The 125152-nt window shown below is 33.2% G+C and overlaps 4 protein-coding genes and 1 long non-coding RNA gene across 6 annotated transcripts; 1 reads left to right on the top strand and 4 right to left on the bottom strand.

The window, feature by feature from the left end:
- Positions 1–402: 402 nt before the first annotated feature.
- LOC123678072 (CDK5 and ABL1 enzyme substrate 1) lies at positions 403–20462 on the bottom strand. Its single transcript, XM_045614855.1, has 6 exons — positions 20019–20462; positions 7163–7436; positions 5307–5418; positions 3972–4105; positions 2185–2445; positions 403–828 (listed from the first exon to the last, which is right to left on the bottom strand). Exons 1-6 carry the CDS (start codon positions 20104–20106, stop codon positions 483–485), a joined length of 1215 nt encoding a protein of 404 aa, XP_045470811.1. The 5' UTR covers positions 20107–20462; the 3' UTR covers positions 403–482.
- Positions 20463–24147: 3685 nt separating this feature from the next.
- On the bottom strand, positions 24148–91967 carry LOC123677351 (calcium uniporter protein, mitochondrial). 2 transcript variants are annotated; one of them, XM_045613814.1, is made up of 7 exons: positions 91756–91967; positions 91022–91154; positions 79157–79234; positions 48349–48652; positions 39088–39220; positions 30644–30847; positions 24148–26034 (listed from the first exon to the last, which is right to left on the bottom strand). In XM_045613814.1, exons 1-7 carry the CDS (start codon positions 91864–91866, stop codon positions 25744–25746), a joined length of 1254 nt encoding a protein of 417 aa, XP_045469770.1. In that variant the 5' UTR covers positions 91867–91967; the 3' UTR covers positions 24148–25743. The 2 variants fall into 2 exon arrangements, with proteins under 2 accessions (XP_045469770.1, XP_045469771.1); XM_045613815.1 differs by lacking the exon at positions 79157–79234 and having other exon boundaries at positions 91756–91966.
- On the bottom strand, positions 37265–37644 carry LOC123677352. Its single transcript, XR_006747091.1, has 2 exons — positions 37588–37644; positions 37265–37501 (listed from the first exon to the last, which is right to left on the bottom strand). It is a non-coding gene; the product is annotated as an uncharacterized LOC123677352 (long non-coding RNA).
- Positions 91968–94985: 3018 nt separating the features above from the next.
- On the top strand, positions 94986–102105 carry LOC123678635 (trypsin-1-like; the record flags this gene model as incomplete). Its single annotated transcript, XM_045615767.1, has 7 exons — positions 94986–95031; positions 98317–98403; positions 98521–98703; positions 98763–98924; positions 100301–100491; positions 101757–101870; positions 101927–102105. Coding segments are annotated over 7 exons (837 nt in total), but the record flags the coding sequence as incomplete, so codon positions are not given.
- LOC123678226 (succinate dehydrogenase assembly factor 4, mitochondrial-like) lies at positions 101964–102571 on the bottom strand. The gene is made up of 2 exons (XM_045615126.1): positions 102411–102571; positions 101964–102357 (listed from the first exon to the last, which is right to left on the bottom strand). Exons 1-2 carry the CDS (start codon positions 102454–102456, stop codon positions 102092–102094), a joined length of 312 nt encoding a protein of 103 aa, XP_045471082.1. The 5' UTR covers positions 102457–102571; the 3' UTR covers positions 101964–102091.
- Between the last annotated feature and the right edge of the window lie 22581 nt (positions 102572–125152).

A 125152-nucleotide genomic window follows, 5' to 3' on the forward strand; every position in this document is an offset into this window, starting at 1 on the left:
AGTGGAGAGCACTGGAGTTTCATTTATAGATGTCATGATGTGAATGATGGTTTCTATTGTATGTTTTATTTGAATCTCAGTTTTTCGCTGAAAAATTTTCATAAAAAGCAATGTAAGATGTGGGTATGGTCCGTATATCACCTTGGTTACTATGTTTAGTAAGTTGGTGGTCCGTATATGTCAAATTCCTCAAAAACCGGTGACTATTTCCTCAAACTTCGGTGAGTTATCTGTCACCAGAGCAACCATACTTTTATTCTGGTTAGGATCGGTAACCACGCCCACTCCGGTTGGCAGTTGTCATTTTAATCAATCAATCCTTCAATCATGATTTATATAATGAAAATCTATAAAACTTTATAAGCGGTTTTGTCGGTACTTTGAAAGAAAAATCCAATAATGCATCATTTAATTGCTTTAATTAGTACGTAAAGAACATATTATGTGGAATATATCTTTGAATATAATGATCTACTTAAATGTCAAGAATCATGCAACAACTTGCGATAATGTGGGATAATTTCTGAGTAAGGTATATGTAAACTGAATTCTAAAGCAACTAATACAGCAAATTCTGTTAGTACCATCTCTTTGCGGTTCAATCTGAAAATATTCTCTGTACGATCAAGTAATCCTCTTAGTGCACCTCCCTTCACATCATTCAGTTTGGCAGACAATATCAGACTTGCACCAGCACATAATTTTCTGTTCTGCTTGTTTATTATTCCTTTCAAAACCAATTTTTCAAAATAAACGTATGCTTGAGCAACTGTGACGAGATCCATATTATTTTCCATTTTTGCGATTTTTCGCATTTCCCTTTTCAGACTGAAACAGAAATTATTCGAAAATATAAGGATACGAATATTCTGCAAACATTTCATATGGTTGAGACAAGCATTCAAAAATTTAAAATATATGTATGTATATTATCATTTTCACGGAATCTGCAATTGTTCAATATTATGAGTCATTTATGTAAATACAATCATTAAAATAATCCAATGGACTGGGCAGTATGAATTATAATGAATTCTATTTCTAGAAGATACAGTTATACTCGGTTAGACCCCCGCACACTGGTAAATTTTTAGTCTCGGTGATTAAATTATTATTTAGTTGCCTGAAAGTTGTCTGCTGCTGGAACGAAGCCCCTATAGCCTGGTGAATGGAGCGTGTTGAAATTTGTTAGTTGCGGTAACTAAATAAACGCCTGAGCAGTACATCTTGAAAGCAGTACGTGAAGTCAAGAACTTTTGGGTGATCGTTCATACATGCGTCAATTGCGCCCTTGGAGACCATAAAATAGTATATAGGTATACAGGATGTTTCATTTTATACCGGACCTATATTGTCATTTAGATGACACCGGGAGAATCATTTTTGCCTTATGACATATACCTCGTTTTCGAAGCATAAGTGAGATACAGGGTGTGCAACGTCATTTCTGACCAATATTCTATCGAGTGTGGTCAGTTATGTATAATCTTTGAAGTTACGATTTTTGGTCAAATCATAAAATTTTTGAGTGCTCAATTCAGAAAAGGTAAAGAATCTTAAAAAAAAAATTAAAAATGGCGGAAAACCTTCAACGTTTGAAATTTTTTTCCTCGGTCAAATTGAATTTCATTTTCTGAATCAACTCATTTTTCTTAGAATTTCTGTGAGAACATTTTTTCAAAAATCGAACAAAAATTTTTTTACATGTCTACACGAAAAAAGAATTTCACCCGAAATTGATGAAACTTTTCAAGATCATATTTTTTTTATACCTAACCCGAATATGAAAACAGAATTGAAAAATATCAAACAGTTCCTTCATAACGGCCATCCAAAATTCTCCTTCAGTCCTTTAACATAATTGAAAAAAGCTACTGGTTGGGCTATAGAGCCAAAATTTTGAAATTGCACTGTCGAAACATTCCAGATGGTAGTATAAAATTATCACAAAAAATTTGCTGTAATTTCAATGAATCACTGTGGAGGAGTCGAACTCTCGACCTTGAGGTATTACATGAGGAATGTAGATTTGAACTGAACATGATCAATTGTGTTGATAATATGATTTTTTTACGATAAGTTACATGATTTTCATTATTTAAATTCCAGCGATATTTCAGAAAATATGAAATGAAAATTTGAGCATCTGATAAATAACGTGCAAACATAAATAAGAATGAATACCTTCTCAACTTAGTCAAGGTCAACTCGATATGGGGAAATTTTTCCTTGAATTTGTCGTTTATCTCTTTCTTCACATCAGAAGGTTTGAAGTTGTCAATGACTGAAGTCATATATGCTGAGAAGCTCTGCTGGGTTCTATGCTTCTCGAAAACAAGATTTGTATTGTCCAACAAGTCAGGTTGGTAAGATCCATTGTTGTCTTCGGGCAGAATTGACCCACCAACATTGATAGATTCAGTTTCTGGATCAAATGAATGACGCCTAGAACAAAAGAGTAAGCGATAGAATAATATTTAATTTTTTAAGTTATATAATAAATTAAATATGAAAAATTCATTCTATATTTAGGAGATTAAACTGAAGGTCGAAGTAAATACTAAATAATGAAATAAATAAATTCAAATATTCAGTTTTCTTTTAGATATTCCTAGGATATCAACTATGTATATACTTAATATCGATTTTAAAATCATAATAGTCAACATAGTGAGCAGAGTCAAATTATCATTTTCAATTGTTCTTCCTGAATACGTTTTCAGTCTCTTGAGGGTAGAATAATTTTTTGGTGGAGTCGCCGTCGATACTGGCAACGTACAAAATATTATATGTTGAGAAATAACTGCACATCATATTTAGAAAGTACAGTTATCGCACTAAGTTCTGAATCGGGAATTCTGGATAATTCCTTCTTCCTCCCTTGAATCCACATTTAAGGGTTATATCATTGGTTGTTCTAAGATACTACATCCATTCCACATAATTTTGTCAATTTTTTTAAATCAGTTGAATAGTGATATCTCCTATTAGACAAACACATGAATCATGATAACACAGATTAATGATTGAGAAAGTTGTTATACAATCGGAAATTTGGAAGCCAAATGTTTCTATTGCATCCAAACATTTTCCGAGAAGCATTATTGCATATTTTTTATATCCGAGCAATCCCAGTATCTGCCGAGAACTTCGTCGGCTTTAGGAAGAATTTTTATAAGACGTGTTCAACCATGATATTTAAATTTAACTACTGAACTAACACCTGGTGACAATGAAATTCGAATTTTATGGTTATTTTTGAGATCGCCCTCGAAGGCAACCATGTTGAATAATAAAATCGAATTTTGCCAAAAAAAATGTTTTCACTATTTGACCGGAGACTTCTCAATTGGCCTGTTAAGTCGTCGAAATGTTGTTTGAACATTTGGCAATGCTGATCATTCTGAACTCAATAGGCAAATATGGCACTTGTTTTAACTCTGTTCAAGGGGATTCACCAGATGTAATAAAATAACTTGCTTTTACAATCATAGTCAATAAAACTAATTTTAGTACGACAAAGATAATAGAGATGTAACCTCTGTTGTTACAAATCCCGAAAAAGTGCGAAATATCCGTAGGGCCATTTAATTATCAAATGGGTTTGAAAAAAAATGTATAAATATGCTGAAAATATTCAGATACCAACAAATCGAATATCGAAAAATATTTTGTTTCCTTCACTCTTACTAAAATTCATTTGATCCGAATTCAAACCATTATCGTTTGAGACAATTTCCGGCTCAAAATTCGAAATAATAGAGCGATCGGTACTAGTTGTGGAAAGTAGTTTGACAGACTTAATGAAAATCAATAGGTCTCTATATTATTTCATTATTTATTTCTGTTGAGAGTGAAGATTCTAAATATTATCATTCTTAACGTACTTCAATATCGTTCTACTGATTTTTTAGTGCATTCTTGAACAATATGATGATACCGTGTTGGAATTTTAGGTTGTTTATCCTTACCTAGCTGCATTGGAACGTTTCCCTCTCACTCCAGTGGAATTATTGCACTCAATAGAATCATCTGTAATATCATTGTACCTGAATCGAAAATAGTCTCTCTTTGTAGGAACCAAAAGGTATCCAAAGGATGTTTCCTGCAAAAATATGTAATGTCTTATTGCTTTTTTATTTTAAAGCAGGAATGGTAAAGTGATCAATCAGTTCTCTGATAAAAATGCTAATTATGAAGTGAAAAATAAAACCAAAATGAAAAAATTCTCAAAGTTTTGTGCGAAGTAAACATGCTCAATGCTAATATCCAAAAGTTGATATCGTACTCATCATTGTTCTTGTGAATGAAACTAGCCTGTCATTGCCAAATGAATCTCATCTGAAATTTTGCAAGATGGAGGCTTTCGATAATGTGATTTAGGAAAAAATGTGGGAGATACTAACATTAATGGAGAATTTTTAAACACTTGACTAATCTATTGAGTCAACTGTATCAAAATAACATGGCGCATTGTATTCTCCTTGAAGAAGGAGTGCGCCAAGGTTATGTTTTATCTCCTCTATGATTAAATACGAGATTGAACATTTATGCAAAATTCATAATGCCTAGAATCCTCAATAGACTGAGGGAGTCAGTTTAGGTGGGATAAAAAAAAAAACTTGTGATTTTTAGACGACACTACACCTCTACCACTAACTAAATCCAAAAACTTGATCTAGAAACGGCACGTTTAGTCCCATTGTTAATTACTCCAAAAGCAAGATAATGGTTATTGACCGCCAATAACATTTACGTGAGGTTCGAACTATCGCAAGATGATCAATCATGAACACAAAGCTCGATAGAAGACAGTAAAGATTGTACCAATATTGAAGAATGGTGAAAGTAGACTGATCAGTATTTACGGCCGATTGCTTTATTGTCCAACTTCTCTAAGATCCTTAGGTTCGTTCTTCATAAGAAAATTCTTCCAGCAAATAAAAAATACACCAGAAACATAAATTGACTTGGACTTCCTAACTTCAGAGACAGTTCTTCTAAAAACTCATGGAGAGTGCATATCTAAGTAGAATCGTCCTCATACTAGTCTCTGGCCAGATAACGAATCTTTTCCAAAAGAAATCTCACAATGGTGAATGCAAGGGTTAATATGTGATTCAACTTCTTAGAACGATGTCATCTGTTTCTATTGGTCTATATACATATAAGTCTGAATTTATTACGTACAAACCCCTAAAATAGTGTTCGCGGCCTCTTTCTCATCCAGAATGTATATTTAAAGCCGAACATAAACCAAAAGAATAAATAGATAATAGAAAAAATATATGTTAAAATCCACTTACTTGTCCAATACTTCGTTCGATACCTAAGGAAATAAAAGGATCTAAACTATCTCCATTTGAAGATAATGGTCTATTTCCAGAAGTAGTTCTTTTCCTAAGCTTTCCGTCAGGTCTGAAAAAACATGGCGATATGAAAATAAATATATGAAAGAGCATGAAATAACTTTATGAAAACCATACTGAAAGGAGGAAGAATAACTTCCTTATAGTCTAAGAGACAGTGGATGGCAGGCCACACATATTTTAGGAAAGCCCAAAATTTCCTCAGTGAGTCTGTTGTACCTACCGACTATGAAATGGGGGTTAGCTAAGAGCGGTTGCGGTGGCCTCAGCTGTAGTGAAGAGCGACCGGTGGGAAAATTTCATGAAAAAATCATATTTTAGGAAAGCTGCCGATTTAATATGTCAAAATACACTCTTATACGAGGCGTGTATTTAAAGTAAGGTCTCCAAGGCCATTGTATCGCCGCAAGTAGCGCTAGATGAAATCCGGCAACACTGTTGTATACGTTAGGTTAGGTTAGGTCACCAATCGACACCTGGTGGAGCTCATTAGGACGCTCAGTCTTGACGTAGCAGCCATTTGCAATGAAAGTGCCGGTTGTCGCTCCCGCCAGGTGCGAGTCATTAAGTTTTTGCACTCAAAAAAAAAACTCCATCTATAGAAATTCATCGTCAATTGGAAGAAGTGTATGGTGAGAAATGTATGGACGTGAAAAACGTTCGAAAATGGTGTAGAGAATTTTCTGCTGGCCGACTAAACGTTCACGACGAGGAGCGCAGCGGCAGGCCGTCACACTCGGATGAAACAGTGCGGAAAGTTGAGGCGCTTGTGCTGAAAGATCGCAGGTTTACTCTCAATGAGTTGGCCGAAAAACTCCAAGATGTGTGCAGTAGAGACTCTATTCATTCAATTTTGGTGAATAACCTGCAATACCAATGAAGAAGTTCATGAAGTGGTCATTTCGTTCTTGCGCGAGGCGGCGGGATCGTGGTTTGAGGAGGGGATACAAAAGTTTGTCGAACGAATGAGGAAGCTCATCGAAGTGAATGGCGATTACGTAGAAAAATAGCTTAGATTTCAAGCTTTACAGCAATGTATAAAACTTAGTAAATGAATGTTATTTAATGTGAAAAAAATAAATGGAGACCTTACTTTAAATACACGCCTCGGAGCTATTCAAAAACGAAACGGCAGACGATTATCTCGGTGGCGAAGAATGTTACTATGGAAATGATCACATTATGGCAGGAGGCGAAACACCAAAACGATTACACCCCGTCGTCAAGTAGTAAATTCACTTATCAACTATATATAACTATAGGAAATTTACGGATTCTATTGGTTCATCAGAACATGAGTTGTAAAATATATTGAATATTGTATAGACTATTTCGATTATGCTTCTTTAAAAGAAGTTTAGAATGAAAAAAGGGTGTCCACAATAGTATTAGTTTATCTCTATGATGTAATTTTTTAATTTTTGTTTTTCGTCAGTATAAACGTTCATGAAAATCTTCTAGAAGGAATGTCGGAAAACAGGATATGGAAGCAGGGGAAGAAGCAGCTGGTGCGTCAATGTCATGTAGAAGGCGGGAATGCGACCGATACAGAGACAACGCGTCGACTGACATAGTATAACTTTCTTGCTTTTTGATCCTCTCACCACCATTTCTAATATAATTTTTGGATCACCACTTCAGATTTTTCATTATTCATTAAGAATATATATTGTAATTAAAAACATTGAGATTTATTATATTGATAGGGATTCATGAAATATGTGCCGGTCATTATTAATTACTCTCTATCCACTGTAGTGAAATAAAAATTTGTATAATGAACAATACCTCACCTTTCACGTGAACCTTTATTGCTTTCTTCTCCTCCCAACTTTGTCGGTGTTACAACGCAATCAGAATCGGAACTTAGCGAATGAGCATCTGTGTTTTTAGCTTTCTTGAAACGACTTTTCTTTATATCTAAATCTGATTCTTTGACGTAGGCAGTAGAGGAGCTGTATGATCCATGGAAAATATCCTGTTCCTCTGGGTCTGGTTTATGATGAGTTTTTTTCTGTACGAAATTGTTCCCGGAAAGCAATGTAAGTTTGGTATCTTTGTACGTCCCTGTAAATCAGAAATGAATAAATAAAAGAAACTGATTCAAATAATATCGCATAAAATGTGAAATCCAAATATTGGATCTCAAATAAGAATGACTAAGAATGCTCGCAAAAGAAAAAATCAGAAGTCTTATTATAAAAAAAAATCCAAATATAGAAAATGAAAAAAACGAATTTTTGCAAGAGACTCCATACGGGTATATTCATTTACTATTTCCAATGTGTTAAGATCCAATTGGTTCCTTAAAGATCTTAACATATTATAATTGAATTTAATCTGGTTGTTAGCTTTTCAAAATGTACTGACCAGTTCAAATGATCATCAATATTTACTCCGAGGAGTTTGGTTTGGGAGTCTATCTGAACTGTTACATTATGAAAAGTTATATAATCAGGAACTTTCAAATTAGAACGACTACTGGAGAATATTAAAACAATTGTTTTGTTCAAGTTTAGCCATTTCTCGATCATAGACATAGGTGTTTTTAAATTGGTCTTAACCCTTCCAATAACTTTGGAAGTTACTATAATGTTGGTACCGTCAGCATAAAGACAGATATCGACAACTTCTTCGGCTGTCAGTTTAAGCTGTAGTGGCTGACTTTCTTCCTGTGGTTGAAAAATATTAATTAAATCATTTATGTGAAGTATGAATACAATGGGACCCAATATGGTCCCTTGCGGAACACCCCTCAAAATTGCCCCTTCGAGAGATATATTACATAATTTTCCATCTCGCAATACAATGAACTGTTTTCGATTGATGAGGTATTTTTCGGATAGTTTAAGTGGCATTCCTCTTATGCAAAATCTTCTAATCTTAGTGAAAGAGGTGACAAGACTTATTGGTCTGTAATTGCATAATCATTTTCGTCATTTTTTTGTAGGAAGGAATGTAAATTCATTTTAAGAGCATCAGTAAATATGCCAGACCGGAAAGTAGAATTGGTCAGAAAACAAATTGGGTAAAATAAGATAAAAATCTCACTTTCTGAGACTTAAAACAAAAAAAACTGGTTTAATGATGAAGGTTGTTTATTACAGTCAGTGGTGGGGGGGGTGTTAAGTCATTAAGTCATTGAATCTATTTGCTAAAAGAAATTTTGGATGTTCATGAATTGAATACTTCTAGTTTATTTTCAATGCCAAAATCAAGTAGAGTTGAGTTCAGGTGTAGGTACACATTATAAAACAAATTTGATCACAAGTGACGTCTAACTTATCCATTAGTCATTGAATACAAAGTGATAACATTCCTTCAAATCATTTCCATATTGATGGTTTCAAAAACTTTGGAAAACCGAAGAAGTTTCTGTGTCCGATTACCGAAGGAGTTTGATTATGTGAGCAAATGTTTTCAGAAACATGTTCACTTTATTCCAATGAATGATTGTATATCTTTCGATTAAAAAAGTGCATCCTATCAAAAATTCCCAGGAATAAGGAAACACGTTCTTCACCAGTCCATATCATTATATTTTGGATTAATATTGTTCTTTTATGAGAGAATATCTTGATTTGAAACATATGGAAGTTTGTACACCTTCACCTTGTTCAAACGATTTCAATTATTAGCCCGGACGCATATTGAGACGTAGCCCCGATGGAAGACATTGCTAGATACTTCACTTGGGTAATAAATACCTCGCATTCGCGTGCGCATATTGGAAGATCGGCGGGATCGGTTTGGGTATTCTTTGTATTGAAGCTCAGGTTTTATTTTAAATCACCCATTTCGGTTTATGACCTGAAGTAGGTCTCACATCTGGGTGGAAATTTTGTGTACCTAGATAAAGGGGAAGATATTTTGATTCAATTAGTTTACGTGCGTTCTTGTTTTAAAATATTGGAATACCTCCATTTCTGCATCTGAATTTGATTCAGAAGCCGAACTGGAAACTACATCTGAATATATTGAGTATGATTTCACTCGGAATATACTTAGGTGTACAATAATTCAATAAATACCAAAGAGGTAAAGGATTTCAAATTTGAATTATTGTAATCGATTATATTTTGGAAACAGCAAAATCTAGTGAGAAATATTTTCTGAATCTGAAATTCATAAGGGACTATCAACAATCCAAATAGGATAGGTACTCTATAACAAATTTCATTGAAATCGGCTGAGAAATCTACGTATAACATAAATTCATGAAATCTTGAATTATTGAATTTGGGAGCATAATTATGTTTGAACTCTCCCCTCATTTCCCTTCGTAGAAAGCTATGAAAATTTTGTTCACAATTTTTGGCATAATACTTGAAACACTCTGTGATGTTATTCTTCAAATTCAAGAGATGCAAGATATTGCTACATCATTCTACTTAGAAAATGTAAATTGAGTTTACGCATAGAATATTTACAGTAAAATAATTCACATAATTGTGACTACGGAAACTTTCTCTTTTTTCAGCTTTTTTTATTATTTTGGAAACTATTAGAACTTGAGGAAGGAGTGATTGATAATATTTGAGAAATGAAAGGACCAAAGGTTTTTTCGAAAACATTTTTTCATTTCTTTTATAACCGGAAGTGTCAGAGCTTCGCCAATATTTGAGGTGAATATCGTTTTCATATTCACAATTTTCAGATTTCTCCATGGCTGCTAAAGAATATCGCTCTTCCGTCGGATAGCAACTTCAGCTTGCACTGGCACTACCGCTGTGTTCTTTCCACAAGTGTCTTGTCTAATCCAACAAACCCAAAATGCCCCCCTTGACACCCTGTGTATCAATTTGCGCGCTCCTATTGAGTTTCATAGATCACAACAACTGTACGATCCCTCGCATTACAGCTGCATTCGATACAATCGTTTTCTGCTCCTGTGCTTTAATATGCGATGCCCTAATAGGAATAGTGGCTCACAAAATACGGTACCACCCCATGTCATAGTGTCGTGCCTCAATATGCGGTCGGGCTTATATTCCTCATTATCCACTTTTACGCTCAGAAACCACAACCACTCAATTAAGACTTGTCTTCAATGGCTCTGCCTATCTGCCTAGTCCGCCTTACATAATGAAATCTTGTTGATAGGTCCTAAGCTCCATCAAGATTCCGTTTTATTATTGGTGTTGTAATAATAATATTTATTGGAACAACAGAAACCTCTCTTGGGATTGAAAAATATCAAGAAGTACTTCCGTGAGATACAAAATTTGGAATAGAATACCTTCGTAATACCTGGCGTTATTACATCAACTTCGCTGAATGGGAATTGGAGTACTATAGCTTATTGCAAAGATCTGGTGTTCAGAAGGCTGAAAATAACTCACAGAAGAGGTTCCATCCTAATAGCAGACTAATTCATTAAAAACCGATTTAAGTTAAGTTTTTATTTAAATATAATTTGTTTAGAGTGAAAAGGATCGATCTTTGTGTATTTTGATTTTATTAAATTTGTGAAAACCTGGGAAGGAGTTTTGTTGCCAAATAAGCCAAACCACCCCTAGAAATTAGTCTTATGGGCAATTGTAACGTTACACATGTTGGCGCCCAACGTGGTGCGCAAAGAACATAAAATTCATTCAAGGAATACGGTTCGCATTCAACTCTCAAAGCGTGGAGTATTTTCTTAGATTCTGGTAGGAGCTGCATATTATGGAATTCCCTAGGAGAAGCATTGATTAAATTCATTTCCATATAGAGGGAAGTTTTTTAAGTCAACGTCAATGAGTGACGAGGAAACAAGAAAATTTCGGTATGCCTTGTAATACTTTCGGCTTTGAACATTTCAAAGAATCTACTATGTTGATACATAAAGATGAGCAATCTGTATATAAAAAACCCCATAGACTCATTAGCTGATGTTGCCCGAATTATCCTCTGCATGATTCTCTTTAACTTAAATTAAGCATAGATCTCAAAACAGCGCATTTGAAGAGATTAGCAAAATAGACTACTTTCACAATTAGGAGCTCTAGTTCTTAGTACTTTGACTGTATATATAACGGAGTTCAGACGTTTCACCAAATACTCCAAATGGTCGTCCATTTCAAATGCTTATCCAAATAAACTCCTAGAAACTTCGTAGACTTGGATCGTTTTAATTATCCCTCCATCGGAAGCTCAGTGAGCGACCAGTCACATTGGAAAGCTACACACTCTGTCTTTGACATTTTAGTACAACCCGTTTTCATCCGCTCCAATTTTAGATGGTACTCTAGATTAGATTATTTTGTTAATTCCGGGCTTGGGAATGAAATCAGGATATTTGTGTAGTCAGCAAAAGAAATAAGATCGATCGAAAGCAGTCGATCATTGCGCATTAATGATGGTAATTTATGTACATAAAAAATTAGAGGACCCAGAACACAACCCTGTGGTACGCCTTTTCCATTCAACAATCGACTGAAATCTGAACCATTTGAGTTCTGTTCTTTGAATAACTTGCTGATTATTTCAACTGATTATCTCTTACACCATAGATGTTCAACTTTTTTATCAATATATCTACATATATCAATACAATCAAACGACTTTGACTAGTCCAGAAATAATCGTTAGAACCTCCTTCCATTTCAACGCGGATAAAATCGATGGATACAATTCAAAAATCGCATTTTCAGTACTCTCTCTTTCGATGTAAATGGTCGTAAATGCGCCCTCCGTAAGATACCTTCAAGAACAGACTTGATGCCTGGTTTGAAAATGGGTTTCGCATCTGTACATTCTATTTATGCTCTTACTTTTGTGTTTGTTGCTGATTCTATTACTGTTATCTGTTTAGTGTGTTCAACTATTTCTTTCACCTTGCTTTTAGTTCATAGGCTTTTGCCTCTACTCTGTAGTTTTCTTCAATAATAAATAATAAAATAGCCGTGCTGAGAACGCGAAAGTATTTTGAAATTATGGAAAAAAATTCAATAATCTTGAGGCCAGACTCTTTTCGAAAATTTTAGAAAATGAAGATAAAAGACTGATGGGTTTATAATTTGATAAATCACGTTCATCTCCCTTCTTGTGAAGTGGCTTCACTACAGATACTTTGAGTAGTCCAGGAAAAAATCCCTCATCAAACGATTTATTCTCAATGTACGATAATGATTTAGATACCAAATTTATCAACACACTCATTGGAATTTCATCATACCCTGTAGATTTGACATTTTTCATATAAATAATAATAATAAAAATTGACTTCATTCCCACAATAATTTTACAAAGAAAAAATACTTGAAAGTTCAGTGCGTGAAGAGGTGGAGTCCAATAATGCACCTAAGTACATCTCCTGTTCAACTCAACCACTTGATGATATTCAATAGTATGCATAGAAAACCATGTGTGTCTACTTATACCTGTAAAACTTTCAGACAAAATGGGAGGTTTTTTAAGATTTATACCCACTTGATTTCGAGAGTTCGCGTCTGTTTCATATGGTGCATATAGCGTTTATATTTGACATTTCGCGCGATTCTCGACTCTCGTGACCTATGAGTATAGAATAATGATATTTTATATTGCATGCTTATGACAATCTTCTATACTCTGAATAGGCCAACAACCGTCTGTCATTATATTCCATTCATTTCATTAAAAATTCGATATGAATTGAATTTTAATTTATTGTGAAAGTTTGCAGTGTCCCAAATCATTATTTCATTTTCAAACGGGAATTCGAACAATTCTGGAGAGCGCCACCTTACAGAACTCTTGTAAGCGGAACACCAAAGCAACAGGTGGAATATCTTAAAATGTCTGAAACAAAATCGAATCAGTACGCATACCTATAGCATATTTCATTCCTAGGAGAAGTGACTTTTCATGTCTCGCTTCATGTCTCACTCCGTTCGGCGGGTAAACGCAAGCTCGCCATGAAAAGAGAGACTTCTCCTCCTTGTGAAATAATATACTATTGACAGACGTGACATAGGTATAATAGTTGATAGTTACACTGCTAGGATTCCCTTTTCCCTCCAGCGCAGTGGACGGAAAAGTAGTTCATCGTTGACATAGCAACTTTTTTACCTCCGGTGGATGAAAAGCAGAACTTTTCAATGATCTTTCTAGTCAAAATATAAAGTTGTTATTGTACGTTTGAAAACAAAATTAATTATTGAAGATTTGTGAAAAATTATATTCACTTTCACTGTTTTTCAAGATTTTGTACCATTTTCATCGTGAATAGAGGGCCATATATTGGCTCTCAAACTTGCATCATACTTTTTTGTGCCGGATTAGTTTGAAAGACATTCATTTGTGTTTTCACTAGAGCTAAATTTAGAGAAAGTTTATTGTAGACTCCGTAAGTTTGTTGTTTTCTTCCAAGTGTTGCTCATCTAACACTTTTTCACCGTATTGATGAGGGCCGAAAGCCCGAAACACGTGTCTACGGTTAGCATTTCTCCTGAGGGCATGTCCAATATTTTTTTCCTTGCTTTACAATAATACCCTCGATAACCTTTTCACATATATCATTACCAGTACTTTGGATTTCGCCATAAGGCGATATCTCATGAAATATAGCTCCTTGGCCTAGTAGAATTCTTGGGTCGAAGCACATAAGTCCAAAACCGTAATGATACGCACCTTGAAATATTCCTATATAAACATATAAGGTATGTTATGCTTTTTAGTAGACCGATAAATTAAAATTATGATAAATAGATTATGGCGCCTTATAAGATTTAGTCAACGAATGAGATAAACAAAATAATGAAGAATTTCAGTAATTTCTGCACACTTACTTGTTGACTCATGCCAGCAGACCTGAGAATTTTTGTATTCTATTCTAAGTTAATATTGTTTTTTCTTAATTGAACAGTCCATCATCCATATCGGTTATTAAATACTTAAGTTTCCATTGTTTATGAGCTGAACTGAAGTTTATATGTAGGTATGTGTGTGATGATAACGAATTAATAACAAATGAAAAAAAAATACTTTGAAAAAACTCTCAGTCGTGAGGCTTCGCGTCGGTGAATATTTTCTGCCTCTGATTTTTTTTAGGGATGTTACAAAAAGAACCGAACAGGTAGTTCAACCTATTCTTAAGAACAATGCACGGATTCAGTGCTTTTGCGCGAAAGTCGGAGCTGCTATCGTTTTTTAAAAGAATAGGTTCATAAGGTTCTTGGTTCTTTTTTTGGCTATTGCATTCCGTAAAGAACCAATGAGCTGCTTTCTGCTCCTGTTCTTCAAAAAAACAGATTTTTGGTTGTTCCGTGAGAAGCGAAGCTGCTCCCGTTCTTCAAAAGAACAGGTTCTTGGCTGTTCTGAAAGGAGTAGTTACTAAATAGAATCTGTCTGTTGTTTGAGGCTTTGAGACAAACAGACAAACATAATTATTAGATTTTTTCTCAGCCACTTGATAAATCTGCATATTTTTGTTTCATATAAATATACATATTTGTTGGTTTTATAATATACAGCTTTGGCTTTTGAAAACGAAACAAGAAGGATAACAGGTGGAATGAACTCATTTCGAAAATATGCTCAGACATATCGGTTTTTAATTTGATGGGTACAACTTTTTAGATCAAATTCACATTCATATCTTTTCAGCCATTAGTGTTACAACCCCAACCCCTAAATTTTGAATAGGGAAGATAGGGTTGTACCTCATTTGAAAGATCTTTCTATCCTGAGTTCAGCATATTGAATTTTTTTTCATTTGGTCCATTGATTATAGAAATGTTCACATTTATATTTTGAACAACATTCGTCAAGCATGCTGTGTAATCAATTGAATTTATTATTCATTCTGTAGTTTTGATGATATTCCATAAGTATCATGCACCAGACATCAAAATACTGTCAGTTCCTCCATCAACCATAACAGTTTTACTTTAGGAAGACTAGAAGAGAACAATTTCAAAAGACATGTTTCGAGAACCTTAGATGAAAAATATTTAATGAAAAAAATATTTATATTGAACTCAGAATAGAAAGACCTTTCAATAGAGGTATCACTGACCCCATCTTTCCTATTCAGAATTTACGGATTGTGTCCTCACACTCAGGGTTGGAGCAATATGTTTTTGAATTCTATTTAAAAGTTGTCCCCTTCAAATCAAACATCGACTTGTCCAAGTATTTTTTCTAAATAAATTCATTTTGTCTGTTATATTGTCTTTTTCGTTTTCGAAGGCCCATCTTGTATGTATATTTATATTTACTGTTTTAGTCAATTCATGTTTCAACTATTTGCGGTCATGCTCTCCCTTGTATGGGCACCTCTATTAGGCGTACACTTTTTCTAGGTCTCAATGGTGTTGCCCAGGTTTTCAGTTTATATATATTAAAAAATTAAAAAATAGATTTCAGGTAGTATGATCAAAATAATAGGATGACATTCATAAAAATTTAACTTTCTATTGTTATATAACTCAGAAATTTGTGAGGAACTGATGCTTATATGTAAAGGTTATTATATTCCATTTTAAATAGTTTTAAAAGGAATACTTCACTTAAATAATTTTTTATATCCTATGATATAAAACTTCCACATTATTGGTGCTATCTCTATAGATAGCACCAATAATGTGGAAGTTATGATGATTCTATTGAAATGGTTTAGGGTAATCCTGACGAATAGGTATATGACCTTGGGACCCTCGAAAGAAGTTCGATTCTGTACGTCAAATGGGCAGCTACGTTGCCAGATGAAGAATTAATCAGGTATTTGAAGTATATCATAGAAAATAGAAATATTTTACAATTTCCCGCCATCGGTCGTAACCGTATCTTAAAGTTTGAATTCGAGTGTTACTCATACAATCAGAAATTACATTTTATTGTATAGTATAAGATCCCGATATAGAACGACCTTCACCGAGATGCTTATTTGATAAAACGTATTTTATATTTAATTTAACATGTCAATAAATATATCACATATGGGTTGCCTAACAAATTTCAGTCCAGAGTAGGTTTAATTAATAATTAAAAAAAATTTTTTTTTCGAACATTGCACCGGTTTGCTTATTAGATAAATTCTATACCAATCGAATGTATGAAGCCCATAGAATGTGCAAACGTTAGGTTGCCTATTTTTTTCCGGTCACAACTCTCGGTTGCCAGGTATAAACAGGTCAATCTATACTAGCATTTTGCAACGGTCTGATTATTTAATCAAAATCAATATGATTAAAGATTATTTTATTATGAACACGGTGGTATAGGGTTGCCTGAGAAAAATCAGTCCAGAATCCCGGTTGTCGAATTTTGAAAAGTTAAATATTGCTGCGAGTGAGTACACAGCATAGCAGCTGTTTGAAGTCCGTCCAGTGAAAGAAAGGGAGTGCGCATGCTATTTGTTCTTGGAAATGAAAAGGATAGCGATAGACTCGTATACAGTGTGATCAGATTTAGTAGAAATCTACTTTTTTAGTAGATTTTTCGCATTTTCATGTAGTTTTTAGTAGGAAGAAATCCTTTGGTAGATTTTAGTAGATTTTGGTAGTTTTAAAAAATATAACCGAGACGATTGGGAATATGGAAATTCGGAAGTCTAGACTGTTTCTATGAATCAATTCATTGTTCATTCTCATTGAGGTTCTACGTTCTACGTGTTTCTAGAAGAACGTTCCTATTGAACATAATAAAATCAAAAACTTCTGTCGGCTGAGAATAAATACGAAGAGTGATGGAATATCCGAAGGGTGCCTCATTGAAAACAGATGGTGTGTTAACTTCCGTTGAAAATATACCATTATCTCACATTTGGTATTCTATTAAGTGGAAAAAAATATGTCTAACTGGAATTTCATCGACAAATTTGGGTGGCTGCATATTTCAGATTTCGAATGCCAAATGCAAGAGAATATTTTCGGCTATTAACCGCATCAAAACAAAAAATAGAAACAGATTTCTAAATAAAATATAGCATTATTATAACATGCTAAAGAAGGACTTAAAGAGATAGGTGTTGTCGTTTTCAACCTACAAAAAATATGCTCGATTCCATGGATTGTGAAAATTTATGTATGGATGTTAAAGACGATGATTTGACTGCAGATTGATACTGATATTTCAATTATTTTTTTTATGTTCAACTGTAGTATTTTTATTTCTTTATTTAATGTTATTTTTATCCCAAAGATTTTAGTTTTTATTTCTATTTATATCTTTTTGTTTATTTAAATATATAAATTTGTTTGTTTATATTTGCTATTTTGATCCTATTTGTTTTTGTTCGGTTTTTTTTCCTTTTTTTTTGTCGTTCAAATTTTGAAATAAAATCTTGTTTTATTTTCGCATGAGATATCGCATTTTTATGAAAAATTATTCTGCCAAAGAAGACAGTGAGCACTTCTTAGAAAAAATAAAAGGCTTCGACTCCAATTCCATACCACCATGCTGGATATCATTAATTCAAAAAATTTCACGAACTATTTTTGTAAATTCCATGTGGCTTAATGCAACGGATCCAATATGCGTGAAACTTCAGCCTGAGAACTGCGGTTGGTTCTTAGATGAATATTTTAAACCAGTAGGATTCATTGGGGATCATACACCTTTGAAGATAGAAGACATTGTCGAAAGAACTGAAACGGAGAGTGATGATGACGAAGAAGATTCAGAGGTTGGAGATCATAGTTATATGTCCGATGACTCGGAACCTGAATAATTTCAAAAAATTTTTGTATTTATAATTTTTCATGAAAAACAGAAGTATTTTTTTAATTGTTGTTTTTCATTTTGTCGTCTAATAATAAAGATGAAATTTGCAAGATTAGTATTATATATGTATTACTATAACCTTCTTTTTTAGTAAAGATTCTTTAGTGTCACATAAAAAAATATACACACATAAATAATTAATTGACTATTCCTCTATTTCAAAAATTATCTACTCCAAAATGATGCACGCATACACGAGTCTATCGCTATCCTTTTCATTTAGTGTCACATAAAAAATATACACACATAAATAATTAATTGACTATTCCTCTATTTCAAAAATTATCTACTCCAAAATGATGCACGCATACACGAGTCTATCGCTATCCTTTTCATTTAGTGTCACATAAAAAATATACACACATAAATAATTAATTGATTAAAAAAAAATAAATAACTATTCATCTATTTTGATAATTATCTGCTCCAAAATAATGCACGCATAATATATCCTTTTCATTTCCAAGAACAAATAGCATGCGCACTCTCTTTCTTTCACTGGACGGACTTCAAACAGCTGCTATGCTGTGTACTCACTCGCAGCAATATTTAACTTTTCAAAATTCGACAACCGGGATTCTGGACTGATTTTTCGCAGGCAACCCTATACCACCGTGTTCATAATAAAATAATCTTTAATCATATTGATTTTGATTAAATAATCAGACCGTTGCAAAATGCTAGTATAGATTGACCTGTTTATACCTGGCAACCGAGAGTTGTGACCGGAAAAAAATAGGCAACCTAACGTTTGCACATTCTATGGGCTTCATACTTTCGATTGGTATAGAATTTATCTAATAAGCAAACCGGTGCAATGTTCGAAAAAAAAAATTTTTTTAATTATTAATTAAACCTACTCTGGACTGAAATTTGTTAGGCAACCCATATGTGATATATTTATTGACATGTTAAATTAAATATAAAATACGTTTTATCAAATAAGCATCTCGGTGAAGGTCGTTCTATATCGGGATCTTATACTAGTAGTAAAGTGCGTGTAGTGAACTGATTTACTTGTGGAAGTGATTCAATTATACCATATTTGTAAACATAGCATGAAAATATGGAATTGTTGATGCAAGGACAATTCGATGGGCACTAAAAGATTTTCCCTCCAACTAAAAAATTTTTAAGTAGAGATAATTCGAGATTATTATTCCAATACCGAACCTTCAAGACAACATCACACAAACGCCCCTGTCTTCTAGTCTCCTCCATGCAGGGAAAAGCAGAAGGAAATAAATCGTTTTGTTGAAAAACCAAATTAAAAATATATTATTTAATTTGTATTGTTTTGATAAACAAAATATCATTGTCCACTGTGTCCTGTGACCAACTGTCTGTTGAAGTATATAAGTGGGAATCCCCAATCAAACTTCATTTCTATGATACTAAACGCTTTTTACAATCTGGCAACATAGCTGGCATTTTGACATAACAGATTTGAGGGTCTCAAGGTCATATACCTATTAGGCAGGATTACCTGGTTTAGTTCTAATTTTCTGTTAAATCAAAAATATGATGTAAAATATTAAGGTACGGTTTTCAGTTTCTTTTATTTCTCAAAAAAGAAACAAATAATGTGTCATTCATTTATATTTGACTCCAGTAGTTCGTACTATTAGATACTAAATATGGAACTCCCTGTAGTTATTGAATAACGAATAAGTAGAAATCACTACAAATTCTTCGGAATAGATAATTTTTTCCTTCCATGTCATAAAATATCTGAAATAATAAATTCCAAAAAAATTTAAAGAAATGTAGTCAATTAATTAGAGAAAACAACTTCTAGAAAAAAATATTATGGTTAAATTTGATAGAATTCTTGTGGGTATTAATATTTTTTAAATCAAGTACTTGACTTTTGTTAAGATTCATTTTTATTTCAAAATTATGTTGGTAAAAGATGAACGGGATGAATATGTGTGAAGATCATAAAAAAAATTATCATACCATCGAGTGAAATATTTGATAAAAATGATACTGCGGCAATCCTTCTTCGAGATGAGTTAGATGGTTTCCTCCTCAAGACAGCTGCCATTAGTGATCAGAATATAATTTTAAAAACCTCCGAATAAATTGGCTTATATCACTGATAGTTTATTTCGGGAATAGTTCTTTTATTACACATAGGAAACATAGTCTTTAGACCACATATGTGGAACTCAGGAGTGTTCAGTAACAATAAAAACAAAAGCCTGCACATTTCAAGCACTTCTTTTGAAACTTATGGCAAAACCAGATCAGTTCTTATTTTCCACATATGGTTCAATGCAGAGATACAAATTATCTGTAACTGTATTATTTTCGAATGAGTAACAAAGACTCGTTCAATTCATTGACTAGGAAACTACGCAATAAGTTATTTACTTCCTATGTTGACACCTGGAAATATTCCAGACATGAATGACGGATGTCAGATGTCACAAATATTTTTGTTGAACTACGATTAGTAGTAGCTACTAGGGATAGGACTGTACTTAGAATATAGGCATCTGAAAATAAGAATGCAGCGCCAAGGTGAGTAACCGTAGAACTATAAATATTGACATTGTCCGAATTGATCATTCCACGTTAGCCTTCATTAGTATTACAGTCCCAACAAAGTATTACAAATACTAATGTATTGAATATTTTTAGGAGTACCTACTACAGAAAGTCACATGTCCATTTTTTATTCATTAAGAGATAACTCAATTTACATAAGATGTTTCTAAAAGTAAATTTATATAACTCTGCTACTTAAAACTAATCATATTGAAACCTATTTATATATTATGGCCGGACTAATGAATATTCAATTGAATAATTTCATAAAATGTATGAGAGGTATCATCAGTATGCCCTGAAATAAAAATATAAAGAATTTCATAGTACACGTCCAAATATTTCTAAGGAATTTTCCCAATATTGGGTTAAGGTACCTTAGTTTTGAAGATTTCAAAATGAAAAATATAATATAGTTTTGTAGAGCTAAATGACATAATTAGCTCGAATTAATTCCTACTGGTGCAACCAGTCGAATACGCTATCAGTATAATTTTTTGATTGTCTATTATAAATAAGTTTTTTGAAAAATCAATTTATGAACAACTTGTCCATTTGCTGCTTACTAATTGGGAAATGCTGTATTTAATTATTTCTAAATAATCTAATTCCTTCAAAACATTTTGGCATGTTTTTCTGTATTTCAGGAAAATCTGGAAATGTTATAACACAACTTAGAACTCTACTCAAAATGGGTAGCATTTAATAAATGTATCTTTGGCACAATTCTTGTGAAATACCAAAAAAGAGATAATGTCACATATATAGGATCTCATTTCAATTTGGTTAGTACTAAAACAATACGCTGATGGTTGAACGATGTGATCTTTGATCACTGTAAACAGATTGTACTGCTTCTACTATTGTATCTATCTGTTGTTATCAGGTCACACAAAGAAGACACTTTAGGAGTGCACTTCTAAACCCTTGCAAGTTTAAGACCCATTTTAATCAGGCTGACCCTGAAGAAGCTGTGATAGACCTTGTGCAACTTCGATTTCATCTTGGTAAGTAGTTTGTACAGCAGGTTTGATTTATTCACAAGATCATTCTTCAGCATCAAGTTTTCTTTGTTGATACTTCTTTATCTCAATCTTTCAGATATATTACTATGGTATAATACGAAAGACAATAATAAGGATCAGTTGCATAGCACGCTAATACAGTAATCAGAACAGCGGTTGGCCCCCCATGGTATATAACCAACCAACAAATAAGAGAAGAATTGAAAAATGAAACTATTGAGGAAATATTTAACGAACAAAGAAAGAAGACAATATGGAGTCTCTGAAAGAGTATTCTCATACTCTTTCAGAGACTCCATATTGACTTCTTTCCTTTTAAGGAATTAAGAAAGATACTACAGATTAAAATAAGAATGACAGATAAATGGAAATACCTCTTTCAAAGAACCAAAGAGGAGAAAATGACATGCAGTAGGGTGAAAAGTCTCCCATTTCAATAAAAGTAGGAAATCGGAGAAATGAGAGTAGAGGCGTAGGGAATAAATTCCAGTCCTCATACAAAAAAAAGACCTGACCACTTGAGTGTGACGCGAAGACCATAACACTGAAAAAATTATTACTTCTCTAGGGATCCTGGGGTAAGTTTTTCAACCCCAAAACTGGAAAATTCATATCTCCGGAAGTATGAGCAAAAGCACACCCATATTTCTCATATAGATCACTAGTGTCGGGAATCTATCGATTCCCTCGAAAATATTCGAGTTGAGTCAAATTTCGAACCCCTTCGAATGCTAAAAACAGAAGAACTCGGTGTAAAAACTTGGAATGATCAAAGCCACAAACCTAAGAGATCTGTAGAAAGGCTTTGCTAACGTTCGAATGGAAAACGGCCTGAATGCCTATAAAACTCGGCATTTTAGTTCGAATAATTCAATTGAGTTCAGTCCAGTCTACAACTACAACATATGTGCAACACTTGCACCGACAACGAGAAGAGTAAAGATCTGTGCCGGAGACCGGCGAAAAAGTACCTGCGACCCAGCCGCCACGACCCAAGTGTCCAACGCCCCTTAAAAACGATTAGATCTAAATATCATCTTCTTCACACATTTTTAGTAGGTTGGAAATAAATTGAATAAAAGTTTTTATCCCGTTCTTTTATTTCCCTAATTTGTCCTTGACCGTGAACTACTTTAGTCATAGAATAAGGACCACAACCCACACTAGTAACAATATAAATGAACACTAAAAAATTATTCACTTTCCTTGGGCCACTGGGGTAGTTTTTACAACGCCAACGAGTATGGCACTGGAGCACAACCATATATAGCTCGTAGATTAATAGTAGCGGTATGAAAAATAATAAAAAATGATTCACTTCCCTTGAGATCCTGAGGTAGTTTTTCTTCCAAACCCTAAATCTCAAAAAATCATATTTCCGGAAGTATGCACCGGAGTACAACAATATTTCTTTTATATAATACTTTAAGCGTTATGAATAAACATTAAAAAAATTATTCACTTCCCTAGGGATTCTGAGATAGTTTTTTCAACCCTTATTTCGAAAATTCATATCTCCAGAAGAATGCTTGGGAAGAGAACACAACCATTTTCGTTTATAGAATCAATGTGCATAAACCCTGAAAAAGTATTCCAACTCCCATGAGATCCTAGGGTAGTTTTTACAACGTCTAAATTACAAAAATTCGCATCGGTCCGCCTCATACTTTCGACACCCATTTCCGCACCACCCAGTAGGAGGTGACAATTACTTAGTATGTAACAAGAAGAGGTCTTTCATTAATTATTATCAATCCAAATTGCAAGTTCTTTGTTTTCAGATGGAGGAGAGTCTATTGGAAAATAGTTTTTCAAAAAGAAGCTTACGAATATGAGTTCTAAAGTTCCTCAATTTTTTTTTTTCGTGATTTCATACTTATCGTGGGACTCAAGGTATGAAATATCGATTTTTCTTTATTGTAACATAAAGTCCTGTCTCCCCGAGTGAAAGGCCTATCCCACATTTTTCCTACCTTCAGAAGGAATAATATAACATATTTTAAGTGATTAAAAAAACCCTTTGTCCAGTGGAAAGTCGTTGTTTTAATGGTTTATCCCAAGGCAGCGGTTGCACCTGTATGTAATCTTCCAAGGATGCAATATGTGCATGAATGAGCGCTCAGAAGCTCTAAACTTCACGTTCGTGTTTTCTTAATTTTACTTGACGAAACCATACTAATTCAAATAGGAGCCAATCCTTTTATTATTGGCGCCGGTGACCATTTTTATATATAGCCAATAAAACGAAGGTATTAACAACTGGATACTGAATAGAAAGGTTGAATGGAATCAATGTATCAACTGAATGTACGATACACGATTTATGAAAATTACTTGTGATAAATTAACTACAGTGTCAGAGGATTGCTAAAAAGATGAAGTGGCAATTTGAGATCCGACTAAACATTGCGAATTAAAGACAGACAATTAATTGTCTTGAGATTAATCTCAATATGAAGTGGAAAATAATTGAGTGGAACATGTAAATTGAAAAAACAATGGATTTTTTGATAACACAAGCTCTCAAATCATTTTAATATAATATTACAATCTTAGAAAATTTATGGAATTTTTTCATGTTTTTAGATAAAATGGAGGTACATATAATTTTGGGTAACATTAGATCTAGGATGCAGAATATCGAATTATCAACGCAAATTTCTGTTGATAAGATACCTAATGAAATTTCAAGAATTACAATTTATGAATTATTCAAATTGATAAATTGATTTTATAACTAACATGACAGTATGTTTGTGATCGATATATCATTTCTTAGGTGAGAATATCGTATACAAGGAAATGACAACAATATTCTTTACATATTTATTATAAGTACCAATTACGTATATTTATTGAAAAAAAAAACAAATTCTTAGTGAGATCTGCAAATTCTGAAAAAAGGTTCAGATTTTAAGTACCCATACCATCATTTCTATTCATCGACCTATTTCAGCAATACTGTCATGTGATTAAAAAAAAAACTCAAATAATTGTGTGGAATATATTCTGTAGATAAAGATTAATTTTGAAACAATTCTAGAAAATTATTGAACCAATCAAAAGTGACATGTTAAGAATTATGTTGAACATATTCAAAGGAAGTGTCTGAGACAGCCTCACTTAACTCATCATTACTCAACAATTATGACCGATATCACTGTATTCAGTTTGGGTAATTTTTCAGCCAAAAGCAAGCATCTAAATTCTACATAATAGTAAAATTTTCTCAAAATTTTGACACACAAAATTTACAATAAAGTTATGTGCTTATGTAATTCTTTATAAAAATTTTGGAGTTAACTCCAATGGTCTTTTCATAATTAAAACAATTCCTTTCAAGAAGAATAGGAACATTGAGATAATGAAAGTGACTTTCATTAGCTGATATTATTTACAAATATAATATCATGTCAATTCGAAAGAGATCAAAATTGAATTCTCCTTCAACCTGAATAATATTTGGGGATTTAAATTTTTCCAACAAGCAATAGAGTTCAAAAATAACTAAGATCACATATAATTTTGCAGCAATAATTGATTTATTTCAAACAATAACACTTATCATGAAAGAGAACTGTATGGATAATAATCCAGGCAAGAAAAAATTTTAATTCTCCTTCAACTAGAATAATATTGGGAGATTTGAAATTTTTTCACACAATAGTGTATTAAAATAACTAAGATCACATTATTTTGCTGCAACAATTGATTGATTTATTTCAAACAATAACAATTATTATGAAAGAGCATAGTATAGAATTTGAGCTATATATCACAATGAAAAACATTCCTTCCTATAAAAAATATTTGCACATAATCAATAGTCGTGTAGATACTAAAAAAATGACTATTCACAGTAAATCTGTGCTTAGACAATTAGTTAACAATTAGTTCATTTCTTAAAAACTTTCCGTTCAGAATAACATTCAACAATAAGGAAGTTATTTCATTTTTTGCTGAAAGTATAGTAAATATTGGCATTCTTCAATCCTTTCATTCATTAAGGATAGCGTCGAAATATGTTATGCATCATAATGAAAACTAAAGATAAGAATGAAAAATAAATAACGTGGTGATTGAACAATATTTTACCATAACATTGGTCATTTTTGACTAGAAATAGGGGTTCTGTTATCTATTTTTCCTAAAGTTCTTGCAATATTATCTAATGTAATTTGTGAAACACCATCTGACGATGACTGTGGAGATGAATTGATTGAACGACTCTTAGGTAGTACTTTCAGAGGGTTTCTTAATTTTGCCAGTCTTCTATTCAATTTCACGAGTTGTTCTTGTAGTTGGTTGTACCTTTGAAGATCAAGTCCCATTCTTTTCGCTCTGTTGTGGAGTATCAGCAGTTTTTGACGGTCAGTAACACTTGGGAGTATATATTCCTAGAAAATATATTGATTCCAGTATAAGAAATAAACGATTTATAAGTATACAGGATGTCCCGAAATTAATGCAACAACATTTAACCAGTGATTGCAGAGACGAAATTAGCCGACCCGTATTTTTCATTTTTGTTCAGTGGCATGCCATTTCGGAATTATAGCCTCCGGAATTTCACCTGGAATGATTTTCTGTCTTCCATATCCCAGGCCTCGGCTGTGCGAACTTCACGAAATTTGGTATAGGGGGGTTTTCAGTAATGTCTAATCTGCTACTGATATTTTTTCCTTCCGGAAGCCCTTCGGAGACCCTTATCTGAGTGCCCTATTACATTTGGCACCAAGTTTTTTAAATAACAAATTTGAATTTTCAAAAAAATGTTGATATTTTCAAGAACAACATTCAATTGTCGAACTTTTTTGTCTCTTACAATTTTTTCATCAAACGCAAGGATTTCGAGAAAAATCACAAACTGTGATCATCAGCAAATGAAAGACTGGTAGCGCATAGATTTCAAGGTAATTATAGAACATTGCAACAGTTTATCAACGAAATTATCACTTTTATTCGTTGTCACATACTTATCATCAAATTATTCAATGAAATTATCATCAAGTTTGAGTTTTTCGGAAAAATAGTAACTTGTCCCGTTCAGCGAAGGTTCAATTCGACCTGATTTATAAGGAGTCCCAGTGAAATTCAATTATTCTGATACATTGAAATTCTGAAAAACCATATAAGTGTTCCTTACGTAAGTGAGGACGATGATGATGACCAAACTCAAATTAGTACCGTAATCAAATAGTTCAATAGTTGGAATTACTTTGGATTTAATAGTTAATACCTTATTTCATTGAAATTCCAAACATTTTCACGAACCCTATATTAACAGTATCGTTTATTATAAAATTTAACAAAAGAAATATTTAATTTAGTAGATGCCCGAAGTGGGAACCGTCTCCTTCAACGCATGCCCGCAAACGTTTCAAAAAGTTTTCTCGTACTTTGCTGAAAACGTCTGGTATTTACCTGATTTCGTCGGCTGCGGCTAATATTCTTTCTTGTAGCAATTCAAGAGTTAATATTGGTTCGGCATAAACGAGTTCCTTCATGGCTCCCCAGAAGAAAAAGTCCATTGCGTTCAAGTCCGGAGATCGTGGGGGCCATCTTATGCCAGGGGAATTGTTGCCGATCCAACGTCCTGGGAAATTTTCGTTCAACCACTCAGTTACGATCTGTGCCCGATGTGGTGGAGCGCCATCGTTCATGAACCACAAATTCTGTCTAATACCAAGGGAAACATCTTCCATGAGAATTGGTAATTGTTCTTCCAACATATTGAGGTAAGCTCAGCATTTAGACGATTTGGCAAAAAAATAGGGGCCAATGTGACAATCTCCAACTAACCGAAAACTTTTCTTGAGAATGGGTTTGTCTCAACATGAGTGGATTTTCCATAGCCCAGTAATAGAGGTTATGTAAATTCATTATTCCATCCTTCGTAAAGGACGCCTCATCGGTGAAAAAAAAAACTTCAAAAAATCTGGATTCTGGTTAAAACGATTCAGAGTCCATTCACAGAAACTTCTTCTTCTTGGAAAGTCTTCAGGTTTGAGTTTCTGAACTGTTTGGAAATGGAAGGGCTTCAGTAACTGTTTCCATTAGCCGTCGGTGGATACGCGAAAACATTTGGTGATGAGGATGTCTTCGTTGGGGATATCTTTCAGCGTATATTCGACGAGCCAAGTTTGTATTTGCACGGGCCTCTCCATGAATGAAATGCATTTGAACTCTTTCTTCAACGGTATATCTTTCCATTTTACCGAAACGAGCAGACACAATGATCAGTGGATTCATGGAATCTGGCGAATTTTTAATTTTATCAATCAAAAGGCGGATATATGCAACGTTTGGTTATCCCGTTGAATTCCATAAGCAAACAGTTTTCATTCTATCTTTACACTTTATTATATTCACTTCGAATAAATTTTCGAATTTTTCCGTAAAAATGAGACTTGATGATAATTTCATTGAATAATTTGATGATAAGTATTTGATAACGAATAAAAGTAATAATTTCGTTGATAAAGTGTTGCCATGTTCGATAATTACTTCGAAATCTATGCGCTACCAGTCTTTCATTTGCTGATGATCACAGTTTGTGATTTTTCTCGAAATCCTTGCGTTTGATGAAAAAATTGTAAGAGACAAAAAAGTTTGACAATTGAGTGTTGTTCTTGAAAATATCAACATTTTTTTGAAAATTCAAATTTGTTAATTAAAAAACTTGGTTCCAAAGGTAATACGGCACTCACATAAGGGTCTCCGAAGGGCTTCCGGAAGGAAAAAATATCAGAAGCAGATTAGACATGACTGAAAACCCCCCTATACCAAATTTCACACATAATGTTCCTATCACAGGAGAAATTATTTATGTTCTATGTATTTGATCGTTGCAGGTTCAAAATAAATTAAGGTGTATTTTATACTAGAGACCACCGATTCATATGAGGTTTTCAAAACAGTGAAAAAAATCGAATAATAATTCGATTCAATGATTTCTTCATCCCAGAAAGTTTTTATTTTTCGAATGGAAAAAAGTTAATGATTTTTTTGTTAACCTTTCCACCAAGTTTTTTTTTAATTAATTTTCCTATAAAAATATCAGAGAAAAAGTCTGGTCGAAGACTAAAATTTTTGAAATCAAAAATAAACACTCGTGAAGTAGGTACTGCCTTCTTTCAAAGAAACTTGTATTGTTATATTCCTTATTTCTACTGATCATTCAATCGTTCTGACAATTTGTTTCATTTGATTTATAATGAATTTCCATCAAGGACCGAATCTCTAAAATAATATATTGTGCAACAAGTGGGGAAACTTTTCTCGCGAGTGTGGAAGTTTGTGACACGAGCCTGAAAGGCAAGTGCCGCAAACACACGAGTAAAAAAAGGACTTTCTCCACATGTTGCATACTATACTTTTCCTATAACTACACAAATTTCAATAATACAAGTAATGGACTTAATTCAAATCGAAATGGCCTTCGTTGACAGTATGTGCTAATTTATTGCGTTTCCATAGAAACAACTCAAAAGCCGAATTTCATTGGTCCACCAAGCGAGGTGTGGGCAAAGTGCCGTGAGAAATAATATTTCCCACAGTATGAGCAATACATAGTTTTGAAATTGGGTAAGCCATGTAGAATACGCTACTTTTCATAGCAGTTGTAGGAAAAAAGTTTTTTCTTGTTTTTTCGAATTGAGAGAAGGTATAGACACGTGTTGAGATCAAATTTTGAATAACTTCGAAGATGGATAAGAACTATTTCTCTAAATGACATCGTTTTAGGTTGAATAATGAAACGTTCACTCATCTATCTCGAGGTCTCGTAGAATATTTCTACAAAGTAAGTCAACCAAAACCAAGTATGTAAGTGGGTGACTGGATTTTGTGACTTATTCGTTGGGTAAAATATCACAGGATATTTAATTATACTATCGGAAAAACTATTGACAATGGTAATAAAAAGTTATTATGGATAAATTCAAAATTCCAAAAAAAAGTTCGACTGGTTTTTAAATTTGACTAGAGACCACTTCTGACAAATTTTTGTTCATTTGATTTGTTCTTGCATAATATACTTCATAAATTGAAACGAGTTCTATTATTCATATGTTTTATCGACATATCATCACATCTTTCTAAAGCAATAAAGAACAATTTCCTAATTATGACATTTGTATGAAAAATACACATCTTTTTTCCCACCAGTTCAAGAACTGAAAATCAGTGGAAAACCACAGATAAGCGATCTCTCGTTGATTAACAATTTATCTATATAGGTGAACATTGAAATAACCCGATTGAATCGATTTAAATGTTAAATTTATTGGGATGAAAAAGAAAGCATTAATAAAACACTCGTTATAAAAATAGAACATTTCATCATAATTTTGTTATATGGATACTCAACCTGATAAAGCTGCATATTCCTCAATTAGAAATATGAGGAAATAATAGCAATAATTACAATGCACCGCCATCAACAATATCCTTAATTTTGGAATAATTTTATTAAGTATGTTAAATTTACTCAATGAAGATTATTTTTATAATTATCACGCATTTCAAGAATAACCATTAATTTTTTCGGCTATCACAAAATATTTGAAAATGTTCGAGAAAAGAATGCCTTCTAAAATCTTTTAAAATCACCTTTGTATTGCACAGAATCAAAAAATTGAATATATATATGAAAACTATAATAAATAAATTGAATAATTATATAAATTGCTACTTTACATATTATGATTTTTTTTAAACAGAAACGATACATTTTCTGAAGTAAACATTTTCAAAAATATACAGGTACATAACAGGCATACCAAAATAATCAATGAGCATCACCAATATCAACACTTCTTTTTCCTCTAGAGTAGAAACTTTTGTCTTGATATTGTTTATAAGTTTAATATCTCATTCACAAACCTCATTGATCTATATTTTATTCGAAAATACCATATCTATTGAAGAAAGAAATGTTGTTTTCGAGGAGCTTAGAATTTATTAGTAAAACGTAATTACAATTCAGATAAAATGAGAACTTACCTCTTTTGTCAAAACGTAGTAGGAATACATAGCCATAGCAGTTCCATAAGTAACAAAATAGGTGACAGGTTCCATAATATCCCAGGAATATTCCCACCAAGTGAGTCTGGCTAAGATTCCAAACTGAACGGACATAAAACCTAAGCCAGCCCAAGACAGCCAGTTTCCTCTTTTTTCTGCAATAACTTCCAAGTCCCTTATTTGCTAGAAAAAAATCCAAGAAGGATGAATATAAAAATAAACATGAAAACCGAAATCGAGAATCGACAGTTGTAGTATACACTGTTGGCAAGACTACATCTTGGGTTAGTGAATATCAATGTGAGAAATAGAGAAGTTGGAAAATAAATCTATTTGGTCTTTTACCAAGGTGAATAAATATAAAATGAGACATAATTATAACGAAGATTTGTAGAATTCCACTTCAAACATGGCTCGAAGGGACTTGCTCACGACATCGTCTATCTTCAAAAGTAGATCACACTTTTTTTGAAGAATATATCCAATATTACTTTTATATCTAAGGTGGCAACAATGAGCGTTGCTTTTATGCTTGATCAGTCGCTTGTGAAGTAATGATTTATTATACAGAGTGAGCCATTGAAAACGAAACAGCGGCTCTGTAGGTCGGCAGAACCGAATCACTCGGACACGTCAATCACAATTCAGAAGAGACATCATTCGCGATGAAATTCACTCGAAATACATTTAATTTTTTTGAGCTGTGACCGCCACCCTTAATATTTTAAATGACACCATCTGGCAAGTAATATCTCATTTATATTTTCCTTTTCATTATCAAATAACAAAAATAAATTCATTATATCAATTTGTCCTCGAGATATAGGAACTTGAATTTCGGAAATTACATTTTATTCACAATTATGCAGGGTGTTTCAAAATTGATACAACATTGTATTACAAGGCATGAAAAACAAACATTTGTTTTTTCTTTATTTTTATTGAATTTTCAGATTGCATGGAATAAATGAAACCAAGTTTGTTCGAAGTTTCATATGCTCATTCTGGTAGAATTCAGAAGCTCTGGAGTTATTATCGACCCAAAAATTCCATACCATAAGTAACACTAGTAACAGTTGCGTATAAATTATTGAGGGCCAAATTGTCTTTCTTCTTGTCCGTAGATTGAATTAATTGAATAACAGGTTTGTGACTTGAGGACTGAACAAATCAAATAAATCATTGTATTATTGTCGACGTTTCGATCCCAATGTTTCTTGAAAAAGATCCAAATTGGGAACGAAACGTCGATAATTCTATAAGGGACTTTTATTTGAGTTCTCCATTCATCAAGCCACAATTAATTATTAAGGGCTCAAACATGTAAATTGTGGAAATCAAATATTCCAGAGCGTGTAAAGGTCGACTCGTATGTTCAAAATTTTTGGTTATGTCCCCAAGTATCTCGCTGATTCAGATTTAGGTGCGTTTTTATTCACAAAAACATAAATATATATATATTTATGTTTTTGTGAATAAAAACGCACCTAAATCTGAATCAGCGAGATACTTGGGGACATAACCAAAAATTTTGAACATACGAGTCAGATTTAGGTGCGTTTTTATTCACAAAAACATAAATATATATATATTTATGTTTTTGTGAATAAAAACGCACCTAAATCTGAATCAGCGAGATACTTGGGGACATAACCAAAAATTTTGAACATACGAGTCGACCTTTACACGCTCTGGAATATTTGATTTCCACAATTTACATGTTTGAGCCCTTAATAATTAATTGTGGCTTGATGAATGGAGAACTCAAATAAAAGTCCCTTATAGAATTATCGACGTTTCGTTCCCAATTTGGATCTTTTTCAAAAAACATTGGGATCGAATATATATAAATAAAATATCGTATATATATAAATAAAATATCGTATATATAAATAAAATATCGCGGAATTCTTCACTGAAAAAATTTTTGAATAAGGGTATAATGAGATTGTAGTCCTTGAGATAGAGTGAAAAATGTTTAATATAATATTGAGGACAAATCATTCGAACGTTTCTCATATCTCTTTTAGTTATGAATTATAGTGAATTCGACTGGATGCACTAGTGCGAATTATTTCGAGTTTTTGTAGAGCTAAATGACATAATTAGCTCGAATTAATTCGCACTGGCGCAGCCAGGTCGAATACGCTATAATACGTGCAAAAATACAACCGATATTTATAATCCGTAATAACGCAAAAAAAACGCGATAAATGAATGTGAACGTAGGCGCGTTCCTTAGAGAATCAATGATGCGTTATTGTTTTAACATCGAATGGAAAGCGTAATTAAAAAACATCTGACAAATGTTTGACATGCAGGGTGATGCGTCGCGATGGACTATTAGACGTTTATGGAACACTAATTATAATTTTGTGCTGTAAATTTGGATTTTGAGGTTTGAAACTATGACCTTTCTCCCTAAAATATTTTCAGACCTTTATAACTTCCGGACCTTCCTTATTAAAGTTCTCATTAGAATATTCAATTCGGCTGCCTATTCGCAATATATCCGAATCTAGAAATAGTTAAAATGATGATATTTGATTTGATTTTGGGATTGAACTATTATTATTAGGATTATGATGGAAAAAAAATGATTGTTACTTGTTTAATTTGACATAACATGAATGGATAATATTATCCATTAATTTTATGTGTTCTCTCGCTTAATAAACTCTTAAGTCCAAATAAACAAGTAACTATTTTCCTTCATAATCCTAATAATAATTCAATCCCAGCTGCCTTGGTAGTACAGTGGACTGAAGAGTCGACTGTGGTGCCGAAGGTACCGGGTTCGAATCCTATAGGTAGGTCATGGATGTTGTACACGTCCGGTGATGGTTATGTTAGAGGCTAATGACCGTAGCAGTCGATGCCTTCAACAAAAAAAAATTCAATCAAAAAATCAAGTAAATTTTCCGAGCACAATCGAGAGCAACGATATAGGACAGGACATAGCATGGTAAGCATGGTAAGCACAGAGTTGACGAACCACAGAGAAATTCTTCTTTTTTCTGTATTGACTATATAAATACCCATCGCAAAATCTCAGCCCGATGAGATCTGCAATCACGGAAAAATTGGGTATTTCTTTACTTTTTTTAAAATTTCTTCACTTGTGATAACATGATCAATATGAAATTTTACGTAAAGCTAAAAATTACACCTATAGGTGTAATTTTAAAAACGTTTACGGTATTATTATATAGGTACCTTTCTGCGCTATCAACCTTGAGTTTCCTGAAGACATTAACAATACAAAGTTTTGCACGATGCGTCAAATAGTTATTCTATATACAGGGTGAGTCTTTGACTTGTACATATATTTCAACCGAAGATTCCTGAGGTCAATAGAAACCCTTTTTTCATTTACCATTTTTTCCGATTCGGCCCGGTTAAAAAGATACAGGCTGTTGAAAATCGATAAAAAAATGTCATTTTCCGTTATATCTCGGAAATGGTTGTATAGAAAAAAATGAATTTCGGGATATAGTTTTTCATGTATGTGATGAATCTTCTCCGTACACAAAATTTTATCCACATCTCCCCGTTTCTTCATTATGAACACTTCATCCTATAAAAATACCAGAAATTCAAAGAAGCGAACTCTTAAAAGTAACTAGGACGTTCATTGAAGGATATTTAGCTAATTTGAAAAATAAAAGTATTCTTCATATTTTCTCGTATATTGAGCCGTTTTCGAGTAATATGTGTTTAAAAAAAAAAAAAAATCTGTGAAATTCAAAAAATTGGGTACTTTGGCTAATTGCAACTCTGATAGAAAAAACTCACAGAAATGAATATTTGCTACGTTGTCAGGTCAAAAATCATGGATTGAAACACTGAATTTGCATTGACAAGTGAGGGAACCAGCCGACTTAGTTTGAAAATAAAGTGATTTGAATAAGCTCACCCATTGAGAAAATTCAATTCCATGATCACGCAATCTTTGAACAATCCTTACGAAAGTTCTCTCATTTGGCTGTCTCCTATTTGGAAACAGCCTTCCATAAGCTTCTTTAGCTCTTCTCGCTATTTTTCCATTTGTGAAATAGCATTCCAACATATCTACCATCTCCTGGTTAGAATACATTCTGCTAATTTCCACTTAACACACTTCACAAACAAACACTTCACACTAAACAAACACCTTACACTAAACACACTTAACACTTAACAAGTTGTACGCACTTAGGTAACACTTAACAAACTAAATACACTTAATACTTATCATTTACATTAAACAAAGCAACAGAAATCATGATACCATAAATTCGAATTTCAATTGTTTTCGGATCATTCTATGCGCATGACCGATCAACATAGAAGAATCTCTAATAATTTTTTAAACAAACCATCAAATTTATGAATTAATAAATTTATTTTATTATGAATTTCATTAAATGTAATAATTAGTATCATCCGAAATGTTAAATCGAATTTTGTATAATAAAATAAGTCATAATATGCTAGATTACCGTATGTTATGAACGATTTGAACTATTGCGCATGGCCTCAGAGATTATTACTCTATGCGCATGGCCAAACTGAAAATTTGAGAAATCTCCAAGAATTGTGGTTATGTTTGGGCAAACAAATGGAATAATTCGATATTTGATTCGAAAATATTTTATGTTTCAATAAGAAACAACATAGTTCGGCGTAAGTAAGTTACTAAGTTATATAATATAAATAATATATTGAATAATTATTGTATTTTTTCAGATCTCCTAATAATTCATCGAATCATTCAGAAAAACACCATAATGAATTTAATTGGACGACGATTTTCCTTCGTGATTTATTTCGTGAAGATGATTGCCCACTAGATACAGAGAAGTTTCAGATGACCTGTATTTAAAGGGAATCTTGAACCCCTTCAAATTAAATCCAACCGAAAACAGTTTGCTGTGAGGTGTTCATGATTTCCATTTAATGAATGGAAAAGTAAATTGATTAATTGAAATAACCAAAAATCTACAATACAATGATTCTGTTGATAAATTCAACTACTTGAATAAGTGAAGCACTAGTTCTGTAATGAATATTTATTCAAACTTCATACTCATCGATGTACTGAAAAATAATTTCAAAGTCACTGATTTCACCATTAACGCAGATCCTATCCTATTATCTAGTACATGTACTGATCCAATCCATATGTTTCAGAATCAATAGCTATTGATATTTTAAGGCATATACATAGTTTGTAGTTACTGTCCTTGGTTTATAGATATTATAATAATATAATGAATACATCTGAGATCAGGAATCATTGAGAATTAATTCGAATGATGGCAGGCCTAATTTAATAATTATTGGCTAAATATTGAATGTTTTTTATTTCGCACAATCCATCTGAGGCTAAATGAACCTACGTAAGAAGTATAAGAGTAAAATATGTTAAACCTGGTTATTTATAAATTAAATGAAAATAAAGACAATTTATTATTATGGTAGTTTGTACTTCAATCCTGTTTTTTGATATGCATTTTTTTGTTTCAGTAATGAAAAATCTTTATTTCAAATTGCTTTGAATGTTGTATACCTACTTTGGGGCACAAGATAAATATTTTTCTATTTTGATTTGAATACTGGATTTATAGTAAAAAAGTGGATTTGGCAATAATACATGATTTCAAGTAACTGTTAATCTTTCGATAAGTTTATCAAAAGCTTCAGTTCATTGAGTACTTTTGAAAAAAAGGTATACCTTACAAGAATTCAAAATTTATTTTACATGTAGTTGATATGTGAAAACAAAAAAAAAAGATTACATAATTGTTGGGAAGTTTCATAATATTTTCAGTTTATCTGTTCGATAACAAACAAGTAAATTTACTTGTACGTTGTACTCCTTTTTTTCTAGCCGAATACTATTTTGCCATCTTCAGGAAAATAAAATTTTCGAAGATGTTGATTATAACATTGATAATATTAAGGAAAGACTAATTGCTTCTTTATCATCGAAAGTACTCGAGAGCATTTTTTGGAGTTACCTATTGGGTATCAAATTTTCAGACAGAATATTGGCATTAGTGAACACTAAGAAGAAAAGGATTTCAAATATTTTCATGATAACAAATTACTGAGCTTTGGCACAGCCCTATAATATGAAGATATTTCATTAAAGTTAATATTCTATTTTGAATTATTCTGATGGAAACTCATTTTCAAATGAATTTTCACAAACTAGGCTCCTTATAAAATAACACCAATCAAGATCTGAAATCTCATTAAAAACTGCTGCTACCAAACATTACTATAATCTTCTTCCAGTCTTCTGAGCTTTCATCGATACATAACAATACATCCTAAAATTTCATTTTTACGTGATTGAATACTTCTATCCATTTGCTATTCGATAATTTCATCCTTGAACATTTGATTGACATACTTTTAAGAGGACCAAAATTGTTTTAACGTGAAAATAAATAAAAAACTTCAGTGAGTTGAAAGAAGCAGAATATTCAATAGTGGATATTCATATTGAATACCACCATTTCATTTTTAATACAAAAATCAAGATCAATAATGGAATATTGAAGATTCATGGAACTTATAAGCTTCTAGGATGAAAATTGAAAAAAAATTCAATTCCTTCTGGAAATTACTTATTCCTCCTCATACTACTGTTATTTTAAACAAGATAAAATCGGAATTTTTCCATCACAAAATTACCTCTGTGTGATACAGAGGTGATTCCATCTTCCACATAAATCCATTCATGAAACTGCCTTTTCATTTTCGAGCTAGGTTATTGCGTAGGTACTTAGATAAAGTAATCTGGGTTCATTCAATCCAAAATGCAAGCGTTCTTACACTTCTTGCTACCTTAAAAATTTGAAACTTTTCTCACTGATTCCATGATAATAAGAATTCAAATTGAACACTGGTTTGAATACCACTTTTTTGCTGACCTCTAGGTAACAAAATATACTCAATTAGCCCAAATTTCTAGTAATGTACAAAACTTCAACCGTTTGTTGGGTTTCTTGAATTTTATTGACAAAACATAACATAACCTTTAAACATAACATTACAGATGCGAGATGATTAGTATTCATAGGTACATAGATTTAGCTTATTATTCTGTAGGTTTTTTGTCATTATAGTGTTTTGTGATTGTAAACTCGGCAACGTGGGAAGCCCACAGATAATTATTTATTTACCTATATGAAAATGAAAGGTTATATTAATAGGTAACTCTTGTACGTATGAAACGAAGTGAAAAAGCGAAAATAAATGATTGGATATGAATATCAGATTTAATATGGGTGGTTGCAAGCTGAATTTTTTATTATTATCGAATATAAAATAGATATCAAGAGAAAAATAATCAACATATTTATCTCCCACAAAATTGCTATAACTCATTTATTATATTGAAAATAATACTTCGGTCACCAAAGGGAATGGAAAAAGTGAGTTTATGCTTGTTTTGCTAATATAGTAACCCATTTCCAAAGTTCAAATGGTATAAATTTATGCTTGGGAAAACTTCAGTGGGCTGATTTCCAGGATCGGCATAGCTCATTATGAAAACTTAAAATGGCCATATCTTTTTAACCGAGCCGAATCGGAAAAAATGGTAAATGAAAAAAGTGTTTCTTTTGACCTCAAGAATCTACGGTTAAAATATATGTACAAGTCAAAGACTCACCCTGTATACATACACGCAAAATTTCAACCCGATCAGATCATCAATCACGAAAATATTAGGCATTCCATTTCCAAAATCTTTTCTGAAGTTCAATTTATGTGATCAGCTCGAAATTAGCTTGAAACTGTTAATGAATATGAAAACTTACTATCTCAATTTTTTAGGTTACGTTTTCACGTAAATATTAGGAAATATTTGTCGATATTCTTCTGTCCGAGCTATCAACATAAGGAGCTGTAGCCACAGAAATCCGTCAGAGTTACATCTCCCATCTTTATTTTCGAAAAGATTTTGGATTTGTTTGGAACGGGGGGTGATTGCGTGGTCGTTTTTTGTTTAACTATCGCTTTTGTCTATGCACTCTTTTCAAAGCATTATTCCCATCCAAAGATGTATTCTTGCCTGACCTAATTATATAGATTTCAGGAAAATGGATAAAATAGAAGCAGTGTAAATATACATACTGAATGGATATATGGAGATAGTTGAGCGGACCACGACCAAGTCTATCATTGCAACCCCCCAATTTTTCAACTTCGTTGATTAGTTTGACAGAAACGTCTAATAGTGAGAAATCTTTTAGATAGTGAGAGAAAGAAGACCTCAAGGAAATTCAATATTCAATCTGGAGAGTCGTCAAATACTCAAATTGTACGTTCAATTTCAAAATATAAAAATGAGAAAACAACCCTTCATGAAATCCTGAACAATTGAATAATGTTTCTCAATAAGCAGTCTAATTGCCATAATTACTCACGATTTCGAATGGAAGCAACTCCTGCTTAACATTTTCAATTTCCATGACTATCTCATTTTCTTTCTGTACATTATGATCTTCAATGTTAAGGACTTCATATAGTTGATGTACCATGTTTTTTATGTCAGCTAACCTAAAAAATATATTGAGCAATTAAAGTGAATCTCTAGAATGAATTAACACAAAGCAGAATATATTATTGTGTGTAAAGAAAGAATAGGAAACATAAGCTTTGCCTTTATATCTTTGTTTTCCTTGTGCATTCAAATATAATACTAGTAATATATTTATTTATTCAGTATGTATCATGGTATTACGATTAATACTGAGTTTACTGAAAGGAAGTACATTGTAGCGGTTGTTTTTCCGCTGAGCACAAATGTAAAGCCTTGATTGGTCCGAAGATCAACGCGATGCAAGTACATGGTGCAAGAATACAGGTGTGCACCAAACAACGCTCATTTTTATCCGTATTGCGCATGACGCTAATGAAAGAGAAAATTTGTGTAATACAAATTGATTTACCGAGAAACTTTTGTTCATTTTCATTTAATATTATAACTCATAATAGAAAAGCTAAAAAGAAATAAATAACGCTTTATTATCGATCTATTAATTACATTAATGGCATATTGTTCTGGCAGGCATCTCGCGATTGAATCATCTTTTAAATATTTGAATTAGCTTGGTATGCTGGAATGGTATGGTACGGCCATGTAGAAAGGATGCACGAAGGTCGTATTCCGAAAATGGTCCTAAAATGGACGCCAACAGAGAGAAGGAAAAGAGGGCGACCCAAACAAACATGGATTGGCGGAGTGCACAAGGCGATGTCTGAACGGAACTTACAGCCAGGAGACTGGGAATCGGAAGGGGTAGAACGCTATAGAACCGATATATATTATTATTATTATAAAAATAACTCAGCAACGAACCAATATTTTTGAATATCAATGCAGCGTGAAAGTATCCAGGTATTTGCACGTGTGCTTTAGGTGAATATTTTGCTGACGTTTTACACCATCGAAAAGATTCGCGATGATTGTAAAATAGTTTTAATTTAATTCAAATTACAATAAGTATTTGAACAATTGAACTTTCCCATCAAAAAATTTCAACCAATCATATTAACACATATGATGCAAATCACTTAGCAACGAACCACTATTTTCGAATATCAATGCAGCGTGCAAATATCCGGGTATTTGCACGTGTGCTTTAGGTGAATATTTCTTTGGCTTAAAACTAACGAAAACATTCGGGATGATTGTCAAAAAAATAATTTTTTCAAATTACAGTTAGTATTTGAACAATTAAAATTGAGTGTTTTTTTTTTGGGAAATAGTCATTTTCATACCCCTCGTGCTTGCCAAATTATCGTATATTTTCCCTCATGCAGTCGGGAAAATATTCGAGTATTTGGCAAGCACTCGGGATATAACTACTGAATATCTAATTCATTGACAAAATGTGGCAGTATGAGGCGCTACACACTCCCTAGGGTGTTCCACATCCAGAAGAGTTCAGTTTGGTCATCCAGACTTTGAAAGTATATCACTCCAATGGGAAGAAGAAAGTAATGAAATTTTTGGAGATGATGAAAAAATATTCCTGAGAAAAGCGAATAACATGTTACACTTGCCAACCCATAATTAATAGAAAGACATTATGTCTCTGGAAAATTTGTCATAAGCTCAATTGAGCTTATGTATTTTTGATAATATTGTTAATTTAATTAATGAAGAATGTTACGCGTTACTTTATGAGCACACACAAAACTATTGTATTTTTGTCCATCCTGTACCAATTGGAATCAACATGTGAACATTTTTGGAATCAGGTCAGCTAGAGTAATCGGAAAATTGAGACAAAATGGGGGTGTTCCATTTAAAAAAAAATGACGGTGACGTCATTACTCAGAAGTAATTCACCCTGTATATTAGATTACTATTTCAAAATACGATTAATTAAAATCAAAAATCGACGTGTTTCAGGATTATTTCTTAGAATGGTCTGTTTCGCTAAAAAATAATTTGTTCCATACTTTACGGACACAGTGTATAAGAACTTGAACTCGGATGATTAGATTGATAATAATAAAATTTCGAAGTATTGCTATGTGTTGTTAAATTCAGCTTTGATGTTATAATGGTTTCATCTTTCATCAGTTCATATAAAAAACACACTTCTTCTGCAAACTCTTTATAGCGATATCTCATATAATATACTGGTTTGGGGTAATTCGGTTGATGCTGATAGTTTTAATTTCACGAAAACGCATAATACGTTTAATTTTTGGCCTCCATCCTCGTTCCTTCTGTCGGCCAGAATTAGTTGCTTTGAATATACTTACTTACTGAACTTTGTACATATATTTATAATGCTTTAATATACATCAGAAAAACATAAGCAAATTTGAAGGACTTTCTAGTTTTTATGGTTATTCCTCCAGAAATCCTGATACTCTCTGTATTCCATTGCACCGAACCAGTAAATTCCAATCATCTATATGATATAGTGGTGTAAAACTCTACAATCATTCACCTTCACAGGCCCGGGCAATGGATGAGATTCCAGAATGACAGTGAAAGCTTTGTTGTTGAAGAAGGTTTATTATAGTATTAGTATAGTATAAGTGAATATTTTGAAGATGTAAACATTCTAGTGTAAATTGTCGTTTGTCTGATGTAATGCTGACTTGTCCTATACATTTTCATGTCGAACTGAATCAATAAATTCATTATTATTATTATGCCTGCTTCTCTCTAATTCGACAATGCTGCATCTTCATTATTTTCATCTTGCTATAAGTGAAGTCTGCAGCTGTATTGCGCTGGTTCGTTCATTCAGGCGCCAGTAACGCGCCATAAACTTTTTGAAGGTATGTTTATATGCAAGAATGAACGAAAGCTTAAAGCCTCCTGACGTCAATACATTTCTCAATTATCCACCTGCGAAACTATTCACAAAGTGCCAGAACATTATCGATCTGTTGTCTGAATGAACAATTTTGTCGCGAATATGTATATGTTTGTTTGAGGTTTTTGCTTTTTTTATATCTTGATTCTTCTTCATTATAATTCTCAGATATTTCAGGTTTGTTCTTAGAAATTTCAAGGGAAGAATCTAAAAAAAATTAGCTAATAATTTCGTAGCCATAAAAGCGATGGACTTGAGATTTTGTCTTTTTATACGAAATTAAAATTTCAAGCTCCTCGTTAAATTTTGAGCTGATCACATCATCAGAACCTAAAAAAATTCAAGAAGAATATTGGAAAAGAAATACCCAATATTTCTGTTACTCTAGATCCGATGGGGTTGATAGACACTTCAATTGGAGTGATATGAACCTCACCCTTTGCCATATTTTTCAGTGACTATGATTTATTTTTTTCTCTGTCAACTTCAATAAAGACATATTATTATTATTATATGTTGCATATTTAGAAAACTCAACAGAATATTGAATTAAGTTTTCCGAATACAATATTTATTTAGAAGAAAACAAGTTCAGAACTGAATTGATTTCAATTTTGGACTCATTTTCATTGGTGAAATGGAGGATACTAGAATAACACATAACACAAATAGTTGTATTTATTTAATAATTCAATAATTACACCATTCTACAGCCTAGGCCAATTACAGAATGGGAAAATAGATATACAAGATGAAACTTAAAAGTTATTCACTGAAAACAAATAACATAATAAAACGCAAAACAAATCAAATAGAGCTAGGTTTGAGCGAAAAAAAATCATTGAGAAAAAAGCTCACGTCTAACTACCCACAGTGAAGCCGTGATTCCAGAACCGCCCTCCTTATATCAGAATGATTACAATCAAAAATATCAACAATATCCTGGATGGTCATGTAGTCATGGCATATACGATAGAGAGGCGAAAAAAGAAGGACGTTAGAGCGTGGAAAAAGTAGATAAAATGTAGTTGGGCTGCGTACAGGCAGTCTAGGAACATGAAGATCAACTAGTGATAGCAGATAGGGACAGTCGATTAACGAGTGAAATATATTTCTAAGAAATACTATACCTAAGTAGGTACGACGCTACTCTAGAAAATCAATTTAGAATCAACTCAACAACTGATCATGTGGTACACCACGGTTTGGATAAACACTATCGAGTCTTTGACCTCACGAGCGCATTGAATAAAGCAAAATGTGCCCCTGTATCCCGGAACCAACCTGAATTTCTCATGATAAAACTCGAAACAATAGAAGGCACATGGGACGTGAAGTAAAGTTTCTGATCGAATTGAAGGCCAAAGTCTTTATACTGAAGGACTCTATTGAGAACATGACCATCTACGTTATATGAGAACTCCACTATTGATTTCTTAAAGGCTAAAGGAAACCACATTATACTTATCAATGGAAGAAGCAAGTTTTTGCAAGACCAATCCTTCGTCCATCTATGTCATCCTGGATATCCCAGCAATCCTCAACAAACTGAATTCGACCGAACAACTTCAATCATCAACATTTGGGATGACAAATGTGAACAAATATCATTTATGAAGACTATAAATAGAAGTGGACCCAATAGATCCCTGGAGAACACCAAAAGACGCAACGAATTCAGCCGATCTATAACCTGAACATCGAACCCAAAGTAAGGTAAGATTAAAAAAAACGAGTGAAACTCTCAGTCAGTCCAGAAAAGGGCAGTTTCTAAGAAGTATACCATGGTCCAGTGTACTGATAACATATTTTCAAATTTAACAGAAACTGTGAATAGTTCCATAATTTTTAATCATATTTCTGATCATAGTGAGCAGAAGATATGTTTTAAGGTTGAAGTTGATAAGTGTGTAAGTATAAACAAATCAGGTTATATTCAAATGAAGCAAAGCAAGACTTTTTGAACGAGTTAGGTAACCAGAATTGCTTGAATGTTTTTAGTTTTGAAACTGATGATGTGAATGGACAGTGGAACTGTTTTTTCACAATATTCTCACACATTTTTGAGAAGAATTATCTCAAAAATAATAGTAACAAATCGAAATTCGAAAGAAAAGTTTTATGATGATCCAAAAATTTCACAGTCCAAACATCGTTTATATGTGCTATTTCGTTTGAGTTGCCATGATATAAGATATAAAACTTTATATAGGAAAAAAAAGATGAGATCTTGATCCAATCAAGAAAAAAATATTATAATAACAAAAAAATTTGGCATGCGATAACAAGAATAAAAGCATGTGGAACATTTGTAAACAAGGAAAAATATCTGTTGGGACAGAATGTCGAATACATGGTTCCCCAGAAGCTATTTCAAAAAAATATAATGAATTTTTAATAACCATAGTTCCAAATTAATTACAGAATTGTCATAAGTCCAACTTTTATTGTGATGTTAAGACTGATACTTCGATATTAAAAATATATATACTTGAAACCTTTTCTCCCATCGGAAATTTCAGATTTATCAAATGAGTTGAAGAATGAATATAGTAGCGGTATTAATCATACATAATTGTATATGTATTTCAAAAGAAAAACAATGAAGAAATCTATGACTACCTTAGGTAATGGCTTGTTCTGTGAATCCTCACCAAAACAAACGATGCGTTTAGTTAGTTTGTAGTTTCTTACTTGCAATTTTGTTGAGGTAGATATACACGTGGTAAGTTTGTAAATTTAATAATTCCGTTGAACTATAAGGCACTGATGAGGAAAAATTGTATTATTAAATACAAAAATTCCGAAACGTACGTCTGTCTTTATGTTAATTTAGTTGTTCAATTTATTAACCGTTTACTCAATTTGTACAGTTTTAGTCATTTTGAATTTTTCTTTTGGTTGATTATTAAATTTGTCATTTTTAGAATTGGAATATATTCCAAGACAAAAATAAACTGAATATATCATACAGATATATTATTGTGAAGGATTAGACACAAAGTTGTCAAATTATTTGATTTATATTAAATATCCTTCATCAAGAAGACTCATTAAACTTTTTATAGTAGCGGTATTGATGAAATTCCGATAAACATTGTAAAGCTTAATATAATTTATGTGAAAGAGGTGTTATATCGTTGACAACTATTTTATATTCGGAATATTTCCTGATCAACTGAAAATGTCGATGAAAGTGCCAGTTTTCAAGTCTGGAGATCCAGAGAAATTGGAAAATTATAGACCAATTAATCTCTCACATAGTTTTTCTAAGATCTTTGAGCTAGCTATGACCACTCGTCTTCTTAAGTATAATATTTCAATAATTGTGACCTTTTCAGTCCCTCTCAGCATGGATACTTGGGGGTAGATCAGCTCAAACTGCGACTTTTCAGTTTACTTACACCATTTTGAAATTCTTGGAAGAAAATAAACTTGTTGTAGATCTATTAGAGATCTCTCAAAGGCATTTGACTGCATTAATAGAGAATATACGAGTATGAAAAAAAATTAGAACAATATGGAATAGTGGGAAGTGCTCTGAGCTGGTATGCCCCCTATCTGTCCGAAAGGCAATGCGTTAAAATATCAAAATCTAATGAAACTAGCTTTTCGGAATAGCTAAGTAATGAATTTTGTGTTTTCCAGGGTAGCATCTCATAGAAGTGATACTTTTCTTAATATACATAAATGACCTGAGTGATGTAACAAACGAAGTAGACGATTCAGATATTATAAATTTTGCAGATGACACTAATATTCTGTGGCAGGACAGAACACTGAAATATCTAAAGTTCAAGTCTTCGATCGAAATTTTATCGAAGGTCCCGTTCAAGGTGGGTGCTAGTTTCAAGCTGTTAGACGAGCTCACTAAAGATTATACTTGGTTCGCAGGAGATTTCGCGAATGCAAGACCTCCAAAAACAAATACGGTCAAATCTTCATTGGTGTTCCATGAGAAATAAGCGCTGGAAGATATGTTTCTTGAATAACTGGTCGACATTGCTTTAATATAACACAGATATGAAGCTCTGGCAAGAAGTATTCGCTGCTGCCATTTTTCATGTTTTAAGGTTTGTTCGAATTACTCAGGGATATGACGCAGAGGAACTTCGAAATGTATCAAACCTAAATAAGGAATATTTCACGATAACTGCATATTAATTAGAAATGAGATTATATCACTGAACGAAAAGAGTACGTAAATACAACGAAAAAGTACGTTGGGCCAATTAATTTATTCATCAAAATAAAGCCAGTGGACGCGTCCATTGGGCCAACGAATTATCCTACATTGGGAGTATGTACCGAATGTGCGTAAATATTACAACTATGATACATCACGGCAACGTATGATAATCAATGAATGAATGAGTTTCATTGTCGCAATGAAATTTGTTCATTGGATTAACGAACGTTGTACGTTAATTCAACGTACGAATTCGTTGAATCAATGTACGATATTTATTATTGGAATGAACGAGTTCGTTGGCCCAATGAAATTTGTTCATTGGATTAACTAACTTGGTACGTTAATTCAACGTACGTATTCATTGAATCAATACTATTCGGTTTTGCAAGAAGTAGAGAAAATCGTCATCAAAGGTTCATACTCCTTTTATTTTGAATAAAATTATTGGTCTATAATTTTATCCAAAATAAAAGTAGTAGGAAACTTTGACGGCGATTTCCTAGACTTCTCGCGAAACTACTAAAAAAAAATACCCATATTTTTCATGCAACAATCCCTGAACGATATTTATGGAAGTATTTCATTAATTTCAATAAAAATTCAATGAATTGGAGAAAAAACATGTATAATACTGGTACAGAACGCTTATTCAAAAACTCATTTAAAAACTCGGCACTTAGTGGCTCGTTTTTGAATTTTTAATTCGTGGAAGAATATCAATGCCTTCTGCACTTCAATTATAAATAACTATTTCACCAGGATCCATTATATTCTCTATTTACTACCGAAAACCATCATTCATCAACCTATTTATCGAAGCAAGCTAGAGTTCTAAGACAGTTGACATAAATTTTATACTCCCTCTACAGAAAATGACTAAAATCGTACAACTCGCTAACTATGTCTATTTAAGCACTGTGCAGCGTAAAAATGTGCGATTTACTTTACCGTAAACAAAAGGCACGATCAACAACTAATACGGTAGCATCTGTATAGTAAATCGCTGGAGTGACCGATAACTTTTGACGTTTCGTAATTGTGTCGCGATTTGCTACACAAGTTTTTTGATTTGCCCAAGTTTTTATGGAAATGAATGCAGTCGTAGAAAAAGTATTGTACCCAACTCGTTTAGTGATGTTGATAATACTATATTTGACACAATAGAATTAAAATATAGAGCAAAACTGATAAATCAGTGAAAAAATTTTGAAAATCCATCAATAAATGACTGAGAAATAGATTATTTAAATTTACATATTTTAGCGCGGAATGTCTTTGGTCTGTGACGTCACGGCTCTTGCCTGTGATCGCTACACCATAAATTACGTTTAAATACTTAGCCGCGCCAAGGCTCTCGCGCCGTTTGTAGTTGTACAGTGTAGTTTTAACTCGAGTTTTGTTTTTATGTCACCATAATGGAAGAAGGCTTCGTGAAAGGACAAAGTGACAATTTGCCTAAAATAGATATATTCGCAGTGATGGAGTTTTTTTCTTCAAATCCATCTTATGTCAGTGCAGAAATAAAAGGAGTTAAACTTTTCAAGTAAGTATTTACTTTTGAGTTTGCTTCATCATGGTTCAACTTATAACGATGATTTATTTAAAAAACGTTTCATAAACAGTTTGTAGTTGAGTACTGGTTGTTGAAGTCTATCAATGGCAAAACATATTTATCTGAGGAGTAAAAAGTAAAAAGAGAAAAAAGTAATTTATATGTATATAGTAAGTTATTTCAGCCATCGTGTAACGAACAAAACAAGACACGAACGGCACAAGTGATTGTACACCAATGAATTCGTAAGCACTCTGCGAATACCAGTCGTCTAGTGTGTGACGTCACGACACTTACACGTACTATGAAATTATTCTTCCAAGCGCAACTTCAAAGTCCCATAACTTTTTCATTTCTAGAGATATTTCAATGATTCTTCCACATTTTTGTTTCGTTTTACTTAAATTTTTAGAATTAATCCTCAACAAAAAAATGAAAACCAGTCCATTACGCATTTCTAGAATAAGAACTTTTCCGGTCGTGCTTAATATGCTTCTTACAACTCTTGTTATATAATATACTATTAATATATCAAAATAAAATGTTGCTACAAATTGTGAATTATAACTAAAGGTTTCCTTCAAACGATCTTACTCACCTTTTTATCTCTTCTCCTGTTAATCGTTCTTGTTGTGGACAACTAACATCATATGTTTTGTCGTTGATGGTTAATTTGAAATTCTCTTCTAGAAGTGTTTCGATACTATTAGATGACGCGATTCTTGTATTATCAGTGGATCGGCATGTGGCTATATCAATCCCTTTATCTTCCTTCTTTAACATTTCTATAAAATCTCCTACTGAATTTGAAACTGGTTTCAATGTAAAAACACATCGTTCTCGTCGACTTGGCAAAGGAACAGTTACTTGTGGGAGCCCTCGATAGTATTCAACTGTTACTTCTGAAAAAAAAAATTATGGGCTTTAGTACTGGTGATATTACCACGAAAACATTCACAACACTAAGATATAAATTAAAACGTTTAGCAAAAAATAAAGACACATTATAATTTTAGAATAAACGGCATCGAGATAGGTTTTCAACAGAACCGATTTCGTCTGGAAGTGAATTGAATATTCTAATAAACATATATATATATATATATATATATATATATATATATATATATATATATATATATATATATCTAAAGAGTCCAATTAATTCTGTGTGATAGGTAAAATGATACAACAAAGCATAAAACATGAGAAAATTTCTAGTTCTATAGGTATTCACATCTTCAGATATCTCATATTCTATGATATTGTAACGAATTCGCAAGCCCTACGCCACTGCCTCTTTCTAGAAGGTACCGGACGCACCGAGAGCTCGATAGAAGGATCAAGACGCTTCTAGAGAGAGATGCGAGCGGTATATAACCAATCGAAGTTACAGAGCAGGGCAGTGCGACGGAATCGGCGGTCAGTGCCGTACACTCAATTAGATATAAGTTGTAGAAATAAATTAATGTAGTAGTGAAAATAAATTAGTGTAATAGTTGAAATAAATCATCTGTAAATAGTTATTCATAGTTGTGTACCTGAAATAAATTACTGTTAGCCAGAAATACCGATTTAATTAACCGAAAAACGTAACAATATACTATGAAAAGTCTTTCTATGCTGATAACACCAACATTCACAGAAACCCTCTTACAGATCATCTGCTTTATCAGCTGGTGCAGTTACTAGCTTAAACCAATTATTGTTGAGAACTTCATTTGTTTTCACGTCGGCGAAATGAATTCGCACTTTCGGTACAATCTTACGAGTAAAGTTCTGAAATCTGTATACTCTCACTTGGATCTGGGTTTTACGGTCACATCAGACCTTTCGTGGTCTGCTCATATGCTTCGAGTATGCAAGCGTGCAAACCCGATGGTGAACCTCATACATAGAACTTTGGCGCATGTTTAATTCCATTCAGCAATAGAACTATATACAAAACGTATGTGCGATCTATTCTGGAGTATGCGGAAGTATGTGGTGACCGGTTTTGGTGATAGATCAGGGGTATGATTCTGTAAGAAATTCGTTACATCTTCGCTTCGCTACGGCGTTACGAATAGAGCCGAATAAATCCGAATAGAGCGAAAATAAAGACATTTTTACGGAACATAGAAATGTTCGTATGTCGTAGCGAAGCGACAAGTAACGCATCTCTTACCATGAAACCATAATAGTTATTTATGCAACAAGTGCAAAAAGTGAATGTTTATTGCACTCGACGTGAAATTGTCAATTGACAATACGTCGAGTGCAATAAACAATTTTTGCACGAGTTGCATACAACATTTTTTCTACGTTCATGCAAAAAGCAAAAAATGATTTATTGAGGTGCGGCACTTGGTGTAGGAAAATGAAAAGCGCAACTTGAATACTTTATTATTAATATCGATTTGCATTTATACAGGAACTAATACGTTACGAACTATTTAACTCAAACTTTATTTTTACCTTCAATGTTGAAAGTGAATGAACAATTGGTGCAATTTTTAATATGAATATTTCGTAGTGAAGTACTTTTTAAATCCACTTCTTGATTTGTTACTGCTGTAAACGTACTAGTACTTGGTAACTGTAGATCGTTATTTCCTTCAGGCTGAAATATTTGTTTCTCATGATGACAGCACGTTGAAGTAGAATGACAGATGAGTGCAATAAAAACTTTATTGGACTAGTGCAATAAAGAACTTCTTTTTCCCCTAAATATAGTCCAATAAAGTTTTGCTTTTTGCATGAATGTAAAAAAAATTTTTTAGTGATATTTTTGTAATCAGAAATAATGTCGCGACTGGGCGTTCAAGGCCTACTTTGTTACTTTATTGACTAAATACAGGTTCAATAAAAATCCTTCCCGCAGCTAACGAACAACTTCCTTATCTGATAGAGTATCACCCACAGTATTAGCACGCTGTAATCTATATGACAGGACCACGACGACAACGAATCATCGAGCAAGAACTTAACACTTTCAGCCTGTTTCACTGCTTGCACGAATCAACAAACTGGAATGGAGCTTTTTCCCGAGTTTAGTATTCCAATAGCTTAGATATATTTATAGCGACCAAGCTTTTGGAACCAGAAGTTATTACCGAATTTGTTTTGAAGACAAGAACATAAGAATTTTATATTCCAATAATAAATACCATGCGCTGGGTTAAAATCTAGATTCACCACTTTGGGTCCCGACACTAGTTCCAATATTTTGGTATGCGGAATGTTACCAGCCTAAACAGCACTGGTGGAAATCTAATACAGAATTGTAACAACCGAACCGGCCTAACATCTGGTGCCTGAGTTTGAAACTGAATGAGAAAAATCCCAAATTTTTTCATGTAGATATGGCGCTTGAAAAAATCCAACACAGTGAAATCCGAAAAAAATCAATCGAGATAAAAATATACACAATTGGAATGACAACTGAAGTACATCTTCTTAAGGAACTATATTTTATTAATTTCCTTCAATAATTGGCATTTTGAGAGGTCGTCTCATATCAGATCGTTATACATATGGGGGTTTGATTTAAATTTAACGAGGATATTTGCTCCTTTTATCATTTCTGTATTCAATTCCAGTTCATTTTTGACACTTCCATATAGATTTCAAACTAAAATCAACGAGTTAATCGGTCAATCGAAGTTTAATGAGTTTAATCATTGTATTAAAATAAATACTTCTATTAGCAGTGGCTCTACTCATTTATGGTGCGGTTGATTCCGATGAATGGTCGAAATCCGATAAGTCAGCATGCGGTAGGACCAGCTCGGCATAGTGTATTAGTGTAACTGTTAAAACCGACTGAAAAAATTACAAACGATCTTCACCGGAAGCAATTGATGCGTTTGAGCAGAGCATCGAAAGACAACAGGCGGCATACAACAAGAGACATAATGAAATGATTTTACAGAATGACATTGCTCGACCCCATGTTGCGAAAGTGGTCAAGACATACTTGGAAACGTTGAAATGAAAGTCCTACCCACCCGCCGTATTCTTCAGACGTCGCTCCCTCGGACTATCAATTGTTTCGATCAATGACTCGGCCTGGCTGACCAGCACATCCGGTCTTATGAAGAAGAAAAAAAATTGTATCGATTCGTGTATCGCTTCAAAAGATTTTTTACTCGGAATTCGTACGCTTCCCGAAAGATAGCAAAAAATAGTGGCCAGCGATTGAAAATACTTTGAATCATAAATGTATAACCAGTTTTTCACAATTAAGCCTCAAATTTCAGAAAAAACGGCGGTAGAAAATTTGTACGCCTATGTAACAACCTTCTGAATGTCTCAAAAATGTTCATGAATATAAAAAATATCAAAAGCCTTTTGGCTTCAAATAATGGAATTAAATAAATTAAGTAATTAAAATTAAATAAATTATATAATTATATAATAAATTTTATATATTATATATTTTAAATTAAAATAAATTAAATAAATTAATAAATACAATCCGTTTCCATATTGAAGATCATAAATATACCATTTTCTGCTTGCTCTCCACTTGTGCCTCGTAGTGTTTTTCGATGTTTTAGCACTACAACCTTTAAACTAGACGAGATAGACGGAATCTGATACCCCATTCTTGTTCCCTTTTTCAGGGAAACTAGCAAGAGTAGTATTCTTTTTTGGCCACCTTCTCTTGTTTTCGAGTTATAAGCGAAAATTGGGAAAATGGCGATATAAAAAAAATTATAACTCCGCTAATACCGATGATAGAGCTCTGAAATTAAAACATTATACAGGCCCTTTTTCATGAAGAATCCAGTGGCGTGAACGTCTTTTGAGCAGAATTTTTAATTACGAAGCTATGATTCAAAGTTATGTTTTTTCAATGGGAACACTAGATTTCTGTGCCATTCTTTGAGAGCTTAAATTTTATTAATATCAAAAATATAAAACATTGTAAGAGTTGCATCAATATTAATAATGAAAAATGATTAAAAACCTTTTTTCATAATTTTTCAGAATGAATGAGCACAAATACCAATACATTTCAAATAGCATATGAAATTCAATTAGGGAAGGACAAAGAAGAAATAGTATTGAATTGAATAAAAAGCATAGGAATAAAAAGTTTAATAGAATGAGACTTTGGTTATTATACGATGCAGAATTTTTCTTGTACATCAACAGTTGAAAACATAGAAATATTGAGACTCTTAGATGAAAAAAGGTTTAAAACCATTTTTTTTTATTTATATTGATATAAACTATACGATGTTGTATATTTTTGAAATCATTAAGCTTTCAAAAAATCACACAGAAATTTAGTGGTCCCATTTAAAAAAAAAACATAACTCAAGGTCATAGCTTCATAATCAAACACCCTACTAAAAAAACGAGCACGCCACTGGATTATGCGTAAAAAAGTGCCTGTATAATGTTTTAATTTCAGAGCTCTATCTATAAGCGGAGATATAAATTTTTTTTGATTTCGCCATTTTTCCAATTTTCGCTAACTCGAAAACATAAGGTGGCAAAAATAAATACTACTTTTTTTAGTTTCTCAGAAAAAGAGACCGAGAATGGGATATCAGATCTCAGCTGATTTAAAAGTTGTACCTACTTAGTGCTAAAATATCAAAATTCGCCCACCCTGTACTTGTGGATAGATAACTTCACACCGGTGAATTCATTAATTAATTTTTGGTACAAAGTTCTTAGAAGGTAAATTTTGCTATATTTTAAACCTATAAATTTAATTATCCGGTATTATTTTGAGGCGTCAGCAGTTTATGCTGCCAAAATATAATAATTAAATAGATAACTAGTAAGATTTGTGCAAAAAAAACTTCAGTAAAGAAAAAAAGAAATTAAATAATCCGTTCCTGAAAGCTGAAAAATTGAGTTGAAATTTTCAAACGGAATGGAGCGATGCATTTGTCTTTATATGTAGGTAATAATATAGAGCATAAAATTCAATGAAGAAGGAAACAAGATGATCTATCTACAAGCCATTAATTCTTGGTTCTACGTGAATTATTAATAATTCGAATTACCAGCACGATCAAAATTAATACTGTACGCTCTCTGAGTAAGTCTGACCTATTTGTCTGCTGAAATGTGAATATAGAGGCTGAAGTCATGCTGCTTTATCAACGATATGATCACGATATAATTAATAGATTAAGAAACTGTATATTCTCAATTTTGAATTAATTCTCTGTATAATTCATTTAGAAAGTATGTATGAATTGTATTGTGCCTTATTTCTAATTTTCAAGTGGATGAAAAATATTTTACTTAACTATACCTAGAGATCCTTTTTAAGCATTCGTTTGTTCATTAGATCACTTTTGATTTCGTCACAGTGTCTCTTATTCTCGAATATTCAACCTAGAATATCCGTCAGACCGTTAGTACTATGAATCCTGTACAAAAAGACCTAGAAACTTGTAATTTTCAGGGTAGGTTCAGATCTCGAATCAGTAGTTTTCGAATATCGAGCCAATAAGATAAAAGGATGAGGTTCAAATCACTGATGACGAATATGTGGTCAAATTCAAGAATGTCCATAAACAAAATAACTTTCGAATGCCAAGACCTAGAAACTGAAGATATTCTGATGAATTCGGATTAATATTGTTAATGTGCAAAATCCGACTAAGGGTTTCGTAAATGCGGCCGTCCGAATTTTCATTCCATATTGGAACAATATGAAAATTTGCAAGAACATCGAAAAAACTAACCCAATATTTTCGCGAAGAAAAAACGACAAAGTTGAAATTTTGGATGCTGAAATGAAATAACGATTTCAATTTTTATGTACAATTCACAGCTAATCATCACGATTATCTATCCGTGAACACAATAACTCTTGAATGGATCAACCTAGAAACTTTAAATTTTCAGGGTAAGTTCAGATTTCAAATACCGCGATTGAGTTCGGTAATGGGCAAAAATCCGGCTGAAGGTTCAGTAGACCATAGCTACGGGCGTTCGGAATTTTGTTATTCTTTTATTTCAACACACAGATTTGGTGAAGATAAAATTTTCTCATTTCGATCTGAAATGACAGTTTAAAGCTCAAATCAAAATGTTGATCACGTCACCAGATGGTAGAGAAAATTCAAGATTAATATCGAAAATAAATTGTGCAATATTTCTGTGAAAACAACAAAACTGATGGTGTTGGGATTCTTAGTATATACAAAATAACAGTTTATTGTTTATTGATTCGTTACAGTGAACGTAAAAAAATTTGACCCATCAAGAATTACATGGGGAGCCGTAATGATATTATAATGTACAAAAGATCTTAACATTTGAAGTAGACAAATAATAATGCGTGAATAAGACAGCATACACATTCATTGCAAGGTGATTATTATTTAATTGTGTTACTGTGAGCTCATGGTACGGGATGATGAACCTGTTCGCATTTCTGGTATCATAAGAATGATTGAAATAGTTCTTTACTAAGTCCTCCTTTCGAGAGTAGACAAAAGTGACGCAGGCAAGAATGTAGAGAGAGGTCAAAGTAAGAATATCTTCTTGCCTGAACAATGGTCTGCAGCTTTCCATTCTCGTAGCACCTAGCACCACATAATATTCGGACGGCATGTTTCTGCTTGGTGAAGATGTTATATATGTCATGCGTGCTACCCCAGGCCAATATACCGTATGAGAGAGCTGAATGGAAAACTCCAAAGTACGTCGTTTTCGCAGCCAGCTGTCTGTTCAATTCTCCTCAGAACGAAGCTTGCCCTTGATAACCTTTCGCTCAGTTCGCTTATATGATAGGAGAACTTCAAATCTGATCTCCAGACAGCTCGAGATTATATCCAAGAATATCTCCCTTATGCCATAGTATTTAAGAGCAGTAGGTGTTCAATGCTATCAAAAGCTTCATTCAAATCACAAGAGTAAAGCTTGCATTTTTTTTCTAGCTGATATATTAGAAATCAAATAATATATGACAGTTAATCATATCAGGTTAAAATTTTTCGTGTAGATATACAATATTGCCAAAAATACGTCTCGATAGAGTAGATATATAATGCGAAGAACATAGATAGAATGATGCGGTCATTTTAACGAATACCTTTCTAACATCACTTTGGGAAAAGGGTTACTAGTAGGCATGTTCGAAGTGATTCATCTAGCTAGATAATCGATAGTGATGTATTCTCATATTTTTATTTTGCGATGTTTTCACGGTGATGTCATAATCGTAATTCGGCTTTGTTGATGAGAGTTTCGAATTATTATTCATTATATTTATTCATAAGCCTTAAGTCTAAAAATCAATGAAATGAAAATGTTCATTCTAAAAATTAAACATTGAAAAATATTCTGAAAATTATAAATAAATAAATTAAATGAACTGATCGAAGTATGTGCTGAACATGCCCCCTTTAACCATGCAATAACCGATCATACAACTTCGCCCTAACATTTAACAATACAGCTAGTGTACCCGAGCTTGTTATGACGTATATTTTTATTTTCAGTTCTTCTAAATTTTAAGGCTTCTCAAGTAAAATTTTTGAGTCAAGTAACCCCACCAACAAAAGTTGAGTCGAGTGAAATTCGATAACCTACCAGACAGAGCAAATGAGTCATCCAGGAGATATCTGTTGAAAAATTCTAGAACTAAACGTGCAGAGCATCCATCCTGCTGAAATCAAATTTCTTCGAAATAGTCATTCAAGTTCCACATAAGTATCTAGTACTTGAAGCATCTGCAAATATTTTTACCATTTAAGTTGTCCCCAATTACAAAAAGTCCTTCAACATTATTTTCCAAAAAATTAGTCCATCAGTCACTTTAATTTTTTTTTTTTGAATTGTGTCCTCAAATCGTAATGATACGGTCAAATGTTTATTTTTCGAGTCCAATATCTGACTACTTAAAGATTGTGGTGTACTCGGTGGTGTGTATGGAACGCAAATAAGGATTCATCAGTTGAACAAAATATGAATTCGCCACTTTCTAGCATTTTTATTCTCATAATATCTATTTATTATTATCTATTTATAGAACTTAAAACTTGTGTCTTCAAGATTCATCTAACTGTGCAGTCCTGAATGTAATTTTCTTGAGAAATATGAGTGCGGAAAACAAACATTTGAATACCATTCGATTTTTCGATCCATCACTACATACCTAATGCAACTACATACAAAATTTCAACGCGGTTGATTATTTTTACACATATATTTATCTGGTTCTTGTGACGCGATCAAATCAAATAAAATCGAATTCATTTCAACATATTCAAAATGAGATTTTGAATAAGGTTTTAAATTATTATCTTGCATCTAAATCCATTTTCGTTTCGATCGAATACTCAGTTTATAGATATCAGGAAAACAAAATTTAGAACGGATGTATTTACGAAACCCATAGAAAGATTTTGCAAGTTGTTAAACTAAGGCATTGGAGATCCGAATCCACCTTGAAAATGTCATGTTCCTACCTTTTCCGTTCGTGAAATATCGTGTTTGTCTGGGCAGAATTGAATTTTATCCCGAATTAGTCATCAGTCGAACGTTACTGTTTGAGAGTTCGGGGAAAAAGCGATGGAGTGATACCACAAAATTTTTTTGTTTAACTCCATTTTCAATAGGATTGCATGAATTGGATAATTGGATTCCAATTTTAAAGTGCTAGCTGATTAGCAAGAGATCTTATATTAAAATGAAAATTCGTGAAAGTCTGCAAAAAGTTGTTCATGTAAATAATATTTGTAAAATAATACATCATACCTAGTGATTCCAAATTGGGAACATTTTGAATAGTTGATAAAGAAAACGGAGTTCTGTAATGAATTTGAAAATTTAGAGATGAAATGCGATAAAAAACGTACGTAGAATTTGTATTGAATGTGTTTAACAATACTTCCGCAGAATCACCAAGATACTCAAATCATTTTCAGACAGTTATTTCCCTACTTCGATCAGTGGTAAAAATACATATCTGAATTCAGTACGTACGAACAGTGCTAACTGTTCATTACATCAAACCATCCTCAGTTCATTTCAGTTCTTCGTTGGAACTTGATTAATCTTCAGGTGCTTAGAGTAATCGAATACGTCTGAAATTCAAATTAATCTGTTTCTTGAATTTTATTTTCTTGTCTAGATTCCACATTTGTTCGAGAGTTATGGTGATATGAATTACCAACAATCAGTTGAGTAGAGTGCGTATAGTGTTTTGGTGCTTGATTTTTTGGCAAAAATAGGTACAGGACATAGTTCCGATTATGATCAAGGAGTCGTACATGAGGCACAGATCCAACTATGGCTTTCGAATGAAAACATTTCCAAAAGCAAGAACCAAAGAGAAAGAAGGTAGAAAATAATTCTTCTGTTATAGATTCATTATTGCCAAAAACAAACATTTCGACTTGAACGGAAAAAAAATATTTTTTTTTAAAAATCCACCTTGTTTAAATATGAATTGAAAGGGAATTATGAGATTACATTTGTTCTCTCAGTGAAATCGGCCCGAAATATACAAGATGAGTCGGAAATGTAGATCAGTATTTTAAGGGGTGATACAACACCGAAACTGGGGTTTTTCCTATGATCTTGTCGAAACCTCTCATTAAGAATACTAACGAATATCGGGTTTTAATAAATAACTTTCGAAAGCAGAAACTGAATCGATTTGAACATCGGGTATTATCAGATGGTAAGGACAAAGATAAGTTATTTGAATTTACTGCTTAAATTTTTGAGATTAATTTAGGGTAGTTTTCAATGGGTCAGTTAGCATTTGTTGGTCATATTTTTTTTTTTCGGAAAAACATATAACAATAATATTCTCTGGCGTTCTTTCTGGAAAAAAGGTAATCTTGTTAGATTATCTAAAAATTAACCGTTTTCGAATCATTTAAGTTTGAAGAGAGACGTTTACGTCTTTCAATGCTTTAACTATAGAGAATGTTAGTCAAAAAGTACGACAAAAGAGATCTTAACCACTCATAGTTCAAAATCAGGAATAAATAAATGAAAATATTTCAAATACATGAAGGTGCGATACAGCTCCACCTTCGGTGTCGGGCTCTTTCTCCAAAAATGAAAATGAACTCATGCAGTTCTTATGACAACACGCTGTCATGCAAAATTATCGGTAATTTTGATGCACTTGTGCAATTACTTACGATAATTGCAGAGCCGTATCTAGGTACTATTGCGCCTGTGGCAATATATTAGACAGCGCCCCTCATTTTCGAAGATTTTTTTCATCCATTATATTTTCTTATAGTATTTTTTTGTTCATAACTTTAGTCATATATTTTCGTTTTACTGATTATTAGGCTTAGTACGCAAATTCTAGGGAAGGCTTAAAATATTTTCAATGTTTCCAGATTCCTCGGAATCGTTCGTTGCGAGGCGTATACATTAGGGATTCAGGGCTTGAATTGATATTCAAGCTACTTGGCTTGTCTTGACTTGAAATCAAGTCAAGTTCAAGTCAACTAATAGTTTTTCAATCTCAAGTCAAGTGAAGTATTTATTTATGAAGTACTTGAATTCTATCAAGCTACTTAGTTATTAGCATTCTGTAGTGCTACATCAAAAATAAAATAATGAAATGAGAAGCAACCTTGCAAGAAGCACTTTCATTTACTAAACTTTTTTGTGTAAAAGAACCAGGAATATCAACTATTTTAAAATGGAAACCAAAATTTAATCACTATAAATAATAATAATAACAATATAAAAAATACAGTTGCTTAATATTTAGAAACCTTCAAGCACTGTTTGATTACATGATTAGGCTTTTAGGTTTTGCTAGCTTAACGTTGAGCTAGCAGAAGCTGCGATTTCTCCGACAATAAAGAGGAAAAAAATTCAATAGCATAATATATTAGCCTAAAATTATGGACAAAAATAAATCTAAAGGTCCAAAAGTGGTTCTGCTAGATTTATTGGGGTAAAGTTCTCTCCCTTTGAACATGCTCAAAAGTAAGGTATCGCTAGAAAAGATGTACGATAAAATAATCAAATAAAGAATTCTTCAAACATGTTCGAGGTATTAGATACAAGATGGTTTTCGAAACTGGATCTGAAATACCAAATAAAAAATACTTGTCTTATGAAAACGTTTTATCAATTTTCATATTTAGAATTAATCAATTCGATTCACGATTATCAATATTTTTTATGTTTTGTTTTCACTTTTGAGATTATTTCTTCCCTATAAATTCAGTAATTGAACATATGCGCCTATAGTCTCATATAACAATATTATATGAATCAAACTGATAAATAATTGAATCGATTGGGAATGCAAAGGTACGTAAAAATTATCTGTAAAATAGAGGTCATGAGAAAAAAACTATTCTTTTATGTGGAATTCATTGAAGAGTGAGAATATTTTAGATTTAGAGATAAATTTGAAATTTTCTGCCACTTTAATTTCTCAAAGAAATTCCAGTTACATTTCTTTCACGTTATAAAATACTCGATGATGGAATAATTTCAACCTTCAGAAATATACGACGTGCGACTCGTGTGTATCAAGCTCAAGTAATATCAAGTAGCTGGATATCATGTCAAGCAATAAATATCTCAAATCAAGTCAAGTTCAAGTATGTATGTAATATTTCACCAGCTTGATTTTCAAGTCAAATAGTTGGTTAAAATATTAATACATGAAAACTGAGTTGTGATCTTTCGAATCCTTCGCCTGGTGCTTCAATATTTTTTCAAGTGATATTTTTGGGCGCCCCTGCGGTCCTTGCGCCCGTGGCAAGTGCCACCTTTGCCACGCCCTAGATACGGTACTGGATAATTGCATTGTAGGAAGCGAAATAGCATTGCGATAATTGTTCTGTTTATAGATGTATAGTTTCTATGAATCTTACATAGTTCGAATCTATGTCACTTTGACAAGTTAACAGTTTATTCGGGAAATATTCCCCCGAATTACACTCGTGCATCAAAATGGCCGGATAATTTCGCATTCCAGCGTGTTTTCTTTGAAAAACTGCATTCGGTCACTTTCATTTTTGAAGAAAGAGCCCTCCACCTTCGGTGAAAATGAACTCATGCAGTTTTCATGACAACACGCTGTCATGCAAAATTATCGGTAATTTTGATGCACTTGTGCAATTACTTACGAAAATTTGGTTTCTTGGACAGGAACCACTGCTCTATCGATCTAGAATATTTGTGCGCTGCAGTGTTGCTACTTATATCATAAAATACTAACAACTTCGATATTTCAAATAGAATTAGAACACATTAATTATTCATTATGAAATATTATGTATAATATTATTATTTATTAAGTATAAACGAAAATGAAGGATATTTTAAGTAGTTGTAGTTTATTTATTTTTAATTTTGTATCTTTTTGTTCTATTTAATGGCCCATTTTAAAATGAGGTACATAATTGTTTAAACTATTATTAAATACATCTAATTATTTTCTTTCATTTGAAATAAATATTCAAACAATCAATTATGTACGCCAATTTTTTTTTCTTTTAATTACAAATATGTCTCTTCCTGGTAATTACACAATGGGTTGGTCTGAAGATGTAAAAAAAGGAAAGCTTATGTATTTGATAATGTTTAGTAATTCCAATATAACAAAGAAATCGATAATTTCAATAATTTATTTCTCTAATTCTGTGGTTATTCCGTTCATTCTTCCACATCTTGTAGAACAAAATCGTGCGAGAATATATCAGAAACGCACAGTTTTCATGGTTATATTTTATTATTCTATGTTGGTACTCCGAACTTTCCGCCACGGCTTTATCTGTCAATTCATCAATTTGCCTTAAAGAAATCAGTTCTGCCAACCAACATTTTTCAATGCAAAAATCACTAAATTATATTTATGGAAATATTTCATTAATTTCAATGAAAATGCAATGAATTAGAGAAAATAATGTATAATACTCGTACAGAAGGCTCATTCTACCACTCGTTCATTCCAAAACTCGCCACTTCGTGGCTCGTTTTTGAATTTTGAACTCGTGGAAGAATATCAATGCCTTCTGCACTTGTATTATAAATAACTATTCTGAAAGTGACTTTTAACCACTTTTTGATATCAAATTTCTCGAAAACTTCACTTTCAAGTTGGAAATTGGTGCAGCAAAATTGTCTGCGCTCTGTTTGTGCTCCTTCGAAATCTTAAAACGAATTTCAGAATTTCGATATTTGTTTCAAGGATACAATCGTTTCATAATTTTTTATTTATCCGGACCTGGATTTTTCTTGTTTTCATTAAGTGAATCACTTAAGCTTCAAATAAGAAATATGTGTGCCAAATTTAAAGAGAATATACTGGGTAGTCTGCTTGTTATGACCTCGGAAAAGAATCACCCTGTGTCTCGGTAACGAAGGCAGTTATGTCCAATAAATGAGGTACAGTCCATTCAGGAATTATTGACATCGAAGTAGGCCATGAACGTTTAGTCTCGGCTTTATTTCTGGTTACAAAAATATCACTAAAAATTGCTATGGTTCATCATAGAAATAACCAGTTTAAATTATTTTCATCATTTTTGTTTCCGAAAGATCCTGAATTTTCGAAATTACGATTATTACGAAGGGACACATACAGTAATGATTTCATAAATTGAAATTCAGATTATATAACGTAGAAATATAGTGAAATGCTATCTCATTTCAAGGAAATCCAATGAAGAGATATATATTCATTTAAGAGTCGCCCATGAAAGATCCCATTGAAGATCATTAAAATATGCATATTCCTTTTCACCAAAGGCTCTTCAAAAATTCTTGCATTACTGATGGACACTGGATACCAACCTGCTTGAAAAATACCTATCAAATAACTCTTATGGATCATTTTAACTGTGGTGTCTAAACTGTTGAAGAAAACAGAAAAAACTGGTTGATAAATTTAAATAGTGTAGCTTAGTGAATGGAAGAGCCATATCATAATAAGACAGAAATAAAATTAAAAGAATCCATTTAGTATATGAAAAATTTTGACATCATAGTTGTATTGTAACTTTCAAAATTGGAACCAATTTATCAGCCGATGTGTAAATTACTTTCTGAAGTCACTATTTATTGAAACTGTTCATGACATGAATGATTGATTAAACTTGTATGAAAAAAAGAGGTACTATTTGTACTCGAGTTTTCTGTTTTTCATTGAAATGCTTTTATACTAGTTTCTATTGAATTACATAAATTGTTTTGCCCATAACAGCTTTAACTCACTCACTAAAAGCATTTTTGCATGAAATTATTTTTAATTTGCGAATTTTAAAATTTTATTGCATTCTATTATTATCTTCAAGTGGGTAAGAGGTGAAGAAATTCTTGAAGTTACTCTTCTGAATATAGTTTTCGATTAAATACTCAGTAAAAATTCTATAAAGCAATTGGGATTTATTAGATTTTTGGATTACTCATTGAAGAACGAAAAACAGATATAACAATACTTAATTTCAATATAGAATAAAAATAAACTATAGATGCAATGCCAAGACTTTGTTTAGCAATCCAATTATAAAATAATTCTCTCTTCAAAGATTCATATAGGTAATCCTTATGATCACCACTGTCAAAACAAAACATCCAGGTAAAAATCTAAATATCCAGCATTCAAAATAGTGCTCCTTCTACTTTTACCCTTGAATATACTTGAAAAACATTTTGTTTTCTCTCTAGAGGCCACTGTTGAATAATGCTGGCATTTTCAAATAACCAAGTCTCCTCCAGATAAATGAATTTCACATTTTGTTGCAAATATTCTCTGTATTCACCATAAAATCGTACTCAACTTATTATATTTTTCTGTTTATCAATAAGAATTTTCCTTTTATTAACTGTTTTGAACTTGCAATCAATCAAGTTTATGAAATGTTGTCTTTGATTGATTGAAATCCATATGCATTTTGGTCAAATTTCATCCAGGCTGATATATTGGTTGCTTTTGGCTCGACTTTTGGTATCAATCAAATTATTCAATGATTCTTTGAAGGTGAAATCGTATTGCACAGGTTTTCTTCCACTAATAATCCAGGTTGTAATGACTTGCCTTCTTCTTTTTTCAAACACTACTGTGAGAAATACTCAAATAAACTAATCAATGTGTGTTTGTAATTGATTCAACTTTTAAGTTTCAAAATTTCTTCGATCAAAACCAATAACACAAACAAACTGAAATCTAACCTCCTGTCAATGACATTTCCAATGCCACCCCGAAATCTGCAATTCAAAATGTTACTGAATGAGCCAGTACCAACTTAATTTCGATTTTCCAAAGCCACCCGGGATGTCAATAATTCCTGAATGGACTGTATATCTAGAACCCCAAAAACCTCAAGTTTTTCTGTTTACCAATAAAACACCTTGTATAATGATAAAATATTGGAGAATTCGGTCATCAATTAAACATTCACAGACGCAAGTCAAATTAATACACATTGATCTAAATGAAATAGCTCAAATAACAGAAGAAAACATATGAGTCAGTGAAAAATAATTGGCAGATATTTTTAATTTTAACGTAATTCCATTGTTTGAAATCCGTTCAAGGTTTTTGTTGATTAAGGGGATATTCCAAATCAGATGAGTATGCCAACCATGACGGTGGAGCTTCCATGCTTATAGCATACATATTTATTCTGTTGTATATCAAACGTCGTTGTTATAACTATTTAAAAAATCTGCTCGTGAGTAACGAAAACAACGCGAAAGTGCTTTTTCTCACTTCTCTATACTTCTTCAAAAATATGTAGTGTGAGTATATTCAGGAACCTATTCTAAGTATAATTAGAGGTTATAGTTTTATGATCCCCATATTCCACTTTAACCGAATATTATTCAAACTATACCTAATCACGAGGTTGATGGTAATGAAACTTTGAAGTGCTTACACTTCGAGAAATGTGAATTGACTCTATCCGTCCCACTCCATCTTACAGTTACTGCCTTGAGGAAAGCCACTGGTACATTATAATCTGTGTCAAATTATATTGAAATCCTTATTAAATGAGCCCACTCTAAATTGCCAAACTCGCCTAGTACCTTTTTTTTTAGTATGGTCAGTTAAAACTAAGCTGAGTATTAATTTCGAATCTTTGGTTGGGCAAAAAGTGACATTTACTTCCAAGCTGGAGCAGTTGACTTCAAATTTAAGGCCAGAGTTTATAGAAGCAGTTTCGGGATCACCTAACAAGATACAAAATTATCAAAGAAGTAAATATAATAATAATTATAATCGTCTAACATATGTAGAAATAGGAAAGACCGTGGAAACTAATAGATTTTCTCAATTTTTTCAAATGTATATAATTTTTAAGATACATAACTTGGATAATTCTAGAACGGAAAAACCAGAATTGATAAAATCGATAATCGAATTCGAAAAACCTTTCAGTCAAAAAAAATTTATATTTAAAATTAATTAAAAACTATATTTCGAATGAGGTGATTCTATGTATTCTTCACAACAAATCTTTCAGAATGATTTTTTTCGGGTTTTGCTAAAATTGTTGAAATTCAACTGTAGAAAGAACAGTGCATATTTAGTTAGGGAAATTGCTTTCCGTTAATTTGGCTGAATTTTTGGTATATGTTATAGTTCTTCATAGACTGATCAAAAATGTTTATCACCACAAAGCTCAATTAATAGTTTTCAAGATATGGAACTTGAAAATGAATCGATAATCGATAATTTTTCATACCCTGCTCCACACTAGCCAGAAAATGACTTTAATGCAACATTCATTAAAAATATAATATATATTTTCAAGAATTCGGGGTTGAATATCGAAAGCTCCATTCATAGTTTGCCTCCAACAAATGGACTTCCTCATTCTACATGGAAATAGTATAAGGTACCAAAGATGCAGATATTTTCACGGATTCGTTGGCTTGTGGGATGCTTCGAGGCATTCTGAGAAAAAGGTCGTAGCACCCCATTGTAAGATTATGTGTGATTTGTAAGGAACAAATCATATATCATAAGTAAATGATATCAATATTGATCACAATTGTTATTTCTGATGATCTATGATTATGATTTTCCCATTTTCCCCCAATACAGCTCACTGAGACTCATAATGAATATTATGAATTATTATGGCATGAAATGAAAAATGGCGGTTCTGGCGAACATACAACATACCAAAAATTCAGCCAATTTGATGAAAAGCTATTTCCCCTACTAAATGTTAATCCTTACTCTTCATTTGGCCCGACAATGGGATTGGTCGAAAGAGAACGTCCTATATGTCATATATGATAGGTACACAAAAGCAGCAAGCTTTTAGATTTTGTTAAATTTGTTTGAATTTAGCTTTAGAATTTTTTCAAATTTCACTTTAGTCCAATTAATATTTTTCACAGGAAAGTTTTCGGGTGAAACTTTCTTCGTTTTTATGTGTTTTTTGGGGTGCTGGACCTGAATCTGAGGTTTGCCACCAAAATTTCGTGAGGAATCATTGAAAAAAAAAGATTCATGAAGATTCGATAAACTCGTATCATTATCATATAAAAAATAGTACTACAAGTAACACCCTGAATCTCGAGAACAAAGCGTTTGTTATAGAATTTTTTTCTTAAAATTATCCAACCAATCTCTCATTTCAGTTTGTACCTCCAATTTAGAAACACCCTGTAAAGTTCGATTGACCGTTGAAATCGATTATACGAAAAATTGTCAATGCATAGTATTAACCTGTTATTAATTAACATGTGTAAATACCGAAAAAAAGGAACAACTAACAGTAAACAGATAGACAAATCAATCTTTGACTTTGAATTTGTATATATTTAAAATTCACATTTTTCTTGAAGATATTTTTCATTGACTTTTTTTCAGAATCGATCATAGTACATGCATAAATGATCAAAGAAACGGCAAGTATCCCAAAGAACATCTTCAATCGAAGCGTACATCTACTACATACTCAGATCGCTCCATCCACACAAAACCAGGCAAAGATAAATCTAAAATTCAAGAACGGAGTCTAGAGAACGTTTCCAATACCAAGGGAGAGGCATCCATTGAAAGTAGCCCGAATCTAAGAAGATGCAAAAGTTTGGCTCTTACCAAAGAGGACATCTTTAATAGTTTGGAAACTAGCTTTGATGGAAGGCAGAACCGAAGAGCCCAGCTCATTCCTAGAGTGAAACTATCCAACAAAACTACTGGAGAACAAAGGTAGAATATTATCACATATCACACATTATACCAATGATTGGCTTATATTACGAATATTCATTTTACATTGTAGCGGTAAAAATATCGTCTACGGGTTTAGGTGAACTGCTTTTCTACATTAGTAGAAATAATGAGTTTCAATATTGATAAATGTCACATTATGAGATTTTTTAGAACCCAATCACCATTAATATTCACTTACCTACTACTAGAATGAAAACGCATTGAAAACAGTAAAAATTGTAAAAGATTTAGGAGTAAATATGGATTACAAATTGGATTTTATGGCACATGTACAAATGATAACACAAAAAACTTTCAGAATTTTGGGTTTCAAAATTAGTCTATATCTCGAATGTTAGAAGTATCCTTGAATACTCTAATGTTACTTGATCTCCTTAGTACCAACTTTTAAAATGGATGTCTTTCAAGATGAGCATCCCGGCGACTAATTTCAGTTATAATTATATGTACATCACTTTATCTTTGAAACCATTAAAAACTAGAAGAACTAATTTTGATGTTATGTTTGTTTAAAAAATCGTAAATCATTTCATTAGTTGTGAATATCTGTTAGGAAGAATAGGCCTTAACACGAATCATCTATCTCTAAGGTATATTTTGAATGTTTGTAAATGGCTTATCCGTGAATTATAAATGAATAAATAAATACGATGTCATTGTTGTCGGTTATTTTATCTAAATGAAGAGTTCTGATGAAATCCTGAATTTCGACATGAATATTTAAATGATTTTTTCAAAAAACATTATTTCCACCTAATTTGTTTTCACAGAATTATTAGAAATTTCTCAAATACTTTCTGCTACAATGTTAGTGTGTATACGTATTGAAAAATCAAGAACACTATTAATTGTCATGGTTGTCGGTTATTGATCGGTCGTTGCCCGACCAGATTGCTTTATAATTTCTTCAAGATGTCGATAATTTTCGAATTTTGAATTGGAGAATGGTATCAAACGATTAGGTTCGACTCGCTGATGATGATTAATTTGTCCGGGAATTAAATTATGTCTACTAGGCCGTATAAACGATAACGTTCAAAAGGAGCTGGGAATAGGCTCAAACAATAAGGTTCGACTAACTGATGACCAATTCAAGGTCAAATTTAGTCCGTCCATAAACCCAGGATATTAACTCTCGAACGGAAAAACATACTTCAGGACAGGTTCGGATCCCGAATGCCCCTGTCCTGTAATTTCATAACAACCAATTCGATCGAAACTGAATAATGCATTTAGATTCGAAATAACATTTCGAATAAATAAAAATTACCTAATATATCAGTGACTACAGAACCAATGTTGATATTATGCATATGTGTGAATATATAGAACCTATTATCAGGTATTTTAGAAATTTTCTTGTCCAACAAGGTTATTTTAACCAGTGAACTATTCTCATGTTCAGTTGAGCGCTTCATATTTTGACAACTTCAGAAACATTGCTTTATACAACTTCCAGGAGTAAGTAGACAACACATTTTTTCACAGCTTCGTCAAAACGAAGTTTTGTTTTGAAACATGCTACTAAGACAGAACTGAAGAGTGTTTGCGAAACAAGGTGGACTGAACGCCACGACTCCATTCTCCAATTCAAAAATGAATAACCAAATATTCTCCAACGTTGGATAAAATATAAATATGACACAAGAGTGAATTTGCAAGAAAAGTTGAAAACTTCGCGATAGCTCTAAAGAAATTGCGAGTTTGTAATGACAATCTACTGTTTCTCGCATTTTTATTTATTTTCGATAAAGGTCAGTAATCTGCTCTAAAAAAAACACTATCCATGATCTAAAAGATAGACTATCAGAATAGTAATTTTTCGGCAACCGTCCGGGAAGTGATCACTTCGCGGACGCTTCTTCTCTGAGAAAGTAGCATTTCCTACTAGTCCGGAAAGTACGTACTTCCCGGACTAGGCCGGAAAAGAATCATAGAATCCATAGCAACCGAGATAACGGCTGACAGTTCATATGAAATTAGGTGTCAAAAATTTGCATGTTTTTTGATCGCAATCGCAATAAAATATGGAAAGCAGCAGCGATAGTGTTATTTCACATGGTTGCCGAAAAAATATTGTACGCAACACGTCCGAAAATGGTTTTTTTGGACTCACAGACTTCCAGGACTCGCTTACGCTCGTCCTGGAATTTTGTCTATTCGTCCAAAAAAAAACCTATTTTCCGGACTTGTTACTTAATAGTAATTTACGTAACAACCATTTTCGAATAATGAAAGAATATTTCAGAAGATCATTTCTAAAATGTATATAGGGTGTTTCGAATTGAGTCGGCACCATTGCTAACTCCTTTATTATTGATGCTACGATGTCGGTTAAATGGCAAACTAGTAGCATTTTTAGTGGTCTTCTCGATGCCGAAAAAAAAAAAAATATATATCAAAATATTTCATGAAATGATATTTTTTTCAATGGAACACCCTATATTTTCTCATGCATTTTGATTGGTAATAACATTTACAAAGATCTATCTTTCTATAAAGATACCCTTGACTCATTAGGTACCAACAAACAAGTCCGCTATTTTTCTAACCTATATAAGCCATGACTTTCTAAGTTCCCCCTGAAAAATCGCCTGGATCTGCCCCTGTTTTCTCTGTATGTTTTTTATTACATAATTGAAGCCCATGAGAGGAAATTAAAATATGGAATAAATCACACAATTATTATTAAACACATAAGTACCTATATTCCATAAGAAGTCGAGATTGCTTGAGAATACCTAATTCTATTATAGAATCGATTCAACCTGCAAGGGCCAAATTACTGATATTTTGAAACAACCTATCACAAGACATTCATGAGTTAGCGAATTTCGTAAAGTTTTGATACCACTGTTTCGAGGAATTTTTCAAGTAATTGTTTCGTTTGTCATGGATATTTTCTTCACAACATTTTCTTCGACGTGTTTACGTATATGTGTGATTAGTACCGATAATTTATTTCCAAGAAACTTAACATTTATATTTCATTAAATTGTGACTAAACATATTACTTGTGATAAAATTGAAATAAGTGATAAATAAACTTTTCCTCACTTGTGAGCCGTGCTGCCACAACACCTCCAATAGTACAGTCTGTAGGTCTAATAATGACGGTCCATCAGATGGACAGAATTGATTTTGACCACGGATTTTTCATAGTTCCAAACATTTTTGAAACTATTTGCAGCTCAGTTTAAGAAAAATTGAGGCATTTCGGCAAAATAATAGCGCCAAATTTCCGTAAACAAGAGCACAAAAAATTTTAGAAGTTTATATTCAATCAAAAATTTTCAAACAAGAAGTACAGGGTGGGCAAATTTCGATGTTTTAGTACTACAACTTTTAAACCAGAGGCGATAGACAAAATCTGATACCCCATTCTCGGTCTCTTTTTCTAAGAAACTAACAAGGGTAGTATTCATTTTTGGCCACCTTCTTTTGTTTTCGAGTTATAAGCGAAAATTGGAAAAATGGCGATATCGAAAAACATTTATATCTTCGCTAATACTGATGATAGAGCTTTGAAATTAAAACATTATACAGGCACTTTTTGACGTAGAATCTAGTGGCGTGCTTGTCAATTTTCGCTTATAACTCGAAAACAAAAGAAGGTGGCCAAAAATGAATACTACCCTTGTTAGTTTCTTAGAAAAAGAGACCGAGAACGGGGTATCAGATTTTGTCTATCTCCTCTGGTTTAAAAGTTGTAGTGCTAAAACATCGAAATTTGCCCACCCTGTACAATTCGATTCTTCGTAGAAAAGATAAATTAGCCATAACTTGAATTATTTTATTATAGGTACAGATCACAACGTGCAAGCAACGAAGAACTTCATCTGAGACCTCACAGACGTAAGACTGATGCGAAGTTCGAGCAGTCATCTGGAAGATTAAGCAGACAAAAAACTGGTCCCATAATTCCTCCTAGAACTTCAGAAGAGAAGGAATATGATGATAGATCAGATTGCCATCCAAGGTCGTATCGATTCACAGAAGTACCAGCTGATTTAAAGTTACCCAATTTTTATCCTGATTCAAGATACGACTCTGATGTAACTGATAATACATCCACATTAGATAATATTTTCGCGGATAAGAAGAAATATTTATCTTGTGATAATTTGTTCACCCAAAATTTTCCAGAAGAGCCGGAGAGTATTCCATACGACGAAAACATTGTCCTCAGCAAGAACAGATCATTTCACAGCTCCCTTCAAGATACAATATTCAAAAAACCAAAAACAATAAGAAGACCTTCAACTCTGAACTCAGAGGAATACTTTTCGGTGACATGCTGCAGAAATGATAAAATCGATGGGAAATCTACATCAACAAATGAACATGAACCTCAAAATGATAGCATAAATAATGTATTACTTGCCATGAAAGATGTATTGACTAAAAATGGAGAAAAAGACGATGAAATAAACTCCTCCAACGTTTATGCTGCAGTAGAGATTAATCCAGTTTATGAAAAAAATTATTACGAACCAACAAAAAACGAACAGTTCTCAGAAATTTGCGAGCTGTCTACACATCAAAAACGACATTCTACGAAATTAGAAATCTATGATGTTAATCATAACTCGAAAAATACTGAAACTGTAGTTTGTGTTGATACCGTATCAACACTGAATTCAACAAACTACGAAGCAAAAGAAACAGAACAGAAACATAGTCATAAATATCTTAGAGAGTTTCTAGAGAGTCAAAAGGGTTCGAAAAAACCATTACAGAATTTTCTCACTAATAAGATTCTGAATTTATCACGTAGAAATTCAAAAGACAAAGAAACAAATTCAGTCGATAATCTTTTTTCCCCATTACCAGATATCGCCGCATGTAACAATTTGAAGAAATGTGATAAAATCGATAGAAGGCTGAGAAAGTGCGACAAAATATCAAAATCTGGGGAATCTGATAACAGATTCATTGTTAACATTGGAAAACATTTCGATGTAACCAATAATAACATTCCCGTTGATTTTGAACTCAAATTAGCGAAAGTACCAAAAAGAAATAAAATTTATAGAGATACATCGCAAGCTATAATTCAAGCTATTCAGGATCTGAAGACAACGTTGGGAGATAATAAAGGTCAAATCGATAGTAAGCCCGAAGTAATAGCCGTTCAAAAAAAAACATTTGTTGATCTCGAGTGTAATGAAAAAGGTAAAATGATTAAGAATGAAGCAGCCGTGGAATATTTGGATAAGTTAGAAAATATGAGTAATACATGGAAAAAACACATCGGGTATAGAGACGATAATCGACAAAATTCTGAATGTGAAGCTTCAAAGGCTAAAACAAAAATAGAAGTATTGAAGAGTGAAAACATTGAATCCCCAGAAATCACTGAACAAATGAACATGGTAAGGAAAACCAAAGAGATTTTCGAAAAAAAAATTGAACAAAAATTGAATGAGCACTCTACACCTTTTAAAAGTTCAAGAGGAATTTTTCAAAATCCAATATTTGAAAAGGAACATACATTTGAGTCTTTGAATTCAAATAACGTAGAAATTGATGAGAGCAAGAATGCAAAACAGAATAATAGACAAAATAACCAAATCACAAAATCTCTAAGTATCAGTTACCCGGAATTTGATCACGTGAGATATAGAGTCGTGAAGTCGAATCTATTTCAGAAAAAATTTTTCGCAAATTATGAAAAAGAATCACAATTTGAAGGATTAATGCAATATCTACAAGATTATAGTTTTCAAGAATTGTTGATGGATAATAATATTGTAATAATTGAACCTATAAGAACAACACTCATTCGAGAAAGTCAAAATAAAAACCAAAATTCTTCCAAGAATATTCCCCCACTTTCAACTACAAAAATTGAAAGTAAAAATGATAAACAAACATTGAGAAAACGCTTTTTTTTCCATCCAATCAGAGTTAACAAGGAAGTGAATGATGACGAATTGCCAAATCCTGATACAGTGAAACAAGTGCGACAAATTTTCGAGAAAAATCAAAGGAATATAATTGATCCAATAAAAAAAGGAACTGAAATCAGATCGAGTTATATTGATATTCCTGAAAAGGATAACTTTCCAGTGAATACTTTCAGTTCTAAAAAATCGGAACTTTTTAGTGAGAAAAATTGGGATGCTTACGATGATGAAGCTTGTTGTGAACAACAATATATTACGGAAGACATGATGGAAAAAATTAGAAAATATGGAACAACTGTCACCTACTATGGAGGGAGAATAGTTAGAAAGCAATCCAGTCATGAGAGTTTGACTAATGTTATTTTGGAAGAAATAAGAAACAACGTAAAAAACGATCACCACACCAAATGTGATACTCCTGAAGAAAATAAGATGCATCAAAAATTGAGGTTCAAACTCGTCAAATCAAACAGTTGCAGCAGTAGAATGGAATTAGTTGGTACTAAAAATTTGGCACTATCCAAACAAAATTATCTAAATAATCGGGAAAAAAGTAAACAACTAAGAGAGAATACAGAGGACAAAATAACAATCCATAACAATAATGGTAGAGAAACATCAAATGAAAATGAAATAAATAAACAAGAAAACGAACATAATATTCAATCATGCCAACAAAATGCCAGAAACAAAATTTATACAAAATGGGGTGACTCAAACCAGGAACAAACTATTTACGGGATACAGATTAGTGACAGAGCACTTGATACACCTGTTATATATAATTACCATACTAACTTAGAAAAAAATAAAAAGAAAATGATAGAAGACATGGATTTTGAGCCATTTGAAATAGCTTGATGCGATTCATGAAGATATATTGAATTTTGTGACTCGTGTTTTTAAATTAGGGAGGAAATGATTTGGATGGCGTGACACATGTTTCAATATTGACTGCTCATAATGTTGATATTTAGATTCAGCAGTAGATATATCAATTTCAAGTGATTTTTGGAATTTTGATTTGTTATCTGTTAAGACATGGTATATGTTAAGACATCGAAACATTTGTAAATAAAGTTGAATGATTGCTTATTTATGTATTTATACCTACTCATATCGAGTCTTTATTCTATGTTTGAGCAAACAAACTTCCATCCTCTAAGTTAAAAATTTTATGGAAAAATGTTTTCACTAGGAATTAATTTTTTATAATTTTATTTCATGTTTTCTCGTGTTTGACAATTCACAAAGAGAATAATAAATTCAGTTAGAGTCTAACCGAAGATGTATTGGATGTGATTTGTAAACGACTTTCCCAAAAGGTGTTCATAATGATCAAATCAACATAAACTTCATAACGATTGGACCAGTAATACGCGACGAGAGTTTCATATTTTCATAATGGTCCGAAAGAAATTCAGATCCAACCAGGATAACCATACCATGCATACCAAAGTGAGATATTAGGGTTAATTCCACGTTCGCGCATGCCTTATGCGTAATACCCAAATGGAATTCAAAAACATCCAGAGTTCATAATAGCCGAGATTTTAAGAAGGAACACCACCATATGAATGATCAGTTCAAAACGGTTTTTAAAACCATTTTCCTGATAAAACACCGGTTTTGATGGAGTTTCCGCATAATAAATATAATATAATCGATAATTTACACCTGACTGGTAAATATTCTTAATTCGCGATTATAAAAGAACAAAAAAATGTTGGTACCTTTACGTGTTCCAAAAAAAAAATCAATGATATTATGCACTTCTTTGGATACAATCATTCATTCTAATAGTTATTTATAATACAAGTGCAGAAGGCATTGATATTCTTCCACGAGTTCAAAATTCAAAAACGAGCCACGAAGTGGCGAGTTTTGGAATGAACGAGTGGTAGAATGAGCCTTCTGTACGAGTATTATACATTTTTTTCTCTAATTCATTGCATTTTCATTGAAATTAATGAAATATTTCCATAAATATAATTTAGTGATTTTTGCATTGAAAAATGTTGGTTGGCAGAACTGATTTTTTCAAGGCAAATTGATGAATTGACAGATAAAGCCGTGGCGGAAAGTTCGGAGTACCAACATAGAATATTAAAATATAACCATGAAAACTGTGCGTTTCTGATATATTCTCGCACGATTTTGTTCTACAAGATGTGGAAGAATGAACGGAATAACCCCAGAATTAGAGAAATATTTTAACGCACGATCAACGTTATCAAAAGTGTTCAGGTCATACCAATTTGAAATTTTGAAGGGACGACAGCAAGTCTTTATAGTTTGACTTCCTGAAATAAAAAAATACATTACCTGCTCTCGGAAATTTAGCTTGTTAGCACCGTGGAAACGGTTTCATGACAATATTTAATGCAGGATGTGGGTCCTCAGGGCAGTGGCGACGATAGGAGGGGGGCAGGTGGGCCCGGGTTCCCCTAAAATTCTGCTGGCCCCCCTAAAATTTGACATACTAAGGCTAAAACATTTGCAGATATATAATTTCGCTTTACTTTGGCCCAACCAAAAAAAATACGGATCTTTCTGCCCCCCCTCCCCCCCCGTTTTTGAAAGCAGGCGTCGCCACTGTCTCAGGGACAAAGGGAAAGTCAAAGTGAGTCACAGCAACATCCGCTATACCTCCCGTCATAGCCAAGTCAAGCATTATATTGCTGTAATTTTGAATTATTACAAAAATGTTGTGACATAACTGTTTTAGGACATCCAAAAGTACTGTAACCGAAAGTTGGAACATCGAAATCACCAACAATTAACTCTTTTCCTCGCCCCAAGACAGAGATGAAAGTCTCAAGTTGGTCCGAAGACACGTCAGGTAGTAAATAGATGAGACAAATGATGAAACGTCCATCAAGTTCAGTGTTCACATCTTCACAGCCTGAATACAGACACTTATTGAGGTGTGTTCCTGCACCAGCACTATATCCTGCTTACTTGATCCTGCCTACTTTGACCTAATTCAGCACTTCCTTAAATTATGATGTTATGAAACATTTTGGTTCTCTCGAACATCTCACTGATGATATGTTCATTGGCTAACATCTGCTATGAAGGCACTGTCTCGATTCCTTTGTCTAATCAAGGTCATTTTCGCCTACTATCATTTATAATTCTCATCTGTTCATTTATGAAATATCAAATACTTACGACAATAATTTTTCTCTGAAGATAGTAGATTTGAATGTTCGAATCAATGAAAAATTTTTCATTCAAAAATAAATCTGAAATTTATGAATCTTCAATTCAATTTTTGAGTATACTGATACTGTTTGAATTCAATTACTACTGTTTGCAGTTTTCTGTAATGTTATTTTGTTTCTGTAACAGGAGGTATGTTCCATTACCTACCGGTAGATGTAATATTATTAAAACGCTAATATTCGTAAAATTCATTCTCGCAGTAATATCAATACGTTCAGTTTTTTTTTTCAGTTTTTTTAACCTTGCTTTATCTTTTTGTTATGAATGAGTATCGAATATCGCTCTTTTCAATCGTAGCCTTCACATAATAAAGAATAAAAAGTTGACGAACAGTAAAGTTTAAAACCAAAATTTTTTGAGTTTGGACTTTGTGGCATTTGGCTTTTTTGCCCAAGTCCAACCATAGTTTGAAGGAATTCTTTATACCATGGTAGTAATTTTTGCAAATTCTTTCATTAACAAATATGCAACAGGTAACACTAAAACTTATACGCGAAGAATGATGAATGCTGAATATTGTTTGAGGAAGGTTGGAGTTACCGAAGAATTGGTGAAAGATTTCATATTAGTCACACAACCGTTTCATTTCTTTGACTGGTCGCACGGAACTTGTGATCATTGATGGAAACCTTACAACTGAAAGGTACATATTGGAGATTTAAAAACCATATGTAATGCCATTTGTGCCATATATGGGACAAAGATGAAAATACTCGCTATCGTTTAACTTGTTTTTTATTTTGTTCCTTTTTTTTTCGTTGTTAAATTTAGATCTTCATTTTCCATAAAATCATGTTATACTATAAAATGGTGTTTTCGGGTGATAAGATCTTCCTTATTTCTTTTATTGATGAATTGAAGCAATGTAGGAAATGTTGAAAAAAGATAAGTCTAAGGTAAGTTGAATTTCAACTTACACTCTACAGAGTGTTACAAATTTCATACAAAAAACAGACTTATTGCGACACTCGGTTGAGTTTTATGCGCTTATAGTTAATACACTAACGTTCAGAAGAAAATAGCCTGTCATTCAAAAAGAAAAAACGTCCAAATCGTAAAGTAATTTCGAGAAAAATGTATCTTAAACATTAGTGGTGCGTTAATTTATTGGGGAAGTGTATAATAATGTCATTGTTATAATATCAAAAATTTCGGTAAAATGATAGGAATAGTAATCTAACTTCAGTCAATTATATTCAATTGAATATTTCAACAATTTCAAATTGTATTACCTATATTTCATTTTTAATTTTATACGTTTGATTCCACCTCTTGGGAAAATGCTATTTTTGACACTATTTATGTTGTGATTTCGGACCTTTCCCGAGGCAATGATCTACCAAATAAAATTTCACTCCGACCGGACCAATAAATCGTGATATATTGAGTATTTTTAGTTCCACATGGTCCGAAAGAAAGGTAATGTTGCCTTGATTTGCACTCTGTAAGAATGCACATATTACAAGAACCTAATGGAAGAATTATATTTCAGAATAGAAAATGTGAAGCGTTACGAACGTCCGATTGAATTATATTTCGATCATCATAGACGTCAATTTTAATACATTATTGTCAAAAATTATTCCAAAGGCGGACACAGCGTGCAAAGTATACGACATTGTAGAAATTTTCATAACCATAGATCTTTGAAGAGTTTAGACTGAAATAATTGGGACACTGCGGCGATTTGATGTTGTAAATGTAAATGTACGATGTTTCCAGCTCCGATATCATTCTACCCTTGGTTTATAAATGGAGCGCTTGAAAGTTTAATGTGTAAGTGCGTTTGATTTCAATTTTTGTTAAAAATGCGATTTTTGACAATTTGCAAGTTGTGATCGGGAAAGTATAGGCTATTCCGAAAATGTCCCTTTTACAACGGAATATTCTCGATTTTCTTCCCGAGAATCACATGAAGACGGTTTCAAAACAGGGACCACTTTTTTGGACCATTTTAATATATTTCTGTGTACCAGATTCATTGTTTCAAAATTTCGGAACTTAGTCAATAGAAAAGAAATATATAAAAAATAAACAATGATTTCGAACCTCAATATTAAAATGAACCGCAATTGATTCCTTCAATTTTTCTTTATCGAAGTAAGTATTTGAAATCAAAAATAATATTCCTGGTTTGATATCTAAATGAATAACTCACGTTTGCAGGTCAGAATAACAATCAGTAATTCACAAGGTTAAGCGACCTCATTTTCACTTCCTTTTTCCTTAGATACTATACTGCAATTCGAATCGATACTAAAAATTGGGAAGAATAGGAATATACCTTATTTATTGCCTCTCACTGTACTCACCTCGGTTCTCACTGCGGGCAAAAAAAATTCTCTAATCGATTTCTTAGTTATGAATATTGTAGGAATATCATTGAATCTATTATTTGAGATAATTTGTTAGTAGTTGCACATTTCAAATTTCAAATGAAATTGTAATGAATATCAATAAATGGGAAGATTACCCAATAAGAATAAAGTCAATTGGTTGGAAGTAGTGTTTTAGAAAAATTGGTAATTCCGCTCAAGGAGGTACTTGAAACGGAATTAGAAAAATTTCTGTTAGCCAACAAATATTATGCTATTATAATTGATTTCAGACATTAACCAAATGTTCTAATTTAACCACTTAACCTACCCTGAAAATTTCAATTTTCTAGATATTTCCATTCGAGGGCGTTTAAGCAACACTTGAAGGTGCAATTGGCACTTGAACGACAGGAGTATAAAATTTCAAGTCAGTGGTTTCCTCATTTTCTGAAAAAGCTCGATCGATTTTTTTCCAGTTTGAATGCTGTTCAAGGAAAAATATTTGTTTAATTCGAAGAAAAGCATGTTGCATCCGAAATTATCAAGTACTTATTTAGTGTCCTCACATAAATTCTCGCTCATTTTCCCGATAAAATCCTATTACATTTGATATTCACACAATTGGCTTTGCTGTTAGCAGAATTGCAATATTTTCGGGTGATACAATTAATTCAATTTCATAAAAAAAGTCTTGATTACCGATTGTTTGTTAAGATATTAGTAAGCAAGCACATAACTACCAAACTTTAACTCAAGGATCATATTGATTAGAAAAATGAATCCACAAAAAAAAATTACCAAGAGCATTTGTGTCAATATTGTCCTTGTAGGGGATATCGAATTCCTGTAGATGTCTACTGGTTGGTTTTACTAGATCTGGGAATGAAAAAAATTCAAGAATAATATCGAAAAAATAAAGGAACAAGCTATGACGGGGAGTCAAGAGTTTTCGAGCGCTCGTCATTCATCTCCCAATTTCACCTTTGGAAACCATATACATAGGTATAGTTTATCCTAAGTCCCTTGAACTAGTCCATAAAAACGCTTGGCCATAGATGGCCCTTTGTAGGGCATTCTGCGATCCGCTAAATACCGGAGTTTGTTCGACAGTATTGTTAGACAATAAATTCACTGGCCCCAAAGGAATTTCTGGAAACTTGGACAACCCTTGTATAGTCGAATAATTCAGTTTCCTCCAAGTGACCTTGCATATACTATACCTATATACAGTTATGTTGTCTCCAAGGGCGCAATTAAAGGGTAAATGAAAGAGCGCTCATAAGAACTTGACTTCACGTTAATATTCGGTTGGTATCCAGCATTGATTATCTTATTTACAATTACGATTAAAAAGTCAAAATTTTTGGAATAATTTTTCATTTTTTTATTAATGGAAATAATACTCCGTAACTGCGTTCTTGAATTCAAACCGTGAGTATATAACAGACGACCAAAAATATAGTCAATTACAATATACCAATTGTCTGTCGAAATTTTGGACGAATTTTACTATCTCTGAAACAATTTATTTGATATTTGGTGAAGATATGTCAAAAATTCGAGAGATGAATCCTAGATTAAATTTAAGTTCTGTTCCAAAAAAAATCGAATTCACAAATCTTTCAAAGTAACAACCCTTCAAAGATACAGACTGAATTTTACGTTTCCATTTCTCTTTAATATGTTCAGTCGGTTGGTCACGAAATTTTATATGATATTCGAAAATTACCGGCATATTGACGAAATTATAGAACGGTCTATTCGAAGAATGGAAGCGCAAAATGTCACTTATACGAGGGTGAATCAAATATAAATGAGATTTTTCGCCCGTCGGGCACGATAGTGGAGGAAGAAAGTTCCCGCTTTGTTTGTTGTCACATTATCACCTGTGATGAAACATGGGTGCACCAGTACACCCCAGAGTCTAAACAAGCGAGTATGGAGTGGAGAAAACAAGGAGAACCTGGACCAGTGAAAGCCAAGTCACGTTTGTCGGCTGGCAAGGTTTTGGGAACCTTTTTTTTTTTTTGACCAGCATGGATTGCTGTATCTCGGTTTTTTGCACGAGCGCAGGAAAATTAATGCGGCCTACTACTGCGACGTTTTGAGTGAGGTCCGACTTGCATATGGCAGCAAAGAACGAGACCTATCGAACAGGGAAGTGGTTCTTCTTCATGAGAATGCTCGCCCCCATACAGCCGCCTTGACTAGGGAAAAGTTGGAGCAACTGGGGTGAGAAACATTGGAACACCCACCTTACAGTCCAGACCTGCCACCCTGTGACTTTCATGTGGTTTGCCCTCCCAAGGAAGCTTTGGGGGGCCAAAGATTCTATAGTGATACCATGGGCGCCCGCAGAAATTTTTCTCAGGGGGGGCAAAATGAAAATTATTGAAAAACGATAAGGCGTCCATGATTGTCATTGAAAACAAGAAAATTGTTGTGAATCCATTACTTTTCGTTTTTTCTTGCCCTTTGGATTGAGAAGGTTATAGTGAGGGTGTTGTGCTGAAACATGAGGCGATCGAAATCTCAGGGGGGGCCACGGCCCCCCCCCCTGCGGGCGCCCATGAGTGATACTGAGGTTGAAGCCTACGTGTGCAATTGGCTGCAGACATGACTTGCATCTTTCTACGTGGAAGGAATTGGAAAGCTGCCTATCCTCTGGAGAAAAATGTGTTTCCAAATCAGGAGGTTATGTAGAAAAATAAACTATATCCTTTTTTGCGTTTAAAATGAAAAGTTCTTCATAGCACCCAAAAACGTTCCACAAAGTGATGATGGCGGCGGAGGAAACAGCACAAAGGAAACAAGACCCGGAGAAAGCTGAGGAGTACAGGTGGAAGATGAGAACTGCATTGGATTCAACCACCAAGCAACCTGAATCCAATATCAACAGGGCAGAACAAAGAGCCCTGAAAGAATAGAAATGATAAACCGCATAGATGATGGAAACAGCCCAAATAACTATCTAACAAATAATCCATCATTAATATCAAAACAACAATTAAAATAAAAATAAATCACAAAAAACAAAAGTCTCGTTTATATTTGATTAACCCCCGTAATATCCCTTGTGTTGGAAAATGTTTGAGCATAGTTGTTTTGAAATAGTTTTTGTTGTCAATTTTGAGATTTAATTAATAGAGATAATATATAGATTCGTATCAATTCACCGGGTAGGTGCTTTGTGGAATGTATATTCCTGCTGGGGGATATATCCCCCTTATCCCCCCTTGGGTACGTTACTGAAGGGAGGATGTCAAATGTTTGCAGAAAATGAATATAAAGAGAGACACGATGCAGTAGGAAAGATAATACACAAAGAATTGGCAACCATATTAAAACTAATTCATTCCGAAAAAATGCCATACTACAATTACCGACTGGAGACCATCCTGGAAAACGAACGCTATAAGCTGTACTGGGATCGTACGGTTTTGGCTAATAAAAATTCCCTCACAACAGAACAGATATATTACTAGTCGATAAACATCAAAATACAGCATTACACATCGACGTAGCAGGAGGGCCACAAGGACCGGACACGACCGAGCTCTATCCTTATGATATTTCAAATATCTGGGATCCTTTTAGTGGGGAGTGAAAAAGCCGACGGCAAGGAGAATTTATATCCTACGCGTATAGGCTAAATCGGGGATAATAATGTTTATTCAAAATAAACATAAAAAATTACAGATTATTTTATTATACACAAGCGCGATTCCAGGGCGGGGTCAGGGGGTCAAGGTTTTCAAAGGGTTCAAAGACCAAATTAGATTTTGTGTGCCAATTGTCTTCTTTTTTTTTTCATATTAAACAATCGATATACCATTCAATTTTTATATTAATTTCCACCTGAATGGTTAAAATCCTGATAAGTAAATAAATATATTATAATACACAGGCGCACAACTTTGCTTCAGCCGTCGTTTTCCGAGATTCGAGGCTTTATTGTGAAAAACTGGTTATACATTCATTAAGTGATAGTTCAAGGGAGCAACGTCTGGAGAATAAGGCGGGTGGGGTAGGACCGAGGGAAGGACTTCCCATTTCAACGTTCAAGTTTATCTTGTCCACTTTCGCAACATGGGGTTGAGGATTGTCATGCTGTAAAATTACTTCATCATGTCTCTCGTTGTATTGCAGCATTGTCATGCTGAAAAATCACTTCATCATGTCTCTCGTTGTATTGCGGCCGTTTGTCAATTAATGCTTGGCTCAAACGCATTAATTGCGTTCGATAACGATCGCCTGTGATTGTTTCAGTCGGTTTTAACAACTCATAATACACTACACCGAACTGGTCCCACCAAATAGTGAGCATGACCTTGGAACCGTGAATATTCGGTTTGGCCGTCTACGTGAAAGCATGGTAGGGATATCCTCATGATTTTCTACGCTTGAGGTTATCGTAATGAACACATGTTTCGTCTCCAGTCGCAATGCGATGCAGAAATCCCTTCCGTCTTTGCCTTATAAGCAGCAAACAAACGCCGTTAAACATCTCTCGGCGTCAACTCGTATGGGACACAATTTTCTTGTTTCTGAATCATTTCCAATACTTTTAGGCTTTTTGAAATGGCTTGTTGCGTAACTCCCAAGGATCCTGCCAATTCTCGTTGCATTTGACACGAGTCTTGATCAAGTAATGCCTCCAATTCTGCATCTTTGAAAACCTTCTCTTTTCCACCGCCATGTTGGTCTTCGACGTCAAAATCACCGTTCTTGAAGCGTTGAAATCACTCTCGGTAAGTTCTTTCACCTAATAGCGGCCTCACCATAGGTATTTAAGAGCATTCGATGAGCCTCAGCCGCAGATTTCTTCATATTAAAGCAGAAAATTGAAACCTCCCGCAAATGACGAAAGTTTGGCTCGAAACCTGAAATGTTTAATCGAGAATAGCTTTATGATGCAGACACAAATCACTAATATTTCGAAAGCGTTATGTTTACAAATACCTGAGCTTATTGTATATCATTTACGATTTTTTTTTCGACTACCACCTACCACTAAAGCCATCTATATCTAAACGGCGGAAGCAAAGTTGTACACCTTATAATAAATGTATAAATATAAATATTTTTAAGAGGTTAGGACTTGATACCGATTTACATTATTGGTCCAATAAAAAAACGCGAAGCCCATAAGTGCACCCCCCCCCCCCCAAAATTTAAGGCTAGAACCGTTCTTGACTATACAGGGTGATTCATTGGTAAATGTACATACGTTAAACTGAGGTAGAGCTACCCTAGACGAGTCCAAAAAACCTATATTGATAGGTCTATTCTTCCCCATAGCCCAGATTTATGAATTCACCAATATCTTCAATTCCTTATTATTTTTGAACCACCCAGTATATTTGATTGATATTTGGAACGCAAAATTCACTCCATTAGGTACATCGATCGACCTTTGAAATCATTGAAAAAATCAGGTCCGTATTAGATAAATATAGAACTTTTCACAAGCTGAGATTCAACACCCTGTATAGTGGAATATTGGAATTTGATGGAAATATTCGGAAAGAACAGAAATTTTTCTATGGGAATCAGTAGATTTTAATGTCCCGCGTCATTCAACTCATCGAAAATTTCGGCCAAAAATTCAATGCAATAGTGAAATTTCTCTAACTTCTCAGAAAAATCGTACATCGAGATTAAATTGGAAAATTTTCTCGTTCCGCTGATTGAATACATTCATTCAGATTATGTCCTGATATTCTGACAATTATTTTTCACTAAACAATTAACTTTTGAGGAATTATTTTGTGTCGAATCCCACAAGAGTTTATTCCAGTATGAGATGGTTCAGACATTTTTTGAAGTATTGTGGTTTGTTCTCATTATTGAAATCGAACATAATAATGCCTCATAAATTCTCGAATCAAAAATATGCCGATATGTTGTTCGTGTATGGTTTTTGTGACGCTTATAGAAGATTACCACATCACGAAACTTTTTCTTCTGTTTTATATTCGTGAAAATGGCCAGTTTTCAACATCAAAATTGAATGATTCCCAAGAAAGTAGGCACTGAATATCGATGAAGACATTCTTGAAATGATGAAGATACGTACAGAAAATAGCACTAGGAAAATTTGTAATGCTCTGAACTGTATGGCGTAGATCGAAGAAAAATAAACTTTACCCTTTTCATCTCGATGGATTTCAAGAATGAAAGAATGAATAATAGAATTTTATTTACTGATGAAGCCATTTTCACGAAGGATGGCGTCTTCAATCTGAAGTATTCGGATATGTGGGCTGACACACAAACTTTCAAAGTATGGTGTATTACCCAAAGATATGGACATTGCAGGCAAGTATTATTATATAATTTTTGGCCGAAATTTTCGATGAGTTGAATGGCGTGCGGGACATTAAAATCTACTGATTCCATTTGAAAAATTTTTGCTCTTTCCGAATATTCCCATCAAATTCCAATAATCCACTATTGGAAGGGTGTTGAACCTCAGCTTGTGAAAAATTTCATATTTTTCTGATACGGACATGATTTTTTTTAATTATTTCAAAGATCAATCGATGTACAGGGTGGGCAAATTTCGATGTTTTAGCCCTACAACTTTTAAACCAGAAGAGATAGACAAAATCTGATACCCTATTCACGGTCTCTATTTCTGAGAAACTAACAAGGGTAGTATTCATTTTTGGCCACCTTCTTTTGTTTTCGAATTATAAGCGAAAATTGAAAAAATGGCGATATCGAAAAACATTCATATCTCTGCTAATACTGATGATAGAGCTCTGAAATAAAAACATTATACGGGCAATTTTTTACGAAGAATCCAGTGGCGTACTTGTATTTTCAAAAGGTTCTTTAATTACGAAGCTATTAAGCTATATGAATTGAATGTTATTTTTCAGCAATATTCTGATGAATGTAGCGATATGTGTGACTTTTGAAATAATGGATTTTGATTAAATCTTTATATTTTTTGGTAGGTACTCAATTCAAACATGGAATAGAATTCTGGATTTCATTTTTCAAATGTAATCGATATTTTAAGGGCTTCTGTAGAAAAAAATCAAAAAAGTCTCTCTGTCTCCAGCGATAAAAAATTTTACCTAGAATTGTTGAAAATTTTGAGTTACACTCCCTTTTATTATGATGATGATGATTCCAATAATAAAGAGATTGAAAAAATTCCGATTGGTTTTTCAATTTGAGCCATAATTTTTCTCCAATAACATAACTGGTTGATCTAACCAAAATTGTGTTTCAGGGCTCCCGGAACCACCCACATAGTAATATTACAAATTATTACAAAAAGAATAAAGGAGACAGTGACCGATCTCTTTTTTTTTGGGGAAAAATGAACTAAATGAAAAAAATTCATATTATGTGAATCGGACTGAAGTAATCAATTGAAATATACAGGGTGTTTCCTAAACATGCGGCAAAAATTCAGGGGGTTGTTCCTTGGACTATTTTAAGCATGTTTTGTCCTTGGATGATTTTTGAAAAACCTCTTTGTTTCGAAGATACAGGGCGAACAACATTTTTCATATTTTTAAAATTAATAATAGTTTAAATAAAAATGCGTACCGCACTGTGTTTACTAAGTAGGTACAATTTATTTTTAAATTTGTTTAACAACATTCCAATTACTAAAAACGGCCAGTTTTTTGACTAAAAATTGATAAGTGCAGATGGTAAAGGAATACAGATTAAACACGGTTTTCATTTGAATTCGTTTGCTGGGTGTAACTTAATAAGAAATGATCCTGGTGTTTTTGAAAGGGTTCGGCAGTCAATGAGGAGAAGATTGGATGCTTGTATGCTGGCTAGAGGTGGTCATTTTCAACAGTTTTTGTAGGTTGAGTTGAATTTTCATGTAATTTTTCATAATAAAATGTTATTATCTGAAATTTTGTTTCCCCTATATCTTCGAAACAAATAGGTTTTTCAAAAATCATCAAAGGACAAAATATTCTTAGAATAGTCCAAGGAACAACCCCCTGAATTTTTGCCGCATGTTTAGGAAACACCCTGTATAGAAAAATCGAAAACAATTTTTTGGACATATTTCATCAAATGAGCTTGGCGCGAAAGTGTTAAGCGCTTGTAGAAAAAAATATTGCTCCTAACTCTTGCGGAAAGCATCTTTCCCGCACTCTACTACAGTTTCGAGTGGGAAAGTACCACTTTCCACACTTGTTAGGAAAATAACTATATCCTAATAAAATTAACAACGAACTGAAAACAAGAGAAAATGCTCAATTCATTAATCCTCCTATGGACCGCACTGGTTTATAAGATCACAAGAAAGATAATTTTGAAGTGATAGATGTGCGTAGCTGCAGCCAATGATAGTAATCATATCGTCACCTGGCGGAACTTGGACTATTTCAGCCAATAGTAACAACCAAATCGATACAATGTGTTTCCAGAGATAACCTGTTAATCACCAGGGTTAATTTGAAAGAAGTACTGCTAGGCAATAAATTCCCTGGTCCCAAACGAATTGCTGGACACTTGGACATCGAAATATTCTTTCTTCCTCCAGGTGAATTTCTAGTCTAAGAACCAGTGGACGGCAGATAAATTGAATTACAAAAATTGCCGTAGTGTATTACGCTTTCAGATGGCGTTCAATTGAAAATTTCAAAAATAATTGTCAGACACTCAAACAATAAAAAATATTCACAAAATTTGTTATTCTTTTTTATTTTTTCCAAACTTCAGCACCCTGCATCTTTAAAACACAGCTCATTAGGATTTATATAGATATGGTTTTATTATTTAATCAAAAAATTAGTAGTCATTAAAATTCAAGTAACATTGAAAATAATTCGAAATTCTCAGTTGGTTTCATAGATGATCATATGGTTCTATACACAATAATCTAATTTAGATATAGTAGATGATATATTTTTTATTAAAGATAGTTAAGTTAGGTAGGACAAAGAAAATTCACAGTTGAGTGACAGCCATAGACAGTTCATAGACGAAATATGGAACATCGAAGAGAGGAATGAAAACTGAAAATCCAGGATAGCCAGAAAAAGAATTGAAGAGACGTCAAGCGGAAATTATTAGAAAAATTTAAAGAAGATTATTTTTGAGAATTTGAATTTGAGATCGATAGAATTGAAAAAAGAAATTTGAAGTTGGAATAAAGTTATTAACGAGTTGAAGAAGAAATTATAAATATATTGAAAGAGCTTTGGAATTGGAATTGAAAAAGGGAATTTGAAATTGGAATTGGAAAGAATTTGGAGTTACAACGTCGAAGTAGTATTGGAATAGGATTTTCAGTTTTCAAAGAAGAAAATACAAAGCTGGACTGAATTGAAAAGAACAATTTCTAAGATAAGTGTTTTCAATTTTTTTTCTTTTTGTAAAAAATTTCATTTCAATAGATAGGTAATTAATTAGGTAGTGAGGTAGATAGGGTTTGTTGTTTGATTAAAAAAAAAATTAAATTTTATATATTTTTCTCTGAACCCACCTGAGATAGGGAATTATTTTCAAGTAAAGATTTAAATTTTTGGATCTGCCAAGTCGTAGGAACTGACGTACCGATTTGCCTTCAGAAGTTTAAACTTCTGAAACTTCAAAGAATAATATATCGGGTGTCCCAAGGTGAGTGGCCTATTAGATTATTATGGAAACTATTGATGGTAAAGATTTCGAATTTTGTGGATAGATATTTGGCCATGTAAGGTACATTTTTAAAATAATTTCACATTTCCAGTGTTGCCGGATGTACGACAATTTGGCAACAACTTTTGTTATTTTAAAAGGGACATCCGGTATTTCTATTTTTTTTATGATACTCCATAAAATATTAAATCTATTCACTTTACTTTTCCATACCTATCTTTAACGGTTTTTGAGTTATTAATTATTTTTAGAAATTTTAGATCAAATTGGCGTATTACGAAAATGACTCTAGTTTGCTCAATATTTGAGATTTAAGTCAGAAATTTTGCAAGTCGTTAGATATTGATCTGATCTGTGTCACTGCTTTTGAATTATGGTTGTCAATAATACAGGACGGACCAAAAAAAATCATCATTTGCCAAGTTACAAAATTGTGAAAAAGTCTATTTTTTCAAATTAGACACCTAGTATATTTTTCAATTTTTGGAATCAGTACAACACACTCAACATTTTTCTATTCACGTCCCTATACCTATCTCAACTGGATTCCGAGTTATATGCGTTTATTAGATTTCGTATTGATTCAATAAGCGTTAATTTCTTTTGTATTGTTATTTTCTCTATGTCGTTCATAGATCGATATATCAATGAATCAGTTCAATCCATAAATGTCAAAATAAACAAATATTGAGCGAACTAGAGTCATTTTCGTAATACGCCAATTTGATCTAAAATTTCGAAAAATAATTAATAACTCAAAAACCGTTAAAGATAGGTATGGAAAAGTAAAGTGAATAGATTTAATATTTTATGGAGTATCATAAAAAAAATAGAAATACCGGATGTCCCATTTAAAATAACAAAGTTGTTGCCAAATTGTCGTACATCCGGCAACACTGGAAATGTGAAATTATTTTAAAAATGTACCTTACATGGCCAAATATCTATCCACAAAATTTGAAATCTTTACCATCAATAGTTTCCATAATAATCTAATAGGCCACTCACCTTGGGACACCCGATATATGAATTTCAAGTTTCCTAAAATACTTTTTCATTCAATTTTGAAAATTTCTGCCACCACTTCAGAACCGCAATAGTCGTCTGCAGTTTCGTTTATGAATAGCTATGAATGAACTTGGTGCGTCGACATATAGTACTAGAATTAGTGAACTTTTATATCCAAAGCATCATCTGGCGAACACAGAAAAGAGCACAGCATATAGATCGATTAAAAATTTCAACAAACTGCCTCGAAACTTTGCCACGCAAAGAAACAAATCTGAAACAATTCAAAAAAGGGGTGTTTAGCCTTTAACTAAATTTAGAACCCTACTCAGTTGAAAAGTACTTGAGTGGAGTGTAATTTCCTGGCTATGACACTATTTCATTTCAAATGTCTATTAATAACATCATATTATGTGACAACTGATTGAAATAAAGACCTATTATTATTATTATTATTATAAGGGTGTATTTTGACATATCCAAACGGCAGCTTTCCTAAAATACCTTTTTAGTTCATAAAATGTTCACACTGGTCGCTCCTGGTTGTAGCTGAGGCCACCGCAACCTTTTTAGGGTCAGTTCAGATGGTCGCGCGTAAATGCGCGATTCACAAACCGTGCGACTAAAGATACAGAGGAGTCATATACAAATATTCATAAGGTCGCGCGACATCGCGCGTATGACTCCTTCGTATTTTCAGTCGCCCGGTTGTGGATCGCGCGTTTTCGCGCGACCATCTGAACTTAGCCTTAAACTAGCCCCCACATCATGATTGGTTGGTACAACAGACTCACTTAGGAAATTTTAGGCTTTCTTAAAATATGTGTGGTCTGCTGTCCACTGGCTCTTAAGACTATTCGATAAACTATAACAATATATTTGACTAGGTTGAAACTCAGTTTGAATTTGTAAAAGAACGACACATATGTTCATGTCAAATTTTTATAGGATCATATAGGAACCCCTGATCTACATAAACCGACAACAGTTCAGTTCTATCGATAAGCTTCTAATGTAAGTCAGTGCTTTACTCAAATTTTTTATGCAATGAATCGGTGATTCTCGACTTTACAGTTTTATCCTAGGGACCTCATTTTTGAACCAACCGCATAAACAGAGGTCCAGTGGTATCAGGTCTGAGAAATCTAAATAATAGGGGCTCTGAGACCAATACAAGGAGGTGGAAATTTAAATGAATACTTTTCTACCAGAACGATATTCTTTGACAGCACCATATTTGTAGATTCAAGGTCTAACACTGTCAATGGTACAATTTTTGTATTAGACTTCTGTGGAAATTGGACTTATGAAAACCACCAATTCAATTAAATGAATATCGTATATATCGAAATGAAGCGTATATCTGCTGATTGGAAGATGTAAAAATGTTTTGGCAGTGCTTTTCGAGCTGCTACCAGCGTTTCTGTTAATTTACGGTATTGAGGCGGTAATAAGCCATAGAACCATCTTTTTCAAAAAGAAAATAAAAATTTTCCAAATCACAATTTGAAGCAAATCATAGTTCACTCAGCAAAACAAATGGAAATAAAATAAGAACATAAAGAGTAATTGTAAATTATTTTGGCATGTAGAACATATTCCTAAAGTTCAGTCTATTCGATACGACTCACACTGAATATCAAATTTTGGATTAAAATATAAGTATTCTTGCTTCCTAAAAATGTAATAAATAATAGGCATAATTGATTTATGCATTTCAAATGAGTCTATACCTATTAAGTAAAGATTTTTCTCAATTGAAGTACCAAATAATATCTGTGTAATACCCTTACTTTTGATATATAAAAAAAAATAACAGGCATTACACAGAGTACTAATTTAATATTCAGGTTAATTATTTGCCCGAATTGTTCGAGATGAATAATAATTATAATAACCCAATGGTTATTTGTCCAGTGTAAACATATTTTCATATCATTAGAATTACATGAATTAATTGTCAATTTTTTCTTAAAAGCATTGAATGTTCAATTTTCAGATATACTGGAGAACAAAAACACTCACCATCTTCATCTGAGTCACTTTCATCAGAGGAGGAAGAAGAGGGTTCATGTTCTAATTGTTTGCTTTTGTCAATAGTACCATCATAACCCATGACCGGTGTTTTAAAATGTCTCACGAAGTGATCTTGAATAGTCTAGAAGAAAATTGTTTTAATATCATCTGTCTGCAGCTAGTGGCAAAATATATCTAGTAATTTATTTTCTTTTAGGCATTGACGACTAAGGTCATAAGTCTAATGTATAAAAACTGTTTCTACTTCATTTCCAACTGTAACATTTATATTATTTGATGATGGCTTGCCACAATTAAATATTATCATCTAGGAATACTTTTTGCAATTATTGTAAGAGTAATTCAATAAAATTTGCAGTTCTTAAGCAAATTTAATAATTAGATACTATTTTAAATATAGAACCGATTGGTACAAATGAATTAATAAAATTATGGAATAAATAAATTTTTAGAATATAGTATGCATTTGGTGTTCCAGCAAAACTCAATGAGCTCATTCAGTAGTTCCAGTTTAATTGATATTTGTGAATGAATAATCCACCAGTCGAATACAGAAAGGAAAAACCAGTAAGAACCCTAAAAACAAAACATTAAAAGAATGATGAGAAGGGGGTTTAACCCTTTCCAATATCAAATTGTCAGAAAAGGGATGAATGTATTTTCACCAGAAAATCAATGAGGAAAATGATTCAGAATTATGCATTGTGTTCTAAATTACTTACACTATTCAGAATTACATAATTTTTAAGTGAAACATTTGTGGAAAGCAATGAAATGTCTTTATTTACGAGAAGCCGCAATGGACATAACACCCGCGTCAACGCCATTTTCATTCAATTCAATGTCATAATATTATAATGAAAATTTGCAGAAGATTATAAAGATGGATAGGAAACGGAAAACTTTGCTGGTGTGAGCGCCATCTCTATGTGAACAGTGGACCTAGGGTTGGTTGAAATCATAGAACACCTTAGAATATAGATAGATGTTCTAAGCAGAACACTAATATAATTTATATATATATGAAATATTTTTCGAATTTATTTTTGGTTAATATGTAGCTATCTTAGAACATAGAATAGTTTATTCTATACTCTAATGGCCAGTTGCACCATTTACCTAAACATTGATTAAAATTTAAACATTGATTACTTTCTGATTCCTCTTAAGAAATCAGAAGGTAATCAATATCGTTAGTTCAAAACCCTGCCCATAAGGGCGCCACAATCACGCTAATTTATTTTACGACTGAGTTGTTACTCTTTCTCTATGGGTTTAACTAAAAACTGCATTAGAAGTTCATTTCTAAGTAGTTTAAGCTTTATTGTATCAATATATGACTACGAAGTGAAATGTTTTTGAACATTGTCTATAATTTCAGAGATTCTCTCCTGTGAATCTCATTCCTCGTTTTTCTTGCCAGACTTTTGCTCTGCAAAAATAAAAACATAATATTCAAAGCATACTGACTGGTATGAAGATTTAGAACACAGATATCAGAGTAGAACTTATACTTGTTTACATTTCTTGGAAAATATTTCATTTTTGCTGCTACCTCTTCTATGTTCTAAGGTTGACGCGAAGCATAGACCTATAATGATATTATAGGTCTATGACGCGAAGCAACCGATTCACTTCTCACCCGAAGGTGTGTCTTAGGCAGACCTAAGATGCATAGAATACCTGGTGTGTCTACTTATACCTGTAAAACTTTCAGACAAAACGGGAGATTTTTCGGATTTATACCTACTTGATTTCGAGGGAACGCGGGCTTTTCAGATGGCGCATACATCGTTTTCATTTGACATTTCTCTCAATTCTCGACTCTTGTGAACCAAGGGCGTAGATCTTTTTTTTCTTGGGGAGGGATAATCGAAAAAAAAATTTTTGACGACAACTTTTATTCATATCTGTAATGTTAGAAAAAGAAGTTTGATAATGAAGTTCGAACCAAATTACTCGAAATAATTTTTGTTGTTACTAATTCGGTTGTTCTTACCTTGTTCTCAAATAAGAGTTACGAAGGAAAATGAGAAATTACTTGGATAATTTTGAGAAAAAAAAGTTTCATGAATATGAGCCCACAAAGGCTTTGCTTTCAATATACAGGTTGTTTCTAGTGTGTCGTACAGTTTATCAAATACTTATTAATCTTCGCTACAGATTAGGTAAATAAATACCAAAACTTATAATTAATGCATTCATTAGAACTTACTAGCTGGATCTTAAAAATAATTTGGATTTTCCTGAGGATTACTAGAGGTTTTTCTCGAAATCGATAGCAGATACGACAAAACTATAACAAACCAAAAAGTGTAGTACAGGACCAGAGTTTTTTTTCTACATTTTTCTCAACTAACAGCCATTCACCAAAATATAGATTTGGAGGAAGGAAGCAGGCATCCTTCCAGAAAATATATCACCCTGTAGATTTGCATTCAAAATTAGCATATCACATAGTGAAAACTTTAAACTGAAATATCTATGGCCAATTCATATTAAATATCTTGTGAAGGGAAGGTTATACGAGAAAATAACTTGAACTTCAACACATGTATCACAAAACAAAATGTTTGGGGACTCATGTTATAGGACTTTTTTTCTTAAAATGATCCGGAAATCTGTCATTTTCATTTGTATCCCCAATTTAGGAGCACCGTGTAATTACCCCCAGTATCCCCCTATTTCTACGCTCTTGTCGTGAACTTTGAGTATAGAACATTAATATTTTATATTCTATGGTCTGTCATTATATTCCATTCATTTGAGTAAAACTTTCGATATGAACTGAATTGTAATTTATTGTGAATGTTTGCAGTGTCTAAAATCAGTATTTCCTTTTTAAACGGCACCAGGCAGATGCGGGAATTCGAAAAATTTAAAAGTGCGCCACCTTACAGCACTCTGGTGAAGCAGACCACCAAAGCAACAGGTGGGTCTCTCGAAAAGTCTGAAACAAAATCGAATCAGTAAACACACCAGGTATTCTATGCTTAGGCAGACCTAACTGAAGAATCAACCGGCGATCTCGGAGCGAAACACAATACCCCCGGGAGAGGGCGCACCTAATTCTTGGCTCGAGAATCGCCAACATATGATGGATGAATACTGATCAATTATGACAAAAGGTGTTTTATATTTATACTCACCATACTTATATATTCGTATACTTAAAAACTAGAAGATAACAAAATTGAATCTGCAAAACACTAAAAATCAAGACTGAACTGAAACACAAAAGAGAGGTTGGAATGTAGGCCAAAAACATTTTTCAGTAGGAAAGGATGAAATATGTTTTTGTGTGAAATAGCGATACATTAGTTCCAAACCCTGGCCCTGAAAACGAAGCTATATTTTCACTTCATAATGTTCTATTGCTATCACCTTATATACTTTCAATAAAAATCTCTTCAGTTCAGGATCACCATTAATTTTTCACTTTGTTCCAGGTTTCAAACGGCTTACGTTGGAGTTCTGCCAAAGAATTGAAGATTCCAATTCTAAATCAATCCTTCGATTTCCTGGATTTTAGTCAGTAATCACAAAAATAATTATTTTATTGTCAATCTTCAAATGAAATGTTTCCTTCTTCAATAGTTGAGTGGTACAATACGATATATATAATTTGATTCAATAACTTCATTAATTTCTCTTCACAAATATCAATTTGTATAATTATTTGCAATAAAAAGTACTTCAAAATTCGTTGAGTATTATTACTTAAGTAAAAATTAAGTTGGATGCAAAACCTCACTGAAATATTGAGAAAATTCTAATTAATATTACAGTTTTTTCACATTTTCATTCAAATTGTGAAATTGTTTGGAATTATGATTTAAGGCGCCTTATGCGCAGAATCAGCACCGTTAGTTTAAAACCCTGCCCATAAGGGCGCCACAATCACGCTTATTTATTTTACGACTGAGTTGTTACTCTTTCGTTAAGTTAAACCACTTCCTTCGATTTCTACAATGCAGATCTACTCAGAGAGCCCAGAGGTAAATACAGATATATTTTATATGCACATAAATATTGATTCATTTTTTTTTGTATTTATCTGATATGTACAGTGCATCCTATTTTGGGTGAGACAGCCAGGTTTCTCGCTTGTTATTTAAGACAGAGCCTTGCGGTTTTCACGTTCCTTTCCTACTTTTTTGTGAAACTTAAGTATGTTTAATCAGATTTTGCATAACTGTTTCCGTTCAAGATATACAGGGCGATTTTGGGAATTGATACTTTTCGGACCCCTCCTTTATCTCCGAAGTTATCAGGTGTGTGAATAAGTCTTTCCCGTTTTTTGTAAGAGATGGCGCCACCAATACTGTGCGAGTATTTAATGGTTACATATGTCATAATCAAAGCTTATTCATCTGTCAACAATTCCACACTAACACATTAGTTGAAATTTTTTCGCATCATAAATTTTTGAAATCGTGAAAATGTCGAAATTTGAGCCGAGTCGACGTCATTTGCGGGAAGTTTCACTTTATTGGTTCAATTTGAAGAAATCTGCTGCCGAGGCGCATCGGTTGCTTCAGGAAGCTTATGGAGAAGGTTGTGTCGATGATTCAAGTGTTCGCGGATGGTTTCGACGCTTCAAAAGTGGCGATTTCGACGTGGAAGACAAGGAGCGTTCCGGGCGGCCGCAAATCTTTGAAGATCAAGAATTGGCGACTTTGCTTGATGAAGATTCGTGTCAAACGCAAGAAGAACTTGCTGAAGCATTGGGAGTTGACCGAACAACCATTTCCAAGCGTTTGAAAGCCATGGGAATGATCCAAAAGCAAGGAAATTGGGTGCCGTACGAACTGAAGCTGAGAGACGTCGAACGGCGTTTTTTCACTTGCGAACAGCTGCTTCAGCGACATAAAAGAGAGGGTTTTCTGCATCGTATCGTGACTGGCGATGAAAAGTGGATCCGTTACGATAACCAGAAGCGAAGAAAATCATGGGGACTACCCGGCCATGCATCATCATCGACGGCCAAGCCAAATATTCATGGCGCCAAGCTCATGCTCTGTATATGGTGGGACCAGCTAGGTGTGGTTTACTATGAGCTTCTGAAACCGAATGAAAGGATCACAGGCGAGGTCTATCGACGACAATTGATGCGTTTGAGCCGCGCACTGCGAGAAAAACGGCCACAATACTCCGACAGGTACGACAAAGTTATTTTGCAACACGACAATGCTCGCCCACATGTTGCACAGCCGGTGAAAACATACTTAGAAACGCTCAAATGGGAAGTCCTACCCCACCCGCTGTATAGTCCAGACATTGCTCCGTCTGATTACCATCTCTTCAGATCGATGACGCATGGCCTGGCTGACCAGCACTTCCATTCCTACGAGGAAGCCAAAAAATGGGTGGATGACTGGATAGAGGCCAAACCGGTCGAATTTTTTCGCAACGGGATTCGTATGTTGCCAGAAAGATGGGGAAAAGTTGTAGCTAGCGATGGCCAATACTTTCAATAATTCATTTGTAACCATTTTTTCACAATAAAGGCTCAAAATTTGAAAAAAAACGGGAAAGACTTATTCACACACCTTATATTAGAAATAATGCTGAGCTAAAAACTACGTCTGAATCAGAATTCTGCGTAGAATCCAGTGGCGTACTCAATTTTTTTTCGGGGTATGGTTTTGAATATTCAAAACAAACTTATATTTTTTTTAATGGAACACCCTGTATATTATTATGCAAAATATTGGATAAAATTTAGTGGGGAGTTGTGCGTCTCATTGTTGTCTCTGTTGATAATAAACAAAAATTACCGAAAACTTTTAAATTTCTGACAGAGGATGCACGTCAAACTTTATTTCGTGTTGCCAAAATTGTTTGGAGCTCGTATATTGAAGATCATAGATTGCATTTTCGCCAAATAAGAAATAAGAGAGTGCGCTTTTTTCTTGAAATGGTAGTAAATATTTTTAGATTTGGCAACGCCAACAAAAGCGTACGCAGCGCCTCTACTGGTGCCTTTCATGACCGGAACGAAGATAGCTTTATGCGATCTAGAATGATATAGACAAAGATAGATGACGAAGACAAAATCAGATAAATTTACTGAAGGAGTTGACAGTCTCATTGGTTGTCTCTGCAGTTAGTTTATCTAACATGATTCAATTATTTAATTAATTTTTGTTCACAAATATTAATTTGTATGATTATGCTATTATAAATTTTTTCAATGTTCGTTGATTATTATTACTGAATGCAAGGACTCACAAATCGAAAAATAATTAATTTGGATACAAAATCTCACTGAAATATTGAATGAACTATAATTAATATTACAGTCTTTTCACAATTTTTGGTTCAGGTTTTCATTTAAATTGTGAAATTTCTTATGATTTAAGGTGCCAAATGTCCCAAATCAACATCTTTAGTTGCTATCTACTGCTAATAAGTGCGCCACAAACACGCTTATTCATTTTACCAATATCTTTAATCTTTTTTCTTCATTTCTCTATGAAGAAGGTAGAGAAAAGAATAAAATCATCACGTTTCAAAAGTGTCCGTTGAATTGTCCTAAATTGGGAGGAGCTAGGGTGAAAATTTGTTATGAAAAGTCATAAAGTACTGATAGAGATAAAGCAAGAAGTAAACAAGTATTAAAGTATGTTCGCGCCTTTTTGGATTGGTTACCCTCTAGCTACACAAGCACCTTCTATTTATCCATTTCCGCTGGACACTGTTTTCACACTTCTATCATAACATAATATATTATTCTTATTATATATTCTTATCTCTTTCCTCCATAAAGGAGGGCCAAAAGGGTTAACACTTTAAAATAAAGAATATGTTCTAAGGTTGACACATCTTAACTAACCTTATGAATCTTTAATTTCTGATTGCAATATGAAAAATTATCGATCACACTGAAAAAGAATATGATTTTGTTTCAAATTATTGAAATTTTTTCGGTGAAATGAAGTTCCAATATTTATATTATAGAATATTATGTTATCAACATGATTAGGAACATGTTATTTCTTAACACTGTTGAGAATGATACATTTCCAGTTTTTATCAAATACTTCAGATATGTGGATGAATATAATACTAAAATTCATTCTCCATACCTATATAGAATCACTTCATAATACTTGCACAGATAATATTTACATCTTTTTGACTCAATTCTTTCCTCCAAATTCCCAGCAATTAGCTCGATAAATATGAAAAATTTAATCCTTATCATTGTAATATTCACTTTTACCAAAGGTAAGAAATCAAATTTTCAAATTCTATAATATCCACAAGTAATATTTCAGGTGGAGATCCTAAAACGATTCAATGTGGTAAAAGAGGTTTTCAAAACAATGGTTTTAGAATTATAAATGGAACACTTGCTTCAAAAGGTAAATAATAATAATACATCACAATTATGAATCAAACTTACTTTAAACTTAAACAACTCATCAAACGATCAAACTTACATAAAAATTCTAATTTTGCATTGTTAATGATATCTTTAGGTGAATTTCCTTGGTTGATTTCCCTTAGTATAAAGGATGCCAATGCAAATAAATATAAACATAATTGTGGAGGCGCAATAATCTCAGATTTATGGATTCTAACAGCAGCTCACTGTGTATTTGGTATTAAGAAGGATTCCTTATTGGTGATAGCTGGAGCTAATAATATCAAAGTAAAGGAAGGTGCAAAAAAACAAATTTTCAAACTTGTTTTAAAATAGTGATTACTTTATTAATTGTAGATACTCAACAAAGTAGGAGCGTAATCGGTGTTTTTGTTCATAATTTCGATAAGACATTTGCCAATGACATTGCTCTACTAAAATTGGAATCACCACTAGAATTTGGTTTTGGCATTGATGTAATGCCCATTTGCTTGCCTCAAAAAAATCAACAATTTATTGGTGAGTTCAATAAAAAATACAGAAATATACAAAATAAAATTATATGTAAGAGCATTCATTTTAAATAAAAACAATAAATAGACGTGAGAAAACTGAACACCTAGGATAAAACTCAGCCTTTAGTGTTGGTGTCGTTCGAATGAGTTATTTTACCCTATATGCAGCTCGGAATTATAGCCGAAGGTGTGCTAATTAGAGAATTGTCCTTTCAAAATTCAGAACCTCACAAAAAATGTATATACTCTGGTAAATATTTTTCAAAGAAGAATGAAGAAATGCAGAAAGGAATTTACTAAACTATTAGTTGATGCACTTGAATGTACCTTCACTTTTAAAATCTTCAAATGTCCTACAAGCTTATGTAACTCTAAACAGACAAACCACTGGTCAAATATGAGATCCAAGACTATGAACTAGTTACAAGTTTCTGCAGACTATTGAATATAATTGGATTGTTTCAAATAGAAGCTATGAGGATGTTAGGATTCATTAAGAGGTAGCTGAGGGATTCCGAGAATATTTCCTTTTTTAAAAACGGTTTATCTCATTAATGAGAGAAGTATTTCAGAATATTCTTTGGAAGTTTGGTAATGTTATTATGAAATTCATATTGAATGTGTACAATGAAAGTTACTCAGATGGGTCGTATTCAAAATGGGTATCCACAAAGATTCCAATTATGATTTTCTTCTTGATGATTCATCTTTGAAATCACTAACGGTTAGGAGACAGCATTTTGATATTATGTTCATTTACAAACTGTTGAATAACTTAATTGATTGTGAACATTTATTAGCTAAAATTAAAGACTCATTTTCACGATGAACGTAACTATCGCGATAGTGCGACAGCACTCATGCCCTATCACAATAGTAACTATCGAGTAGTTAACATTATGATATTTGCTGCGATAGTTACTATCACACTATCATGCAAATGAGCCTTAAATTGAATGCAAATAATTTATTTCTAAGACGTAGAGTTCTATATTAATTTCAACCATACAAACTGTGGAATGGAATCCTATGAGAAAGCTATAAAAGAAGCAAATTCAATAGATATTGATATTTTTCAGATTTCAATTTTGAGCTTGAAGAGATATTTCCAAGCAAACTAATCTTCTGCTTGTACAGAGGGGTTTATTTTTCATAGAACATAGAATAGTGATTTATTTGTACACTTAAAATAAGTTCACTTGTAAAATTGGCTGCATAAATAAATAAATCAGTTAAAAGAAGAATTCAATGCCGAATTGAGTTCTTTGTCAAAAACTGAAAGAATAGTGGTTCCAACCAATATGAGATCTAAACACATTTTAATTTTGCTTGAAATTCATATCTACCATATTTTTAATCTAATAAGATAATGGTTTTCAGGAAATGCAGTTGTAGCTGGATGGGGAAGTACAGAAAGTGAACATTCATCTGATTTATTACATTTTGTTGAAATACCTCTTGTTGATAAAACAAGTTGTGATTATAATTATATAAGAAATGGATTTTCAAGTTTGTTGAACAATTGCCAGATTTGCGCAGGCTCACCAGAGGGTGGTAAAGATGCTTGTCAGGTAATAAGTCCCACATCCCTATATAACAATAACAATTTATTTCCTCATTTCCAATAATCAAATTTCTAATCCACCATTAAATTTTTCAATTCACATTTTGGACTGTTTATTAAAATTTAATTCAATAAATCGATTAGTCCGCCATTTGAAGCTTTTCTCAGAACAAACAATCAAAACTGTGAACAGAGACAACCCATTATAAACACAGCCTTCAGTGTTGGTCTTGCTCAGAGGAGTTATTTCACCCCATATACAATTCGGAATTATGGCCAGGTGACTATTTAGAGAATTCTCCTTTCGAAATTCAGAACCTCGAAAAAATAAGACATGTTTATACCCTGATCAACATTTCTTGAAGAATAAAGAATTATTTATCAATATCAGAATGAAATACAGTGAAAAACAAAAAAATTGCTCCAGCAACTACAAAGAGCATTTAGGCACTCCAGCACTGTGTAAGGCTCTAGTCTAGATAAATTAATAGTCCATGTAATTCCCTTTTGAATACATATTTGTTTTCCATTTGCTTGTGTCTCAGAGGTATTGTATTAATTTCAGGAAGGAAGTTAATACAAGTCAAGGGCGGTCCGAGCCATACATTTGGGGGGGGGGGGTCGCCGTTATGCTCTTGGACCATTTCGTATCTTGTCTATTTGAAACGCATATTGAGTGTTAAGTGGTTCCATTTGGGGGGTCACGACCCCCTTGACCCCTCTCCTGGGACCGCTCTTGATACAAGTTGATGTACTTAAATATACCTTCACTTTCAACGTCTTTAAATATCCTGGAAGCTTATTAAGATAAATCTAACTTTGATTTTAAAGCTGTTATTGATCACTAGAAAATAGACAAACAACTGATTAAATATAATATCCAGATCTTGTCAAAAGTTTCTGGAGACTATTAAATAAATAAAATTATTATTATTGGATTGTTTCAAATTAGTAGAAAGAAGAATCTAATTCTTAATTATAAGGGCCAGTTTTTTCACACCCCTCAGATTTTATTTATGAATAAAACCTGCGCTGTAGGAAAAAATTTATTTATTCGCATGTGAAAAATCAGTCTTAAATAGTAAATATTAAAAAACCAAATTCAAAAAATTTACTTCTAACAGACTAATAATATTGAATTGAAAATTATAATTGTATTATTTTGGAAACTGAAAATTCCAAGTTCAGCAGTATGATATTCATTGAAATTTGTTTGTATATGACTCGAAATGTATTGTATTAGAAAATTACAAGTGTTTTTTTAATTTATAGGGAGATTCCGGTGGTCCACTTATATGTACATATAATGGTGAAAATATTTTATGTGGACTTGTAAGCTGGGGAATTGGATGTGGAAAAAAAGAATATCCAGGGATTTATACTAAAGTAATGTTGAAAATATTTAGGCAGATCAACAGTATAATATATTTCTTTTTTTATAGGTATCTTGTTATATGGAATGGATTGAAAATAATCTGATTGCAGAATCTATTTAAAATATATTGAAACTTTATAATACTAATCTGATATTTGAAAAATATTGTAAAATTATTCAAGATTGTTCTATGTAGAAGGTCTACATTTTTCCCTCAAATTTGTATTATAAATCAAAAATCGCTTACTCGTCCTTTGCGTTCCCAGTCTCCATATCTTGTAGGTTCAGGACCTCTAGGTCCATTAACTTCCCCGGTGTTTGGATTTATATCATTGGGGAATGAAGGAAAGGGATTTTTATCTTGATCAGGATGTACGTCACCTGCTACTGTAGCGGCTGAACTTGGTGGCGTTCGCTTCAATTTTTCTTTGAATTCCTTCATTCTTGGACTTAATGGTTTATTTGTGGTATCAGATGTAAGAAATCTAAATATGTTTTCTACAAAAATTGAGAAGTCTGTAATAGTTTTCGGAAGAAAAAAGTTGAAATACCCATGTAGGATGATTTGCTGACATTTCTCAACATGGGAATCCTCATTTTTTCTCAAAGTTTGGAATAGTGTATTTTATTAAGAAATCTATCTCAAGCAAGTCAATAAAGACCGAAAGTCCATAGATTAATGATTAATGAAGTATCAACAGCAGTCATCTTCTTATCTATGTCTGTCATCAATCAACCCGAACCCATAGAGAAATGAAAGAATGAAACTGAACTACTGAACAGATAGCGCGTTCGGCATAGCATGCGAGAGTGGAGTGGACGAATTTTTCAGTCACGTGACCACATATTTTACAGATAATCAAGATAATCTGAAATAAACAAACGGTACAGATCATCAGCTGTTATGTCAGTTTTTCGATACTGCATATTTGCATGTGGCGCCCTTCGTGGCGAAATGAAATGAAATCATTAGTAAAACATAATCATAATATGAAGAGGTGTTAGAAATTTCTGTTTTTTTTTTACTATACTTGGAAGTTTTGAATTGATTTTGTTTTCAATGTCCGATTTTAGAATATTGAAAATGAATTCTGAAAGTGTAGTAAATCGGAAATTATTGGAATTATTAGACAGAAAAAAAATACGTTGAATTCGGACGAGCGGGTGACTTGTGTAATCCAATCTTATCTTAGAAGCAGGAATATATCCTGCTTACATAACTGAGAAAAGCAATAATCGATAAAGAATATATCTTTATCGATTATTGATTTTCTTAGTTATCGTCTCACTGAGTTGGTGAAATCGAAATATTTTTTAGGGATAAGAAAAATAATTTAGATACGGGGAAATCTTGACTTATCCCAGATGACACAGCAAAAAGTTCGTTAGGCAAAATCGAAGTATGGTTCTAGCTGAGACAGAAGAAAAATCTCGCTTGAGCTGAGGTTGAAGGTGGGGTCTGTTGACGAAAAATAACGAAGAATAAAAAATTTTCTAACCAATGATCTAATTAGGATGGTATCCTGGGAAATTTTTCGGCGGTCTTGGATAAGTACGAGGTTACGATTTTGTTGAGGCTTAAGTAGGAAATGAGTATCGCTTAGGGTCTCGTTTTAAGAAGGGTTTAGAATTCAAATGTCGGTCGCGAAACCGGACTTAGAGCAAAACAATTTTTTTTTGTTTCTTTTCTTTTCAAGAAGAGTAATTTTCAAAAAGGTTGAGTCAAATAGAAAGGAAATTTATTAGATGTGAGTGTTGAAGGAATTTTAAGTATTTAAGGAAGGAAGTGTTTTAACTGTAAGAAAGGTTGAGTTAGGTTAGAAATAGAAAAACAGGGATTTTTTGGGATAAAGTTTTAAAATTTGTTTTGGTATGAATTAGATTAGCTCGGAGTGCGCGAATCGGGAGTGGAATTATTAAAAAAGAATTACACGTCTTGTGTGAAAAAGTTAAAGAATTAAAACTAGGTATATGCAGGGCCTATTTACTCACCTAGCACCGCGGGATAAGTGTACAATCTTTTGGCTATTTAATTTAATTTTTTTTTTTTTGATGAGAAATTAATACTTTTTCGATGAATATAAGTTTATTTGAGTAGTCCTGATTCTCTCAAATTCAGAGTTGAGTAGACAATTTTGGTTATTTTGTTACTTTTGTTTGAATAATAGATTATTTGAGAATTTTTTTCTTTGAATCATAAAGTTTTTGACCATTGAGTCAAATATATACAAATTTTGTGGATATTGTAATTTTGGATATATTTTTTTGCTTCATTTTATTTAATTTTAAAATTTTAATCGATTTTAATTAACCCAGAAATCCATTCCTCTCCCTGGGGAAAGGAAGTCAACTAAAAAGACCTGTCTATAGAAGCGACGGGTCGAACTCACAAATAACACCTTTGTGAAGTTATATAATCATTCTCCGAGACCTCTGGAAAGCCGCTCTTCCAGGGGTTGAAAGAACATCTCAACCGGAGATAAGTGAACGTTGGTCAACATTCTCTGACCAACCCGTTCATTACAGAGTATTGTCCGCATAGAAATGAACTTTACAATTTTCTAAAGAGTTTTTGTAATTGTGTGTATATAAAATAAAAAGAAGAGGGCCCAAAATTGAGCCCTGTGGTACATCAATGGCAAAATCTACAGGACTAGAAATACTGTTGCCAATTCTAACATGTTGTTTTCTGTCTGATAGGTAACTTTTCAATAACATAACCGCACTCTCTGGAAAACCAATATATCTCAGAATTTCGATCAAAATATCATGTACCACCAGCTTTTGTATAATCGAGCAGAATTAGCATTGTAACAAATCCGTAATCAGTTGCAGTCAATATGTCGTCAGTAACCTTCAATAAAGATGTGGTGCAACTGAAACCTGCGCGAAAACCAGATTGTAATTCTGGTATTATATGGAATTTTTCCAGATGTTCAAGCATCTGAGCATTGAGTATTTTTTCGAAAATTTTAGACAACACAGACAGTATACTTATTGGGCCATTGGCGCCCGCAGAAATTTTTCTCAGGGGGGGCAAAATGAAAATTATTGAAAAACGATAAGGCGTCCATGATTGTCATTGAAAACCGGAAAAGTGTTATGAATCCATTACTATCCTTTTTTCCATGCCCTTTGGATTGAGAAAGTAATATTGAGGGTGTTGTGCTGAAAAATGAGGCAATCAAAATCTCAGGGGGGGCCATGGCCCCCTATTATTATCCTCTTATCATTAGCAGTAAGACAATCACTATATACGACGTCGCAGTGGTTGAATAATGATAAGATTAACGAATCACAAAGAAATATTTTCGTCTTTCTTGGCTAAAAATGACGCTGACCTACAAAAATTTGAGTTGAGATACGCTGTTCTTATACAGTCAGAAACATGGGAACTGAATCTGAGGAAATCATCGAATATGAGCCCAATATTTCGAGACGTATCTCACACTGGCAAAATTGACCCATCAACCATAACTGTCATCCCATCTCCTAAACCAACAAGGTCATGCCGACGACCGAAAAGCATTATACATTATTATTCGGATTTAGCAATAAGGAGTGCAAGCCTCCGCATGGCTTCAAGCTCCTCACTCATAATGTTCGAATACTCAGCGATATCTGATTTTTTAAATGAGAGATAGACTTGAGTGTCATCTGCATAAAATTGCGCTGAGCATAGTTTTAATGCTTTCGGTAGACAGGACGTATATATAGCATAGAGAATAGGAGACAAAACAGTTCCCTGAGGAACACCTCCTCTGGATAGATCAAAAGATCTCGACAAATCTGCACCTACCCTCACATACTGTGATCTGTTGGATAAAAATGACGAAAAAAATAATACAGCATCATCGCTGAGACCCGCATAGCGAAAAATAGCTAACAATAAACTATGGTTTATGGTATCATACGCCTTAGTAGAATCCAACAATGCAAGAGCGGTTACCTTACTCTAACCAGCAGCCCTCAGGATATCATCGGTCACGTTAGTCAATGCCGTAGCGCAGCTATGATTCCTCCTGAATCCCGTTTGATGCTCCGGAAAAAAATTATTCCTCTCAACAAACTCCGTCAATTGCTTGTTTATAACTTTTTCTAATATTTTAGATATACAAGGTAGAACACTAATTGGGCGCAAGTCATTAAAACAGAGGGAGAACCAGAGCATTTTTCCAACAGTCTGGAAAAATCTACTTTCTGATGCAGGTATTTATAGTGTGAGTCAAAAATGGAAGAACAAATGGACACAGCTCCAACACGAATATACTCATGCCGTCCAAGTCCGAGAAACCTGATTTAATCCCCGAGACAATGTTCAATATCTCCATTTCATCTACCTCAACGAAATTCAGCCTAGAAGTAACACAGTGATGTGATCTATTATCCATGGGTCATTACTTTTCGAAAATCTAGCAAAGCGAACGCTGACAAGCCTGATGAGTGCGTGTGTTTTTGTAACGTCAATAACTTTGAACAACACTATGAGGGGATTACGGAACAACTGGATATTTATTAGTGTAATGCAGCACGTTTGTTGGTTTTTGATGTTATTTAAATTTGTCGATATTCCTTCCTGCTGTTGCTGACTGAATTAAATCTCATTTGATACTTTGAATTTCTACACATGTGATTTTTGTTGATCAAGCTTGAAATGCCGCCCTTGAATTTTGCCGCCCTAGGTGACCGTGTACCCTGCCTCCCCCCTAGCGACGGCCCTGGACAGCTGTAACATATAATATGATCCTTATTGTAACATAAAATTTGATGCTTACAAGGGTAAGGATCAAATCTTCGAAACCCATTTGACCAACAGGTATGATACTCTCTCTGTAGTGAATAGTTTAAAAAAAATGATTTTTAGTGGAAATTATATATTCGCGAAATGTTATTCTCTTATGGTTTTTTTTCTTTCTTTATTTCCTTTCGAGTTGGATTTGTTTACTAGAACCTTGATATTCATGAATCACTTGCTAGGATATTCATCGTGGAGTTCCAAGCAGTTGTGGATGCCTGGGGAAGATTGTGATGATCGTGAACTGATTATTTTTTTATTGTTATTGATATTTCATTATTAGATTATTGAGCCATCGTAGAATTCCTTTGGAAAGTTACTTACAATTCATCATTTAAATTTCTTGCATTGATTAAGTTATTGATTAGATATTGATATTACATTATTTTATTTTCTTGCACTGATTATTTGAACATCGTAGAATTCCAAGTTAGTATTAAATGCTTTATACATATATTACTGATAGCTCATTATTTTATTTTCTTGAACTGATTAGTTGATATTGGATTATTTTATTTTCTTGAACTGTTTTGTTACACATCGTGTAATTTCCAGCCATCTATAGATTCTTCAGATAGTTATTGATGTTGTTGATTTTCTTATAATGAATATTTAGTATATTATTGACTTATTTGCTATTTTGGTAGAACGTTGGTGCGGATATTCCTCGAGATTATATTTGTGTTTATTTTAGTTGCGACTATCATGCGCTTGAGCTCACGCGACGCAACTAGATAACGTTATTTTCGCCACTTGTTAAGGGCTTCATGATTTTATTCACCTAATTGGACCAAATATTGGTTGTTGATTACAAGCGGTCACTATTGCATGTATTTTTTTTCTTGAGATATTCATTACATTATTGAATTATTGACTACAGTTGTCAGCGTAGTAGTTATTGAGTATTGTTTTGCTCACTCAATCTTCTAGTTTATTATTAAAGGTGAACAGATGTTGTTTTGTATGGTACATCTGGGAGGAAAACAGTTAGGACTTAAGAGTCTCGATCTTTTTCCAACATTACTTGGTATGTTGGTAATGTTGAAGGATACCCTCCTAGGGTATTTGTTGCAAATTTGAATCTGTCTGGTGCCCATTGAACATATCTTAATAGCTAATAGGGATTCACTCCAATCTCCCCTGTTTAGCTTAGCCAGCAGGTGCCAACCTGACTTGACTGGATTGTTAACAGGCGAAACTGTGACCTTGGTAAAATTGTAGAGAGATAGAATAGAATAGAATAGATATATATTAATCTCAAGTATTTACAGATGCTGTCAAAATAAATGTATATAATAAATATATAAGTACATGTTCACACGTTACAAATTTCACAGTACGATATAAATTAACGACAAAATACACAATTTTTCATAGGAATGACTAGAATTTATGGGACAGAAACTCATCCATCGAGTAGAATACATTTTCTTTAAGCAAGCTCTTTAGTTTTTTCTTGAAGGCATTATAATGTAGTGATGTCAGACTATCCGGTAGTTTGTTATAGAGTTTTAGGCTGTTATATATGTGCATGTTTCTCGTTTTCTCCAGTCTATGTAAAGAAGGTACATATTTGTCCTTGAATCGCGTGTGTTCTGGAACCTGTTTCCGCTCCCATGCACGTATAAGAGACACTCCATGATGTAACAGCACGGAACACTAAGTATACCATATTTTTAAAAAAATGGTCTACAGCTTGTCATCCGACCTTCCCCTGCTACTATTCTGATAGCCTTTTTCTGTTTCAGGAATATCCTTCCCGCTTCCGAGGACGCCCCCCAAAGAATGATGCCATAGGTCATCCGTCCGTGGAATTGAGCATGGTACACAATCAGGGCTTCTTTTTATGTGAGAAAGTTCTTTATATTTCTAATAGCGAAAGTTTACCAGACAATTCGTTCACATGCTGATCCCAACCTAGGTTTCCGCTGATTGATAATCCAAGCAGGGATATACTATCTTTGTTCCATCGTTTGGTTGTAATTACGAGCTCCTTCGTTTTATCAGCATTCACACTCATACTGTTGTTTATGAACCACCCAACAGCATTTTTTTTTTAGATTTCGCCTGAAGTAAACCTTCCACTTTATCTCTATTTAGAAAGGAGACATCATCCGCAAAGAGCACTACGTCATCCACCACAACATTATGCACCAAGTCATCGATGTAAAGGGCAAATAAAATTGGTCCAAGCACCGATCCCTGGGGAACTCCTTGGGTGACTCTGCATTTTGAAGATGTTTTTCCATCAAGGTCCACTATTTGGTAACGATCGTGCAAGTAGGATTTTATCAGACCAAGAGCTGGCCCTCGGACTCCAACATGCTCCAACTTGGATAAGAGTTTTTGGTGTTCCACGCAATCGAATGCCTTACTCAAATCCATGCAGGTTAACATCACTTCATCTGTGCTGTCTAGTGCGTCCATAATGAATTCTGTCATCTGGATCATGGCCGTTATCGTAGATCTTCCCTTCCTGAAGCCATGTTGCTGACCTGAAAGCAACATGCTGCCCTCCAAGAACGAGAGCAATCTTGTTTTGATTAGGGACTCGAGAACCTTAGAAATGGCTGGCAGTATAGATATGGGCCTATAATTTTCATATAGATTTTTTTCTCCCTTCTTATGCACAGGTAATTAATTCCCTTGCCAGTTTCCATTCATCCGGGAAATATCCTTGCTCAAGACAAGCATTCATCAGATGTGTGAGTGGGTCCACCAGATAGTCAATCGTCTCCTTGAGTAATCTCACCGAAAAGCCATAAATATCTTTTGAGGGTTTGTTCTTAAACTCCGAAACCGTTCTCATAACTTCATCTCTCGTTGTTGGCAACAGGAAACAGGATTTCATACTATTCACCTTTTTGTTCTTCAAAAAAGTGTCACAGCTTCCTGGATCGGTTTTCTGTGTATTTAGTCTCTCTGCAATAGTGGCAAAGTAGCAGTTAAATTTTTCCTCAGACAGGCCAATGGTGTTTGGTAACCTGGTAGTGTTTTTTATTCTATTATTTATGACTTTCTATATAGCCCGACTCTTGTTTTCCGGTTGGTTTAGAAATTCCATATCCCTGTTCTTGATGGTATCCGTTACTAGTTGCTTCAGCTTCAATTTCATTTCCTTGTAGAGTTCAAACGAATCTTCATCCCTTCTGACCTGAAATATCGTGTGGGTAGCATCTACCTTATTTTTCAGATCCATAATTTCAGTATTTTCCCAAATTTTTTTGCTGCGATCATTCTTCTTCTTTATAATTTTTGTTTCAGGGAAACACCTAGCACCGCGGGATAAGGGCAAGCCAAAGTTTAAACAATCTTTTGGCTATTTTTTTTATAAAGGTTTAATAAGTCTACTTGATGAAGGATATTCAATATGAATATCAAAAAATTGACAATTTTGTGTCTATTCCTTCCCAAAAATATATGTTTATAATATGTTTGGTTTATTTTTGTCTTGGAATATGATTCAAATTCTAAAAATGACAAAATTAATAACCATCCAATAGAAAATTCAAAATAACTAAAACTGTTGGTACAAATTGAGTAAACGGTTAATAAATTGAATAAATAAATTAACATAAAGACAGACGTACGTTTCGGAAATTTTGTATTCATTAATACAATTTTTCCTCATCAGTGTCTTTTGTTAAAATTAACATGGAAGAATATATTATTCTATAAACTTAAAAGCAATGACTCTCTCGTTGAAATTCAACTCAAGACTAACTGTTTATTTAAACGTTCACAGAAAAGAAAAAACTATATAACATAGAATATTACATAGGTGGCGTTCGCAGTAATATACCACGGTATGTAAATGTTGATTTACTACCAACACCTTTTAGTTCAACAAAATTACTGAATTTACCAACTCATCATTTGTATATCCTCACTCAAATGCAATTTTTTTGAAGTAAATATACAATTGGTGAGTTGGAAAATTCAGTAATTTTGTTGAACTATAAGGCGCTGATGAGGAAAAATTGCATTTGTGAATATAAAAATTCCGAAATGTACGTCTGTCTTTATGTTAATTTAGATATTCAATTTGTTAACCGTTTACTTATCAGTTTGTACAGTGCATCCCATTTTGGGTGAGACAGCCAGGTTTCTCGCTTGTTATTTAAGATAGAGCCTTGCGGTTTTCACGTTCCTGTCCTACTTTTTCGTGAAACTCAAGTTGGTCTATTCAGATTCTGCATAACTGTTTCCGTTCAAAAGATACAGGGTGGTTTTGGAAATTGATACTTTTCGGACCCCTTCTTTATCTCCGAAGTTATTAGAAATAATGCTGAGGTAAAAGCTACGTCTGAATCAGAATTTTGTGTAGAATCCAGTGGCGTACTCAATATTTTTTTTCGGGGTATGGTTTTGAAGATTTAACACAAACTTATGTTTTTTTTAATGGAACACCATGTGTATCATTACTTCGTTGAATTCGTTATTTTTTTCCCTTCAAAATGATATATGACACTATGTAGGTAGGATGGTCAGAAATGTTAAAAAAACACTAAAACATCAAATAATGATGATTTTTTGTTAATGGGCAATGGATTTCCCATAGAAAAGAAGAATCAATAATGATAACAATAATTTATAGCGATGACAGCTAGATCAGATTGGTTTTTTCCCTCCAATGCCTACTTGATAAAACAATGCTCCCAAATGCATAGTAGCCATAATAACAACAAGGATGTTTGTGTCATCAATGACCTACTACTTTTAAAAATCGAAAGTAATAATCCTCTTATTGGAACATAGAAAATTCATGGCCCATTCACAAAAAATCATCATTATTTGACGTTTTAGTGTTTTTTTAACATTTTTGTGTAGTAAAGCGGATATTTGAAAATTATCGAAATTATTAGAATTATTCAGAACGATGGACGTTAAATTTAGAAGAGCGGTCGAGACTTGTGTGTAAATATATCTTATCTTAGGAGCTGGATATATTCTTTATCGATTATTGCTTTTCATTACTTATCGTCTCACTGCGTTGGTGAAATCAATATATTTTTTACGGATAAGAAAAATAATAATAATCTTGACTTATCTGAGTTCGATACATGCGAAAAAACCGTCAGGGTCTTTCCCAGATGACGCAGCAAAAAGGTCTTAGGCGGAGTTGAAGTATGTTTCTTGCTGAGATCGACAGAAAAATTTAGTTTGAAGTAGAGGTAAGGACTCTTATTGAAAAAAGATGAAAAATGTTCTAACCAATGATCTAATTGACATGGTATCATGAGGAGTAGTTAGGGCGGTCTTAGAGAAGTATGATGTTAGGATATTTTGTGGAGGTCAAAAAGAGTTAGTCAGTATCGCTTAGGGTCTCTTAGTAAGAACGGTTAAATTAGGTCAGAAGTAGAAAACTAGGAATTTCTGGGATAAAGTTAGAATTTGTTTTTTTTTTAGAATCTCTTTGGAATAAATTAGGTCAGATCGGAGTTCGCGGATCGGGAGTGAAGTTTTATATAAGAAATTACACGTTTTTCGAGTGAGCAGTTTGTGAAAAATTAAAACTAGGTTTAGGCAGGGCCTAAAATACTTACCTAGCATCGCGGGATAAGGGCAAGTCTTTTGGTTAATTAATTTCATTTTATTTGTTGATGTTTGAATGTTTTTTTTTTCAATGAAAATAAGTATTTGAGTAGTCCTGATTCTCCCAAATTCAAAGTTGGTACATTGTTTCGTTTGTTTGAATAACAGATTATTTGAGATAATTTTTTTGTTTTTTTTATAAAATTTTGGCCGTTGAGTCAACATTTCAAGGGATATTGTAACTTTGGTTATTTTTTTATTTTTCTTTATTATATTTAATTTAAAATTTAAATCGATTTTCATTGACCCAATAAATTAATCCAGTCCCAAGAGAAGAAAATTCAACTAATAAGACCTGTCCATTGAAGCGACAGGCCGGACTTACGTATAAAATCTTTGGTAAACTTACATAATTATTAATTCTCCGAGACCTCTGGAAAGCCGCTCTTCCAGGGGTTAAAAGAACATCCCAACCGGAGATAAGTGAACGGTGGTCAACATTCGCTGACCAACCCGTTCATGACAATTTGGTGACAGCTTAAGGGATAATTGTTGATTTTTGTTTTTGGGATTGGATATTTTCCGAAGAGTTATTCTTGGTAGTTTATGCGTGGAACTGTTGAATTGGGAGATTTTCGGATGATTAGACTTTGTCTCATTTATGTCATATATTTTGGAATTTGAATTGTTTTGAGCGTATTGTTGTTAAATGTGAAAACATATAATTTTGTTGAGGTAGAGGAGTGTGACAAATTTTGATTATTTTGGTATGTTATTTAGGTAGTTGGAGAACATCAGCTGTTGGGCCTGAATTATATTTAGTTGATTTTTTTCGTTGGACGTTCATTTTCTAAATCCACTAGAAGTAGAAGCGAATAAACAATTTTTTCATATTTAATCGACACATTTTTTTATTATTGAAGTGATTTTTCTTCCAAAATTATTTTCAAGTAAGTTTTGGATTTTATTTTCTAATTTTCAAATTTGGAAAAGAGTTTCAAGTGAACATTAAAGTCAGATTTGTGCTAGTTTTGGAATTTACAGTTTTCGGTGTTAAAAAGAAATTTTAGGGAATTTCAGGAAAAGGTCAGACAGTTGATCAACGTGGGATACCAAATATATAAGGGTGAAGGTAAAATATTGTATTGGTTGTGTTATTTTTATTATTTTTTTTGATATTCAAATTTAATTGAAAATGTCGATTACACCTCCTCTACCTGGTACTGTTAATAGCGCTACTTCAGTCAATGCGCCAGGCGGAAATCCACCTGTGAATCCGGCAATAGTAAATATGCAACGTTATTCGCTAGGAATGATGTCGACTACCTTGGAAAATTTTTCAGGAAAAGAAGTTTTAAGATATTTTGATAAATTGGAACTAAGGGCAAAATTAGAAGGATGGAGTGAGGATGAAACCCTCACTCTATTGAAACTGAAGTTGGTAGGCGAAGCATACAGTTATTTCAAATCGGATGTTACTTTGAATTTATTGACTTATGCAGAATTAAAATTGAGACTAATTGAAAAATTTACGTCGCAAAAATTACCGGGAGAATGTCAGTGGAATTTGAGTAGATGTATACAAAGACAAGATGAGGATGTATCTTCATTTTGTACCAGATTAAAAACTATTGGCGCAGAATTATTAAATGAAGATTTAGCCGGGGCAAAAGCGGATGAAGAGATAGGATTGCGAAAGAAAAATAAAGATTTGATTCTGAATCAGTTCAAAATAGGATTACGGAAAGACGTAATGAGGGAGATTGGAATATTGTTATTACGGGAAAAAGATTTAAATTTGGAAAAAGCGGAAGAATTGGTCATTTTGCATGAGACAACAAATCGAATGTTACAGGGAAGATTAGCTAATATGAAAATATCGACGATAAAATCAGAAGAAGTGTGTCAGTTTTGTGAAAAGCAAGGTCATTCAGCGAAGGTATGTAGAAGTATTCGAATAAATTGGGAGAACGGAGGACAAAATTTTCAAAAAAGATGTTTTGCGTGTGGCAGATTAGGCCATCTTTCTAGAGATTGTAGGGATAATGATAAATCAAGGAAACAAATTCAAGGTGCTTGTTTTCAGTGTAATAAGTTGGGACATTGGGCGAGAGAATGTCCCGGAAATGCCCGAAAAGTGGAGCTTAGTAAACGACAAAATTTTAACAATGAAAATAGAAGAGATGAAAATGAAAATAGAAGCGTTGAAAATGAAAGTAAAAAGCCTCAAGGGGCTGAGGGAAGAGACCGGCGATATTCTTTTGGTAAAAATGATTTTCATAGGTCAAATAATAGTTCGTCAACGGGTGCGATCCCAAAACAAAAATTTTCACCGTTTCCACAAAGAAAGAATTTAAACTCCGTTGGCCAAAGTCCTTCCGCCGGGACGGAGGCTGCAAATATGTAAATAGGCAGAACGAATTGCGTTCGCCAAAAGGGCGGCTACCTAGTAGAGAAATTAGGGAACGTACGGTCATGGTAATTCCGAAAGTAAATTCGGCAAGAATGCAGGACGTACCACATTTGATTAAATTGAGTATCAACGGAAAGATAAGTGTTTGTTCGATAGATACAGGGGCAGCGGTGTCTCTCGTAAAAAGAGGATTGATTTCAAGAGACGAGGTCAATGAATACGGTGTTGACTGCGAGCTAACTAGCGTATCGGGTCACAGTTTACGTACCTGGGGTACGGCGAATATTACTGTAAGTCCAATAGCAGAAAGATTTAAGACAGATTGGACAGTTATATTAGTGGATGATGAAACATTAGGGAACGTTGATATAATACTAGGTAGGGATTTTCTTAAGGAAAATCAAGCTCATATTAAGTATGAACACGAACCATCGGTAATTATGTGGGGAAGAGAGTTTAAATTTCTGAATAAAGATTTGAATGAAGGTATATATATATGGGACCGACACACGGAGGAAAAGAAAGAGGAAATACAAGTTAATAAGGTGCGGAAAAGGGTGACTTTTGCAGATGATATTTTGGAAAAATTTAAGGTTAATAGAAAGTTGACGAATATTAAGGATATAGGTACTCAGACGGAAAATTACGTGGAGGAAGGAAATTTAGCGATGAGAGATATCGGTATTCAAGTGGAAGGTATAGCGGAAATTGAAAAAATTAAGGTGGACAAAACGATAGGAATGACAGAAAGAGATCAGAAAAAAATTCATGAAAATGAAAAATTGATTGGAAATTATGAGGAGAATAAATTTTGGGAGACGGACATTATTTCGGAAAAGAGGATTAGTATACCAGCGCGTACGGAAGCTTTAGTACCAGCAAAATTGAAAAGAGATATAGAAGGGACAGACTTAGTATGTGAACCATTGGAGCAAGGTATTGGATTCATTTACGTTGCGAATTGTTTGATGAAAAAATCAGAAAAATTGTGGATTCGAGTAGTAAATATATCTTATGAGGAAATTACATTAGAAAAACGACAAAAACTTGCTAAAGCCATGTCTTGCGAAGTATTGAACGAGAAAGAAAAACGGAAAGGTCAATTAATAGGTCGTATAAATTTTGAAGAGAAAGGTTGGGAACTTAGCGGATTTGATTTCGGACATTTAGGTGCAGATACACAAAGAGAACTTAAGAAACTCATTTTAGAATATCAGGAACTTTTTTTGGACGACAATGATAAATTGACTAGTACTACTAAGGTTAAACACGGTATAACGTTAGAACCAGGGACCCAACCAATTTGTAAAGCTCCATATAGAATTCCCTATTATCAGAGGGAAGTGTTACAAAAAGAAATCGATCGATTATTAGAATCAGGAATAATTAGACCTTCGTTTAGTCCATGGTCCGCTCCCGTAGTTTTGATTACAAAAAAATCATCGAATGGAGAAGAAAAGATAAGAATGTGTATTGATTATCGGGGACTTAATAATGTTACGAAAACTGAGTACTATCCATTGCCAAATATCTCAGACTTAATTCAAAATTATCAGTCGGGAACGAGCGCGTTGTTTACGGTCATTGACGTGGCGGAAGCTTATCATCAAATTGATATGGAGGAAAAAGATATACCTCTAACGGGCTTCAGTACCTTTCAAGGTCACTATGAGTATACAAAGATGCCCTTCGGTTTGAAAAATGCACCGTCTACATTTCAACGGTTCATGAATATTATGTTATCGGGACTTACAGGTGATATTTGTATGGTTTATTTAGACGATATTATTATTTTCAATTCCACTGGGAAGGAAGATCATTTGAATGGGATAAGGAAGGTTTTCGATAGATTGAAAGAAGCGAATGTGAAACTTAAGCCGAAGAAATGTCAGTTTTTGTTGAAAAAAGTAAAATATTTAGGTCACATAATTACACAAAATGGTGTTCTTCCAGATCCAGAAAAGATAGAATCTATTCATAATTTCCCTATTCCGAAAACAGTGAAAGGAGTGAGGTCATTTTTAGGATTAATAAATTGGTATCGAAGATTTATTCCAAATGCAGCAGAATTAATAACTCCTTTGTCGAATTTAACGAAAAAAGATGTAAAGTTTGAAATTACTTCGGAAGTTTTGGATGCTATATCAAAATTGAAATCTGTTTTAACGTCGGATAAAATTCTTATTTTTCCAGATTTTAGTCAACCTTTTATTGTAGCAACAGATGCATCGGGGTTAGGAGTAGGTGCGGTATTAAGTCAACTAAGAGACGGATATGAGAGGCCAATAGCCTTCGCAAGTAGAAATTTCAAAAAGGCAGAATTAAATTATTCAACAACAGAGAAAGAACTTTTTGGTGTAATTTTTGGAATTCAGTCATTTAGATGTTATTTATATGGAAGAAAATTCACGGTAATTTCCGACCATCGACCGTTGAGATGGCTTCTTACTTTGAAAGATCCTGGATCTAGACTTGCTAGATGGGCATTAACTTTAGCTGATTATGACTTTTCAATTATTCATCGACAAGGAAAATTACATGGAAATGCGGATGCGTTGAGTCGGATGTATTGTAAGGATGATAATTTTATAGATATGGAATATGATGAATTTGAAGAATATAAGCGGTTACATACGATCCCAGAAATGAAAAATTTTTCAATCAAAGAGGGAAATTTATTTTCAGTTTCAGAAAATTGGGCATTGGCCCATTGTGTATCTAAAGATTTGGCTATGGGGGCTGGGATCGCATTGCAATTTAAACAGAATTTTGGTTCAGTAGGAATGCTTAAACAACAAAATAAAAATATAGGGGAAGTGGCAGAGTTAAATCTTCCAGAAAGAAATATTTATTATATGGTAACGAAAGATCGCTATTATGAAAAACCATCATATAGAGGAATATGGAATGCACTTCGAAATTTAAAGGTTAGTTGTGAAAAGAATGAGGATAGATATTTAGCCATGCCGATGATAGGTTGCGGCCTTGATAAATTAGAATGGGAAAAAGTATCGGAAATGATTAAATTTATATTTTATAATTCGGATATTCAGGTGCGAATATATACAGGTAGTAAGGTAGTGTCATCTATTCATGTTAAAGAAAATGAACATTTAGAGCCGGAATGGGACAGAGAATTATTAAGGAAAGCTCAAGAAAATGACTCTTATTGTCAAGGGGTTCGATTGAATTTCAATTCAGGAGGAGAAGATATCGACGGTAATTTTTATCTTTCGAAAGATAGTATAATTTACAAAACAGAGGAAGATGGGGATAAGTTAATTGTACCACGGAAATTTGTGCGAAAAGTATTACGGGATTTTCATGATTCACCTATGGCGGGTCATCAAGGACAACAGAAAACATTGAGTAGTTTGAGGAAAAGATTTTTTTGGCCAAATATGAGAACAGAAGTAATAAATTATTGTAAAAGTTGCGAGACTTGTAATGAAAGAAAAACATCTCCCCATCATAAGAAAGCGCCATTACAACATTTCACACCGACTACCAAACCTTGGGAATTAACATCTATGGATATAGTAGGGCCGTTTGTAACATCTTTTAATGGAAATCGCTATTTGTTAACGTTTCAGGATTATTTTACGAAATATATAGAAGCTATACCATTACCGGATCAAAAAGCCGATACGATTGCTAGGGCATTTGTAGAAAATATTATTGTGAGACATGGTACACCAGAAAAATTATTGACCGATAAAGGTGCAAATTTCACCTCGAGTTTGTTCAAAGAAGTATGTAAAATTTTAGGAATTAAAAAGATTCAGACATCGAGTTATGCACCGACTACGAACGGACAAATTGAACGTATGCATAGGGTATTAAAAGATATGTTATCTCATTTTATAAGTAGTGATCAAAGAGATTGGGACAAGTGGATTCCTTTTGTAGTCATGGCGTATCGTGGAAATATTCATTCATCAACAGGGTATAGTCCCTTTTTCCTCATGCATGGTAGAGAACAAGTATTGCCAACAGATAGTTTCATAGTATCTGATAGAGTTAGGTATGATTATGATGATAATTACGCAGCGGAATTAACGGAAAGATTGAGAAGAGTATATAGAAAGGTGTATCAGACCACAGAAAAAGTGAAAACAGATAGGGTTAAGAAATTCAATGAAAATACGGTGGACCCTCAATTTTGCGTAGGAGAATTAGTTTATTTGAAGGAAATAGCGATAAAACAAGGAGTATCAAAGAAATTGACGAAACCTTGGGTAGGACCTTATAGAATCGTGGAAATTCTTGGCCCAGTTACGTGTAGAATAAGAAAATGCGGGGGTAAAGATGAACAAGTCGTTCATGTAAATAGATTGAAACTTTATAGAGTTAGAAATGAATTTGAGACGGATATAGAAGAACCCAACGTTTCGGAGAAAGTAGATACGGACGGTAGCGATACCGAGTCAGATGAGGAGCGTACTGAGATAAGAGAATTTTCGCCAATGATGATTCCGATGTGGAACCGAGCGCAATTTGAAAATGAGGAACAAGAAGAAAGTGAGGAAATAGAGGACGAGGAAATCCCTCTACGTAGATCGATTAGAGTACGTCGCCCACCGGATCGATGGGGTTGGGATTAATAGATAACGGTACATACAGATAAATCCATTGTAATATAGATTATTCATATTTTGGTAAATTTTTCGACATTTTGGATAGGTAATGGAAATTTTGGTGATTTTTTTTTAGGTTTGGACGAATTATGGAAACTTTGTTTTTTTTGGAGACTTTTGATAATTGCGTAGAATGATTGATAATTGATAATATTGGTGAAATTTGATTAATTTTATTTCAGATTAGGGAACTTGGGGAAGTATAGCGAAGTGAAAATTGTAGGTTAGGTGTAGTGTAGGCTGTTCGGGAGATAAGATAATTATTTTTTTTTGCAATTTTTGGATGATATAAAACAGAGTTTGCTTTCAATTTCGAAATTTGTCGGGTAACGTGGGACACAGGTCCCTCAGGGAATTGAGTCGACCCTGCCCAACGTGAGATTCTAGTGGCTCCTTCTTCCAAGGAAGCCACTCTACCGGATTTAGAGTACCCATTTTGAGATATGGATGTTTTAATTTTTTTTTTAGAAAAAAAAAAAGATTTTTTTTTTTTGGTTATATTTAATAGTTTATTTTGGAAATGAGTATCATATATTTGGAACGACGGCGACGACAGAATAAAGTAAAGCGGATTTATAGTGTAACCTTTTCTTTGAGATGAGAAGTAAATGAGTATTAATTATTTTGAACAACGACAGAATAAAGTAAGGCGGATTTATAGCGTAATATTTCTATGGAATAATAAGTAAATGGATATTAAAAATTTGGAATGACGATAGAATAAAGTAAGAAGAATAAATTGATTATATTAGATTTGAGGATAATGAGACTTTTCAAAATTTTGGTGAGAAATTAGAAATGAGAAATGAAAAATAATATGAGAGACATATATATATAAAAGTGAAGGATATCGGATTTTTGCTGAATATACTGGATTTGACTTAAATACTATTGATTGTGACATCGTCTTGTATGAAAAAGGATGATGGGGTCTTTTTGAACCTTTTCGACCTGAAGAAAAAGTTTCCATGCCCTGATTCTTGTGTCTTTGGTCTCGGACACAAAATGACTTAAATTGGTCTTAACCATGCTTATATTTTTCGGTTTAGAGGCAATAAATTGCTCAAAAAGATAATAAAGTACGCATATACTTTGTATATGCGTACAGAAATTTTCAAATATTGAGATTTTGAGCGCTATAGAGTGGGCATGTCCGGGCTTCGGCTGGGTGATGATAGTTGTCATTGAGACGACATCCTCACCCCTCTTCTATTACCGATTAGTTTATAGAAGTGGCCTTCAGCAGCCGAATGCTCTTTAAGTTTTTATGATAATGATAAGATTATTATCAAACAATTTCCTCAGATGATTGAGATTAATAGTAGAAGAGAGTAACTGTTTAAAGATTTTTAATGATTTGTTCAATGCAATAGTTTTTTTTTTTGGAAATCAGAATAGATAATTTGAGACAATATAAAGGAGACATTCAATCCAAGGGTTTGACAGTAAAATATATGGAATTATTTTATTTTTGGTAAATTCAATGAACGTTTATGGTGGTTATGTTCATATAATTAGTTGGTTTGAGTTTTTTTTTTTTGATTGATTACGAAATTTTAAGAGATATAATAATATCTAGTTAGAGCGAAATAATGCACAGATTTTTTTTTGTTTTGTAATATTTTATGGAAAATTGCAAATTCAAGAGTCTACAACCAAGGAAGGAAGTATCTTCAGGAATATGGATGGATCAAATCCTAGTTAACGGAATAACCTTACTTCCAATTATGTGTGTTGATGTCCAAAACTGAAATGCTATCATGACGTCAGACAATACAGATCAATGTGGATTACATCTGAATATTACCTGAGAAGTGACGATCACCTTTTCGATAAACTGGTTAGAGAGTTGATCAATCAATGGGCTGTAGATAAAGAGGAGTTTTAGAGTGATAGTTGCAGAAGAAGACGAGGAAGATGTTGACTAAAGAAGATTATGAAATGGAGGAAGAAGAAGATGGGATTACAATGGAACTGAGGATAAAGAAGATGCTCAGAGAATCCTGAATCTTGAAACCAAAATGTAAATGGTAGAAATATGCTGAATGAGTAGCAGCATAGTAGATGTCGTTGGACGACGAGTATGTTTGATTTGGGAGAAATGGCTCCCTCACCGATAGTCGAGTATTCATGAATAGACTTCAATGGTATTCAACGTTGTATTTCGCATGATTAAATATGGCCTTGGAATTATATCACCGACAGTCCTTATTTGAAAGTTTGTATGGAAAAATAAAGCTAGCCAGTCTATGAAATATAAGTCCTATGAGAGAAATGAATCGTCATCAAGCAGAAGAAGAGCAGATCACCAGAACTTTGATGGATGTCGAAGTAAAAGGTTATTTCCGTGACGAAGATGAGATCCATGGAAGAAATATAGTACCATTCCACCAGACAATCCTATGAAGCAGTATAATGGAACCAGGAAGTGCCGCGATAGTGAAATTTTGAAATCCCGAAAAGTGAACAAACTCCATGCTGGAGTTAGTGAAGTGCATAAAAGAAAAATATTTTGAATTGATTTGATTGTTTTGATTTTTTTTTGTTTTATTACATATTAGGATTTGGATTTTATCTTTTTCATTTTATTTGAGTAAATAATATTTGATATGAATTATTGAATAATGTCGGAAAACATACCACCGTAGACTTTAACACCTTAGAGTAGAAAGAAATGATATAGTTTTTTTTGAAGATTAGCTTTTGAAAAGTTTGGTTAATAGGTTTTTGTTTTATTTTGTATCTGTTAGTAAGCAGTTTGATATTTGATAATGATGAGTTTTTAGTTTAAGAATGAAAAATTTAAATTAATTTGAGCCAGTATCATTTGGATATAGGAGTTACAGTATTGTGATTATTGGAGAGGAAGGACTATTAAATTAATAAGGATAAAAGTAAGGGAAAAGTTATGGCATCCGATGCCAAAACTTTTTCGGATAAGGGTGTGATGTAGTAAAGCGGATATTTGAAAATTATCGAAATTATTAGAATTATTCAGAACGATGGACGTTAAATTTAGAAGAGCGGTCGAGACTTGTGTGTAAATATATCTTATCTTAGGAGCTGGATATATTCTTTATCGATTATTGCTTTTCATTACTTATCGTCTCACTGCGTTGGTGAAATCAATATATTTTTTACGGATAAGAAAAATAATAATAATCTTGACTTATCTGAGTTCGATACATGCGAAAAAACCGTCAGGGTCTTTCCCAGATGACGCAGCAAAAAGGTCTTAGGCGGAGTTGAAGTATGTTTCTTGCTGAGATCGACAGAAAAATTTAGTTTGAAGTAGAGGTAAGGACTCTTATTGAAAAAAGATGAAAAATGTTCTAACCAATGATCTAATTGACATGGTATCATGAGGAGTAGTTAGGGCGGTCTTAGAGAAGTATGATGTTAGGATATTTTGTGGAGGTCAAAAAGAGTTAGTCAGTATCGCTTAGGGTCTCTTAGTAAGAACGGTTAAATTAGGTCAGAAGTAGAAAACTAGGAATTTCTGGGATAAAGTTAGAATTTGTTTTTTTTTTAGAATCTCTTTGGAATAAATTAGGTCAGATCGGAGTTCGCGGATCGGGAGTGAAGTTTTATATAAGAAATTACACGTTTTTCGAGTGAGCAGTTTGTGAAAAATTAAAACTAGGTTTAGGCAGGGCCTAAAATACTTACCTAGCATCGCGGGATAAGGGCAAGTCTTTTGGTTAATTAATTTCATTTTATTTGTTGATGTTTGAATGTTTTTTTTTTCAATGAAAATAAGTATTTGAGTAGTCCTGATTCTCCCAAATTCAAAGTTGGTACATTGTTTCGTTTGTTTGAATAACAGATTATTTGAGATAATTTTTTTGTTTTTTTTATAAAATTTTGGCCGTTGAGTCAACATTTCAAGAGATATTGTAACTTTGGTTATTTTTTTATTTTTCTTTATTATATTTAATTTAAAATTTAAATCGATTTTCATTGACCCAATAAATTAATCCAGTCCCAAGAGAAGAAAATTCAACTAATAAGACCTGTCCATTGAAGCGACAGGCCGGACTTACGTATAAAATCTTTGGTAAACTTACATAATTATTAATTCTCCGAGACCTCTGGAAAGCCGCTCTTCCAGGGGTTAAAAGAACATCCCAACCGGAGATAAGTGAACGGTGGTCAACATTCGCTGACCAACCCGTTCATGACATTTGAACATCCTACCTACATAGTATCATATATCATTTTGAAGGGAAAAAAAATAACGAATTCAACGAAGTAATGATATATAGGGTGTTCCATTAAAAAAAACATAAGTTTGTGTTGAATCTTCAAAACCATACCCCGAAAAAAATATTGAGTACGCCACTGGATTCTACGCAGAATTCTGATTCAGACGTAGTTTTCAGCTCAGCATTATTTCTAATAATTTCTGAGATAAAGGAGGGGTCCGAAAAGTATCAATTTCCAAAATCACCCTGTATCTTTTGAACGGAAACAGTTATGCAGAATCTGATTAGACCAACTTGAGTTTCACGAAAAAGTAGGACAGGAACGTGAAAACCGCAAGGCTCTATCTTAAATAACAAGCGAGAAACCTGGCTGTCTCACCCAAAATGGGATGCACTGTACAGTTTCAGTTATTTCGAATTTTCTCTTGGTTGGTTATTAATTTTATAATTTTTAGAATAGGAATTATATTCCAAGACAAAAATAAACCAAATATATCATATGTATCAGTATGTCGAACTATTTTGAAGTTTTCACTGCTTCTATCTTCTCTTCTTGGGGCAGTTTTGGGGTTGACTTCAGGGGTTTTTTGAAAGCTGGTTCACCTACTACTTCTTCAGGTTTATTTTCTTCTTTCCTTTCATTATTTGCATCTTTCCTCACACATTTTTGTAATTCAAAATTCGTTCTAGCAGATAAGGATAGGTCATTACCACCAATCACCTCACTTTCACTTTGGAGAGGGGGCTTAAACGGTTATGCGCTCCAGTCACTACGTCTTACTTTCACTTGCCACTCAATGAAAAAGCCCTTCTGGAAAGAATGGTATAGAAACCAATGGAAGAAGCAGAGGAGGCAGCCGGCAGAGTCGACGAGACGGCTTTCAGTGCCGTACACTCCAGTAGTTAAAAAAGTGGAAATAAATTAATCTAATTGAGACCAATTATCTGTAAATAGTTGTATATAGTTGAGTATAGTGTTGGTGAAAAGTACCGATTTAGTTAACCGAAAATCGTAACAGTATACCACGAGTGATTCAAATTTAATCGATAATTTTTTCCTTGAAAATTTGTTTATTCGCCAAAAATATGAAAACAAACCGGTTGATTGCTAAATTCGGTTTGTTTGAATGTTTTTGCCCCAGTCATCATACCTTACTTTTTGAAAAAAAAAATTTTTTTTATGGTTCGGTGCTATACTTTTAAAACAACTGGCATAAATCCATGGAAAAATTGTAGCATTCCCAATACAATACATCATTTCCGAAATTTGTTATTTTTTAAGAATTTTTTCGGAGTCTTCGAAACGTCTGAAACATCTATCCAAACTGCCACAGTTCTCTTCTTCCCCCTTATTTCTTATTAATATTGAAAATGTAGTCAAATTCAAGAAACATATCAATATAGTAATATTGATAATCCGATCCATACTTCTTACAGATTTGTGGTGTAAATAAATCTGCGAACTCACCTCTACTAGTACTGAATAAAATATTTTCTTACCGTAATTGTGTCAGAGTTATGAATTTTTGAAAATTCAATTTGCAATATTACCATATTTATTACGATATATAGACAGGGTGTTTTATTTTATACCGGACAAGCATAAGCGAGATACAGGATATGCAATGTCATTTCTGACCAATATTCTATTGAGTGATGTCAGTTATGTATAACCTTTGAAGTTACGATTTTTGGTCGAATCAGAGTA

Source organism: Harmonia axyridis, chromosome 4, assembly GCF_914767665.1.
Source record: "Harmonia axyridis chromosome 4, icHarAxyr1.1, whole genome shotgun sequence".
NCBI lineage: Eukaryota > Metazoa > Arthropoda > Insecta > Coleoptera > Coccinellidae > Harmonia > Harmonia axyridis.

Excerpts from the sequence above, each read along its gene's own strand:
- LOC123678226 (XM_045615126.1), bottom strand. The coding sequence starts at position 102,456 with ATGAGGATTCCCATGTTGAGAAATGTCAGCAAATCATCCTACATGG. Across the intron at positions 102,358-102,410 it reads CAGCAAATCATCCTACATGG|AAAACATATTTAGATTTCTT; the intron begins GTATTTCAACTT and ends CAATTTTTGTAG.
- LOC123678072 (XM_045614855.1), bottom strand. The coding sequence starts at position 20,106 with ATGGCAGCTGTCTTGAGGAGGAAACCATCTAACTCATCTCGAAGAAGG. Across the intron at positions 7,437-20,018 it reads ATCAAATATTTCACTCGATG|GGACGTACAAAGATACCAAA; the intron begins GTATGATAATTT and ends TCTGATTTACAG. Across the intron at positions 4,106-5,306 it reads TCGAACGAAGTATTGGACAA|GAAACATCCTTTGGATACCT; the intron begins GTAAGTGGATTT and ends ATATTTTTGCAG.
- LOC123677351 (XM_045613814.1), bottom strand. The coding sequence starts at position 91,866 with ATGAAAATGGCGTTGACGCGGGTGTTATGTCCATTGCGGCTTCTCGTA. Across the intron at positions 39,221-48,348 it reads ACAGGAGAAGAGATAAAAAG|GTTAGCTGACATAAAAAACA; the intron begins GTGAGTAAGATC and ends TATATTTTTTAG. Across the intron at positions 26,035-30,643 it reads ACTACGTTTTGACAAAAGAG|GAATATATACTCCCAAGTGT; the intron begins GTAAGTTCTCAT and ends TATATTTTCTAG.